Raw genomic sequence first — 116451 nt, forward strand, 5'->3', positions numbered from 1 at the left:
AGAGGGAAACTTTCAGCCCCAAAAAATGGGCTGAAAATCTCGGCTTATATTCGAGTATATACGGTACTTTATACATTAGTGAGACTCGGGGAGTAAGCAAAGTCTGCAAAAATTTGACATTTTAATTTTTACCATACAAAATGAAACAACCTACCCTTCAGTCAACACCGTAAAAAAAGAAAAAAATAGAAAATCAGGCAAAAAAAACTATGCTTTATCATACCACTGAACAAAAAGTGCAATAAAACGAGATCAAACAAGAAGAAATGTAAATAAAAATGGTCCCACAAAACACAAGCTGCCATAAAGCTCCGTCAGCAGAAAAATTAAAAAGATATAGCTCTGAGGGCGTGGCCTGGGCAGCTGCAGGGACAGACGTGAGTCGTTTGATTTCCCTCCCCAAGGCCACAAAAAACTATTAAAACAGGGGTTCTTGCACGTAAAACCCCCTGAAACAACTTCCCACTGGAGCCCTAAAGGAGGCAGAATGCAATAGACCTACCGGGGTTGCGGAGCTCTGGTGACAGGGGAGCGGCAGTCGAGGTGGATGCATGACTGGCCAGTACCGGCTCCCTCCCACGCTCCAAGGTTGCAGAGACAAATGACTTCTCCAGCGGACCTGGTCGAGAAAGATATGAGATAGATAAATACATTAGATAAATATATATATACTAGATTATGGCCCAATGCTATCGCATCGGGAGGATGCGATACCATCACACCTCTTGCCATGTTAACCCTCAACACACACACTCCTCTCACCTTTCACCATCTCCACTCACGTCCACTCACTCTTTCACTCCACATACGACCCCTTCTCTCACTCCGTCTCTCATACTCACGCCGTCATCGCCGCTGCTCCACGATCCCCCACATCTTCTTCCGCCGGCGCCATCCTGGATCCAGACGTTGTCCACGCCGGCGACATGTTCTTGCGGCGACGCCATCTTGAGTATCGTGAAATCCCGCGATACTCAAGATGGCGTCGCCGGAAGAACATGTCGCCGGCGTGGACGACGTCGGGAACCAAAATGGCGTCGGCGAAATCTCGCGAGTTTTCGCCGACGCCATTTTGGATCCCGACGTCCTCCACGCTGGTGACATGTTCTTGCGGCGACACTATTTTGGATCGGCGAAATCCCGCGATACTCAAGATGGCGTCGCCGCAAGAACATGTCGCCGGCGTGGAGGACGTCTGGATCCAGGATGGCGCCGGCGGAAGATGATGTCGGGGATCGTGGATCAGCGGCGATGACGGCGCGAGTATGAGAGACGGAGTGAGAGAAGGGGTCGTATGTGGAGTGAAAGAATGAGTGGACGTGAGTGGAGATGGTGAAAGGTGTGTGTGTGCTGAGGAGGAGTGATGTGTTGAGGGTTAACATGGAAAGAGGTGTGCGGTGACGTCACCGGTTACAACTGGACGGAAGTTGTTACAACCGGACGCTGCTTAGGGCATTTATTATTATAGATACAGTTGTGGCCAAAAGTATTGACACCCCTGCAATTTTGTCAGATAATACTCAGTTTCTTCCTGAAAATTATTGCAAACACAAATTCTTTGTTATTATCTTCATTTAATTTGTCTTAAATGAAAAAAACCCAAAAAGAATTGTCCTAAAGCCAAATTGGATATAATTCCACACCAAACATAAAAAAGAGGGTGGACAAAAGTATTGGCACTGTTCAAAAAATCATGTGATGCTTCTCTAAGGCTAGTTATACACTAGCGTTTATGAGCGCAGCGACGGCCTGCGCACGGCCGCAGCTAAGCCCCGCCCCCTGCCGCGCCCCGCCGGTAGCTCCGCCCACCGGCGCATGACGCTGCATACGCCCTGCGTCCCCTATCTTTATCACAGGGGGTGCAGGCCGTGCGCAGTATGCGTCTGGCGGCGCATGCGTCCTTTTGACCTCTGCACCGACCAGCGCCAAACGCAACCTGCTGCAGTTTGGTTGCGTAGGCGCATCGTCAAAAAGGCGCATGCGCCGCCAAACGCATACTGCGCACGGCCTACGCCCCCTGTGATAAAGATAGGGGACGCAGGGCGCATGCAGCGTCATGCGCCGGTGGGCGGAGCTACCGGCGGGCGCGGCAGGGGGAGGGGTATAGCAGCGGCCGTGCACAGGCCGTCGCTGCGCTCATAAACGCTAGTGTGAAACTAGCCTAATTTGTGTAATTAACAGCATCTGTAACTTACCTGTGGCACCTAACAGGTGTTGGCAATAACTAAATCACACTTGCAGCCAGCTGACATGGATTAAAGTTGACTCAACCTCTGTCCTGTGTCCTTGTGTGTACCACATTGAGCATGGAGAAAAGAAAGAAGATCAAAGAACTGTCTGAGGACTTGAGAAACCAAATTGTGAGGAAGCATGAGCAATCTCAAGGCTACAAGTCCATCTCCTAAGACCTGAATGTTCATGTGTCTACCGTGCGCAGTGTCATCAAGAAGTTTAAAGCCCATGGCACTGTGGCTAACCTCCCTAGATGTGGATGGAAAAGAAAAATTGACAAGAGATTTCAATGCAAGATTGTGCAGATGTTGGATAAAGAACCTCGACTAACATCCAAACAAGTTCAAGCTGCCCTGCAGTCTGAGGGTACAACAGTGTCAACCCGTACTATCCGTCGGCGTCTGAATGAAAAGGGACTGTATGGTAGGAGACCCAGGAAGACCCCACTTCTTACCCAGAGACATAAAAAAGCCAGGCTGGAGTTTGCCAAAACTTACCTGAAAAAGCCTAAAACGTTTTGGAAGAATGTTCTCTGGTCAGATGAGACAAAAGTAGAGCTTTTTGGGCAAAGGCATCAACATAGAGTTTACAGGCGAGAAAAAGAGGCATTCAAAGAAAAAAACACTGTCCCTACAGTCAAACATGGTGGAGGTTCCCTGATGTTTTCGGGTTGCTTTGCTGCCTCTGGCACTGGACTACTTGACCGTGTGCATGGCATTATGAAGTCTGAAGGCTACCAACAAATTTTGCAGCATAATGTAGGGCCCAATGTGAGAAAGCTGGGTCTCCCTCAGAGGTCATTGGTCTTCCAGCACGACAATGACCCAAAACACACTTCAAAAAGCACTAGAAAATGGTTTGAGAGAAAGCACTGGAGACTTCTAAGGTGGCCAGCAATGAGTCCAGACCTAAATCCCATAGAACACCTGTGGAGAGATCTAAAAATGGCAGTTTGGAGAAGGCACCCTTCAAATATCAGGGACCTGGAGCAGTTTGCCAAAGAAGAATGGTCTAAAATTCCAACAGAGCATTGTAAGAAACTCATTGATGGTTACCGGAAGCGATTGGTCGCAGTTATTTTGACTAAGGGTTGTGCAACCAAGTTTTAGGCTGAGGGTGCCAATACTTTTGTCTGGCCCATTTTTGGAGTTTTGTGTGAAATGATCAATGTTTTGCTTTTTTCTTCATTCTCTTTTGTGTTTTTTCATTTAAGACAAATTAAATGAAGATAACAATACCAAAGAATTTGTGATTGCAATCATTTTCAGGAAGAAACTGAGTATTATCTGACAAAATTGCAGGGGTGTTGTTCGGCTGCATAGAAATACATTTAGCCGCACGCTCCGGTCCGAGAGCCCGCGGCAGTCCCAGGTTTTCATGCCAGAGACTTGCACGAGAAGCCGCAGCATTTTTGGATGCGCAGAATTGCATCAAATCCGCAGTGTAGTGCGCAACCAATGATAGACTATGGGAATTTAAGGTTTGGTGTGCACATGCTGCGGAAAAATATGCTCGGATTTGCAGCATTTTTTTCCACAACATGTCAATTCCATTTGCTGATCTGCAGCATTTCTGCACCCATTGACTTGCATTGAGTAAGTCAAATCCGCAGGTTTAAAAAAGATCTGAGGATTTGCGTGCAGGAAACGCTGCAGATAGGGAGAAGGGAAGTGTGTGTTCAGAGACTGTGCGTGTCTGAGTGCGGTGGTCTGTGTGTATCTATTTGTGTTTGCTTGTGTCTGCGGGGGTCGGCAGGTATGTGCGCGGCTGTGTGGGTCTGTGTGTAGTCAGGCATCGTACGATGAGACTACTAGCCCTATCCTGCTATGCCTGCTACAGTGACATCAGTAGCCGATGATGGGACAGTAAGTAGTCCCATCATGCGGCTACTGTGTTGAAATAGTAAAAATAAAAACAAAATACATACATATTCACCATACTGCTACCCACAAACCCCTTGATCCTTTGTAAAAAAAAAATAAAATAAAATAATAATAAAGTCAACCGTATACTCCCTGTTGCGACAGAGGCAGCAAAGCAACCCCAAAACATAAGGGAACCTCCACCATGTTTGACTGTAGGGACCGTGTTATTTTCTTTGAATGCCTCTTTTTTTTCTCCTGTAAACTCTATGTTGATGCCTTTGCCCAAAAAGCTCTACTTTTGTCTCATCTGACCAGAGAACATTCTTCCAAAACGTTTTAGGCTTTTTCAGGTAAGTTTTGGCAAACTCCAGCCTGGATTTTTTATGTCTCGGGGTAAGAAGTGGGGGTCTTCCTGGGTCTCCTACCATACAGTCCCTTTTCATTCAGACGCCGACGGATAGTACGGGTTGACACTGTTGTACCCTGGGACTGCAGGGCAGCTTGAACTTGTTTGGATGGTAGTCAAGGTTCTTTATCCAACATCCGCACAATCTTGCGTTGAAATCTCTTGTCAATTTTTCTTTTCCGTCCACATCTAGGGAGGTTAGCCACAGTGCCATGGGCTTTAAACTTCTTGATGACACTGCGCACGGTAGACACAGGAACATTCAGGTCTTTGGAGATGGACTTGTAGCCTTGAGATTGCTCATGCTTCCTCACAATTTGGTTTCTCAAGTCCTCAGACAGTTCTTTTGTCTTCTTTCTTTTCTCCATGCTCAATGTGGTACACACAAGGACACAGGACAGAGGTTCAGTCAACTTTAATCCATGTCAACTGGCTGCAAGTGTGATTTAGTTATTGCCAACACCGGTTAGGTGCCACAGGTAAGTTACAGGTGCTGTTAATTACACAAATTAGAGAAGCATCACATGATTTTTCGAACAGTGCCAATACTTTTGTCCACCCTCTTTTTTATGTTTGGTGTGAAATTATATCCAATTTGGCTTTAGGACAATTCTTTTTCTGTTTTTTCATTTAAGACAAATTAAATGAAGATAATAATACCAAAGAATTTGTGTTTACAATCATTTTCAGGAAGAAACTGAGTATTATCTAACAAAATTGCCGGGGTGTCAATACTTTTGGCACCATTTTCCCCAAGACCCTCAAGCAAAAACGAATGGTGCGGGGAACTAGTTGGCGAAGTGCCTCGACCCAGTGCCGGAGGGCTAGGGCCTTGTCCCGAGGGAGAATTACCAACCCTCAGGAGGTGTCGAAGATTATCCCTAAAAAGGAAATCTCCTGAGTTGGAACAGGGGATGATTTCTTCAGACTGACTAACCACCCTAAGCGGGAGAGTGTATCTAGCGTGATGTTGACACTTTCCTCGCATGCTTGAAATGACGGGCCTTTGATCAAGAAGTAGTCTAAGTAGGGCAAGATGACTTTGTCCTGGGAGTGCAGGATGGCCATGACGACCGCAATGACCTTTGTGAACACTCTGGGGGCAGTGGCTAGCCCGAAAGGCAGGGCTGCGAACTGGTAGTGTAGGCCGTTGATAGCGAAGTGTAAATATCTTTGATGCGGAGGGAAAATGGGGATGTGCAGGTAGGCATCTTTGGATGTCGATAGAGGCCAAATACTCTCTCCGTCTTATGGCAGATATGACTGAGAGGAAAGACTCCATGTCTGATCCTGACAAATTTGTTCAGGAGCTTCAGGTCCAGAATGGAGACCAGCGATCAGGAGCTTGTAACCAAGGTAAACAGCGGGTTTCTAAGCGCCCCGCGGAGCTTAGAAACCCTCTGTGTACCTTAGTTACCAGTGCGCTGATGCAGGGAGCTGGTAACCAAGGTAAACAGAGGGTTTTCTAAGGGCCGCGTGGCATTCAGAAACACGCTGTTTACCTTGGTTACCAGCTCCCTGCATCAGCGCGCTGGTAACTAAAGTACACAGTAACGCCAGCGCTCGTCGTCGCTGGTGTTGATCGCTGGTAAAGCTGCTTGTTTGGTAGCTTACCAGCGATCATGTAGCGACACACCAGCGATCCTGACAAGTTGATATCGTTGTCGGGATTGCTGGTGAGTCGCTATGTGTGACGGGGCCCTTAAAAGAGAATATGTCAGAAGGTTTTTGCTATGTAATCTGTTGACAGCAGGAGATAAAGACAAACACAGAATTCAGGGGTGTCTCATTTGTCAAAGTGTGTGCTGCTGTTCACTAACTGTGAAGGATTTATCACAAAAAGATTAAAATTGCAGGACCATACTAGTTTAGCAACGCCCTCTCCTGTGATAAGCAGCTCACTGTCCATGGACTTTGTGCATGGAGAGCCTGGTGTTGGCAGGGGAAGCTTTTCAGCTCTGCTTCATTCGGAATCTAAAAGCTCTGAGTCAGAACTGCTGCACCCAGAAATCTAAGTGATACATGGTGGGATTCAGCTTCTCTTTGCCTGCATTACATTGCTCTCAGATGAGTATTAAACCCTGCTTACAGATTCCCCTAAAGATTTTATTGGTGGTGTCAAACCATTATTTATATGTCCCTTTAAAAAACCTATAGTATAAAAAAATTTGGAATAAAGAAAATATAAAGTCACATGTTTGATCATACCTTCTTCTGACCAAGGCTCTATTACACTGTAGATTAAAAAAAACAAAACATTATATGCATGTAAAAAATATTAATTACAATATAAAAATTAACAAACAAAATTGTTATTTTATAAAGTGAAACACTAGTACTGAAATTTACATTAAAGGGAAATTGTCAAGTGAAAAAAAATGCAATTAGCCTGCAGATATGGGGATAATCTGCATGTTAATAGTGTTCTGAACCTGTCTGTTGCGGGCGCTTAGAATCTCACTACCAGGAGAAAATTAAACGTATTCCTCCCGGTAGCAACTGGATTTCACTCAACACTCTGACTAATAAAGATAATGAATAAAGTTTGAACATAACTGCTCATGCAATAATTTTCCTTCTTTTTATTGGAATGTGCTGATTGTAGATTCAGACTTAAGGCAGCAAAACCACGAAGGAACACAAACTAGGAGTAAAGAGACACACTTAAACCAGGATATGTGCTAAACCTTTACACATCCAAGGCATTGTCTCAAGCAGCTTCTAAATCAAAATGGCAATGGGGGTAGATGAAGCTTACTGAGACAATGCAGCCCTTCATAAGCCAGGAGCGCATAGTTTGGTTTATTTCACAAGTGCTTTTTTTTTACATTTTGTTTCAATAAGTGTCCCTTTGTGGATTTGGTGCCTAAAGTTTAAATCTACAATGTGTAATTTCCAATAAAAACAAGGAAAACCATTGCATAAAAAGAATTCTTCAAAATTTCGATTGGTACTGCACTTAACCCCTTCATGACATATAGGTATGTCATACGTTGTGTCTCCCCCTTTGATGCGGGTTCCGGGCATCTTTTCAGGCATATTGACAGCTGATCTGATCAGCTGTCACGTGCTCTTCACAGCCGAGAGCGGAAATACGATCCACCTGCGGCTGTTAACATATTAAATACTGCTGATTTTAACATGAGCTTTTACACACAGCAGTTCTCTCTATGTAAAAGCTCGTATTAAAAGAGCATTGTAAAACACAACTGGAAACATCTTTTTAATACCAAATAATCTTCAAAACATATATATTTAAAGCAGTTAGATTTATAGATGTCAGTGACTAATACTGTTAGTGTCTATGTGTAAAATTTGGGACCTGTATGTATTTAATAAATAGGCGGAATAAAGTATTTTAATGAAATAAAACACAGTTTTCCATCTTTATTCTTCTGGTAATCAAAATGATACCCTCAATCTCCTGTAAAAAATAGAAAACTAAAAACACCAGATCATCGCAGGTCAGGCTGGGGGGCTGCGCAGCATCAGTTAAATCAGCGCTAGTCATGGATGCTGCGCAGTGATTAACTTGGGAGCATGGGAAAACCGTGGTCCCTTGCTAAGCTCTTATTATCTGCCCTCAGTCACTGGCTTTCCCTCTCTGGCCCAGAAAATTGCGCGGGAGCCCACACCAGTTTTATTCGTGAATACATTCTTTCAGTAAATACTTACAGGTCCCAAATTTTACACACACATACCACTAACAGTAATAGTCACTGCCATATATATAAATCTAACTGTTCTGCATGGGTTTACTGTGTGTAAACCACTGGTCCTATCCTGTCGGCTTCTGCAATGTTACAGAAGCCGGCAAATGAATTATCGGCTATTCTGCTATCTATCTCTCTATGAAATATAGATATAGATATATATATATATACACACACCTATACTATGTGTATATATCTTTGCTATTGTAACCTGTCAGTGTGATTTTACAATATAGCGCACTCAATTGCCGGCTTTTCATAGGATATCGGTGCATATTTCTCGCAAGTCACACTGATGGTCCGTGTGGTGTGCAAGTTTTTCCCGCCTTGCATTGGCGTGTCTCGGCCGATATACGGTGCAAACCGCAGCATGCTGCGATTTCACTCGCAAGTGTAATACGGCCGAGAAAAAATATGGTGATGGGAGATGCCCCATAGATTACCAGTGGTCTGAGTGCTATGATTTTTTTATCGCATAGCACTTGTCCGTATTCCTCTCTAGTGTGATTCCAGCCATAGACGCACCATTTTTTCCCCCAACATTTTGGAATTTTTTTTTAGCACTTAAATAAACAAGTACCTATACATGTTTGGTATCTGCAAACTTGTAATACCTGGCGCATGTGCCGTACTGCTTTTCGGCTTTGCTTGCAGTTGGGCAAAGCATACAGCGCACGCGCAAAATTTCTATGCGATCTGCGATATTCACAGCAAGGAATGCATACAGCAAGTCGAGGAGGGGTGGAGTGAGGGAATCGAAGCAACGCCCATCAGACCGGACACATTACCATACAGCCCAGGAGCAATAAAAAAGGTTTTATGGTTGACACATGGGGAGTCAGAGGGTTTCAGAAGTAGTTGTGGAATGCATAGCTGACACTCAATTAACTGATATTTTTAGCAGGTAGGCCAAAAAAGTGGTGACAGGTTCCCTTTAAGTACAGTACCAATCAGAAAAAACTTACCTTTATAAGCCACCCACTGCCCTAAAATGACAGGCCTCTGCCTATGAGCGCATACAGCCCAAGGGCTGTCATTCCAGGGCAGGGGGTTTGGAAAAAAAGACAGGAGACTGCCGGTCTGACAAGTCCATAGTGTAGCCTTGATCCCCATCGGCTACTAAAAGCCACAGCGTTTCAGAATAAAACATATATGGCTGAGTTCACACAACCAGCACCTGATATAGGCTGGCAACGGTTTAGGCACAATGCATTGTCAGGTTCCCGGTAATAGGAAAAAGCATGTTACTGAATAATAATAAGAGCATATATCCGAAATAGATAAAGCACCTGGCTTAGCCCTAGAATGGTCCAGCTGTGCAAACAAAATATATACACACCTGGTCAAAATTGTTGGTACCACTCTTTTAGTGACAGAAAAACCCACAATGGTCACAGAAATAACTTGAATCTGACAAAAGTAATAATAAATGAAAAATCTATGAAATTGAACAAATGAAAGTCAGACATTGCTTTTCAGCCATGCTTCCGCAGAATTAAAAAAAAAAAAAAAACTCACGAAATAAGCCTGGACAGAAACGATGGTACCCCTAACTTAATAATTTGTTGCACAACCAACAATTTCAACCACGTGTGTATGTGGCTGGAACATTCAAATGTTCTCTGTTTCAGGGTTGAGTTCCCCTACATCATACTAATTAAGCAAGAGGCTTTATTTGCATGTACCTAATCACTTTTTGATAAGATTCACCTATACATTTCGAGGGGGGTCAACAAAAACGGACCTAATACAGACATGACCCGTATTGCATACGGATCCACTGCAACCTTCTAAGCGTCTTTCTTTCCAGTATACATATGAAATACAAAGCACATTAATATAGTTTTACTGTAAGTTTAATTTGAATTCAAAGGTTATATAAATTGTTCATCTTATTTGTATTATTGAAAGTTGTCAAATTTACTTACAAGTCTGACTCTTCTGGGGCCTCAAACAATACATCGTCAAATACAACTCTGTAGAAACATAGAAATCAAGGTCTCTTTTAGTGTCAAAAAGAAAACAAAAATACAATTTTAAATGATAAAACCATCAACGTGAGGGAATTGTCCTTGCAAATGTGAAGACGTATTAATTGTTCTTCCTTCAAACTGACTGTTATACACATGAATATTGTAGTGTCCCAGTACCTCCTCCTATCTGTTGCAAAATATAGTTGTGGGGGGGGGGGGGGTGTTACCAAAACCTATGTCCTGTTATGTGGTTTATTCGATAAATTGCCCAATACTACCATCTACTGTCCAATTTTCAATTGGCCAGGAAACTGCCACAGCCTACGCCAGGAGGGCATGTTAAATGTCAATCTTCATAGAGACAGAAGAGATAGAGCTATACAAGGGCTCTTCTGTTACACTTCACGCCTTTAATGGTTCCACCAGCGTGAGGGCCTCATGTTCTGCTGCATTTTCTACTGTTTGCCCTGCGACAGGGAAACGTATCAGGACTTAATCGGGAGTAAGCAATGAACAATATTTCCACAGTGAACCAAACTGTGTAGACCCATCCATGGTAGTGATATAACTTTACGACTGTGTGAATGAACCCCTTCCCAACATGTGCCATACATATACAGCTCTGCGCAAAGTGCTTTTCAGCAAAAAGCAGTATATCTACAGCGCCACAATCGCACGGCCTCACGCTGAGAGCCACGGCGATCATGTGCGGGTGTCATCTGTACGTGACAGCTGACACCCTGCAACAATGCCCACGATCGGTGCTAGCATTTAACCTTTCAGATTCTGCTGTCACTAGTGACAGCGGCATAGAGAAGCATCGCGCAGGGAGGGGGATCTCTGTGCGCTTCCATCAGCACAACACGACATGATCGCAATGTCCTGATGGTCTCCATGGTGACCCCCGGCATCTTGATGGCAGCGGGGTCGTTCCAGGTCCTGAAGGGAAGGTGGCTTGCGCCAGCACGCCTCCTTCCTTGCCTGTCAGATCGCTAATCTGACATTACAAAGTGATGTCCCATCCTGGGACAACGTAAAAAAGTTAAAAACAAAAAATTACTAACTGTGGGGGCGTGGCGATGTAGTGGAGCTGAGAGGACGTGCTTAGGCAGAGCTCCCATAATCCTGCCTTTAATCCGGTATTTACACCACCCAAACGTGACTTACCTCGGTGATAGTGTGACCTCCTGTAGTTCTCCGGCTTATGAGGTGGTGTGGTGTGCGGCTCCGGTTGTTGTGGATCTGGGAAAATCCGGGCGGGAAACTCAGCCAGCAAAGAACGGCGGCCAATTCTGCGGCACTCCACAGAAGTTGGAGGCGCAGCACGGAAGAATCCTCTTCAGATGCGGCTGACCAAACAGCACATTGGACTCACGGAGGTACACAGGGAGAAACACGCAGTGTGAGCTCTGAGAAATGAGCCCCGTGTTTCCCCATTAGAGATATAAATCGCCTGCTGGCGCCCGCCATTATATATTAATCCAGCGCTTTTACTTTTATGACTGCTGCTCGAGACTGAGACCGTGGATACGGCGGCAATCTGCTGACAACGCACCACATCAAACCACCTACTGGGGTTTGTTGTGGGACTCTTAGGCTGCGTTCACACTGTGCGCTTTTTTCGCGGTGGTTTTTAACGCGCGATTTTGCCGTGAATACGCAAAAAAAACCCAGCATCCCATGGAATTCCGCAATGCTGTATACAGCATGCTCATTAATTTGCGGAATCGCGGCGATTTCACCCACATAGGAATGCATTGTTCTGCTTACTTCCCGCATGTGGCTGTGCTCAACATGCGAAAAGTAAGCAGAACATTTGCGCAGGGCTGTGGAGTCGGTGTCGGAGTCGTGGAGTCGGAGTTAGTTTTGGCTGGAGTCGGAGTCGGTAGAAATGTACCGACTCCAGCTTTAAAAAAAAATGTATTAATATTTCATAATTGAACTTTCATATAAATTTTATAAATGTTACTCAAATATATATGTTCTATCAAACTATGAACAACAGTGATAAGCAGTTCTGCTGGAGATAGAGACATTTCTTACTTCTTGTGTGTCACTGTTCTCCACTGCCCTTATCTAATCTTATACTTGGTTAACCTCATGCTGCCCCAACCCCCCTACTTACAATGTATGAAACTGAAAGTGAAAATGTGTTGCAAATTCTTAGTAGTAAAGCTCCTCCTCTAGACTAGATCATACTAGGTGTGCATCTTCCAAGCATCTCACAGCTGCCTGCTACTCAGAAGAGGAAGACTGTAAGAAGTATTATCCTTTCAGCAAACTTTGCATCAGTTAACTGTGAGTACATGAGGAATAATAACAGTATTACTGACCACTATATCAGTTGTACGACCTGACAATAATTTTGTACAATTGTTTTTAGGAAACACAATTGTCATTTGGATTGTGAATGCAGAATTAAAAACCTGAGAATGTCAAAGAAGCATCACATTAAATCAGCTGTATTTGAACATTTCACCATCACTCAAGATAGAAAACATTATGTCTGTCAGTGTATGACAAATGATCCAGACGAAAACAAATGCTGTGAAGCCAAGATGAGTGCATATTCAGGCAAAGATAAAAATGCTCCTACCAGAGTTTCTAATCTAAAGAGACATTTACAGCGCTTTCATCCAGAAGTACTGAAAGCAGTGGATGAGAAAGACTGCATCCAAACCAATGAACCAGTGCCCAGCTCTTCCAGCCAAACAAAGGAGCAGAGAACTTTGCAGCCATCAGTTGCAAGATATTTTGTCAGTGACAAAGTTACTGTGACAATGACAGTAGATACATTTAAAAAACAGATCATAGAGCTTGTTGTAAAGGATAGTGTGCCTATTTCATTATTTTCACGACCAGCTTTTATGTGTCTGAATGGGGAAATGGCCCGCAAGCTTGGTGTTTCTCTGGAGAGAGAGAGAGTATTAGAAAATTAGTAATCGAAGAAGCATTTAAACAAAAGGAAGAACTTAAAAAAACTCTCAAGGGAGGCTTTCTGTTTCTTAAAATGGATGCCTGCACACGTCACAGAGTGAACTATTTTGCCATCAATGTCCGATTTGTTTGTGAAAAAAATGAAATAGTTACCAAGACATTGGCAGTAAAAGACACCAAAGCTCATCACACCAGTGAGTTTCTCCGCAATGCATCACTGGGAACAGGACCTGCCGGGAGCATCGCGATGATCGGGGACGCAGCGCGGGACGTCAGAAGGTGAGAATAACACAATTTTGTATTTTTTTTTATTTTTATCATTAGATCTTGTTACTACTGATGCTGCATAGGCAGCCTCAATAGTAAAAAGTTGGTCATACTCTTCAAATACTGTGTTTGACGAGTGTGACCAACCTGTCAGTTTTCCAAGCGATGCTACAGATCGCTTGGAAAACGCTAGCATTCTGCAAGCTAATTACGCTTGCAAAACGCTAGTTTTTCTGCGGGAATTTAAAATGCGGTTTTCCCGCAGAATGGAATCCGGAATTCCGCGGTAACTTCCGCGAGAATTCCGCTACGTGTGAACCCAGCCTTATAGTAAGCTTTCATTGAACAGAAACTGAAGTCGCAGTGGGTACAACTGCTAGTGAAGTAGCATGTTAGAGTGAATGTTGGCAGCTTTGTGCTTTCACTTTCATTTCTCCCTGCTCTGCATGGCTGGAGTTATAGAGGATGTAGCAGCTTGCTGACAGTGCACCATATCATATCTGGAAGGGATCAGACCAAACAAACTGGCTGTATTACTTTGCATTAGTAAACTAAGAAATCAGTGGAAGGGGGGAAAATATACTTGACCAACTAGCTGTTTCATAAACGTTAATTATGAACCGATCAAAGCTCAAGGGCGGCTGAATAGCTAAAGGAGTTTGCAAGACCTGACCCCTCTGATAACTCTAGGTCCCACAGAAATACTCCTAGTGTTAAAGCTGCAGATCAATGTAAAAATTGCCCTTCTGAAGGCGAAGAGGGTGGCGATCAAGATCGGACCCTAAAACAAGCATCTGAACAATTAATGCAAGCCATATCTCTAAAACATCCTTGTTGGGGGGAAAAGAGGAGGTGCATTCGGAAGTGGGGCGTCTTCGGCAGGATATGCAAGCAATGAGGGGAAGCATCACGGAAGTCGAAACCAGAGTATCCAGCATGGAAGATAATCTTGCACTTATGGAAACTAAGCTGTCAAAGGTACCTGGCTCCATAAATGCCTGGAGGCAAAAGGCAGATGACAGAGAACAAAATGCGTCGGAAGAACATCTGAATTATTGGATTACCAGAGCATTTGGAAGGTCAGCGACCGGAGCAATTCTTGGAAGGATGGTTCAGAGACACATTGGGAGGTGAGTTCTCTCCAACTTTTTCCATAGAGAGGGCTCATAGGGTACCTACAAAATCTCTTCCCCCGGGTAGTCCGCAACGACACAATTGCAGAGACAGAGACACTATCCTCCGTATGGCAAGGCAAAAAAGTCCCATTAAATTCAACGCCACAATTTCAATCATGCCTGGCCCATGTGCTGAACCTTGGTGTTCGTTTTCTAAAAAGCTATCCAGAGCTGCTGGTTTAAGTACGCCACCTGTGTACACATTTTAGAAAGTCAGCTACAGATTCAGCCGCCCTTGCCATGCTTCAGCAGCAATTGCAGATTCCAGCTCACTGATGTGTGACGTCCCCATGCGTTGGAACGCTACACTGCATGTTAGAAAGGATTTGAGAGCAGAAGTGGGCAGTTGTTGAATACCAGCATCAACAAGGCCATCGTTTTTCAGAATTCACTCCACACATAAGAACTCAGGAGTGGACATGGATGTCAGACATATGTAACATCCTCCAAAACTTTGAGGAGTCCACCAAGATGGTGAGTGGCGATAATGCCATAATTAGCATCACCATCTCGCTTCTCTGCATTCTGAAAAGCTCTCTGCTCACAATGAAAGAGGATGCATTGCAGGCGGAGCAGAAGGACATGGATAAAGGAACCATACAGGATGATTACACACAGCAAAGCCTCATGTCATCCCAATGTGGATTGGTTGACAATGAGGAAGAGGAGGAAGAACAGGAGCTACTAACATGCGCTATAGACGGGACTACAACCACAACTGTAATACCCTCTGTTTAGTGTGGATGGCCTGAGGGCAGGGAAGAAAAGGAAGGGAAGAAAAGGAAGAGGAGGACACCTTGGTCAGTTGTCCTCTTGGTGAGGACACAAAAGGCTAGCCTGTTACCACTCTGGCACACATAGCTGACTTTATGTTGCACTGCCTTTCCTGTGACCCTCGTATTGTCAAAATATTGGGTACCAGTCATTACTGGCTAGTGACACTTTTAGACCCACGCTACAAGGATAACTTTCAATCTCTTGTTCCAGAGGCAGACAGGTGTACCAAAATGGTGCAGTACCATAGGGCCATTGTTGCAGAATTATTAAAAAATTCCCATCTCAAAACGCTGGCAGCAGAGATAACAGTTCGTTGGCCAACCAAGAAGGACAGGCGAGAGAGACATAAGTACACTCCAGCAGAGGCAGGGGAACCCTGGCAAAGTTCTGGGACAGTTGTCTAAGACCCTCCAATCGCCCTGGCACTGAGGTGCAGGGAAATCTCACAAGGGATGCAATGTTTTCTAAGATACTGAGGAAATACCTTGCTGACCGTACCAATGTCCTCCGTGATTCCTTTGTGCCTTTTAATTATTGGGTATCAAAGCTGGACACGTGGCATGAGCTGGCTCTCTACGTCTTGGGACGTCCTGGCCTGCCCTGCCGCTAGCGTTTTGCCAGAGCAGGTTTTTAGTGCAGCTGGTGGCATTATCACAGATAAGCGAAAATGCAGACAGGCTGACGCTTCTAAAAATGAAAAGGGATAGACTGGGCCTGCCTTCTCGACACCACCAAATGATGACAGCGAAGCAAACTCCAAAGTAGTGGGGGTTTTTTGGGAGGTGTATTCCCAAACACCTCTTCACAACCAAACATGGGAGTATGCTTCCTGATTTTGGGTATTTGGTGACCTCCTCCTCACCGTCCACCACCACTTGAACACCAGGGTGAACGCATTCAGTCATGCTCCGGCCACTCTATGTTTTGGAAAGGGTATTATGATGCCTGTCACCAAAATACACTGCTCAAAAAAATAAAGGGAACACTCAAATAACACATCCTATATCTGAATGAATGAAATATTCTCATTGAATACTTTGTTCTGTACAAAGCTGAATGTGCTAACAACAAAATCAAAAAAAATCATCAATGGAAATCAAATTTATTAACCTGGATTTGGAGTCACACACAAAATTAAAGTGGAATGTAAGGTCCTTAAAACAAGTCAACATGATGCTCAGTAGTGTGTGTGGCCTCCACGTGCCTGCATGACCTCCCTGTGCCTGTATAACTTCCCTACCATGCCTGGGCATGCTCCTGATGAGGTGGCGGATGGTCTCCTGTGGGATCTCCTCCCAGACCTGGACTAAAGCATCCGCCAACTCCTAGACAGTCTGTGGTGCAACGTGACGTTGGTGGATGGAGCGAGACAATGTCCCAGATGTGCTCAATCAGATTCAGGTCTGGGGAATGCCTTTATCTTGCAGAAACTGCTGACACACTCCAGCCACATATAGTCTGGCATTGTCCTGCATTAGGAGGAACCCAGGGCCAACCGCACCAGCATATGGTCTCACAAGGGTCTGAGGATCTCATCTCGGTACCTAATGGCAGTCAGGCTACCTCTGGCGAGCACAAGGAAGGTTGTGCGGCCCTCCGAAGAAATGCCACCCCACACCATTACTGACCCACTGCCAAACTGGTCATGCTGAAGGATGTTGCAGACGACAGATCGCTGTCCACGGCTTCTCCAGACTCTGTCATGTCTGTCAGAGGTGCTCAGTGTGAACCTGCTTTCATCTGTGAAGAGCACAGGGCGCCAGTGGCGAATTTGCCAATCCTGATGTTCTGTGGCAGATGCCAAGTGTCCTGCACGGTGTTGGGCTGTGAGCACAACCCCAATCTGTGGACGCTGGGCACTCAGACCATCCTCATGGAGTCGGTTTCTAACCGTTTGTGCAGACACATGCACATTTGTGGCCTGCTGGAGGTCATTTTGCAGGGCTCTGGCAGTGCTCCTCCTGTTCCTCCTTGCACAAAGGTGCAGGGAGCAGTCCTGCTGCTGGGTTCTTGCCCTTCTACGGTCCCCTCTACGTCTCTTGGTGTACTGGCCTGTCTCCTGGTAGCGCCTCCAGCCTCTGGACTCTACACTGACAGACACAGCAGACCTTCTTGCCACAGCTCACATTGATGTGCCATCCTGGATGAGCTGCACTACCTGAGCCACTTGTGTGGGTTGTAGAGTCCGCCTCATGCTACCACGAGTGTGAAAGCACAACCAACATTCAAAAGTGACCAAAACATCAGCCAGAAAGCATTGGTACTGAGATGTGGTCTGTGGTCCCCACCTGTAAAACAAATACTTTATAGAGTGTGTCTTAATTGAGAGTAATTTCCATCCAGTACCTAGGTTCAAATGCTTACTGTTGTGCATATGACTTGGTAGCAGGGCAGGCCTTGCAGTCAATGCATAAGAAAACAGAATGGGAGTACCAAATTAATAATGTGAAGTGGAATTTTCTGGGCCCATCCAGTACCTGGGTTCAAATGTTTACTGTTGTGCATATGACTTGGCAGCAGGGCAGGCCTTGCAGTCAATGCATAAGAAAACAAAGGGAGTACAAAATGAACTAGATGTGTATTTCCTGAAGGAAGTACAGATAGTGCTTTGAAATGGAGCCCGGGCTGCCCCTTTAAGAGAGACTTGCCTGCTGCCCCTGCAAGACTTTCAACTCAGGATTCGTTTTAACTGTGGGTGCCTCTCAGGGGCCACGTTGGCCTGTGGGGCCCCTCAGGGTCTGATTTCGTCGGTGGGGCCCCTCAGGATCCGATTCGGTGACCTGGGCTCCTCAGGGCTTGAAATGGTGGACGGAATCCCTCAGGGTCCGATTTGGTGGGCGGGGCCCCTCAGGGTCCGATTTGGTGGGCGGGGCCCCTCAGGGTCCGATTTGGTGGGCGGGGCCCCTCAGGGTCCGATTTGGTGGGCGGGGCCCCTCAGGGTCCGATTTGATGGGCGGGGCCCCTCAGGGTCCGATTTGATGGGCGGGGCCCCTCAGGGTCCGATTTGATGGGCGGGGCCCCTCAGGGTCCGATTTGATGGGCGGGGCCCCTCAGGGTCCGATTTGATGGGCGGGGCCCCTCAGGGTCCGATTTGATGGGCGGGGCCCCTCAGGGTCCGATTTGATGGGCGGGGCCCCTCAGGGTCCGATTTGATGGGCGGGGCCCCTCAGGGTCCGATTTGATGGGCGGGCCCCTCAGGGTCAGATTTGATGGGCGGGGCCCCTCAGGGTCCGATTTGATGGGCGGGGCCCCTCAGGGTCCGATTTGATGGGCGGGGCCCCTCAGGGTCCTTTTTGATGGGCGGGGCCCCTCAGGGTCCGATTTGATGGGCTGGGCCCCTCAGGGTCCGATTTGATGGGCGGGGCCCCTCAGGGTCCGATTTGATGGGCGGGGCCCCTCAGGGTCCGATTTGATGGGCGGGGCCCCTCAGGGTCCGATTTGATGGGCGGGGCCCCTCAGGGTCCGATTTGATGGGCGGGGCCCCTCAGGGTCCGATTTGATGGGCGGGGCCCCTCAGGGTCCGATTTGATGGGCGGGGCCCCTCAGGGTCCGATTTGATGGGCGGGGCCCCTCAGGGTCCGATTTGATGGGCGGGGCCCCTCAGGGTCCGATTTGATGGGCGGGGCCCCTCAGGGTCCGATTTGATGGGCGGGGCCCCTCAGGGTCCGATTTGATGGGCGGGGCCCCTCAGGGTCCGATTTGATGGGCGGGGCCCCTCAGGGTCCGATTTGATGGGCGGGGCCCCTCAGGGTCCGATTTGATGGGCGGGGCCCCTCAGGGTCCGATTTGATGGGCGGGGCCCCTCAGGGTCCGATTTGATGGGCGGGGGCGCACTTTAGCGCACACTCTCAGGGGCATGCGTCATGTGATGAAGCTAGATTTGCATTTGTGCTGTGGGCTTCGCTTTAAGAGCTGATATTATGTGGCAGAAGCTCTGTCCTGGGGGAGTCATTTGACGTTCGTAGGCGTTGGCATAGTAACTGGGTGTGCCTGCGCATATCAATGAGCTTTACTGCCATTTCAATCGCCTCAGGGCACGTTTTAAGTTTCCCATTCAAATGCATTGAGACAGTGCATTCCAATGACGGGAAAAAAAATTTTCAAACGCAAATTGCGCAAAAACTACAAATCCGATCGACACGAAAAATACTTAGCACACCTCTCATGGACGCTGGCTTTGAAACGACACCTCAACGGAGTCTGTGCGTGTAGCGGTTCGGGCCGCATTAATTGCGGAAATCAACTGAATAATAATAATAACAACTAGATGTGTATTTCCTGAAGGAAGTACAGATAGTGGTTTGAAATGGTGCCCGGGCTGCCCCTTTAAGAGAGACTTGCCTGCTGCCTCTGCAAGACTTTCAACTCAGGATCTGTTTTAACTGTGGGTGCCTCTCAGGGGTCACTTTGGCCTCAGGGTCTGATTTGGTGGGTGGGGCGCCTCAGAATCTGATTCCTTGGCCTGGGCTCCTCAGGGCTTGAATTGTTGGCGGGATCCCTCGCTCCGATTTTGTGGGTGTGGCCCCTCAGGGTCCGATTTTGTGGGTGTGGCCCCTCAGGGTCCGATTTTGTGGGTGGGGCCCCTCAGGGTCCGATTTTGTGGGTGGGGCCCCTCAGGGTCCGATTTTGTGGGTGGGGCCCCTCAGGGTCCGATTTTGTGAGTGGGGCCCCTCAGGGTCCGATATTGTGAGTGGGGCCACTCTGGGTCCGATTTGGTGGGCGGAGCCCCTCAGGGTCCGATTTGGTGGGCAGGGCCACTCTGGGTCCGATTTGGTGGACGGAGCCCCTCTGGGTCCGATTCGGTGGACGGAGCCCCTCTGGGTCCGATTTGGTGGACGGAGCCCCTCTGGGTCCGATTTGGTGGGCGGGGCCACTCTGGGTCCAATTTGGTGGGTGGGGCCACTCTGGGTCTGATTTGGTGGGCGGGGCACCTCAGGGTCTGGTTTGGTGAGCGGGGCCCCTCAGGGTCCGATTTGGTGGGAAGGGCCACTCTGGGTCCGATTTGGAGACCAGGGTGGCTCAGTCTCCGTTTTGTAGGCCAGGGTCGATCAGCCTCCAATTTGTAGGCCAGGGTCAATCAGCCTCTGATTTGGAGCCTGGGGTCACTCAGCTTTCGATTTGGCGCTCCGGCCCTTTAATACTCATTTTGGTGCGCCGGCCCTTTAAGAATCACTTAGGCGCGTTGGCCGTTTTAGAGCCAGTTTGGCTCACTGGGCTTCTAAATCCACTTTGGCACACATTCTCTCTCAGGGGCATGCGTCATGTGATGAAGCTAGATTTGCATTTGTGCTGTGGGTTTCGCTTTAAGAGCTGATATTATCTGCCAGAAACTGTCTTGGAGGAGTCATGAAAAGTTTGTAGGCGTTGGCATAGTAACTGGGTGTGCCTACGCATATCAATGAGCTTAACTACTATTTGAATCGAGTCACGACTGCCCCATGTTTTCCCTATGGCAAAATTTTCCATTTGAAATGCATTGAGACAGTGCATTCCAATGACAGGAAAATGTTTTTTCAAACGCAAATTGCGCAAAAACTATAAATCTGATCGACATGAAAAATACTTAGCACACCTCTTGTGAATGCTGGCTTCGAAACGACACCTCAACGGAGTCTGTGCGTGTAGCGGTTCGAGCCGCATTAATTGCGCAAATCAACTGAATAACTTGTGATTGGCGCATTATAATTGTAATACTAGATGTGTATTTCCTGAAGGAAGTACAGATAGTGGTTTGAAATGGTGCCCGGGCTGCCACTTTAAGAGAGACTTGCCTGCTGCCCCTGCACGACTTTCAACTCAGTATCCGTTTTACCTGTGGGTGCCTCTCAGGGGCCACTTTGGCCTGTGGGGCCCCTCAGGGTCTGATTTGGTGGGTGGGGCCCCTCAGGATCTGATTCAGTGGACTGGGCTCCTCAGGGCTTTAATTGGTGGGCCGATTTGGTGGGCGAGGCTTCTCAGGGTCCGGTTTGGTGGGCACGGCCCCTCAGGGTCTGATTTGGCGGGTGGAACCCCTCTGGGTCCGATTTGGTGGGCGGGGCCCTTAAGAGTTTGATTTGGTGGGTTGGGCACCACAGGGTCCGATTTGATGGGCGGGGCCTCACAGGGTCTGATTTGGTGGGAGGGGCCACTCTGGGTCCAATTTGGTGGGCGGGGCACCACAGGGTCCGATTTGGTGAGTGGGGCCCCACATGTCCAATTTCGTGGGCGGGGCTCCTCTGGTTCCGATTTGGTAGATGGGGCCTCTCAGGGTCCGATTTGGTGGGCGGGGCTCTTCAGGGTATGATTTGGCAGGCGGGGCCCATGAGGGTCTGATTTGGTGGGCGGCGCCCCTCATGGCCTAATTTGGTGGGCGGGGCCACTCTGGGTCTGATTAGGTGGGCGGGGCCCCTTTGGGTCAGATTTGGTGGGTGGGACCCCTCAGGGTCTGATTTGGTGGGTGGGGCCACTCTGGGTCCAGTTTGATGGGCGGGGCCCTTCAGGGTACAATTTGGTAGGCGGGGCCTCTCTGGGTCTGATTTGGTGAGCGGGGCCCCTCAGGTCCAATTTGGTGGGCGGGGCCTCTCTGGGTCCGATTTGGTGGGCGGGGCCACTCCGGGGCCGATTTGTTGGCCTGGGTAGCTCAGCCTCCGATTTGGAGCCTGGGGTCACTCAGCATTCGATTTGGCGCGCCGGCCCTTTAAGGCTCATTTTGGTGCGCCGGCCCTTTAAGATTCATTTAGGCGCGTCGGCTGTTTAAGAGCTAGTTTGGCGCACTGGGCTTCTAAATTCACTTTGGCGTACATTCTCTCTCAGGGGCACGCGTCATGTGATGAAGCTAGATTTGCATTTGTGCTGTGGGTTTCGCTTTAAGAGCTGATATTATCGCCAGAAACTGTGTCCTGAGGGCGTCATGTGAAGTTCTTTGGCGTTGGCATAGTAACTGGGTCTGCCTGCGCATATCAATGAGCTAAACTGCCATTTGAATCGCCTCAGGGCATATTTTCTCTAAGGCAAAATTTCCCCATGGAAAAGCATTGAGACAATACATTCAAATGACGGGGAAAAAAATTTTCTAATGCAAATTGCGCAAAAACTACAAATCCAATCGACACGAAAATTACTTAGCACACCTCTCGTGGACGCTGGCTTCGAAACGACACCTCAACGGAGTCTGTGCGTGTAGCGGTTCGGGCCGCATTAATTGCGGAAATCAACTGAATAATAAGAATGAGTTAGCAGCGGTCGGATTACAACATTAATACTAGATGTGTATTTCCTGAAGGAAGTACAGATAGTGGTTTGAAATGGTGCCCGGGCTGCGACTTTAAGAGAGACTTGCCTGCTGCCCCTGCACGACTTTCAACTCAGTATCCGTTTTACCTGTGGGTGCCTCTCAGGGGCCACTTTGGCCTGTGGGGCCCCTCAGGGTCTGATTTGGTGGGTGGGGCCCCTCAGGATCCGATTCAGTGGACTGGGCTCCTCAGGGCTTGAATTGGTGGGCGAGGCCCCTCAGGGTCCGGTTTGGTGGGCACGGCCCCTCAGGGTCTGATTTGGTGGGCGGGACCCCTCTGGGTCCGATTTGGTGGGCGGGGCCCCTCAGAGTTCGATTTGGTGGGTGGGGCACCACAGGGTCCGATTTGCTGGGCGGGGCCCCACAGGGTCTGATTTGGTGGGAGGGCCACTCTGGGTCCAATTTGGTGAGCGGGGCACCACAGGGTCCGATTTGGTGAGTGGGGCCCCACAGGGTCCAATTTCGTGGGCGGAGCTCCTCTGGTTCCGATTTGGTAGACGGGGCCTCTCAGGGTCCGATTTGGTGGGCGGGTCCCCTCAGGATCCGATTTGGTGGGTGGGGCTCTTCAGGGTATGATTTGGCAGGTGGGGCCCATGAGGGTCTGATTTGGTGGGCGGTGCCCCTCATGGCCTGATTTGGTGGGCGGGGCCACTCTGGGTCTGATTAGGTGGGTGGGGCCCCTTAGGGTCAGATTTGGTGGGTGGGACCCCTCAGGGTCTGATTTGGTGGGCGGGGCCACTCTGGGTCTGATTTGGTGGGAGGGGCCCCTCAGGGTTCAATTTGGTGGGCGGGCCACTCTGGGTCCGATTTGGAGGGCGGGGCCACTACGGGTCTGATTTGGTGAGCGGGGCCCCTCAGGGTCCAATTTGGTGGGCGGGGCCTCTCTGGGTCTGATTTGGAGGGCGGGGCCACTCCGGGGCCAATTTGTTGGCCTGGGTGGCTCAGCCTCCGATTTGTAGGCCAGGGTCGATCAGCCTCCGATTTGGAGCCAGGGGTCACTCAGCATTCGATTTGGCACGCCAGCCCTTTAAGGCTCATTTTGGTGCGCCGGCCCTTTAAGATTCACTTAGGCGCGTCGGCTGTTTAAGAGCTAGTTTGGCGCACTGGGCTTCTAAATTCACTATGGCGTACATTCTCTCTCAGGGGCACGCGTCATGTGATGAAGCTAGATTTGCATTTGTGCTGTGGGTTTCGCTTTAAGAGCTGATATTATCGCCAGAAACTGTGTCCTGCTGGGGTCATGTGAAGTTCTTTGGCGCTGGCATAGTAACTGGGTCTGCCTGCGCATATCAATGAGCTAAACTGCCATTTGAATCGCCTCAGGGCATGTTTTCTCTAAGGCAAAATTTCCCCATTGAAAAGCATTGAGACAATACATTCAAATGACGGGAAAAAAAAATTTCTAATGCAAATTGCGCAAAAACTACAAATCCAATCGACACGAAAATTACTTAGCACACCTCTCATGGATGCTGGCTTCGAAACGACACCTCAACGGAGTCTGTGCGTGTAGCGGTTCGGGCCGCATTAATTGCGGAAATCAACTGAATAATAAGAATAAGTTAGCAGCGGTCGGATTACAACATTAATACTAGATGTGTATTTCCTGAAGGAAGTACAGATAGTGGTTTGAAATGCTGCCCCTTAAAGAGAGACTTGCCTGCTGCACCTGCAAGACTTTCAACTCAGGATCCGTTTTAACTGTGGGTGCCTCTCAGGGGCCACTTTGGCCTCAGGGCCCGATTTTGTGGGTGGGGCCCCTCAGGGTCTGATTTTGTGGCCGGGGCCCCTCATGGTCTGATTTGGTGGTTGGGGCCCCTCAGGGTCCAATCTTGTGGGTGGGGCCCCTCAGGGTCCAATCTTGTGGCCGGGGCCCCTCAGGGTCCAATTTTGTGGGTGGGGCCCCTCAGGGTCCAATCTTGTGGCCGGGGCCCCTCAGGGTCCGATTTTGTGGGTGGGGCCCCTCAGGGTCCGATTTTGTGGGTGGGGCCCCTTAGGGTCTGATTTTGTGGGTGGAGCCCCCTGGGTCCATTTTTGTGGCCGGGGCCCCTCAGGGTCTGATTTGGTGGTTGGGGCCCCTCAGGGTCCAATCTTGTGGCCGGGGCCCCTCAGGGTCCAATCTTGTGGCCGGGGCCCCTCAGGGTCCGATTTTGTGGGTCGGGCCCCTCAGGGTCCGATTTTCTGGGTGTGGCCCCTCAGGGTCTGATTTGGTGGCTGGGGCCCCTCACGGTCTGATTTGGTGGGTGGGGCCCCTCAGGGTTTGATTTGGTGGGTGGGGCCCCTCAGGGTCCGATTTGGTGGCCGGAGCCCCTCAGGGTCCGATTTGGTGGTCGGGACCCCTTAGGGTCCGATTTTGTGACCGGGGCCCCTCAGGGTCCGATTTGGTGGTTGGGGCCCCTCAGGGTCCGATTTTGTGGGCGGAACCCTCAGGGTCCGATTTTGTGGGTGGGGCCCCTCAGGGTCCAATTTTGTGGCCGGGACCCCTCAGGGTCCGATTTGGTGGGTGGGGCCCCTCAGGGTCCGATTTTGTGGCGGGTCCCCTCAGGGTCCGATTTTGTGGGTGGGGCCCCTCAGGGTCCGATTTGGTGGCCGGGCCCCCTCAGGGTCTGATTTGGTGGGCGGGGCCCCTCAGGGTCCAATTTGGTGGATGGAGGCCATTCAAACGCAAATTGCACAGAAACTACAAATCCGATCGACACGAAAAATACTCTCGTGGACGCTGGCTTCGAAACGACACCTCAACGGAGTCTGTGCGTGTAGCGGTTCGGGCTGTATTAATTGCGGAAATCAACTGAATAACTTGTGATTGGCGCATTATAATTGTAATACTAGATGTGTATTTCCTGAAGGAAGTACAGATAGTGGTTTGAAATGGTGCCTGGGCTGCCCCTTTAATAGAAACTTGCCTGCTGCTCCTGCAAGACTTTCAACTCAGGATCCCTTTTAACTGTGGGGGCCACTCGGGGGCTGATTTGGTGGGCGGGGCCAGAGAGAGAAAGAAAAAAAGAAAGAGAACAGAGAGAGAGAAACAGAGAAAGAAAAATTCTATAAAGATACTATAGCAGCCCAGCTCCCATTGTAATGCCTACCTGAGCCTCCTGGTGCAGGACATATCATGATCCGCTCAAATGGCCGACATCCCCGATTCCAAGGCGATCCACTGTCCGCGCTATCAGAGGAGGACACGGTAATGGATCTGAAGCATTCCCTGAAGTGCCTCCATGGTTCCGTCACAATCTCCTCCCGAAATTACCTCATTTCTGGTCAGCTTCCAGCACGTCACTTCCGGTAGAAAGTTACGTGCAAGTTTTAAATTGCTCCTTGGGGCTCCGCTGTGTACTCCTGTGTCTCGCGGGGAAAGTATGCTCCCGGCTGGGGCAGTCTCTCTCTCAAAATCGGGACTGTCTCGCTGGATCCGGGACAGTTGGGAGGTATAAATGCTCCCCACCATACACCTCGTACACCCCCGGCTCTGCTCCGCTCCATAAACACACGGCTCTGCTTCATAAACACTCAGCTCCCCTCCGTACCCCTCGTACACACACGGCTCTGCTCCGTACACCTCGTACACACACGGCTCCGCTCCGTACACCTCGTACACACACGGCTCTGCTCCGTACACCTCGTAGACACACGGCTCTGCTCCATACACCTTGTAAAACCCCTCCTGACCTCACACAAGTACACACACGGCTCTACTACATCCACCTTGTAAACCCCTCCTGACCCCACACAAGTACACACACGGCTCTGCTACATCCACCTTGTAAACCCCTCCTGACCCACACAAGTACACAAACGGCTCTGCTACATCCACCTTGTAAAACCCCTCCTGACCCACACAAGTACTCACACGGCTCTGCTACATCCACCTTGTAAAATCCCTCCTGACCCCACACAAGTACACACACGGCTCTGCTACATCCACCTTGTAAAACCCCTCCTGACCCACACAAGTACACACATGGCTCTGCTACATCCACCATGTAAAACCCCTCCAGACCCCACACAAGTACACACACGGCTCTGCTACATCCACCTTGAAAAAACCCCTCCTGACCCCACACAAGTACACACACGGCTCTGCTACATCCACCTTGTAAAACCCCTCCTGACCCCACACAAGTACACACACGGCTCTGCTACATCCACCTTGTAAACCCCTCCTAACCCCACACAAAGTACACACACGGCTCTGCTACATCCACCTTGTAAACCCCTCCTAACCCCACACAAGTACACACACGGCTCTGCTACATCCACCTTGTAAACCCCTCCTAACCCCACACAAAGTACACACACGGCTCTGCTACATCCACCTTGTAAACCCCTCCTCCTGACCCCACACAAGTACACACATGGCTCTGCTACATTCACCTTGTAAACCCCTCCTGACCCCACACAAGAACACACACGACCCTGCTACATCCACCTTGAAAAACCCCTCCCTGACCCCACACAAGTACACACACGGCTCTGCTACATCCACATTGTAAAACCCCTCCCTGACCCCACACAAGTACACACACGGCTCTGCTACATTCACCTTGTAAACCCCTCCTGACCCCACACAAGTACACACACGGCACTGCTACATCCACCATGTAAAACCCCACTTGACCCCACACAAGTACACACATGGCTCTGCTACATCCACCTTGAAAAACCTCTCCTGACAACACACAAGAACACACACGGCCCTGCTACATCCACCTTGTAACACCCCTCCCTGACCCCACACAAGTACACACACGGCTCTGCTACATCCACAATGTAAAACCCCTCCCTGACCCCACACAAGTACACACACGGCCCTGCTACATCCACCTTGTAAAACCCCTCCCTGACCCCACACAAGTACACACACGGCACTGCTACATCCACCTTGTAAAACCCCTCCCTAACCCCACACAAGTACACACACGGCTCTGCTACATCCACCTTGTAAACCCCTCCTGACCCCACACAAGTACACACACGGCCCTGCTACATCCACCATGTAAAACCCCTCCTGACCCCACACAAGTACACACAAGGCTCTGCTACATCCACCTTGTAAACCCCTCCTGACCCCACACAAGTACACACGCGGCTCTGCTACATCCACCTTGTAAAACCCCTCCTGACCCCGAACAAGTACACGCACGGCTCTGCTACATCCACCTTGTAAACCCCTCCTAAACCCACATAAAGTACACACACGGCTCTGCTACATCCACCTTGTAAAACACCTCCTGACTCCACACAAGTACACACATGGCTCTGCTACATCCACCTTGTAAAACCCCTCCTGACCCCACACAAGTACACACACAGCTCTGCTACATCCACCTTGTAAAACCCCTCCTGACCCCACACAAGTACACACACGGCCCTGCTACATCCACCATGTAAAACCCCTCCTGACCCCACACAAGTACATACACGGCTCTGCTACATCCACCTTGTAAACCCCTCCTAACCCCACACAAGTACACACACGGCTCTGCTACATCCACCATGTAAAACCCCTCCCTGACCCCACACAAGTACACACAAGGCTCTGCTACATCCACCTTGTAAACCCCTCCTGACCCCACACAAGTACACACACGGCTCTGCTTCATCCACCTTGTAAACCCCTCCTGACCCCACACAAGTACACACACGGCTCTGCTACATCCACCTTGTAAACCCCTCCTGACCCCACACAAGTACACACGCGGCTCTGCTACATCCACCTTGTAAAACCCCTCCTGACTCCACACAAGTACACACGCGGCCCTGCTACATCCACCTTGTAAAACCCTCCTGACCCCACACAAGTACACACACGGCTCTGCTACATACACCTTGTAAAACACCTCCTGACCCCACACAAGTACACACACGGCTCTGCTACATCCACCTTGTAAAATCCCTCCTGACCCCACACAAGTACACACACAGCTCTGCTACATCCACCTTGTAAAACCCCTCCTGACCCCACACAAGTACACACGCGGCCCTGCTACATCCACCTTGTAAAACCCTCCTGACCCCACACAAGTACACACACGGCTCTGCTACATCCACCTTGTAAAACACCTCCCTGACCCCACACAAGTACACACACGGCTCTGCTACATCCACCTTGTAAAACACCTCCTGACCCCACACAAGTACACACACGGCTCTGCTACATCCACCTTGTAAAATCCCTCCTGACCCCACACAAGTACACACACGGCTCTGCTACATCCACCTTGTAAAACACCTCCTGACCCACACAAGTACACACACAGCTCTGCTACATCCACCTTGTAAAACACCTCCTGACCCACACAAGTACACACATGGCTCTGCTACATCCACCATGTAAAACCCCTCCAGACCCCACACAAGTACACACACGGCTCTGCTACATCCACCTTGAAAAACCCCTCCTGACCCCACACAAGTACACACACGGCTCTGCTACATCCACCTTGTAAACCCCTCCTAACCCCACACAAAGTACACACACGGCTCTGCTACATCCACCTTGTAAACCCCTCCTAACCCCACACAAGTACACACACGGCTCTGCTACATCCACCTTGTAAACCCCTCCTCCTGACCCCACACAAGTACACACACGGCTCTGCTACATCCACCTTGTAAACCCCTCCTCCTGACCCCACACAAGTACACACATGGCTCTGCTACATTCACCTTGTAAACCCCTCCTGACCCCACACAAGTACACACACGACCCTGCTACATCCACCTTGTAAAACACCTCCTGACCCCACACAAGTACACACACGGCTCTGCCACATCCACCTTCTAAAACACCTCCCTGACCCCACTGTCCCACACATAAACGTTACCTCATCCATCCAGACCAGCACCGTAATGACAAGCGACCAGCACAGCAATCCTGCAGCCGCCCTGATCATGTGACCCCTGACTCCTCCCCTCCTGTGACCTCATCACAGGTCCTGTGACAACATCGCACACAAGATTACAGCCGAAGGAAGCGAGGACCATTGCTGGCAGTAAGGCTGTGTGCACACGATGCGGATATCCAGTGGATCCGCAGCGGATTTTACCGCGCAGAAACATTGCATATCCGCATTGTGATGTACAGTAGCCTTAACATCAATGAAAAAAAAAAAAGTACAGCAGACGCTGCGGATTTTTCTGCGCAGTTTTCCTGCGGTACAAAATCCGCAGCATGTTACTTCTTTTGTGCGGTTTTCCATCTCCCCTGTCACCAAATCCGCAGGAGGAAAACCACAGAAAACCGCAGGAAAAATGGAAGAAATCCGCAGGAAAAATGCAGGTCATTTAACCTGCGGATTTCTTCCATTCTGAGTGGAAAAATCCGCAGGGCTAAAAAGTCGTGTGCACTCAGCCTAAGGGGCTGCGTCACTGCGTGGGTCCCTCGTGGAGGGCGCAGGATGGGGTCAGTACATGGGGGGCGTGGCGGCGGCCGGCGGGTATCCCAGACAGCGTGAGTGGGTCCTCCCATCTCGCCAGGGCCCCGGCACTTGCCCGGGTGCTGACGCCGGCCCTGGCCTACGCATATCAATGAGCATAACCGTCACCTCACGACTGCCCCATGTTTTCCCTATGGCAACATTTTCCCATTAAAATGCAATGAGACAATGCATTCCAATGACAAGAAAATGTTTTTTCAAACGCAAATTGCGCAAAAACTACAAATCCGATCGACACGAAAAATACTTAGCACACCTCTCGTGGACGCTGGCTTCGAAACGACACCTCAACGGAGTCTGTGCGTGTAGCGGATCGGGCCGCATTAATTGCGGAAATCAACTGAATAGTAATAATAATACTAGATGTGTATTTCCTGAAGGAAGTACAGATAGTGGTTTGAAATGGTGCCTGGGCTGCCCCTTTAAGAGACTTGCCTGCTGCACCTGCAAGACTTTCAACTCAGGATCTGTTTTAAATGTGGGTGCCTCTCAGGGGCCACCTTGGCCTCAGGGTCTGATTTGGTGGGTGGGGCCCCTCAGGATCCGATTCGGTGGCCTGGGCTAATAAGGATTTGAATTAGTGGCCGGGATTCCTCAGGGTCCAATTTTGTGGGTGGGGCCCCTCAGGGTCCGATTTTGTGGGTGGGTCCCCTCAGGGTCCGATTTTGTGGCTGGGGCCGCTCAGGGTCCGATTTTGTTGGTTGGGCCCCTCAGGGTCCGATTTTGAGGGTGGGGCCCCTCAGAGTCCGATTTGGTTGGCGGGGCCCCTCAGGGTCCGATTTGGTAGGCGGGGCCCCTCATGGTCCGATTTTGAGGGCGGGGCCCCTCAGGGTCCGATTTTGAGGGCGGGGCCCCTGAGGGTCCGATTTTGTGGGCGGGGCCCCTCTGGGTTCGATTTTGTGGCCGGGGTCTCTCAGGGTCCGATTTTGTGGCCGGGGCCTCTTAGGGTCCGATTTTGTGGTTGGGGGCCCTCAGGGTCCGATTTTGTGGGTGGGGCCCCTCCAAGTCCGATTTGGTTGGCGGGGCCCCTCAGGGTCCGATTTGGTGGGCGGGGCCTCTCAGGGTCCGATTTTGAGGGCGGGGCCCCTCAGGGTCCGATTTTGTGGGCGGGGCCCCTCAGGGTCCAATTTTGTGGGTGGGGCCCTTCTGGGTTCGATTTTGTGGCTGGGGTCTCTCAGGGTCCGATTTTGTGGTTGGGGCCCCTCAGGGTCCGATTTTGTGGTTGGGGCCCCTCAGGGTCCGATTTTGTGGTTGGGGCCCCTCAGGGTCCGATTTTTTGGCCGGGGACCCTCAGGGTCCGATTTTGTGGCCGGGGCCCCTCAGGGACCGATTTTGAGGGTGGGGCCCCTCAGGGTCTAATTTGGTGGGCGGGGCCCCTCAGGGTCCGATTTTGTGGGTGGGGCCCCTCAGGGTCCGATTTTGTGGCTGGGGCCCCTCAGGGTCTGATTTTGTGGCTGGGGTCCCTCAGGGTCTGATTTTGTGGGTGGGGCCCCTCAGGGTTCGATTTTGTGGTTGGGGCCCCTCAGGGTCCGATTTTGTGGCCGGGGTCTCTTAGTGTCCGATTTTGTGGCTGGGGCCCCTCAGGGTCTGGATTTGTGGGTGGGGCCCCTTATGGTCCGATTTTGTGGGTGGGGCCCCTCAGGGTCCGATTTTGTGGCTGGGGACCCTCAGGGTCTGATTTTGTGGCTGTGGCCCCTCAGGGTCTGATTTTGAGGGTGGGGCCCCTCAGGGTCTAATTTGGTGGGCGGGGCCCCTCAGGGTCCGATTTTGTGGGTGGGGCCCCTCAGGGTCCGATTTTGTGAGTGGGGCCCCTCAGGGTCCGATGTTGTGGCCGGGGCCCCTCAGGGTCTGATTTTGTGGCCGGATCCCCTCAGGGTCCGATTTTGTGGGTGGGGCCCCTCAGGGTCCGATTTTGTGGCCGGGGCCCCTCAGGGTCCGATTTTGTGGGTGCGGCCCCTCAGGGTCCAATTTGGTGGGTGGGGCCACTCTGGGTCTGATTTGGTGGGCTGGGCCACTCTGGGTCCGATTTGGTGGGCGGGGCCACCCTGTGTCCAATTTGGATGCCAGGGTGGCTCAGCCTCCTTTTTGTAGGCCAGGGTCTATCAGCCTCCGATTTGGAGCCTTGGGTCACTCAGCTTTCGATTTGGCGCGCCGGCCCTTTAAGACTCATTTTAGTGCGCCGGCTCTTTAAGAATCACTTTGGCGCGTCGGCCTTTTAAGAGCCAGGGTGACTCACTGGGCTTCTAAATACACTTTGGCGCACATTCTCTCTCAGGGGCATACGTCATGTGATGAAGCTAGATTTGCATTTGTTCTGTGGGTTTTGCTTTAAGAGCTGATATTATATGGCAGAAGCTCTGTGTTGGAGAGGTCATGTGACGTTCGTAGGCGTTGGCATAGTAACTGGGTCTGCCTGCGCATATCAATGAGCTCAACTGCCATTTCAATCGCCTCAGGGCATGTTTTGTCTATAGCAACATTTCCCCATTCAAATGCATTGAGACAGTGCATTCCAATGACGGGAAAAAAAATTTTCAAACGCAAATTGCGCAAAAACTACAAATCCGATCGACACGAAAAATACTTAGCACACCTCTCATGGACGCTGGCTTCGAAACGACACCTCAACGGAGTCTGTGCGTGTAGCGGTTCGGGCTGTATTAATTGCGGAAATCAACTTAATAATAATAATAATAAGAAGAAGAAGAAGAAGAATAAGTTAGCAGCGTTCGGATTACAAGATAGTGGTTTTTTCAAACCACTATAATAAGAAAAAGAATAAGTTAGCAGCGTTCGGATTACAAGATAGTGTTTTTTTCAAACCACTATAATAATGTGAAGTGGATTTTCCTGGGCCCATCCAGCACCTGGGTTCAAAGGCGTATTGGGGTGCATATGACTTGGTAGCAAGGCAGGCCTTCTTGCATTCAATGCAACATTTATGGAAGCCCTCCTGGACATCTCGTAAAAGGGGTATTTGGGATGCGTTGTAATTCTTGGCAGCCCATCCTCTCACTGCATAGGCAATAACAGTTTAGGAGACCCACTGTTTAATAATGGCCCTTTAAGAAGATTGATGCCGCCTTGTGCCCCAGTAAAAATAGACTCTGTGACTTTAAGAGTTCCTCCTTCATAAATGAAGCAAGATGTGTCTGTTTATGTGTCACACACCACATGGCCAGTTACATAGCCCAAGTGGTAGAGGAACATTTTGGTCGGGGTTAATTATTTTGCCTTATATACAAGTCATTAACCTGGAAGGCTATACCTTAACATATTTCCCAGCAAAATCTGTTTTGGTATGTTTTTTGGTGCACCGGTAAAAATGGCATAAAACTCCGACAACATTGTTTAACCCCTTCATGACCCAGCCTATTTTGACCTTAATGACCTGGCCATTATTTGCAATTCTGACCAGTGTCCCTTTATGAGGTAATAACTCTGGAACGCTTCAACGCATCCTAGCGATTCTAAGATTGTTTTTTCGTGACATATTGGGCTTCATATCAGTGGTAAATTTAGGTCGATAATTTTTGTGTTTATTTGTGAAAAAAATCAGAAATTTGGCGAAAAATTCGCAGTTTTCAAATTTTGAATTTTTATTCTGTTAAACAAGAGAGTTATGTGACACAAAATAGTTACTAAATAACATTTCCCACATGTCTACTTTACATCAGCACAATTTTGGAAACAAATTTTTTTTTTTGTTAGGAAGTTATAAGGGTTAAAAGTTGACCAGCGATTTCTCATTTTTACAACAAAATTTACAAAACCATTTTCTTTTAGGGACCACCTCACATTTGAAGTCACTTTGAGGGGTCTATATGGCAGAAAATACCCAAAAGTGACACCATTCTAGAAACTGCACCCCTCAAGATACTCAAAACTACATTCTAGAAGATTATTAACCCTTCAGGTGCTTCACAGGAACTAAAGCAACGTGGAAGGAAAAAATGGACATTTTAATTTTTCCAACACAAATTTTCTTTTAGCATCATTTTTTTCATATTCACATGGGTAACAGGATAAAATGGATCCCAAAATTTGTTGGGCAATTTCTCCTGAGTACACCGATACCTCATATGTGGTCATAAACCACTGTTTGGGCGCACGGCAGGGCTCAGAAAGGAAAGAGCGCAATTTGACTTTTTGAATGGAAAATATGCAGGAATATTTAGCGCTTGCCATGTCGCATTTGGAGAGTCGCTGTGTGTCTAAACACTGGAGCTTCCCCACAAGTGACCCCATTTTGGAAACTAGACGCCCAAGGAACTTCTCTAGATGCATAGTGATCACTTTGAACCCCCAGGTGCTTCACAAATTGATCCGTAAAAAAAAAAAAAATGGTACTTTTTTCACAAAAATTATCTTTTAGCCTCAGTTTTTTCATTTTCACATGGGCAACAGGATAAAATGGATCCTAAAATTTGTTGGGCAATTTCTCCTGAGCACACCAATACCTCATATGTGGTCATAAACCACTGTTTGGGCGCACGGCAGGGCCCGGAAGGGAAGGAGCGCCATTTAACTTTTTGAACGCAAAATTGGCTGGAATCAATGGTGGCACCATGTCGCGTTTGGAGACACCCTGGTGTGCCTAAACAGTGGAAGCCCCTCAATTCTAACTCCAACCCTAACCCCAACACACCCCTAACCACAACCCTAACCAACACATTCCTAACCCTAATCCCAACTCTAGCCATAACCCTAACCCAAACACATCTCTAACCCTAATTCCAACGCTAACCACAAGCCTAACCCTAATGCCAACCCCAACACACCCCGAACCCTAATCTTAACCCTAATTCCAACCCTAACCCTTATTCCACCCTAACCGCAACCCTAACCCTAATTCCACCCTGACCCTAACTGCAACCCTAATTCCACCCTAACCCTAATTGCAACCCAAATTCCACCCTAACCCTAATTCTAACCCTAACCCTAATTCCAACCCTAACCCTAATTTCAAACCTAAACCTAATTCCAACTCTACCCCTAATTCTAACCCTAACTCTAACCCTAATGGAAAAATAAAAGTATTTTCTTTATTTTATTAGTTGTGCCTACCTATGGGGGTGATAATCGGGGGGGGGGTTGATTTACTTTTTATTTCATTTTGATCAATGTGAGAGGGATCAAAATGAAAGAATGGAATCTGCAGCCGGCAGATTTGGGCGGGCGGGCGCACTGCGCATGCGTCCGCCATTTTCCAAGATGGCGGTGCCCATGATCCAGACCCGCGGGACACCGGGGGGACTCAGAAGGTACCAGGGAGGTGGGTGAGGGGGGGGGGATCGGAAGCTGGCGGGGAGCAGAGGGAATGGGAGGAGAGGCAGATGATGACAGCGGCGGCAGATCGCCGATGTCATTCAGTGGCGGGGGGGGGCGATCGGATCGGTGTCTCCAGCCATGTCTGATGCTACTGCAGCATCGGCCATGGCTGGATTGTAATATTTCATCAATTTTCATTGATGAAATATTACTATCGCTGATTGGCTGTTTCAATTTTAACAGCCAATCAGAGCGATTGTAGCCACGAGGGGGAAAAGCCACGCCCCCTGTGGTGAATTACAAAGCCCTCTGTATCTGCGGGTCAGGTGACCTTTCAGTGAGGGGGCTTTGAAGTCATGACACAGGGTATGTGTCATGGGTCGGATTGGCACAGACTTTCATGACGATTATGCTGTGTCACAGGTCGGGAAGGGGTTAAAGCTGTGAACTAGGAGTCAGGAATATGCTTCCAGGGGCGATCCCCATGATGTCCCCGTGTCATTTGAGCAGTGTTTCCATCACTTTCAGACGTTTTTAGACCTTAAAAGGATCCCCGGGGGGGATAGAGGTAAAAATGATTGGGTCTCCCATAGACTTACATTGGGCTCCTTGTTCTTTCCGAGTACCCAAGAATTCCAATTTGCTGGACACAAGCAACGAGCATTTTAGTGCTCGCCCATCACTAACTTTGATCCGTGTATCAATGACTTTTCAAGCTAAAAATCGGATTGCATTAAAAAGGACAACAATTTAGGACATTCCTGTCCACATTTATATTAACTAATTTTGAATTGAATCATTTAATTTCCATTTTATTTATCTATAAATGGATCCAAAAATGGAAATAAAACTGGATATGTGAATGATGTCTTACAGTACAATGAACGGATACCAGAATGATAGCCGTATTTAGAGCGTACCTCTTCGGTTTTGTTGATTCATCCTTCCCGGATCTCAATATACCCTTTCCAGCACTCCTTGGCGGAGTTTTGTGCGTTCCTAAAATATATACCAAAACTGATTATTATTCTCATTAACATACCAGATTTACACATCATCAGAGTAGCATTCTCCACCTCTCACAATGGAAGAAACACAATCTATTACACACTATATGGACAAAACTATTGGGATACATACACATTACTCCCAGAGGAGAATTTAAGACATCCCTTTTTAAATCCAGGATCATTAACTCTTTGGTCCCAAAGCCTGTTTTAGCCTTCATAGCCAGGCCAAATTTTACAATACTATTCACTGTCACTTTATGTGGTCATAACTCTGGAACGTATCCCAGTGATTCTGAGACTATTATTCGTGATACATTGTACTTCACGATAGTGGTAAAACTTGTTCGATATAACTTTATAGTAATAAATATAATGTTTATTTCTAAAAATATCTGAAATTTGGCGAAACTTTTGAAAATTTCACAATTTTCAAACTTTTAATCTTCATTACAGAGAGTTATGTCACACAAAATAGTTTAGAAATAACATTTCCTACATGCCAAAATTTGCTGCGCAATTTTTCCAAATTACGCACGTACCCCATATTTGTTGAAAAACGACTGCTTGGGCGCATGGTAGGGCTGGAAAGAAAAACAGCAGAAACCCCCACAGGTGATCCTTGTAGTATAAACTTCTCCACTCAAGCAATTCATCTACGGGAGCAGTGAGTATTTTTATCCCTCAGCCGATTCACAAACTTGTATAAGGCTATGTGCACACGTTGCGGAATTCCCGCGGAAATTTCAGCGGGAATTCCATTCCGCGGGAAAACTACATTTTAAATTTCCGCGAATTTCCCGCAAAAAAACTAGGGATTTGCAAGTATAATTAGCTTGCAGAATGCTAGCATTTTCCAAGCGATCTGTAGTATCGCTTGCAAAAATGATTGACAGGTTGGTCACACTCGTCAAACATAGTGTTTGACGAGTGTGACAAACTTTTTACTATTGAGGCTGCCTATGCGGCATCAGTAGTAAAAAGATCTAATGTTAAAAATAATGAAAAAAAATAAAAAATCGTGTTTTCTCACCTTCCGGCGTCCCACACAGCGTTCCCGATCATCGCGATGCTCCCGGCAGGTCCCGTTTCCAGTGATGCCTTGCGACAATGACCTTAACCTGCTGACGCTGCGCGGGACATCGGAAGGTGAGAATTTGATGATTTTTTTTATTCTAATTCTATTTTTTACAGGGATATGGTACCCAGAGCCCAGAGGAGAATCTCCTCTCCTCCGGACCGTGGGTACCATCCACAAATGTTCTGCTAAGGCTAAGTGCACACGTACTTTTTTGCCCTGCGGAGATTTCCACGCAGAATTGAAGAAATCCGCAGGTCAAATGACCTGCATTTTTCCTGCGGATTTCTTCCTTTTTAGTGCGCTTTTCTTGCGGTTTTCCTCTGCGGATTTCCCCCTGCGGATTTGGAGAATGGAGCAGGTGGAAAACCGCACAAAAGAAGTGACATGCTGCATATTTTGCACGGCAAGAAAACCGTGCGGAAAAAAACGCAGCGTCCGCACAGCGGTTTTTTTTTTCAATTGATTTACATGCTACTGTACATCACAATGCGGATATGCAGCGTTTGTGTGTGGTAAAATCCGCTGCGGATTCGCTGGAAATCTGCATCGTGTGCACATGGCCTTACTTTTTGCATGGTGGGCACAGCCACATGCGGAAAGTAAGCAGAACAATGCATTCCTGTGTGTGTGGATTTTCGGGATTTTCCCGCGATTTCGCACAAAGAATGAGCATGCTGTGCATTTTTCTGCGATGCAATTCCGCTGCGAAAGAATCCGCAGCATTAGCACAGCATGTGCGGAATGCCATAGAAATACATGGGATGCTTTTTTTTGCGTTTTCACGGCAAAATTGCGTGTTTAAAAAGCGCCACGAAAGCGCAAAAAAAGCTACATGTGAATACAGCCTAAAATGGAGATGACTACTTAAAATATCACTATTTTTTTACACTAAAATGTTGCTTTGACACCAAGTTTGCAATTTTCACAAGGGGTAAAAGGAGAAAACCAACAGTACAATTTGTTATGCGATTTCTCCTGAGTACATCAATACCCCGTAAGTGATCAATAACTACTTTGACGCACAGTGCAAAGCTCCAAAGGGAAGGAGCGCCATAATACACTGCAGATTTTGCTGCACCGGTTTGAGGGGGCCATGTCACATTGGCAGAGCCTCTCGGGTGCCAGAACAGCAGAAACTCCTAATTCACCGCGTTTTACAAAACACACCTCTCAATGAATTCATCTAGGGGTGCAGTGATCACATTAACACCACAGGGGGGGGGGGTCCACAGAATTTTATACTATCGGGTAGTGAAGAAAAAATTATATTTTTACCACAAAAAAAAAAATGATTTAGCCCCAGACTTTGCATTTTCACACTGGGAAATGGGTAAAATGTCAGCCAAAATGGATCACACAACTTCTGCTGAATGTGGCAATACCCTATAAGTGGCTGTACAGAACTGTTTAGCCACACAGTGAGGCTTGGGAGGGACAGAACCATATTTGACTCTTGGAGAACAAATTATTCTAGAATAGTTTCCGGACTCCAAATACAGAGATCCTAAATGCCACAAGAGCTGAACTCCCCCCCTCAAGTGACCCCATTTTGGAAATTACACCCCTTTGGGATTTCATCTACAGGTGTAGTGACGATTTTAACTCCATAAGTGTTTTCACTAAACAAGCAGCAGTGGATGTTGATGACTGAAAATTGCAAACTGCCATTATAATGACCAGTACGTTGTAGTGCCCAGCCCATGCTTCTGGAAACATGCACCCGTAAATTAGGCAGCCTCTCATCGGTATAGAAATGCCAAACATGTGGACGCTAAATGTGGATTAAACACACTGGGGCTCAGAATAGAGGGAGGCATTTGGATTTGGGAGCACAGAATTTGCTGAATTTCTTCTAGGGTGGTGAGGAGACAGAGCCTTTGTGCTACCAGTAACGTGGAAGCCCTCTATATTTCCGTTAACAGATGACATCTGAGTGGGGACTTACTTTTTTTGGTATTGAGTTGAAGCTTTCATTGGGAATATTTTACATAACATTCGGAATCACATTTATCTGGCGCTCTACGCTGAGCATTTTACTTTGGGGTTTCCATCTAAATCTCAGCATGACCAGATTTTCCCCGAGGGATCCATTCACTATAATGAGGCAGCAGAGTTACTCTAGACTCCGTCTGACCTCTGTTCTGAGGTTTCCTTGGGGGACACAAGACCTTGGGTGTTATGCTTTCCGTCCACTAGGAGGCGACACTATGCTTAATCTGAAAAAGATTTGGCTCTGGCTCCTCCTCCACAGCATACACCCTTGGGAGGCATCCGCCTTACCTCAGTTTTTGTACCCAAGCAGTAGGAGGAGATAACAAATCCAACATAACCAAGCCTATAAACAAAGGCTACTATGCACAGCTCAAGGAACGTAGGAGGAGATAACAAATCCAACATAACCAAGCCTATAAACAAAGGCTACTATGCACAGCTCAAGGAACAATATGAGTACCCAACATAGTAACAGCCCGCAAGGGCAACAGGGTGGGAGCTGTGTCCCCCAATTTGAGGCTAAGAGAAAGAGATTTTACGGTGAGTACACAAAAATCTCCTTTACTCTGTCGCCTCATTGGGGGACACAAGACCTTGGGACGTCCCAAAGCAGTCCCTGGGTGGGAAGCAATGGACGAATATTGTGCTGACAGGTCCCTAGGCTTGGGACACTGCCGCTGGCAGTACCAGTCTACCCAGACTCGCTTCCACTGAGGACTGAGTATGCACACTGTATTGTTTTGTAAACGTGTGTAAGCTAGTCCAAGTGGCCGCTTAACACACGTGTTGTGCTGAAGCCTGGCGTCGAATGGCCCAGGAGGCTCCTACCGCCCGTGTGGAATGTGCCGTGATAACGGCTGGAATAGGAGAATTGTTTAGGCGGTAGGCGTCATGGATGGTGGACCTGATCCACCTGGCAAGGGTAGCTTTTGAAGCCGGTAAACCCCTGCAAATGCCTTCTGGAACAAGGAAAAAAAGGAATCAGACTTCAGGAAGGGTGGAGTCCTAGACACACACATACGCAATGCCCTGGCAAGGTCAAGCGTATGCAGGGTCCTCTGCACTCTATAAACCGGAGTCGGGCAAAGGGTCGGTAATGAGATGCCCTCATTGAGGTGGAAATCAGACACAACCTTTGGAAGGAAGGATGGAACTGTACGGAGAACCACCTTGTCCTGGTGGAAGAATAGGAAAAGCTGTTTGCAGGAGAGCGCTGACAGCTCAGACACCCTGCGTAGCGAGGTGATTGCCACGAGGAAGACCACCTTTTGTGATAAAACTCGAAGTGGAACTTCCTTAAGAGGTTGAAAAAGGAGGTGCCTGTAGAGCAGTTAGGACCATATTAAGGTCCCACGTATCCAGTGGACGTCTGTAAGGAGGGACCAATCTGGAGACTCCCTGAAGAAACGTCCTGACTTGAGGTTTGTTAGCAATACGCTTCTGAAAGAGCACTGAAAGCGCTGACACCTGACCCTTAAGCAATCCTAAGGATAGGCCGGCGTCCAGACCTGATTGAAGGAAACCACGAACTTTCGGAAGGGAACGGAATTCGCCCGCGAGAGTCGCACCAAGTAAAATACGTTTTCCAGGTACGATAAAAAACTTTGGCGAAAGCTGGTTTCCGTGCCCTGATCATGGTTCTAATGACGTCTGGAGCAAACCCTGCCTGGGTTAAAACCCAGGTTTCAAGGACCACGCCGTCAAATTGAGAGTCCCTAAATTCTGGTGGTAGAACAGGCCGTGAGACAGGGGATCGGGACGGTCTGGAAGACGCCAAGGGGTGTCTGCTGTAATGCTGAAGGATGTCGGCGTACCATGTACGTCTGGGCCAGTCCGGCGCAATTAGGATGGTCGGAACTCCTTCCTGTTTGATCTTCCTCATGACTCTGGCCATCAGGGGAAAAAGTGGGAAAATGTACAGAAGCTGGAACTGAGTCCAGTCCTGAACCAGGGCATCCGCCCAGAGCAACCTCGGACCGCGTGTCCTTGCCATGAAAATGGAGACCTTGGCATTGAGATGAGATGCGATTAGGTCCATGTCCGGAGTCCCCCAGCGATAACAGATCCGACGAAAGATTTTTGGAATGGAGAGACCACTCCCCCAAGTCCATTTCCTGTCTGATGAGGTAGTCGGCTTCCCAGTTGTCCACACCCGGACTGTGGACCAGTGAGAGTACTGATTTCTTGTTTTCTGCCCAGCGAAGGAGACGCGCCACATCTCTCATTGCCTGGGCACTGCGAGTCCCACCTTGGTGGTTCACATATGCCACTGCCGTGGCATTGCTCGACTGCACTCTGATGTGAGAGGCCTTCAGCAGATGGCAAAAAAACTTTTAGCGCCAGGAAGATAGCTCGTATCTCCAGAATGTCGATGGGCATGGTCGCTTCTATTGGAGACCACGTGCCCTGTGAAGTAGGTGCACTGCACCCATCCTGTTAGACTCGCATCGGTGGTCAGGACTTTCCATCGACTGGGAAGAAAGAATTTTCCTTTGTCCAGTACGGGTGGATTGAGCCACCAGTACAGTGATTTCCTGGTTGACTCCGTCAGTCGGAACTCCCTTTCGAGGGAGAAAGGGTTCCTGTCCCAAGATCTGAGAATGGCTAGTTGAAGAGGTCTGAGGTGGAACTGGGCAAATGGTACCACCTCCATTGCTGCTGCCATCCTGCTAAGGAGTTTCCTGGCAAACCGAAGAGATCGGCAAGGTATGTGTATTAACATGCGAACTGCACCGCGGATAGCTTGTACCTTGTCCTTGGGAAGGTGTACCAGACCCCTGGAGGTATCGAATAGGATCCCTAGGAAGATCAGTGACTGACTCGGGAGTAGTTGATGACTTCTTAAAGTTGACTAGCCCGCCTAGACGAGTTAGTGTGTCGATCGTGATCGAGACGCTGTCTTCGCAGTCTTTGACAGAAGGTGCCTTGATGAGTAGATCATCGAGACATGGGAGGACCACTATGCCTCTGGAGTGTAGGACATCCATGGTGGCTGGCATAACCTTGGTGAATGTTCTGGGAGCCGTGACTAATCCGAAAGGCAAAGCCACGAACTGGTACTGATTCTGCCCTATTGTGAACCTGAGAGATCTTTGATGAGCAGGCGCAATAGGGGTGTGCAGGTATGCCTCTTGTATGTCTATGGAGGCGAGATATTCTCCCTGTTCCATAGCCGCAATGATGGATCGAAGGGACTCCATGCGAAACTGCCGAACTCTTACAAACTTTTTGAGTTGCGTTAGGTCCAGGAATTGGCCGAACGCTGCCTCCCTTTTTGGGAACCACGAATAGGTTGTAGTAGAGTCCTTGGAATCTCTCGTTTTCGGGAACCCGTATTATGACTCCTGCTTGAAGGAGAGAGAGACACTATTTCCTTGACCCACCTGTCCTCTGTAATAGGCAGCCAGACTTGCTGAAAGACTAAAAATCGACCGCCTACAGGTGGGGTGTCTTCCGTATTTCGTGAGTTATGACGAGGAGAAATTCTGGAATTTCCCTCCTTTGGGCTTTGCCTGGCCTGTTGTTGACCGCCAATTCTTGTCCGTCCTCTGTGCTGTCCTTTGGTTGTCCCTGTGAGGGGGAACGGTTGTAATTCCGTGAAGGACGTGAAGCGGCCTAGCCTGAGAAGTTCCGAAAAGACCGGAACTTAGCCTGGTTACGTCGCTTAAACGTACGTTTAGGTTGCGGTTGGGGAAGAAAGGTACTCTTACCCCCCGTGGCATTGGAAATCATCTTGTCTAATTTTTTCCCCGAAAAAAATCTCCCACTGACGTACGGGAGATCCGTAAGAGGCTTGTTTGAAGACACGTCCGCTTCCCGTTCTCACAGCCAGAGGATACGTCTGATTGTAATTACATTCGCTGCTATACCTGCTACGCCTCTTGCAGAATCAAAAGCTGCAAGGCGTATGTAATCTGCCACCACCGCTATCTGAACTAGTTGATCGAACATCTGAGGAGCAGACTTTTGGAGGCTCTCCTGCAATCTTTTGGCCCATGCCAGTATGGCAGTGGCTGCCCACGTTGAGGTGAACGCGGGAGCCAGGGAGGCTCCTGTAGCCTCAAAAAATTGAACGAGCCATGCGCTCAACCTGCCAATCTGCTGTATCCTTCAGGGTTGAGCTATCTGGCAGCGAGAGGAGAGACTGTGCTGCAAGCTTAGAGATAGGGGGATCGATTTCCGGTGGATCTGTCCACTTCTTGGTCTTTTTGAGAAAAAAAAAAAAAAAAAGAGTATCTAGCCCTTTTTTACGGTTTTATTTACGGTTGGCGAATTTTTTGGCAGGCTGCGAAAAAAGCTTATCAAGGATGTCCTGAAAGCTTAGGTGATCAGAAAAAAAACTTTAGGGACTTCAGGGACCCCTCAAAACAGATCTTATGTTTTGGGGGTTCTTGGGGAGCATCGGATAAAACCAGCACCCGATGAATAGAAGTGATAATGTCCTCAACTAGGGCTGTATTGCTAGGAGGACAAGGAGCCTGAGACTCCTATGTTTCCTTTTCTGATTCGGAGTCACAGATGCCCTCTGAATCCTGCGCATCGGTGAGGCGTTGCCTGGAGGGAAATCTGGACCGCCGCTTTTCCATGCCCGAAGATCTCTGTGGAGATCTGCTGCGCCCGTCTTTGGAACGAGACGGTCTAGGAGACCTAGAATTACGGTGTCTCTGCCTAGAGCGGGACGACCGTGAGCCACGGGAGGACGTAGCTGAACGTGACCTATGGGGCCGTTCACTACTAGCATTGCCAGGGACTGCCTGTCCGCTTATAGCTGGGATATGACCCTGCATAGCCTGAAGCAATGTGGAAGTCAGTTTATCTATGGACTGTGACATAGATGCGGCCCATACCGGCATGTCAGTGGAGTTGAAACAGTGACAGGAGCCTCTTGGGGCACTGACCCAGCATTTAGGGAACAACTCTAGCAGTACGGTGCATGTTGCCACTGGGAAGATTGGCTTTACAGGCTGAACAGACTGCGTAACAGCAGATAAACCTGATTTTTTTTTTTTTTTTCTTTCTTCCTTCTTTCGGACCTGGAGACCGACATAGTGCACTGAGTGCCGGCAGGTTATTCTGACCAAAAACCTTACTGGGGTGGCTATGCAGAGGAGCGCTATAGGGAACCTATAGGGAGTCTGCGTCCACAGCAGGATAATATCCTGCTGTGCCTTACCCCACCGGTGTGCTCCTAGATCCGGCGCCAGCAGAAAAACTTCGTTTCTGCGCCCCCTGGAGACTGTGCAGCGTTCTTGATTAATATAGCAGCGCTGCTGTCTCACTGAGGTAAAGAGGTGGGAGGGAGGAGGGGCGGAGAGCAGGAAAAGGGCGCGCAGCCAGGCAAAAACCGCGCCTTCCTGGCTCGATCCGCCCCCTGTATGACGCTGTGCAGCGTCATCATCATCATCCAGGGGGGCGGGCCGGGGGCGGTAACAAGGGCGGCGGCTTCGGCCGAAGCCGTGGTCTAAATTACAAAATCCTGCCCGGGAAGGGCTCCAGAGCGGCGCGGTAGTCCGGAGGGGGGCAGAAAACGAACCAAAACCCCCCCCGGATGAGTGCCATATCGCCCGGACGCCCCTATATACACAGCGCAGCCCTGTGAAGGGTCTTTTTGACCCCTTTAGAGGGCTGCCGCTACCGCAGGGACAGGAATCCCTGCATACTGTGGCCCAAATATGACAGCCCCCGGCCCCATAGCAGACCACAGCAGTGCTGGGGCTACAATAAAGTTAGCGCTGCGAACGCAGCTCCCACCTGCGGCGTCTCAACCTAACATCCCTAGAGGGGGTTAGGGAGGGCGCTTCACCGCCATCAGGAGGAATTCTTCCTCACCTCAGCCTCAACCCAAAAGGCCCAGGGCCTGGGGAAGGAGGGGGGTTCTCGACCTCGAACCATGCACCCGAAGGGCTGGGGAGGGAGCGACATGGGGAAGAGCCATCTCTACCTCAACCGGGTACCGCTAAAAAGAGGACCGAGGAGGGAGCCATGTCGGGAGTCTCAGAGAGACCCTCTTCTTCATTTGTGTTAAGAAGAATCTTCTTATGGTGTGCCTCCTTGCGACACTAAGCAAAAACTGAGGTAAGGCGGATGCCTCCCAGGGGTGTATGCTGTGGAGGAGGAGCCAGAGCCAAATCTTTTTCAGATTAAGCATAGTGTCGCCTCCTAGTGGACGGAAAGCATAACACCCAAGGTCTTGTGTCCCCCAATGAGGCGACAGAGTAATTGACACTTATGTATGACTAAAGATGGACACTGCCAGATCACAGGTCAGACGCTGTCCACAGTGCCTCCGTCTGCTTCATTATAAAGAATCTTCCACTGTGGATTCTATCTGAATCACATATTTCAGAAAGTTACACGATAACCCCGGTGTAAGGGCTCAGCACAGATCATAGGATAAATGGGAGCTGAGCCATGTGATGGCTTGTTTTTTGTGGGATGAATTGATGTTTTTATTGGTACCATTTTCTGGCACATTTCATCGCTTTCTATTCCGATTTTTGGGAGGCAGAATGAACAAACACCAGCAATTCAGAAATTGCTTTTTGGGTTATTTTTTTTTAGTGCTATTCAGCTTGTGGTAAAATTGATAAGAAAGCTTTATTCTTCGGGTCAGTATGATTAAAGAGATACCCAATTTATATAGTTTTTTTATGCTTTGCCGCTTTTTCGTAACTAAAACTTTTTTATAGAAAAAAAATGTTTTGCATCACTTTATTCTGACAGTTATAACTTTTTCATTTTTCCACTGTTGGAGATGTATGGTGGCTTGATTTTTGAAGGACAAGATTACGTTTTCATCGCTACTAGTGTTATTTCGATTTGACTTTTTGATTGCGTTTTATTGTAGTGTTTGTTTGGCGATATGATGAAAAGGCAAAGGTTCTTGCTATTTTTTTTTTTACGGTGTGCACTGAAAAGTAGGTAACTAGCATGACAGTTTTATAGGTCGGGTCATTCAGACTCGATGATACCAAGTATGTACATACAACCAATAAAAACATACGTATTGTTTTCATAAATTTTCTTCCTTCTTTTTAAATGTATTTTGGCACACATATTTGTTATCCCCGCGACCGGAATGTCCCGAACTAAACTGTCCCACTAGTTAGCCCCTTTAGTCAACATCGTAAAAAAAGAAAAAAAAATTGAAGACCAGGCAAAAAAACTATGCTTTATCATCATACCACTGAACAAAAAGAGCAATGAAAAGAGATCAAACAAGAAGAAATGTAAATAGTGGCTAAGAAACACATTTGGCATATGTCAGAAACTAAAATACGATTGGCATTTTTGGATGAACGTATCGGTCAAGCTGAGAAGGATAAGATGTTTGAAAATTTAAGAATGAAACCTGCAAAGAAAAAGGAACTGAAACAGTAGGAAGGTAAAAACCTAGTTTTTGAAGGAAAAGACCTCAGCGACTTTGTTACAAGTTAAACAAAGACATTCTTTGAATTCTTTGGGATCCACGGACATAGAAGAATATTGCAGTGATACACTAAGAAGCTCCATCAATGCTCTTAAGGTGGTGAATGACACCTCGGAAATTGGCATTGCTCTGATAAAGAAGTTTAATAATTCAATGAGAGATGAACAACAGAAACAGTTCTTGTTAAGAGTTGTCAAGTATTATAGAAAAGTCGTCACCAAGCGAACAAAAGGAGTTGCATCTTTCACAGCACATTAGTGTAAATCATTTAATACGTATGATACTGCCTATCAGTGTTACTCTTTATAGTCAGTATTAATCTAAGTTTTTAATTTCTAATAAAAAATACTTAACCTCGAAAATCTTTTTTTTGCATACTTTTATTAAACTGATAAAAGTGTGCAACCTCTAAATATTGTTCGATCGCCTTGAAATTTGGCATATATACCGTATATACTCGAGTATAAGCCGACCCGAGTATAAGCCGATTCCCCTAATTTTGCCACAAAAACTGGGAAAACTTATTGACTCGAGTATAAGCCTAGGGTGGGAAATGCTCCATAGATTATTCCCCCATATGGTGTCCGAAGAAGAAGCTCCATAGATTATTCCCCCATATGCTGCCCCCATAAGAAGCTCCAAAGATTGTTGCCCCATATGCTGCCCCCATAAGAAGCTCCTTAGATTATTCCCTCATATGCTGACCACATAAGAAGCTCCTTAGATTATTCCCCCATATGCTGACCCAATAAGAAGCTCCTTAGATTATTCCCGCATACGCTGACCCCATAAGAAGCTCCTTAGATTATTCCCCCATATGCTGACCCAATAAGAAGCTCCTTAGATTATTCCCGCATATGCTGACCCCATAAGAAGCTCCTTAGATTATTCCATGTGCTACCGCTGCTGCATGTAAAAATAAAAAAATGACATTCACCTCTCCGTCGCTGGGTGTCAGATACTCACCTGTCCTGCGTCCATGGCTGCTCACCGCTATCTGCCACGTCATCGGTCAGTGACGTTCAGACCGCAGGGGGCGCGGCGCGCACTAATCACGTCACCGCTCCCTCTGCTGTCTGAAGTCACTGTCCGATGACAGACAGCAGCAAGCAGCCATGGACGCAGGACAGGTGAGTATCGCTATACTTACCCGTCCTGGCGCTCTCTCTTCATGCGTTCAGCTGTCAACTGATACCGCTCATTAAAACTCATGAATATGCACATATTCATGAATTTTAATGAGCGGTACCACGTGACCGCTGAAGGCAGGAAGAGAGAGCGCGGAGAAGCTGGGGGCTCAAGAGACAGAGTCAGGACGGGTAAGCATGACCTGACACCCCCGCCCCCCCCTCCGACCCCCGGTGTATATGACTTGAATATAAGCTGAGAGGGAGACTTTCAGCCCCAAAAAATGGGCTGAAAATCTCGGCTTATATTCGAGTATACACGGTACTTTATACATTAGTGAGACTCGGGGAGTAAGCAAAGTCTGCAAAAATTTGACATTTTAATTTTTACCATACAAAATGAAACAACCTACCCTTCAGTCAACACCGTAAAAAAAGAAAAAAAAAAGAAAATCAAGCAAAAAAAACTATGCTTTATCATACCACTGAACAAAAAGTGCAATAAAACGAGATCAAACAAGAAGAAATGTAAATAAAAATGGTCCCACAAAAAACAAGCTGCCATAAAGCTCCGTCAGCAGAAAGATTAAAAAGTTATAGCTCTGGGGGCGTGGCCTGGGCAGCTGCAGGGACAGACGTGAGTCGTTTGATTTCCCTCCCCAAGGCCACAAAAAACTATTAAAACAAGGGTTCTTGCACGTAAAACCCCCTGAAACAACTTCCCACTGGAGCCCTAAAGGAGGCAGAATGCAGTAGACCTACCGGGGTTGCGGAGCTCTGGTGACAGGGGAGCGGCAGTCGAGGTGGATGCATGACTGGCCAGTACCGGCTCCCTCCCACGCTCCAAGGTTGCAGAGACAAATGACTTCTCCAGCAGACCTGGTCGAGAAAGATATGAGATAGATAAATACATTAGATAAATATATATATACTAGATTATGGCCCGATGCTATCGCATCGGGAGGATGCGATAGCATCACACCTCTTGCCATGTTAACCCTCAACACACACACTCCTCTCACCTTTCACCATCTCCACTCACGTCCACTCACTCTTTCACTCCACATACGACCCCTTCTCTCACTCCGTCTCTCATACTCACGCCGTCATCGCCGCTGCTCCACGATCCCCCACATCATCTTCCGCTGGCGCCATCCTGGATCCAGACGTTGTCCACGCTGGCGACATGTTCTTGCGGCGACGCCATCTTGAGTATCGTGAAATCCCGCGATACTCAAGATGGCGTCGCCGTAAGAACATGTCGCCGGCGTGGACGACGTCGGGAACCAAAATGGCGTCGGCGAAATCTCGCGAGTTTTCGCCGACGCCATTTTGGATCCCGACGTCCTCCACGCCGGCGACATGTTCTTGCGGCGACACTATTTTGGATCGGCGAAATCCCGCGATACTCAAGATGGCGTCGCCGCAAGAACATGTCGCCGGCGTGGAGGACGTCTGGATCCAGGATGGCGCCGGCGGAAGATGATGTCGGGGATTGTGGATCAGCGGCGATGACGGCGCGAGTATGAGAGACGGAGTGAGAGAAGGGGTCGTATGTGGAGTGAAGGAATGAGTGGATGTGAGTGGAGATGGTGAAAGGTGTGTGTGTGTGTTGAGGAGGAGTGATGTGTTGAGGGTTAACATGGAAAGAGGTGTGCGGTGACGTCACCGGTTACAACTGGACGGAAGTTGTTACAACCGGAAGCTGCTTAGGGCATTTATTATTATACATACAGTTGTGGCCAAAAGTATTGACACCCCTGCAATTTTGTCAGATAATACTCAGTTTCTTCCTGAAAATTATTGCAAACACAAATTCTTTGTTATTATCATTTAATTTGTCTTAAATGAAAAAAACCCAAAAAGAATTGTCCTAAAGCCAAATTGGATATAATTCCACGCCAAACATAAAAAAGAGGGTGGACAAAAGTATTGGCACTGTTCAAAAAATCATGTGATGCTTCTCTAAGGCTAGTTATACACTAGCGTTTATGAGCGCAGCGACGGCCTGCGCACGGCCGCCGCTAAGCCCCGCCCCCTGCCGCACCCCACCGGTAGCTCCGCCCACCGGCGCATGACGCTGCATGCGCCCTGCGTCCCCTATCTTTATCACAGGGGGCGCAGGCCGTGCGCAGTATGCGTTTGGCGGCGCATGCGTCCTTTTGACGGTGCGCCGACCAGCGCCAAACGCAACCTGCTGCAGTTTGGTTGCGTCGGCGCATCGTCAAAAAGGCGCATGCGCCGCCAAACGCATACTGCGCACGGCCTACGCCCCCTGTGATAAAGATAGGGGACGCAGGGCGCATGCAGAGTCATGCGCCGGTGGGCGGAGCTACCGGCGGCGCGGCAGGGGGCGGGGCTTAGCGGCGGCCGTGCACAGGCCGTCGCTGCGCTCATAAACGCTAGTGTGAAACTAGCCTAATTTGTGTAATTAACAGCATCTGTAACTTACCTGTGGCACCTAACAGGTGTTGGCAATAACTAAATCACACTTGCAGCCAGCTGACATGGATTAAAGTTGACTCAACCTCTGTCCTGTGTCCTTGTGTGTACCACATTGAGCATGGAGAAAAGAAAGAAGATCAAAGAACTGTCTGAGGACTTGAGAAACCAAATTGTGAGGAAACATGAGCAATCTCAAGGCTACAAGTCCATCTCCTAAGACCTGAATGTTCCTGTGTCTACCGTGCGCAGTGTCATCAAGAAGTTTAAAGCCCATGGCACTGTGGCTAACCTCCCTAGATGTGGATGGAAAAGAAAAATTGACAAGAGATTTCAATGCAAGATTGTGCAGATGTTGGATAAAGAACCTCGACTAACATCCAAACAAGTTCAAGCTGCCCTGCAGTCTGAGGGTACAACAGTGTCAACCCGTACTATCCGTCGGCGTCTGAATGAAAAGGGACTGTATGGTAGGAGACCCAGGAAGACCCCACTTCTTACCCAGAGACATAAAAAAGCCAGGCTGGAGTTTGCCAAAACTTACCTGAAAAAGCCTAAAACGTTTTGGAAAAATGTTCTCTGGTCAGATGAGACAAAAGTAGAGCTTTTTGGGCAAAGGCATCAACATAGAGTTTACAAGAGAAAAAAAAGAGGCATTCAAAGAAAAGAACACGGTCCCTACAGTCAAACATGGTGGAGGTTCCCTGATGTTTTCGGGTTGCTTTGCTGCCTCTGGCACTGGACTACTTGACCGTGTGCATGGCATTATGAAGTCTGAAGGCTACCAACAAATTTTGCAGCATAATGTAGGGCCCAATGTGAGAAAGCTGGGTCTCCCTCAGAGGTCATTGGTCTTCCAGCAGGACAATGACCCAAAACACACTTCAAAAAGCACTAGAAAATGGTTTGAGAGAAAGCACTGGAGACTTCTAAGGTGGCCAGCAATGAGTCCAGACCTGAATCCCATAGAACACCTGTGGAGAGATCTAAAAATGGCAGTTTGGAGAAGGCACCCTTCAAATATCAGGGACCTGGAGCAGTTTGCCAAAGAAGAATGGTCTAAAATTCCAACAGAGCATTGTAAGAAACTCATTGATGGTTACCGGAAGCGATTGGTCGCAGTTATTTTGACTAAGGGTTGTGCAACCAAGTTTTAGGCTGAGGGTGCCAATACTTTTGTCTGGCCCATTTTTGGAGTTTTGTGTGAAATGATCAATGTTTTGCTTTTTTCTTCATTCTCTTTTGTGTTTTTTCATTTAAGACAAATTAAATGAAGATAACAATACCAAAGAATTTGTGATTGCAATCATTTTCAGGAAGAAACTGAGTATTATCTGACAAAATTGCAGGGGTGTTGTTCGGCTGCATAGAAATACATTTAGCCGCACGCTCCGGTCCGAGAGCCCGCGGCAGTCCCAGGTTTTCATGCCAGAGACTTGCACGAGAAGCCGCAGCATTTTTGGATGCGCAGAATTGCATCAAATCCGCAGTGTAGTGCGCAACCAATGATAGACTATGGGAATTTAAGGTTTGGTGTGCACATGCTGCGGAAAAATATGCTCGGATTTGCAGCATTTTTTTCCACAACATGTCAATTCTTTTTGCTGATCTGCAGTATTTCTGCACCCATTGACTTGCATTGAGTAAGTCAAATCCGCAGGTTTAAAAAAGATCTGAGGATTTGCGTGCAGGAAACGCTGCAGATAGGGAGAAGGGAAGTGTGTGTTCAGAGACTGTGCGTGTCTGAGTGCGGTGGTCTGTGTGTATCTATTTGTGTTTGCTTGTGTCTGCGGGGGTCGGCAGGTATGTGCGCGGCTGTGTGGGTCTGTTTGTAGTCAGGCATCGTACGATGAGACTACTAGCCCTATCCTGCTATGCCTGCTACAGTGACATCAGTAGCCGATGATGGGACAGTAAGTAGTCCCATCATGCGGCTACTGTGTTGAAATAGTAAAAATAAAAACAAAATACATACATATTCACCATACTGCTACCCACAAACCCCTTGATCCTCTGTAAAAAAAAAAAAATAAATAAAATAATAAAGTCAACCGTATACTCCCTGTTGCGACAGAGGCAGCAAAGCAACCCCAAAACATAAGGGAACCTCCGCTATCTTTGACTGTAGGGACCGTGTTCTTTTCTTTGAATGCCTTTTTTTTCTTCTCCTGTAAACTCTATGTTGATGCCTTTGCCCAAAAAGCTCTACTTTTGTCTCATCTGACCAGAGAACATTCTTCCAAAACGTTTTAGGCTTTTTCAGGTAAGTTTTGGCAAACTCCAGCCTGGATTTTTTATGTCTCGGGGTAAGAAGTGGGGGTCTTCCTGGGTCTCCTACCATACAGTCCCTTTTCATTCAGACGCCGACGGATAGTACGGGTTGACACTGTTGTACCCTGGGACTGCAGGGCAGCTTGAACTTGTTTGGATGGTAGTCAAGGTTCTTTATCCAACATCCGCACAATCTTGCATTGAAATCTCTTGTCAATTTTTCTTTTCCGTCCACATCTAGGGAGGTTAGCCACAGTGCCATGGGCTTTGAACTTCTTGATGACACTGCGCACGGTAGACACAGGAACATTCAGGTCTTTGGAGATGGACTTGTAGCCTTGAGATTGCTCATGCTTCCTCACAATTTGGTTTCTCAAGTCCTTAGACAGTTCTTTGGTCTTCTTTCTTTTCTCCATGCTCAATGTGGTACACACAAGGACACAGGACAGAGGTTGAGTCAACTTTAATCCATGTCAACTGGCTGCAAGTGTGATTTAGTTATTGCCAACACCGGTTAGGTGCCACAGGTAAGTTACAGGTGCTGTTAATTACACAAATTAGAGAAGCATCACATGATTTTTCGAACAGTGCCAATACTTTTGTCCACCCTCTTTTTTATGTTTGGTGTGAAATTATATCCAATTTGGCTTTAGGACAATTCTTTTTCTGTTTTTTCATTTAAGACAAATTAAATGAAGATAATAATACCAAAGAATTTGTGTTTGCAATCATTTTCAGGAAGAAACTGAGTATTATCGAACAAAATTGCAGGGGTGTCAATACTTTTGGCACCATTTTCCCCAAGACCCTCAAGCAAAAACGAATGGTGCGGGGAACTAGTTGGCGAAGTGCCTCGACCCAGTGCCGGAGGGCTAGGGCCTTGTCCCGAGGGAGAATTACCAACCCTCAGGAGGGGTCGAAGATCATCCCTAAAAAGGAAATCTCCTGAGTTGGAACAGGGGATGATTTCTTCAGACTGACTAACCACCCTAAGCGGGAGAGTGTATCTAGCGTGATGTTGACACTTTCCTCGCATGCTTGAAATGACGGGCCTTTGATCAAGAAGTAGTCTAAGTAGGGCAAGATGACTTTGTCCTGGGAGTGCAGGATGGCCATGACAACCGCAATGACCTTTGTGAACACTCTGGGGGCAGTGGCTAGCCCGAAAGGCAGGGCTGCGAACTGGTAGTGTAGGCCGTTGATAGCGAAGTGTAAATATCTTTGATGCGGAGGGAAAATGGGGATGTGCAGGTAGGCATCTTTGGATGTCGATAGAGGCCAAATACTCTCTCCGTCTTATGGCAGATATGACCGAGAGGAAAGACTCCATGTCTGATCATGAAAAATTTGTTCAGGAGCTTCAGGTCCAGAATGGAGACCAGCGATCAGCAGCTTGTAACCAAGGTAAACAGCGGGTTTCTAAGCGCCCCGCGGAGCTTAGAAACCCTCTGTGTACCTTAGTTACCAGTGCGCTGATGCAGGGAGCTGGTAACCAAGGTAAACAGAGGGTTTCTAAGTGACGCGCGGCATTTAGAAACACGCTGTTTACCTTGGTTACCAGCTCCCTGCATCAGCGCGCTGGTAACTAATTTACACAGTAACGCCAGCGCTCGTCGTCGCTGGTGTTGATCGCTGGTAAAGCTGCTTGTTTGGTAGCTTACCAGTGATCATGTAGCGGACACACCAGCGATTCTGACAAGTTGATATAGTTGTCGGGATTGCTGGTGAGTCGCTATGTGTGACGGGGCCCTTAAAAGAGAATATGTCAGTAGGTTTTTGCTATGTAATCTCAGGACAGCAGGAGATAAAGACAAACACAGAATTCAGGGATGTCTCACTTGTCAAAGTGTGTGCTGCTGTTCACTAACTGTGAAGGATTTATCACAAAGATTAAAATTGCAGGACCATACTAGTTTAGCAACGCCCTCTCCTGTGATAAGCAGCTCACTGTCCATGGACTTTGTGCATGGAGAGCCTGGTGTTGGCAGGGGCAGCTTTCTCAGCTCTGCTTCATTCTGAATCTAAAAGCTCTGAGTCAGAACTGCTGCACCCAGAAATCTAAGTGATACATGGTGGGATTCAGCTTCTCTTTGCCTGCATTACATTGCTCTCAGATGAGTATTAAACCCTGCTTACAGATTCCCCTAAAGATTTTATTGGTGGTCTCAAACCATTATTTATATGTCCCTTTAAAAAACCTATAGTATAAAAAAATTTCGAATAAAGAAAATATAAAGTCACATGTTTGATCATACCTTCTTCTGACCAAGGCTCTATTACACTGTAGATTAGAAAAAAAAACATTATATGCATGTAAAAAATATTAATTACAATATAAAAATTAACAAAATTCTTATTTTATAAAGTGAAACACTAGTACTGAAATTTACATTATAGGGAAATTGTCAAGTGAAAAAAAATGCAATTAACCTGTAGATATAGGGATAATCTGCATGTTAATAGTGTTCTGAACCTGTCTGTTGCGGGCGCTTAGAATCTCACTACCAGGAGAAAATGAAACGTATTCCTCCCGGTAGCAACTGGATTTCACTCACCACTCTGACTAATAAAGATAATGAATAAAGTTTGAACATAACTGCTCATGCAATAATTTTCCTTCTTTTTATTGGAATGTGCTGATTGTAGATTCAGACTTAAGGCAGCAAAACCACGAAGGAACACAAACTAGGAGTAAAGAGACACACTTAAACCAGGATATGTGCTAAACCTTTACACATGCAAGGAAGGCATTGTCTCAAGCAGCTTCTAAATCAAAATGGCAATGGGGGTAGATGAAGCTTACTGAGACAATGCAGCCCTTCATAAGCCAGGAGCGCATAGTTTGGTTTATTTCACAAGTGCTTTTTTTTACATTTTGTTTCAATAAGTGTCCCTTTGTGGATTTGGTGCCTAAAGTTTAAATCTACAATGTGTAATTTCCAATAAAAACAAGGAAAACCATTGCATAAAAAGAATTCTTCAAACTTTCGATTGGTACTGCACTTAACCCCTTCATGACGAAGACTGGAAAGCATGTATTTGGAAGCCGCCTCGCTACACTTGTTCTAGTTTAAAGCTCTCCTTACAACATGGGAAGAGAAGCAAAAGACCAGAAAAAGCCATACACCTGACAAATGCTATTGAGAACTCTGCTATTAGAAGTGGAAAGGAAGAACAAAGACAAAAGAATCTAATTAATAAAAATATTGGAGAAAGAGAAACCAATCACAGACTAAAATGTTTCTATACTAATGCACAAAGCATGGGGAACAAACAAGGAGAATTGGAACTACTAACACAGGAAAAGAAATATGATGTCATTGGAATCACTGAAACTTGGTGGGACAATACACATGATTGGAATACAAGACTAGAAGGATACAACTTATTTGCAAGAAACAGACTTGATAAACGAGGAGGAGGTGTCGCATTGTATGTTAGAAACGCGTATATCTGCACAGAGATTGAAGCTTCAGAGACTGGGAGTTCTGTGGAAACTGTTTGGGTAAGAATACAAGGACAGAACAATGGAAAGGACACCATTGTAGGCATTTACTACAGGCCGCCTGTGCAAGCTGAAGATATGGATGAACTCTTTATGCATCAAATGGCCAAGTTCTCCAAAAAATATGACATAGTTGTCATGGGAGATTTCAACTATCCAGACATTTGTTGGGAATCTCCCTCAGGCAAAACTAACAGGTCAAGGAAATACTTATCCTCTGTTGCTGACAACTTTATCTTCCAAAAGGTAGGGGAGAAAACAAGGGGAACTGCTACCTTGGATCTAATCCTTATAAACAGGGAGGAAATGGTTGAGGAGGTAAAAGTGGCTGGGACCCTAGGAGGTAGCGACCATGCTATTTTAGAATTTTGGATAACTAGAGGCGGAAGACCTATGAAGACTCAGACGTCAAGGTTAGATTTCAGAAAGTCAGATTTTCAGAAAGAGAATTGGAGGGATCCAATGGCTGGATATCCTTAAAGACAAAAATGTCCAGGAAGGATGGGAAATCTTGAAAAATGAAATTCTCAAAGCACAGTTGTTAACAATTCCGAAAAGAGGGAAGAATAGGAAGCATTTAAGGAAACCAGAATGGATGAACACAGAACTTAAGCACATGCTAAAAAGGAAGAAAAAAATGTTTATAAAATGGAAAGAGGGAGGCATATCTAAAGAAGAATATAATGCTGTCTGCAGAACCTGCAGGGCACAAATCAGATTATCTAAAGCTGAAAATGAATTGAGGCTTGCAAGAGATGTCAAAAGCAATAATAAAGGATTTTGGGGATATGTCAAAAGTAATAGAAAAGTCAAAGATGCTATAGGATTTTTACAGGATGAAAATGATGAAATGGTAAGACAGGATGTTGAGAAGGCTGAACTTTTAAATTCCTATTTTGCATCTGTTTTCTCTCAGAAAGGAAATGTAACATCAACTGTTCTTCACTGTCCTATTAAGGGAATAGAAGAATCCAGGATATCTATAAACAGAAAGATAGTGAGGAAACACTTAGCTAACCTAAATGAATTCAAGTCTCCAGGTCCAGATGAATTACACCCCAGAGTACTGAAGGAGATAGCAGAAGAAATTTTTGAACCCCTCTCCATAATCTTTGAAAATTCTTGGAGAACAGGAGAAGTGCCAGAAGACTGGAGAAGACCAAATGTTGTTCCTATCTTCAAAAAGGGGAAGAAGGTGGACCCAGGCAACTATAGGCCGGTGAGTCTGACTTCTATACCAGGAAAGATCTTTGAACAAATTATTAAACAACATGTATGTCAATACCTGGATAAGAATGAAATGATTAAACAGAGTCAGCATGGGTTTGTAACTAATAAGTCATGTCAGACTAACTTAATTTCCTTCTATGACGGTATCACTGATTGGGTGGATCAAGGAAATGCTGTAGATATGGTATATCTTGACTTCATCAAAGCATTTGACAAAGTATCTCATACAATCCTTATTGAAAAAATGACTAAGTATGGAATGGACAAGGCAACTGTTAGTTGGATTCATAACTGGCTTAGTGATCGGACCCAAAGAGTAGTCGTAAATGGCTGCACATCCAGTTGGAAGAATGTCTCAAGTGGGGTACCACAGGGCTCTGTCCTGGGCCCTGTATTGTTCAACATCTTTATTAACGATTTAGATGAAGGAATTGAGGGTAAACTAATTACATTTGCTGATGACACAAAGCTAGGAGGGATAGCTAATACTAGAGAAGAGAGAGAGAGGATTCAAAAAGATTTAAATAAACTGGAGAAGTGGGCAGCAACTAACAGAATGGTTTTTAACAGGGAGAAATGCAAAGTACTACATCTGTACAATAAAAATGAAAAAAGCATATACAGAATGGGAGGAATAGGGCTAAGTGACAGCACATGTGAAAAAGACTTGGGTATACTAATAGATCACAGACTGAATATGAGTCAACAGTGTGATGCAGCAGCAAAAAAGGCAAATGCAATTCTAGGATGTATTAACAGAAGCATACAGTCTAGATCACGTGAAGTCATTATTTCCCTCTACTCCTCTTTGGTCAGACCTCATCTGGAATATTGTGTCCAGTTTTGGGCACCACATTTTAAAAAAGACATCAACAAACTGGAGCAAGTTCAGAAAAGAGCGACCAGAATGGTGACCGGTCTGCAACCCCTGTCTTATGAGGAAAGGTTGCAGGATTTGGGAATGTTTAGTTTGCAAAAGAGAAGACTGAGAGGAGACTTAATAGCTGTCTACAAATATCTAAAGGGCTGTCACATTGTAGAAGGATCAACTTTATTCTCATTTGCACAAGGAAAGACTAGAAGCAATGAGATGAAACTGAATGGGAGGAGACACAGATTAGATATTAGAAAAAACTTTTTGACAGTTAGAGTGATCAATGAGTGGAACAGGCTGCCACGAGAAGTGGTGAGTTCTCCTTCAATGGAAGTCTTCAAACAGAGGCTGGACAGACATCTGACTGGGATGATTTAGGGAATCCTGCTTTGAGCAGGGGGTTGGACCAGATGGCCCAGGAGGTCCCTTCCAACTCTACAATTCTATGATTCTATATAGGTATGTCATACGTTGTGTCTCCCCCTTAGATGCGGGCTCCGGGCATCTTTTCAGGCATATTGACAGCTGATCTGATCAGCTGTCACATGCTCTTCACAGCCGAGAACGGAAACACGATCCACCTGCGGCTGTTAACGTATTAAATACTGCTGATTTTAACATGAGCTTTTACATACAGCAGTTCTCTCTATGTAAAAGCTCGTGTTAAAATAGCATTGTAAAACGCAACTGGAAACATCTTTTTAATACCAAATAATCTTCAAAACATATATATTTAAAGCAGTTAGATTTATAGATGTCAGTGACTAATACTGTTAGTGTATGTGTAAAATTTGGGACCTGTATGTATTTAATAAAAAGGCAGAATAAAGTATTTTAATGAAATAAAACAGTTTTCCATCTTTATTCTTCTGGTAATCAAAATGATGCACTCAATCTCCTGTAAAAAATAAAAAACTAAAAAAAACAGATCGCAGGTCAGGCTGGGGGGCTACGCAGCATCAGTTAACCCCTTCGCACCTGAGCCTGTTTTTGCCTTCGTGACCGGCCAATTTTTTCAATTCTGACCAGTGTCACTTTATGAGGTCATAACTCTAGAACGCTTCAACGGATCCTGCTGATTCTGACAATGTTTTCTCGTGACATATTGTACTTCATGATGGTGGTAAAATTTCTTAGATATGAACTGCGCTTATTTGTTAAAAAAAGCGAAATTTGGCAAAAATTTAGAAAATGTTGCAATTTTCAAACTTTTAATTTTTATGCCCTTATATCAGAGAGTGATATCACACAAAATAGTTAATAAATAGCATTTACCACATGTCTAGTTTACATCTGCACAATTTTGGAAGCATAATTTTTTTTTTTTAGGACGTTATAAGGGTTAAAAGTTGACCAGCGGATTTCTCATTTTTACAACAAAATTTACAACACCATTTTTTTGGGGACCACCTCACATTTGAAGTGAATTTGGGGGGGTCAATATGACAGAAAATACCCAAAAGTGACACCATTCTAAAAACTTCACCTCTCAATGTACTCAAAACCACATTCAACAAGTTTATAAACCCTTCAGGTGCATCACATGAATGAATGGAACGTGGAAGGAAAAAAAATAACCATTTAAGTTTTTTCACAAACATTTTACTTCAGAACCATTTTTTTTTATTTTCACAAGTGTAAAAAGAGAAAATGAACCAGAAAATTTTTTGTGCAATTTCTCCCGAATACGCCGATACCCCGTATGTGGGGCTAAACCACTGTTTGAGCACACGGCTGAGCTCAGAACGGAATGAGTGCCGTTTGACTTTTTCAATGCAGAATTGGCAGGAATTGAGATCGGACGCCATGTCGCATTTGGAGAGCCCCTGATTTACCTAAACAGTGGAAAACCCCCACAAGTGACCCCATTTTGGAAACTAGACCAATAAAGAACTTATCTAGATGTGTTGTGAACACTTTGAACCCCCAAGTGCTTCACAGAAGTTTATAACGTAGAGCCATGTAAATAAAAAATCATTTTTTTCCACAAAATGACCTTTTAGCTCCCAATTTTTATTTTCACAAGGGTAACAGGAGAAATTGGACCCCAAAAGTAGTTGTCCAATTTGTCCTGAGTACGCTGGTACCCCATATGTGGGAGAAAACTACTGTTTGGGCACACGGTGGGGCTCGGAAGGGAAGTAGTGACGTTCTGGAATGCAGACTTTGATGGAATGGTCTGCGGGTGTCATGTCGCGTTTGCAGAGCCCCTGATGTACCTAAACAGTGGAAACCCCCGACAAATGACCCCATTTTGGAAACTAGACCCCCCCAAGGAAGTTATCTAGATGAGTGGTGAGCACTTTGAACCCCAAGTGTTTCACTAAAGTTTATAATGTAGAGTCGTGAAAATAAAAAAAATCATTTTTTTTCCACAAAAATGATCTTTTAGCCCCCAATTTATATTTTCACAAGGGTAACAGGAGAAATTGGACCCTAAGAGTTGTTGTCCAATTTGTCCTGAGTACGCTGGTACTCCATATGTGGGAGAAAACTAGTGTTTGGGCACACGTCGGGGATCGGAAGGGAAGTAGTGACGTTCTGAAATGCAGACTTTGATGGAATGCTCTGCGGGCGTCATGTTGCGTTTACAGAGCCCCTGATGTACCTAAACAGTGGAAACCCCCAATTCTAATTCCAACCCTAACCCCAACACACCCCTAACCCTAATCCCAACCCTAACCATAACCCTAACCACAAACCTAACACCAACACACCCATAACCCTAATCCCAGCCCTAGCCTTAGTTTTAAGCCTAGCCCTAACCCTAACCCTAGCCCTAACCTGCGTGCCTGCTTTTTTTTTCTTTACTCTTTTTTTTCTTTTTGTGTCAAGATCGCTGCCCTGCGATCTGACTCATATTAACGCCACTTCTCCTCTGATCTCACACTGACAGATGATCAGAAGAGAAGCAGCGTTACTATGTGACAAGATCGCTGCCTGGCACATAGTAACGCGACTTCTCCTCTGATCTCACACTGACAGATGATCAGAGGAGAAGCAGCGTTACTGTGTGACAAGATCGCTGTCTGGCACAGCTGTGCCAGGCAGCGATCAGCTGTGCCAGGCAGCGATCTAGTCACACAGTAAGGCTGCTTTACCTCTGATCATCTGTCAGTGTGAGATCAGAGGAGAAGTCGCATTACAATGAGTGAGATCGCCGGGAAACAAGCAGCTTTCCCAGCGAGCGCTCTCATTGGCTGCTGTGACGCTGACGTCATCAGGACCTGAACCAATCAGCATGCAACCAATCAGCATGCATTGTGCACCGGGATCCCCGCGTTATAAGGTATGTGGGGGTCCCGGGGGGCACAATAACGCCGACAGTAGATAAACGTCGGCGCTGCACAAAGCCTAGGAAGCGCCGTTTATCTACTGTGGGCGGTCGGGAAGCGGTTAAATCAGCGCTAGTCATGGATGCTGCGCAGTGATTAACTTGGGAGCATGGGAAAACCGTGGTCCCTTGCTAAGCTCTTAATATCTGCCCTCAGTCACTGGCTTTCCCTCTCTGGCCCAGAAAATTGCGCTGGAGCCCACACCAGTTTTATTCGTGAACACATTCTTTTAGTAAATACATACAGGTCCCAAATTTTACACACACATACCACTAACAGTAATAGCCACTGCCATATATATATAAATCTAACTGTTCTGCATGGGTTTACTGTGTGTAAACCACTGGTCCTATCCTGTCGGCTTCTGCAATGATGTTACAGAAGCCGGCAAATGAATTATCGGCTATTCTGCTATCTATCTCTCTATGAAATATATATATACACACACATACATATACACACACCTATACTATGTGTATATATCTTTGCTATTGTAACCTGTCAGTGTGATTTTACAATATAGCGCACTCAATGGCCGGCTTTTCATAGGACATCGGTGCATATTTCTCGCAAGTCACACTGATGGTCCGTGTGGTGTGCAAGTTTTTCCCGCCTTACATTGGTGATGGGAGATGCCCCATAGATTAACAGTGGTCTGAGTGCTATGATTTTTTTCTCGCATAGCACTTGTCCGTATTCCTCTCTAGTGTGATTCCAGCCATAGACACACCATTTTTTTTCCAAAATTTTGGAATTTTTTTTTACCACTTAAATAAACAAGTACCTATACATGTTTGGTATTTGCAAACTTGTAATACCTGGCGCATGTGCCGTACTGCTTTTCGGCTTTGCTTGCAGTTGGGCAAAGCATACAGCACACGCGCGAGATCCCATGTGAAATTTCTATGCGATCTGCGATATTCACAGCAAGGAATGCATACAGCAAGTCGAGGAGGGGTGGAGTGAGGGAACCGAAGCAACGCCCATCGGACCGGACACATTACCATACAGCCCAGGAGCAATAAAAAAGGTTTTATGGTTGACACATGGGGAGTCAGAGGGTTTCAGAAGTAGTTGTGGAATGCATAGCTGACACTCAATTAACTGATATTTTTAGCAGGTAGGCCAAAAAAGTGGTGACAGGTTCCCTTTAAGTACAGTACCAATCAGAAAAAAAACATACATTTATAAGCCACCCACTGCCCTAAAATGACAGGCCTCTGCCTATGAGCGCATACAGCCCAAGGGCTGTCATTCCAGGGCAGGGGGTATGGAAAAAAAGACAGGAGACTGCCGGTCTGACAAGTCCATAGTGTAGCCTTGATCCCCATCGGCTACTAAAAGCCACAGCGTTTCAGAATAAAACATATATGGCTGAGTTCACACAACCAGCACCTGATATAGGCTGGCAACGGTTTAGGCACAATGCATTGTCAGGTTCCCGGTAATAGGAAAAAGCATGTTACTGAATAATAATAAGAGCATATATCCGAAATAGATAAAGCACCTGGCTTAGTCCTAGAATGGTCCAGCTGTGCAAACAAAATATATACACACCTGGTCAAAATTGTTGGTACCACTCTTTTAGTGACAGAAAAACCCACAATGGTCACAGAAATAACTTGAATCTGACAAAAGTAATAAATGAAAAATCTATGAAAATGAACAAATGAAAGTCAGACATTGCTTTTCAGCCATGCTTCCGCAGAATTTTTTAAAAAATAAAACTCACGAAATAAGCCTCGACAGAAACGATGGTACCCCTAACGTAATAATTTGTTGCACAACCAACAATTTTAACCACGTGTGTATGTGGCTGGAACATTCAAATGTTCTCTGTTTCAGGGTTGAGTTCCCCTACATCATACTAATTAAGCAAGAGGCTTTATTTGCATGTACCTAATCACTTTTTGATAAGATTCACCTATACATTTCGAGGGGGTCAACAAAAACGGACCTAATACAGACATGACCCGTATTGCATACGGATCCACTGCAACCTTCTAAGCGTCTTTCTTTCCAGTATACATATGAAATACAAAGCACATTAATATAGTTTTACTGTAAGTTTAACTTGAATTCAAAGGTTATATAAATTGTTCATCTTATTTGTATTATTGAAAGTTGTCAAATTAACTTACAATTCTGAGTCTTCTGGGTGCTCAAACAAGAGACCGTCAAACAATACAACTCTGTGGAAACATAGAAATCAAGGTCTCTTTTAGCGTCAAAAAGAAAACAAAAATACAATTTTAAATGATAAAACCATCAACGTGAGGGAATTGTCCTTGCAAATGTGAAGACGTATTAATTGTTCTTCCTTCAAACTGACTGTTATACACATGAATATTGTAGTGTCCCAGTACCTCCTCCTATCTGTTGCGAAATATAGTTGTGGGGGGGGGGGGGGGGGGTGTTACCAAAACCTATGTCCTGTTATGTGGTTTATTCGATAAATTGCCCTATACTGCCATCTACTGTCCAATTTTCAATTGGCCAGGAAACTGCCACAGCCTACGCCAGGAGGGCATGTTAAATGTCAATCTTCATAGAGACAGAAGAGATAGAGCTATACAAGGGCTCTTCTGCTACACTTCACGCCTTTAATGGTTCCGCCAGCGTGAGGGCATCATGTTCTGCTGCATTTTCTACTGTTTGCCCTGCGACAGGGAAACGTATCAGGACTTAATCGGGAGTAAGCAATGAACAATATTTCCACAGTGAACCAAACTGTGTAGGCCCATCCTTGGTAGTGATATAACTTTACGACTGTGTGAATGAACCCCTTCCCAACATGTGCCATACATATACAGCTCTGCGCAAAGTGCGTTTCAGCAAAAAGCAGTATATCTACAGCGCCACAATCGCACGGCCTCACGCTGAGAGCCACGGCGATCATGTGCGGGTGTCATCTGTACGTGACAGCTGACACCCTGCAACAATGCCCACGATCGGTGCTAGCATTTAACCTTTCAGATTCTGCTGTCACTAGTGACAGCGGCATAGAGAAGCATCGCGCAGAGAGAGGGCTATTTGTGCGCTTCCATCAGCACAACGCGACGTGATCGCAATGTCCTGATGGTCTCCATGGTGACCCCCGGCATCTTGATGGCAGCGGGGTCGTTCCAGGTCCTTAAGGGAAGGTGGCTTGCGCCAGCACGCCTCCTTCCTTGCCTGTCAGATCGCTAATCTGACATTACATAGTGATGTCCCATCCTGGGACAACGTAAAAAAGTTAAAAACAAAAAATTACTAACTGTGGGGGCGTGGCGATGTAGTGGAGCTGAGAGGACGTGCTTAGGCAGAGCTCCCATAATCCTGCCTTTAATCCGGTATTTACACCACCCAAATGTGACTTACCTTGGTGACAGTGTGACCTCCTGGAGTTCTCCGGCTTATGAGGTGGTGTGGTGTGCGGCTCCGGTTGGTGTGGATCTGGGAAAATCCGGGCGGGAAACTCAGCCATCAAAGAACGGTGGCCAGTTCTGCGGCACTCCACAGAAGTTGGGGGCGCAGCACGGAAGAATCCTCTTCAGATGCGGCTGACCAAACAGCACATTGGACTCACGGAGGTACACAGGGAGGAACACGCGGTGTGAGCTCTGAGAAATGAGCCCCGTGTTTCCCCATTAGAGATATACATCGCCTGCTGGCGCCCGCCATTATATATTAATCCAGCGCTCTTACTTTTATCACTGCTGCTCGAGACTGAGACCGTGGATACGGCGGCAATCTGCTGACAACGCAAAACTTCAAACCACATACTGGGGTTTGTTGTGGGACTCTTAGGCTGCGTTCACACTTTGCGCTTTTTTCGCGGTGGTTTTTAACGCGTGATTTTGCCGTGAATACGCAAAAAAAACCCAGCATCCCATGGGATTCCGCAATGCTGTATACAGCATGCTCATTAATTTGCGGAATCGCGGCGATTTCACCCACATAGGAATGCATTGTTCTGCTTACTTCCCGCATGTGGCTGTGCTCAACATGCGAAAAGTAAGCAGAACATTTGCGGATGGTACCCACGGTCCAGAGGAGAGGAGACTGTCATCCGGGCTCTGGGTACCATATCCCTGTAAAATATAGAATTAAAATAAAAAAAATCGTCATATTCTCACCTTCCGATGTCCCTCGCAGCGTCACCAGACTTCAGCGATGCTGCCGGCAGGTCCCGTTCCCAGTGATGCATTGTGGCAATGAGTCATGACCTTTGATAACGTTGTGGTCTCACGACATCGTAGCGGTCTCGCAAGACCGCGACGTCATCAAAGGTCATTGCCGCAATGCATCACTGGGAACAGGACCTGCCGGGAGCATCGCGATGATCGGGGACGCAGCGAGGGAACGTCAGAAGGTGAGAATAACACGATTTTGTATTTTTTTAAATTTTTATCATTAGATCTTTTTACTACTGATGCTGCATAGGCAGCCTCAATAGTAAAAAGTTGGTCATACTCGTCAAATACTGTGTTTGACGAGTGTGACCAACCTGTCAGTTTTCCAAGCGATGCTACAGAACGCTTGGAAAACGCTAGCATTCTGTGAGCTAATTACGCTTGCAAAACGCTAGTTTTTCTGCGGGAAAATCGCGGGAATTTAAAATGCGGTTTTCCCGCAGAATGGAATCCGGAATTCCGCGAGAATTCCGCTACGTGTGAACCCAGCCTTATAGTAAGCTTTCATTGAACAGAAACTGAAGTCGCAGTGGGTACAACTGCTAGTGAAGTAGCATGTTAGACTGAATGTTGGCAGCTTTGTGCTTTCACTTTCATTTCTCCCTGCTCTGCATGGCTGGAGTTATAGAGGATGTAGCAGCTTGCTGACAGTGCACCATATCATATCTGGAAGGGATCAGACCAAACAAACTGGCTGTATTACTTTGCACTAGTAAACTAAGAAATCAGTGGAAGGGGGGAAAATATACTTGACCAACTAGCTGTTTCATAAACGTTAATTATGAACCGATCAAAGCTCAAGGGCGGCTGAATAGCTAAAGGAGTTTGCAAGACCTGACCCCTCTGATAACTCTAGGTCCCACAGAAATACTCCATCAAGTGTTAAAGCTGCAGATCAACGTAAAAACTGCCCTTCTGAAGGCGAAGAGGGTGGCGATCAAGAAGATCGGACCCTAAAACAAGCATCTGAACAATTAATGCAAGCCATATCTCTAAAACATCCTTATTGGGGGGAAAAGAGGAGGTGCATTCGGAAGTGGGGCGTCTTCGGCAGGATATGCAAGCAATGAGGGGAAGCATCACGGAAGTCGAAACCAGAGTATCCAGCATGGAAGATAATCTTGCACTTATGGAAACTAAGCTGTCAAAGGTACCTGGCTCCATAAATGCCTGGAGGCAAAAGGCAGATGACAGAGAACAGAATGCGTCGGAAGAACATCTGAATTATTGGATTACCAGAGCATTTGGAAGGTCAGCGACCGGAGCAATTCTTGGAAGGATGGTTCAGAGACACATTGGGAGGTGAGTTCTCTCCAACTTTTTCCATAGAGAGGGCTCATAGGGTACCTACAAAATCTCTTCCCCCGGGTAGTCCGCCACGACACAATTGCAGAGACAGAGACACTATCCTCCGTATGGCAAGGCAAAAAAGTCCCATTAAATTCAACGCCACAATTTCAATCATGCCTGGCCCATGTGCTGAACCTTGGTGTTCGTTTTCTAAAAAGCTATCCAGAGCTGCTGGTTTAAGTACGCCACCTGTGTACACATTTTAGAAAGTCAGCTACAGATTCAGCCGCCCTTGCCGTGCTTCAGCAGCGATTGGAGATTCCAGCTCACTGACTGATGTGTGACGTCCCCATGCGTTGGAACGCTACACTGCATGTTAGAAAGGATTTGAGAGCAGAAGTGGGCAGTTGTTGAATACCAGCATCAACAAGGACGTCGTTTTTCAGAATTCACTCCACACATAAGAACTCAGGAGTGGACATGGATGTCAGACATATGTAGCATCCTCCAAAACTTTGAGGAGTCCACCAAGATGGTGAGTGGCGATGATGCCATAATTAGCATCACCATCTCGCTTCTCTGCATTCTGAAAAGCTCTCTGCTCACAATGAAAAAGGATGCATTGCAGGCGGAGCAGGACATGGATCAAGGAACCATACAGGATGATTACACACAGCCCAGCCTCATGTCATCCCAATGTGGATTGGTTGACAATGAGGAAGAGGAGGAAGAACAGGAGCTACTAGCATGCGCTATAGACGGGACTACAACCACAACTGTCATACCGTCTGTTTAGTGTGGATGGCCTGAGGGCAGGGAAGAAAAGGAAGGGAAGAAAAGGAAGAGGAGGACACCTTGGTCAGTTGTCCTCTTGGTGAGGACACAAAAGGCTAGCCTGTTACCACTCTGGCACACATAGCTGACTTTATGTTGCACTGCATTTCCTGTGACCCTCGTATTGTCAAAATATTGGGTACCAGTCATTACTGGCTAGAGACACTTTTAGACCCACGCTACAAGGATAACTTTCAATCTCTTGTTCCAGAGGCAGACAGGTGTACCAAAATGGTGCAGTACCATAGGGCCATTGTTGCAGAATTATTAAAAAATTCCCATCTCAAAACGCTGGCAGCAGAGATAACAGTTCGTTGGCCAACCAAGAAGGACAGGTGAGAGAGACACAAGTACACTCCAGCAGAGGCAGGGGAACCCTGGCAAAGTTCTGGGACAGTTGTCTAAGACCCTCCAATCGCCCTGGCACTGAGGTGCAGGGTAATCTCACAAGGGATGCAATGTTTTCTAAGATACTGAGGGAATACCTTGCTGACCGTACCAATGTCCTCCGTGATTCCTTTGTGCCTTTTAATTATTGGGTATCAAAGCTGGACACGTGGCATGAGCTGGCTCTCTACGTCTTGGGACGTCCTGGCCTGCCCTGCCGCTAGCGTTTTGCCAGAGCAGGTTTTTAGTGCAGCTGGTGGCATTATCACAGATAAGCGAAAATGCAGACAGGCTGACGCTTCTAAAAATGAAAAGGGATAGACTGGGCCTGCCTTCTCGACACCACCAAATGATGACAGCGAAGCATAAACTCCAAAGTAGTGGGGTTTTTTTGGGAGGTGTATTCCCAAACACCTCTTCACAACCAAACATGGGAGTATGCTTCCTGATTTTGGGTATTTGGTGACCTCCTCCTCACCGTCCACCACCACTTGAACACCAGGGTGAACGCATTCAGTCATGCTCCGGCCACTCTATGTTTTGGAAAGGGTATTATGATGCCTGTCACCAAAATACACTGCTCAAAAAAATAAAGGGAACACTCAAACAAGACATCCTATATCTGAATGAATGAAATATTCTCATTGAATACTTTGTTCTGTACAAAGCTGAATGTGCTAACAACAAAATCAAACAAAAATCATCAATGGAAATCAAATTTATTAACCTGGATTTGGAGTCACACACAAAATTAAAGTGGAATGTAAGGTCCTTAAAACAAGTCAACATGATGCTCAGTAGTGTGTGTGGCCTCCATGTGCCTGCATGACCTCCCTGTGCCTGTATGACTTTCCTACAATGCCTGGGCATGCTCCTGATGAGGTGGCGGATGGTCTCCTGTGGGATCTCCTCCCAGACCTGGACTAAAGCATCCGCCAACTCCTAGACAGTCTGTGGTGCAACGTGACGTTGGTGGATGGAGCGAGACGATGTCCCAGATGTGCTCAATCAGATTCAGGTCTGGGGAATGCCTTTATCTTGCAGGAACTGCTGACACACTCCAGCCACATATAGTCTGGCATTGTCCTGCATTAGGAGGAACCCAGGGCCAACCGCACCAGCATATGGTCTCACAAGGGTCTGAGGATCTCATCTCGGTACCTAATGGCAGTCAGGCTACCTCTGGCGAGCACAAGGAAGGTTGTGCGGCCCTCCGAAGAAATGCCACCCCACACCATTACTGACCCACTGCCAAACTGGTCATGCTGAAGGATGTTGCAGACATCAGATCGCTCTCCACGGCTTCTCCAGACTCTGTCATGTCTGTCAGAGATGCTCAGTGTGAACCTGCTTTCATCTGTGAAGAGCACAGGGGGCCAGTGGCGAATTTGCCAATCCTGATGTTCTGTGGCAAATGCCAAGTGTCCTGCACGGTGTTGGGTTGTGAGCACAACCCCAATCTGTGGACGCTGGGCACTCAGACCATCCTCATGGAGTCGGTTTCTAACCGTTTGTGCAGACACATGCACATTTGTGGCCTGCTGGAGGTCATTTTGCAGGGCTCTGGCAGTGCTCCTCCTGTTCCTCCTTGCACAAAGGTGCAGGGAGCAGTCCTGCTGCTGGGTTCTTGCCCTTCTACGGTCCCCTCTACGTCTCTTGGTGTACTGGCCTGTCTCCTGGTAGCGCCTCCAGCCTCTGGACTCTACACTGACAGACACAGCAGACCTTCTTGCCACAGCTCACATTGATGTGCCATCCTGGATGAGCTGCACTACCTGAGCCACTTGTGTGGGTTGTAGAGTCCGCCTCATGCTACCACGAGTGTGAAAGCACAACCAACATTCAAAAGTGACCAAAACATCAGCCAGAAAGCATTGGTACTGAGATGTGGTCTGTGGTCCCCACCTGTAGAACAACTAGAGTAATTTCCATCCAGTACCTAGGTTCAAATGCTTACTGTTGTGCATATGACTTGGCAGCAGGGCAGGCCTTGCAGTCAATGCATAAGAAAACAGAATGGGAGTACCAAATTAATAATGTGAAGTGGAATTTCCTGGGCCCATCCAGTACCTGGGTTCAAATGTTTACTGTTGTGCATATGACTTGGCAGCAGGGCAGGCCTTGCAGTCAATGCATAAGAAAACAAAGGGAGTACAAAATGAACTAGATGTGTATTTCCTGAAGGAAGTACAGATAGTGCTTTGAAATGGAGCCCGGGCTGCCCCTTTAAGAGAGACTTGCCTGCTGCCCCTCCAAGACTTTCAACTCAGGATTCGTTTTAACTGTGGGTGCCTCTCAGGGGCCACGTTGGCCTGTGGGGCCCCTCAGGGTCTGATTTCGTCGGTGGGGCCACTCAGGATCCGATTCGGTGGCCTGGGCTCCTCAGGGCTTGAAATGGTGGACGGGATCCCTCAGGGTCCGATTTGGTGGGCGGGGCCCCTCAGGGTCCGATTTGGTGGGCGGGGGCGCACATTCTCTCTCAGGGGCATGCGTCATGTGATGAAGCTAGATTTGCATTTGTGCTGTGGGTTTCGCTTTAAGAGCTGATATTATGTGGCAGAAGCTCTGTCCTGGGGGAGTCATTTGACATTCGTAGGCGTTGGCATAGTAACTGGGTGTGCCTGCGCATATCAATGAGCTTTACTGCCATTTCAATCGCCTCAGGGCACGTTTTAAGTTTCCCATTCAAATGCATTGAGACAGTGCATTCCAATGACGGGCGACAAAAAATTTTCAAATGCAAATTGCGCAAAAACTACAAATCCGATCGACACGAAAAATATTTAGCACACCTCTCATGGACGCTGGCTTTGAAACGACACCTCAACGGAGTCTGTGCGTGTAGCGGTTCGGTCCGCATTAATTGCGGAAATCAACTGAATAATAATAATAAGAAAAAGAATAAGTTAGCAGCGTTCGGATTACAAGATAGTGGTTTTTTCAAACCACTATAATAATGTGAAGTGGATTTTCCTGGGCCCATCCAGCACCTGGGTTCAAAGGCGTATTGGGGTGCATATGACTTGGTAGCAAGGCAGGACTTCTTGCATTCAATGCAACATTTATGGAAGCCCTCCTGGAAATCTCGTAAAAGGGGTATTTGGGATGCGTTGTAATTCTTGGCAGCCCATCCTCTCACTGCATAGGCAATAACAGTTTAGGAGACCCACTGTTTAATAATGGCCCTTTAAGAAGATTGATGCCGCCTTGTGCCCCAGTAAAAATAGGCTCTGTGACTTTAAGAGTTCCTCCTTCATAAATGAAACAAGAAGTGTCTGTTTATGTGTCACACGCCACATGGCCAGTTACATAGCCCAAGTGGTAAAGGAACATTTTGGTCGGGGTTAATTATTTTGCCTTATATACAAGTCATTAACCTGGAAGGCTATACCTTAACATATTTCCCAGCAAAATCTGTTTTGGTATGATTTTTGGTGCACCGGTAAAAATGGCATAAAACTCCGACAACATTGTTTAACCCCTTCATGACCCAGCCTATTTTGACCTTAATGACCTGGCCATTATTTGCAATTCTGACCAGTGTCCCTTTATGAGGTAATAACTCTGGAACGCTTCAACGCATCCTAGCGATTCTAAGATTGTTTTTTCGTGACATATTGGGCTTCATATCAGTGGTAAATTTAGGTCGATAATTTTTGTGTTTATTTGTGAAAAAATCAGAAATTTGGCGAAAAATTCGCAGTTTTCAAATTTTGAATTTTTATTCTGTTAAACGAGAGAGTTATGTGACACAAAATAGTTACTAAATAACATTTCCCACATGTCTACTTTACATCAGCACAATTTTGGAAACAAATTTTTTTTTTGTTAGGAAGTTATAAGGGTTAAAAGTTGACCAGCGATTTCTCATTTTTACAACAAAATTTACAAAACCATTTTCTTTTAGGGACCACCTCACATTTGAAGTCACTTTGAGGGGTCTATATGGCAGAAAATACCCAAAAGTGACACCATTCTAGAAACTGCACCCCTCAAGATACTCAAAACTACATTCTAGAAGATTATTAACCCTTCAAGTGCTTCACAGGAACTAAAGCAACGTGGAAGGAAAAAATGGACATTTTAATTTTTCCAACACAAATTTTCTTTTAGCATCATTTTTTTCATATTCACATGGGTAATAGGATAAAATGGATCCAAAAATTGTTGGGCAATTTCTCCTGAGTACACCGATATCTCATATGTGGTCATAAACCACTGTTTGGGCGCACGGCAGGGCTCAGAAGGGAAAGAGCGCCATTTGACTTTTTGAATGGAAAATATGCAGGAATATTTAGCGCTTGCCATGTCGCATTTGGAGAGTCGCTGTGTGTCTAAACACTGGAGCTTCCCCACAAGTGACCCCATTTTGGAAACTAGACACCCAAGGAACTTATCTAGATGCATAGTGATCACTTTGAACCCCCAGGTGCTTCACAAATTGATCAGTAAAAAAAAAAAAAAAGGTACTTTTTTTCACAAAAATTATCTTTTAGCTTCAGTTTTTTCATTTTCACATGGGCAACAGGATAAAATGGATCTTAAAATTTGTTGGGCAATTTCTCCTGAGCACACCAATACCTCATATGTGGTCATAAACCACTGTTTGGGCGCACGGCAGGGCCCGGAAGGGAAGGAGCGTCATTTAACTTTTTGAATGCAAAATTGGCTGGAATCAATGGTGGCACCATGTCGCGTTTGGAGACACCCTGGTGTGCCTAAACAGTGGAAGCCCCTCAATTCTAACTCCAACCCTAACCACAACCCTAACCAACACATTCCTAACCCTAATCCCAACTCTAGCCATAACCCTAACCCAAACACATCTCTAACCCTAATTCCAACGCTAACCACAAGCCTAACCCTAATCCCAACACACCCCGAACCCTAATCTTAACCCTAATTCCAACCCTAACCCTTATTCCACCCTAACCGCAACACTAACCCTAATTCCACCCTGACCCTAATTGCAACCCCAATTCCACCCTAACCCTAATTGCAACCCAAATTCCACCCTAACCCTAATTCTAACCCTAACCCTAATTCCAACCATAACCCTAATTTCAAACCTAAGCCTAATTCCAACTCTACCCCTAATTCTAACCCTAACTCTAACCCTAATGGAAAAATAAAAGTATTTTCTTTATTTTATTAGTTGTGCCTACCTATGGGGGTGATAATCGGGGGGGGGGGGGGGGTTGATTTACTTTTTATTTCATTTTGATCAATGTGAGAGGGATCAAAATGAAAGAATGGAATCTGCAGCCGGCAGATTTGGGCGGGCGGGCGCACTGCGCATGCGTCCGCCATTTTCCAAGATGGCGGTGCCCATGATCCAGACCCGCGGGACACCGGGAGCGACAGGGGGACTCAGAAGGTACCAGGGAGGTGGGTGAGGGGGGGGATCGGAAGCTGGCGGGGAGCAGAGGGAATGGGAGGAGAGGCAGATGATGACAGCGGCGGCAGATCGGATCGGTGTCTCCAGCCATGTCTGATGCTACTGCAGCATCGGCCATGGCTGGATTGTAATATTTCATCAATTTTCATTGATGAAATATTACTATCGCTGATTGGCTGTTTCACTTTTAACAGCCAACCAGAGCGATTGTAGCCACGAAGGGGAAAAGCCACGCCCCCTGTGGTGAATTACAAAGTCATGACACAGGGTATGTGTCATGGGTCGGTTTGGCACAGACTTTCATGACGCTTATGCTGTCACAGGTCGGGAAGGGGTTAAAGCTGTGAACTAGGAGTCAGGAATATGCTTCCAGGGGCGATCCCCATGATGTCCCCGTGTCATTTGGGCAGTGTTTCCATCACTTTCAGACGTTTTTAGACCTTAAAAGGATCCCCGGGGGGGGATAGCGGTAAAAATGATTGGGTCTCCCATAGACTTACATTGGGCTCCTTGTTCTGTCCGAGTACCCAAGAATTCCAATTTGCTGGACACAAGCAACGAGCATTTTAGTGCTCGCCCATCACTAATTTTGATCCGTGTACCAATGACTTTTCAAGCTAAAAATCGGATTGCAGTAAAAAGGACAACAATTTAGGACATTCCTGTCCACATTTAAATTAACTAATTTTGAATTGAATCATTTAATTTCCATTTTATTTATCTATAAATGGTTCCAAAAATGGAAATAAAACTGGATATGTGAATGATGTCTTACAGTACAATGAACGGATACCAGAATGATAGCCGTATTTAGAGCTTACCTCTTCGGTTTCGTTGATTCATCCTTCCCGGATCTCAATTTACCCTTTCCAGCACTCCTTGGCGGAGTTTTGTGCGTTCCTAAAATATATACCAAAACTGATTATTATTCTCATTAACATACCAGATTTACACATCATCAGAGTAGCATTCTCCACCTCTCACAATGGAAGAAACACAATCTATTACACACTATATGGACAAAACTATTGGGATACATACACATTACTCCCAGAGGAGAATTTAAGACATCCCTTTTTAAATCCAGGATCATTAACTCTTTGGTCCCAAAGCCTGTTTTAGCCTTTATAGCCAGGCCAAATTTTACAATACTATTCACTGTCACTTTATGTGGTCATAACTCTGGAACGTATCCCAGTGATTCTGAGACTATTATTCGTGATACATTGTACTTCACGATAGTGGTAAAACTTGTTCGATATAACTTTATAGTAATAAATATAATGTTTATTTCTAAAAATATCTGAAATTTGGCGAAACTTTTGAAAATTTCACAATTTTCAAACTTTTAATCTTCATTCCAGAGAGTTATGTCACACAAAATAGTTTAGAAATAACATTTCCTACATGCCAAAATTTGCTGCGCAATTTTACCAAAGTACGCACGTACCCCATATTTGTTGAAAAACGACGGCTTGGGCGCATGGTAGGGCTGGAAAGAAAAACAGCAGAAACCCCCACAGGTGATCCTTGTAGTACAAACTTCTCCACTCAAGCAATTCATCTAGTGGAGCAGTGAATATTTTTATCCCTCAGCCGATTCACAAACTTGTATAAGGCTATGTGCACACGTTGCGGAATTACCGCGGAAATTTCAGCGGGAATTCCATTCCGCGGGAAAACTGCATTTTAAATTTCCGCGAATTTCCCGCAGAAAAACTAGCGATTTGCAAGTATAATTAGCTTGCAGAATGCTAGCATTTTCCAAGCGATCTGTAGTATCGCTTGCAAAAATGACTGACAGGTTGGTCACACTCGTCAAACATAGTGTTTGACGAGTGTGACAAACTTTTTACTATTGAGGCTGCCTATGCGGCATCAGTAGTAAAAAGATCTAATGTTAAAAATAATGAAAAAAAATAAAAAAAATCGTGTTTTCTCACCTTCCGGCGTCCCACACAGCGTTCCCGATCATCGCGATGCTCCCGGCAGGTCCCGTTTCCAGTGATGCCTTGCGACAATGACCTTAACCTGCTGACGCTGCGCGGGACATCGGAAGGTGAGAATTTGATGATTTTTTTTAATTTTAATTCTATTTTTTACAGGGATATGGTACCCAGAGCCCAGAGGAGAATCTCCTCTCCTCCGGACCGTGGGTACCATCCGCAAATGTTCTGCTAAGGCTAAGTAAACACGTACTTTTTTGCCCTGCGGATTTTTCCACGCAGAATTGAAGAAATCCGTAGGTCAAATGACCTGCATTTTTCCTACGGATTTCTTCCTTTTTAGTGCGGTTTTCTTGCGGTTTTCCCCTGCGGATTTCCCCCTGCGGATTTGGAGAATGGAGCAGGTGGAAAACCGCACAAAAGAAGTGACATGCTGCATATTTTGTATGGCAAGAAAACCGCACGGAAAAAAACGCAGCGTCCGCACAGCGGTTTTTTTTTTTCAATTGATTTACATGCTACTGTACATCACAATGCGGATATGCAGCGTTTCTGTGTGGTAAAATCCGCTGCGGATTCGCTGGAAATCTGCATCGTGTGCACATGGCCTTACTTTTCGCATGGTGGGCACAGCCACATGCGGAAAGTAAGCAGAACAATGCATTCCTGTGTGTGCGGATTTTCGGGATTTTCCTGCGATTTCGCACAAAGAATGAGCATGTTGTGTATTTTGCTGCGGAAGAATCCGCAGCATTAGCACAGCATGTGCGGAATGCCATAGAAATACATGGGATGCTTTTTTTTGCGTTTTTCACGGCAAAATTGCGCGTTTAAAATCGCCACGAAAGCGCAAAAAAAGCTACATGTGAATACAGCCTAAAATGGAGATGACTACTTAAAATATTACTATTTTTTTACACTAAAATGTTGCTTTGACACCAAGTTTGCAATTTTCACAAGGGGTAAAAGGAGAAAACCAACAGTACAATTTGTTATGCGATTTCTCCTGAGTACATCAATACCCCGTAAGTGATCAATAACTACTTTGACGCACAGTGCAAAGCTCCAAAGGGAAGGAGCGCCATAATACAGTGCAGATTTTGCTGCACCGGTTTGAGGGGGCCATGTCATATTGGCAGAGCCTCTCGGGTGCCAGAACAGCAGAAACTCCTGTAATTCACCGCGTTTTACAAAACACACCTCTCAATGAATTCATCTAGGGGTGCAGTGATCACATTAACACCACGGGGGGGGGGGGGTTCCACAGAATTTTATACTATTGGGTAGTGAAAAAAAAATTATATTTTTACCACAAAAAAAAAAATGATTTAGCCCCAGAGTTTGCATTTTCACACTGGGAAATGGGTAAAATTTCTGCCAAAATGGATCACACAACTTCTGCTGAATGTGGCAATACCCTATAAGTGGCTGTACAGAACTGTTTAGCCAAACAGTGAGGCTTGGGAGGGACAGAACCATATTTGACTCTTGGAGAACAAATTATTCTAGAATAGTTTCCGGACTCCAAATAAAGAGATCCTAAATGCCACAAGAGCTGAACTCCCCCCCTCAAGTGACCCCATTTTGGAAATTACACCCCTTTGGGATTTCATCTACAGGTGTAGTGACGATTTTAACTCCATAAGTGTTTTCACTAAACAAGCAGCAGTGGATGTTGCTGACTGAAAATTGCAAACTGCCATTATAGTGACCAGTACGTTGTAGTGCCCAGCCCATGCTTCTGGAAACATGCACCCGTAAATTAGGCAGCCTCTCATCGGTATAGAAATGCCAAACATGTGGACGCTAAATGTGGATTAAACACACTGGGGCTCAGAATAGAGGGAGGCATTTGGATTTGGGAGCACAGAATTTGCTGAATTTTTTCTAGGGTGGTGAGGAGACAGAGCCTTTGTGCTACCAGTAACGTGGAAGCCCTCTATATTTCCGTTAACAGATGACATCTGAGTGGGGACTTACTTTTTTTGGTATTGAGTTGAAGCTTTCATTGGGAATATTTTACATAACGTTCGGAATCACATTTATCTGGCGCTCTACGCTGAGCATTTTACTTTGGGGTTTCCATCTAAATCTCAGCATGACCAGATTTTCCCCAAGGGATCCATTCACTATAATGAGGCAGCAGAGTTACTCTAGACTCCGTCTGACCTCTGTTCTGAGGTTTCCTTCTTTTCAGAGGTGCAAAAAATTGACACTTATGTAGGACTAAAGATGGACACTGCCAGATCACAGGTCAGACGCTGTCCACAGTGCCTCCGTCTGCTTCATTATAAGGAATCTTCCACTGTGGATTCTATCTGAATCACGTATTTCAGAAAGTTACACGATAACCCCGGTGTAAGGGCACAGCACAGATCATAGGATAAATGGGAGCTGAGCCATGTGATGGCTTGTTTTTTGTGGGATGAATTGATGTTTTTATTGGTACCATTTTCTGGCACATTTTATCGCTTTCTATTCCGATTTTTGGGAGGCAGAATGAACAAACACCAGCAATTCAGAAATTGCTTTTTGGGTTATTTTTTTTTAGTGCTTTTCAGCTTGTGGTAAAATTGATAAGAAAGCTTTATTCTTCGGGTCAGTATGATTAAAGAGATACCCAATTTATATAGTTAGTTTATGCTTTGCCGCTTTTTCGTAACTATAACTTTTTTATAGAAAAAAAATGTTTTGCATCACTTTATTCTGACAGTTATAACTTTTTCATTTTTCCACTGTTGGAGAAGTATGGTGGCTTGATTTTTGAATGAAAAGATTACGTTTTCATCGCTACTAGTGTTATTTCGATTTGACTTTTTGATTGCGTTTTATTGTAGTGTTTGTTTGGCGATATAAAAAGGCAAAGGTTCTTGCTACTTTTTTTTTTACGGTGTGCACTGAAAAGTAGGTAACTAGCATGACAGTTTTATAGGTCGGGTCATTCAAACTCGATGATACCAAGTATGTACATACAACCAATAAAAACATACGTATTGTTTTCATAAATTTTCTTCCTTCTTTTTAAATGTATTTTGGCACACATATTTGTTATCCCCGCGACCGGAATGTCCCGAACTAAACTGTCCCACTAGTTAGCCCCTTTAGTCAACACCGTAAAAAAAGAAAAAAAAATTGAAGACCAGGCAAAAAAACTATGCTTTATCATCATACCACTGAACAAAAAGAGCAATGAAAAGAGATCAAACAAGAAGAAATGTAAATAGTGGCTAAGAAACACATTTGGCATATGTCAGAAACTATTAGTGTAAATCATTTAATACGTATGATACTGCCTATCAATGTTACTCTTTATAGTCAGTATTAATCTAAGTTTTTAATTTCTAATAAAAAATACTTAACATTGAAAATCTTTTTTTTGCATACTTTTATTAAACTGATAAAAGTGTGCAACCTCTAAATATTGTTCGATCGCCTTGAAATTTGGCATATACACCGTATATACTCGAGTATAAGCCGACCCGAGTATAAGCCGATCCCCCTAATTTTGCCACAAAAAACTGGGAAAACTTATTGACTCGAGTATAAGCCTAGGGTGGGAAATGCTCCATAGATTATTCCCCCATATGGTGTCCCCAGAAGAAGCTCCATAGATTATTCCCCCATATGCTGCCCCCATAAGAAGCTCCATAGATTGTTCCCCCATATGCTGCTCCCATAAGAAGCTCCATAGATTATTCCCTCATATGCTGACCACATAAGAAGCTCCTTAGATTATTCCCCCATATGCTGACCCAATAAGAAGCTCCTTAGATTATTCCCCCATATTCTGACCCATAAGAAGCTCCTTAGATTATTCCACCATATGCTGACCCCATAAGAAGCTCCTAAGATTATTCCCGCATATGCTGACCCCATAAGAAGCTCGTTAGATTATTCCCCCATATGCTGACCCAATAAGAAGCTCCTTAGATTATTCCCCCATGTTCTGACCCCATAAGAAGCTCCTTAGATTATTCCTGCATATGCTGACCCCATAAGAAGCTCCTTAGATTATTCCCGCATATGCTGACCCCATAAGAAGCTCCTTAGATTATTCCCGCATATGCTGACCCCATAAGAAGCTCCTTAGATTATTCCATGTGCTGCCGCTGCTGCATGTAAAAATAAAAAAATGACATTCACCTCTCCGTCGCTGGGTGTCAGATACTCACCTGTCCTGCGTCCATGGCTGCTCACCGCTATCTGCCACGTCATCGGTCAGTGACGTTCAGACCGCAGGGGGCGCGGCGCGCACTAATCACGTCACCGCTCCCTCTGCTGTCTGAAGTCACTGACCGATGACAGACAGCAGCAAGCAGCCATGGACGCAGGACAGGTGAGTATCGCTATACTTACCCGTCCTGGCGCTCTCTCTTCATGCGTTCAGCTGTCAACTGATACCGCTCATTAAAACTCATGAATATGCACATATTCATGAGTTTTAATGAGCGGTACCACGTGACCGCTGAAGGCAGGAAGAGAGAGCGCGGAGAAGCTGGGGGCTCAAGAGACAGCGTCAGGACGGGTAAGCATGACCTGACACCCCCGCCCCCCCCTCCAACCCCCGGTGTATATGACTTGAATATAAGCTGAGAGGGAGACTTTCAGCCCCAAAAAATGGGCTGAAAATCTCGGCTTATATTCGAGTATATACGGTACTTTATACATTAGTGAGACTCGGGGAGTAAGCAAAGTCTGCAAAAATTTGACATTTTAATTTTTACCATACAAAATGAAACAACCTACTCTTCAGTCAACACCGTAAAAAAAGAAAAAAATAGAAAATCAGGCAAAAAAAACTATGCTTTATCATACCACTGAACAAAAAGTGCAATAAAACGAGATCAAACAAGAAGAAATGTAAATAAAAATGGTCCCACAAAAAACAAGCTGCCATAAAGCTCCGTCAGCAGAAAGATTAAAAAGTTATAGCTCTGGGGGCGTGGCCTGGGCAGCTGCAGGGACAGACGTGAGTCGTTTGATTTCCCTCCCCAAGGCCACAAAAAACTATTAAAACAGGGGTTCTTGCACGTAAAACCCCCTGAAACAACTTCCCACTGGAGCCCTAAAGGAGGCAGAATGCAGTAGACCTACCGGGGTTGCGGAGCTCTGGTGACAGGGGAGCGGCAGTCGAGGTGGATGCATGACTGGCCAGTACCGGCTCCCTCCCACGCTCCAAGGTTGCAGAGTCAAATGACTTCTCCAGCGGACCTGGTCGAGAAAGATATGAGATAGATAAATACATTAGATAAATATATATATACTAGATTATGGCCCGATGCTATCGCATCGGGAGGATGCGATAGCATCACACCTCTTGCCATGTTAACCCTCAACACACACACTCCTCTCACCTTTCACTATCTCCACTCACGTCCACTCACTCCACATACGACCCCTTCTCTCACTCCGTCTCTCATACTCACGCTGTCATCGCCGCTGCTCCACGATCCCCCACACCTTCTTCCGCCGGCGCCATCCTGGATCCAGACGTTGTCCACGCCGGCGACATGTTCTTGTGGCGACGCCATCTTGAGTATCGTGAAATCCCGCGATACTCAAGATGGCGTCGCCGTAAGAACATGTCGCCGGCGTGGACGACGTCGGGAACCAAAATGGCGTCGGCGAAATCTCGCGAGTTTTCGCCGACGCCATTTTGGATCCCGACGTCCTCCACGCCGACGACATGTTCTTGCGGCGACACTATTTTGGATCGGCGAAATCCCGCGATACTCAAGATGGCGTCGCCGCAAGAATATGTCGCCGGCGTGGAGGACGTCTGGATCCAGGATGGCGCCGGCGGAAGATGATGTCGGGGATCGTGGATCAGCGGCGATGACGGCGTGAGTATGAGAGACGGAGTGAGAGAAGGGGTCGTATGTGGAGTGAAAGAATGAGTGGACGTGAGTGGAGATGGTGAAAGGTGTGTGTGTGTGTGTTGAGGAGGAGTGATGTGTTGAGGGTTAACATGGAAAGAGGTGTGCGGTGACGTCACCGGTTACAACTGGACGGAAGTTGTTACAACCGGAAGCTGCTTAGGGCAATTATTATTATAGATACAGTTGTGGCCAAAAGTATTGACACCCCTGCAATTTTGTCAGATAATACTCAGTTTCTTCCTGAAAATTGTTGCAAACACAAACCCCGCCCCCTGCCGCGCCCCGCCGGTAGCTCCGCCCACCAGCGCATGACGTTGCATGCGCCCTGCGTCCCCTATCTTTATCACAGGGGGCGCAGGCCGTGCGCAGTATGCGTTTGGCGGCACATGCGTCCTTTTGACGGTGCGCCGACCAGCGCCAAACGCAACCTGCTGCAGTTTGGTTGCGTCGGCGCATCGTCAAAAAGGCGCATGCGCCGCCAAACGCATACTGCGCACGGCCTACGCCCCCTGTGATAAAGATAGGGGACGCAGGGCGCATGCAGCGTCATGCGCCGGTGGGCGGAGCTACCGGCGGGGCGCGGCAGGGGCGGGGCTTAGCGGCGGCCGTGCACAGGCCGTCACTGCGCTCATAAACGCTAGTGTGAAACTAGCCTAATTTGTGTAATTAACAGCATCTGTAACTTACCTGTGGCACCTAACAGGTGTTGGCAATAACTAAATCACACTTGCAGCCAGCTGACATGGATTAAAGTTGACTCAACCTCTGTCCTGTGTCCTTGTGTGTACCACATTGAGCATGGAGAAAAGAAAGAAGATCAAAGAACTGTCTGAGGACTTGAGAAACCAAATTGTGAGGAAGCATGAGCAATCTCAAGGCTACAAGTCCATCTCCTAAGACCTGAATGTTCCTGTGTCTACCGTGCACAGTGTCATCAAGAAGTTTAAAGCCCATGGCACTGTGGCTAACCTCCCTAGATGTGGATGGAAAAGAAAAATTGACAAGAGATTTCAATGCAAGATTGTGCAGATGTTGGATAAAGAACCTCGACTAACATCCAAACAAGTTCAAGCTGCCCTGCAGTCTGAGGGTACAACAGTGTCAACCCGTACTATCCGTCGGCGTCTGAATGAAAAGGGACTGTATGGTAGGAGACCCAGGAAGACCCCACTTCTTACCCAGAGACATAAAAAAGCCAGGCTGGAGTTTGCCAAAACTTACCTGAAAAAGCCTAAAACGTTTTGGAAGAATGTTCTCTGGTCAGATGAGACAAAAGTAGAGCTTTTTGGGCAAAGGCATCAACATAGAGTTTACAGGCGAGAAAAAGAGGCATTCAAAGAAAAAAACACTGTCCCTACAGTCAAACATGGTGGAGGTTCCCTGATGTTTTCGGGTTGCTTTGCTGCCTCTGGCACTGGACTACTTGACCGTGTGCATGGCATTATGAAGTCTGAAGGCTACCAACAAATTTTGCAGCATAATGTAGGGCCCAATGTGAGAAAGCTGGGTCTCCCTCAGAGGTCATTGGTCTTCCAGCAGGACAATGACCCAAAACACACTTCAAAAAGCACTAGAAAATGGTTTGAGAGAAAGCACTGGAGACTTCTAAGGTGGCCAGCAATGAGTCCAGACCTGAATCCCATAGAACACCTGTGGAGAGATCTAAAAATGGCAGTTTGGAGAAGGCACCCTTCAAATATCAGGGACCTGGAGCAGTTTGCCAAAGAAGAATGGTCTAAAATTCCAACAGAGCATTGTAAGAAACTCATTGATGGTTACCGGAAGCGATTGGTCGCAGTTATTTTGACTAAGGGTTGTGCAACCAAGTTTTAGGCTGAGGGTGCCAATACTTTTGTCTGGCCCATTTTTGGAGTTTTGTGTGAAATGATCAATGTTTTGCTTTTTTCTTCATTCTCTTTTGTGTTTTTTCATTTAAGACAAATTAAATGAAGATAACAATACCAAAGAATTTGTGATTGCAATCATTTTCAGGAAGAAACTGAGTATTATCTGACAAAATTGCAAGGGTGTTGTTCGGCTGCATAGAAATACATTTAGCCGCACGCTCCGGTCCGAGAGCCCGCGGCAGTCCCAGGTTTTCATGCCAGAGACTTGCACGAGAAGCCGCAGCATTTTTGGATGCGCAGAATTGCATCAAATCCGCAGTGTAGTGCGCAACCAATGATAGACTATGGGAATTTAAGGTTTGGTGTGCACATGCTGCGGAAAAATATGCTCGGATTTGCAGCATTTTTTTCCACAACATGTCAATTCTTTTTGCTGATCTGCAGCATTTCTGCACCCATTGACTTGCACTAAGTCAAATCCGCAGGTTTAAAAAAGATCTGAGGATTTGCGTGCAGGAAACGCTGCAGATAGGGAGAAGGGAAGTGTGTGTTCAGAGACTGTGCGTGTCTGAGTGCGGTGGTCTGTGTGTATCTATTTGTGTTTGCTTGTGTCTGCGGGGGTCGGCAGGTATGTGCGCGGCTGTGTGGGTCTGTGTGTAGTCAGGCATCGTATGATGAGACTACTAGCCCTATCCTGCTATGCCTGCTACAGTGACACCAGTAGCCGATGATGGGACAGTAAGTAGTCCCATCATGCGGCTACTGTGTTGAAATAGTAAAAATAAAAACAAAATACATACATATTCACCATACTGCTACCCACAAACCCCTTGATCCTCTGTAAAAAAAAATAAAAATAAAATAATAATAAAGTCAACCGTATACTCCCTGTTGCGACAGAGGCAGCAAAGCAACCCCAAAACATAAGGGAACCTCCGCCATGTTTGACTGTAGGGACCGTGTTCTTTTCTTTGAATGCCTCTTTTTTTTCTCCTGTAAACTCTATGTTGATGCCTTTGCCCAAAAAGCTCTACTTTTGTCTCATCTGACCAGAGAACATTCTTCCAAAACGTTTTAGGCTTTTTCAGGTAAGTTTTGCCAAACTCCAGCCTGGATTTTTTATATCTCGGGGTAAGAAGTGGGGGTCTTCCTGGGTCTCCTACCATACAGTCCCTTTTCATTCAGACGCCGACGGATAGTACGGGTTGACACTGTTGTACCCTGGGACTGCAGGGCAGCTTGAACTTGTTTGGATGGTAGTCAAGGTTCTTTATCCAACATCCGCACAATCTTGCGTTGAAATCTCTTGTCAATTTTTCTTTTCCGTCCACATCTAGGGAGGTTAGCCACAGTGCCATGGGCTTTAAACTTCTTGATGACACTGCGCACGGTAGACACAGGAACATTCAGGTCTTTGGAGATGGACTTGTAGCCTTGAGATTGCTCATGCTTCCTCACAATTTAGTTTCTCAAGTCCTCAGACAGTTCTTTGGTCTTCTTTCTTTTCTCCATGCTCAATGTGGTACACACAAGGACACAGGACAGAGGTTGAGTCAACTTTAATCCATGTCAACTGGCTGCAAGTGTGATTTAGTTATTGCCAACACCGATTAGGTGCCACAGGTAAGTTACAGGTGCTGTTAATTACACAAATTAGAGAAGCATCACATGATTTTTCGAACAGTGCCAATACTTTTGTCCACCCTCTTTTTTATGTTTGGTGTGAAATTATATCCAATTTGGCTTTAGGACAATTCTTTTTCTGTTTTTTCATTTAAGACAAATTAAATGAAGATAATAATACCAAAGAATTTGTGTTTGCAATCATTTTCAGGAAGAAACTGAGTATTATCTAACAAAATTGCAGGGGTGTCAATACTTTTGGCAACATTTTCCCCAAGACCCTCAAGCAAAAACGAATGGTGCGGGGAACTAGTTGGCGAAGTGCCTCGACCCAGTGCCGGAGGGCTAGGGCCTTGTCCCGAGGGAGAATTACCAACCCTCAGGAGGTGTCGAAGATCATCCCTAAAAAGGAAATCTCCTGAGTTGGAACAGGGGATGATTTCTTCAGACTGACTAACCACCCTAAGAGGGAGAGTGTATCTAGCGTGATGTTGACACTTTCCTCGCATGCTTGAAATGACGGGCCTTTGATCAAGTAGTCTAAGTAGGGCAAGATGACTTTGTCCTGGGAGTGCAGGATGGCCATGACGACCGCAATGACCTTTGTGAACACTCTGGGGGCAGTGGCTAGCCCGAAAGGCAGGGCTGCGAACTGGTAGTGTAGGCCGTTGATAGCGAAGCGTAAATATCTTTGATGCGGAGGGAAAATGGGGATGTGCAGGTAGGCATCTTTGGATGTCGATAGAGGCCAAATACTCTCTCCGTCTTATGGCAGATATGACCGAGAGGAAAGACTCCATGTCTGATCCTGACAAATTTGTTCAGGAGCTTCAGGTCCAGAATGGAGACCGGCGATCAGGAGCTTGTAACCAAGGTAAACAGCGGGTTTCTAAGCGCCCCGCGGAGCTTAGAAACCCTCTGTGTACCTTAGTTACCAGTGCGCTGATGCAGGGAGGTGGTAACCAAGGTAAACGGAGGGTTTTCTAAGGGCCACGTGGCATTTAGAAACACGCTGTTTACCTTGGTTACCAGCTCCCTGCATCAGCGCGCTGGTAACTAAAGTACACAGTAACGCCAGCGCTCATCGTCACTGGTGTTGATCGCTGGTAAAGCTGCTTGTTTGGTAGCTTACCAGCGATCATGTAGCGACACACCAGCGATCCTGACAAGTTGATATCGTTGTCGGGATTGCTGGTGAGTCGCTATGTGTGACGGGGCCCTTAAAAGAGAATATGTCAGTAGGTTTTTGCTATGTAATCTGAGGACAGCAGGAGATAGACAAACACAGAATTCAGGGATGTCTCACTTGTCAAAGTGTGTGCTGCTGTTCACTAACTGTGAAGGATTTATCACAAAGAGATTAAAATTGCAGGACCATACTAGTTTAGCAACGCCCTCTCCTGTGATAAGCAGCTCACTGTCCATGGACTTTGTGCATGGAGAGCGTGGTGTTGGCAGGGGCAGCTTTTCAGCTCTGCTTCATTCGGAATCTAAAAGCTCTGAGTCAGAACTGCTGCACCCAGAAATCTAAGTGATACATGGTGGGATTCAGCTTCTCTTTGCCTGCATTACATTGCTCTCAAATGAGTATTAAACCCTGCTTACAGATTCCCCTAAAGATTTTATTGGTGGTGTCAAACCATTATTTATATGTCCCTTTAAAAAACCTATAGTATAAAAAAATTTGGAATAAAGAAAATATAAAGTCACATGTTTGAGCATACCTTCTTCTGACCAAGGCTCTATTACACTGTAGATTAAAAAAAACAAAACATTATATGCATGTAAAAAATATTAATTACAATATAAAAATTAACAAACAAAATTGTTATTTTATAAAGTGAAACACTAGTACTGAAATTTACATTAAAGGGAAATTGTCAAGTGAAAAAAAATGCAATTAACCTGCAGATATGGGGATAATCTGCATGTTAATAGTGTTCTGAACCTGTCTGTTGCGGGCGCTTAGAATCTCACTACCAGGAGAAAATTAAACGTATTCCTCCCGGTAGCAACTGGATTTCACTCAACACTCTGACTAATAAAGATAATGAATAAAGTTTGAACATAACTGCTCATGCAATAATTTTCCTTCTTTTTATTGGAATGTGCTGATTGTAGATCCAGACTTAAGGCAGCAATACCACGAAGGAACACAAACTAGGAGTAAAGAGACACACTTAAACCAGGATATGTGATAAACCTTTACACATCCAAGGCATTGTCTCAAGCAGCTTCTAAATAAAAATGGCAATGGGCATAGATGAAGCTTACTGAGACAATGCAGCCCTTCATAAGCCAGGAGCGCATAGTTTGGTTTATTTCACAAGTGCTTTTTTTTACATTTTGTTTCAATAAGTGTCCCTTTGTGGATTTGGTGCCTAAAGTTTAAATCTACAATGTGTAATTTCCAAAAAAAACAAGGAAAACCATTGCATAAAAAGAATTCTTCAAACTTTCGATTGGTACTGCACTTAACCCCTTCATGACATATAGGTATGTCATACGTTGTGTCTCCCCCCTTGATGCGGGCTCCGGGCATCTTTTCAGGCATATTGACAGCTGATCTGATCAGCTGTCACGTGCTCTTCACAGCCGAGAGCGGAAATACGATCCACCTGCGGCTGTTAACATATTAAATACTGCTGATTTTAACATGAGCTTTTACATACAGCAGTTCTCTCTATGTAAAAGCTCGTGTTAAAATAGCATTGTAAAACGCAACTGGAAACATCTTTTTAATACCAAATAATCTTCAAAACATATATATTTAAAGCAGTTAGATTTATAGATGTCAGTGACTAATACTGTTAGTGTCTATGTGTAAAATTTGGGACCTGTGTGTATTTAATAAAAAGGCGGAATAAAGTATTTTAATGAAATAAAACACAGTTTTCCATCTTTATTCTTCTGGTAATCAAAATGATGCACTCAATCTCCTGTAAAAAATAGAAAACTAAAAACACCAGATCATCGCAGGTCAGGCTGGGGGGCTGCGCAGCATCAGTTAAATCAGCGCTAGTCATGGATGCTGCGCAGTGATTAACTTGGGAGCATGGGAAAACCGTGGTCCCTTGCTAAGCTCTTAATATCTGCCCTCAGTCACTGGCTTTCCCTCTCTGGCCCAGAAAATTGCGCGGGAGCCCACACCAGTTTTATTCGTGAATACATTCTTTTAGTAAATACATACAGGTCCCAAATTTTACACACACATACCACTAACAGTAATAGTCACTGCCATATATATAAATCTAACTGTTCTGCATGGGTTTACTGTGTGTAAACCACTGGTCCTATCCTGTCGGCTTCTGCAATGATGTTACAGAAGCCGGGCAAATGAATTATCGGCTATTCTGCTATCTATCTCTCTATGAAATATAGATATATATATACACACACCTATACTATGTGTATATATCTTTGCTATTGTAACCTGTCAGTGTGATTTTACAATATAGCGCACTCAATTGCCGGCTTTTCATAGGACATCGGTGCATATTTCTCGCAAGTCACACTGATGGTCCGTGTGGTGTGCAAGTTTTTCCCGCCTTGCATTGGCGTGTCTCGGCCGATATACGGTGCAAACCGCAGCATGCTGCGATTTCACTCGCAAGTGTAATACGGCCGAGAAAAAATACGGTGATGGGAGATGCCCCATAGATTAACAGTGGTCTGAGTGCTATGATTTTTTTCTCGCATAGCACTTGTCCGTATTCCTCTCTAGTGTGATTCCAGCCATAGACACACCATTTTTTCCCCCAAAATTTTGGAATTTTTTTTTAGCACTTAAATAAACAAGTACCTATACATGTTTGGTATCTGCAAACTTGTAATACCTGGCGCATGTGCCGTACTGCTTTTTGGCTTTGCTTGCAGTTGGGCAAAGCATACAGCGCACGCGCAAAATTTCTATGCGATCTGCGATATTCACAGCAAGGAATGCATACAGCAAGTCGAGGAGGGGTGGAGTGAGGGAACCGAAGCAACGCCCATCGGACCGGACTACATCATACTAATTAAGCAAGATGCTTTATTTGCATGTACCTAATCACTTTTTGATAAGATTCACCTATACATTTCGAGGGGGTCAACAAAAACGGACCTAATACAGACATGACCCGTATTGCATACGGATCCACTGCAACCTTCTAAGCTTCTCTTTCTTTCCAGTATACATATGAAATACAAAGCACATTAATATAGTTTTACTGTAAGTTTAACTTGAATTCAAAGGTTATATAAATTGTTCATCTTATTTGTATTATTGAAAGTTGTCAAATTTACTTACAAGTCTGACTCTTCTGGGGCCTCAAACAATACATCGTCAAATACGACTCTGTAGAAACATAGAAATCAAGGTCTCTTTTAGTGTCAAAAAGAAAACAAAAATACAATTTCAAATGATAAAACCATCAACGTGAGGGAATTGTCCTTGCAAATGTGAGGACGTATTAATTGTTCTTCCTTCAAACTGACTGTTATACACATGAATATTGTAGTGTCCCAGTACCTCCTCCTATCTGTTGCAAAATATAGTTGTGGGGGGGGGGGGTGTTACCAAAACCTATGTCCTGTTATGTGGTTTGTTCGATAAATTGCCCTATACTACCATCTACTGTCCAATTTTCAATTGGCCAGGAAACTGCCACAGCCTACGCCAGGAGGGCATGTTAAATGTCAATCTTCATAGAGACAGAAGAGATAGAGCTATACAAGGGCTCTTCTGTTACACTTCACGCCTTTAATGGTTCCGCCAGCGTGAGGGCCTCATGTTCTGCTACATTTTCTACTGTTTGCCCTGCGACAGGGAAACGTATCAGGACTTAATCGGGAGTAAGCAATGAACAATATTTCCACAGTGAACCAAACTGTGTAGGCCCATCCATGGTAGTGATATAACTTTACGACTGTGTGAATGAACCCCTTCCCAACATGTGCCATACATATACAGCTCTGCGCAAAGTGCGTTTCAGCAAAAAGCAGTATATCTACAGCGCCACAATCGCACGGCCTCACGCTGAGAGCCACGGCGATCATGTGCGGGTGTCATCTGTACGTGACAGCTGACACCCTGCAACAATGCCCACGATCGGTGCTAGCATTTAACCTTTCAGATTCTGCTGTCACTAGTGACAGCGGCATAGAGAAGCATCGCGCAGGGAGGGGGCTCTCTGTGCGCTTCCATCAGCACAACACGACGTGATCGCAATGTCCTGATGGTCTCCATGGTGACCCCCGGCATCTTGATGGCAGCGGGGTCGTTCCAGGTCCTGAAGGGAAGGTGGCTTGCGCCAGCACGCCTCCTTCCTTGCCTGTCTGATCGCTAATCTGACATTACATAGTGATGTCCCATCCTAGGACAACGTTAAAAAGTTTAAAACAAAATATTACTAACTGTGGGGGCGTGGCGATGTAGTGGAGATGAGAGGACGTGCTTAGGCAGAGCTCCCATAATCCTGCCTTTAATCCGGTATTTACACCACCCAAACGTGACTTACCTCGGTGATAGTGTGACCTCCTGTAGTTCTCCGGCTTATGAGGTGGTGTGGTGTGCGGCTCCGGTTGGTGTGGATCTGGGAAAACCCGGGCGGGAAACTCAGCCAGCAAAGAACGGCGGCCAATTGTGCGGCACTCCACAGAAGTTGGAGGCGCAGCACAGAAGAATCCTCTTCAGATGCGGCTGACCAAACAGCACATTGGACTCACGGAGGTACACAGGGAGGAACATGCAGTGTGAGCGCTGAGAAATGAGCCCCGTGTTTCCCCATTAGAGATATAAATCGCCTGCTGGCGCCCGCCATTATATATTAATCCAGCGCTTTTACTTTTATGACTGCTGCTCGAGACTGAGACCGTGGATACGGCGGCAATCTGCTGACAACGCACCACTTCAAACCACATACTGGGGTTTGTTGTGGGACTCTTAGGTTGCGTTCACACTTTGCGCTTTTTTCGCGGTGGTTTTTAACGCGCGATTTTGCCGTGAATACGCAAAAAAAAAACAGCATCCCATGGAATTCCGCAATGCTGTGGAGTCGGAGTTAGTTTTGGCTGGAGTCGGTAGAAATGTACCGACTCCAGCTTTAAAAAAAATGTATTAATATTTCATAATTGAACTTTCATATGAATTTTATAAATGTTACTCAAATATATATGTTCTATCAAACTATGAACAACAGTGATAAGCAGTTCTGCTGGAGATAGAGACATTTCTTACTTCTTGTGTGTCACTGTTCTCCACTGCCCTTATCTAATCTTATACTTGGTTAACCTCATGCTGCCCCAACCCCCCTACTTACAATGTATGAAACTAAAAATGTGTTGCAAATTCTTAGTAGTAAAGCTCCTCCTCTACACTAGATCATACTAGGTGTGCATCTTCCAAGCATCTCACAGCTGCCTGCTACTCAGAAGAGGAAGACTGTAAGAAGTATTATCCTTTCAACAAACTTTGCATCAGTTAACTGTGAGTACATGAGGAATAATAACAGTATTACTGACCACTATATCAGTTGTACGACCTGGCAATAATTTTGTACAATTGTTTTTAGGAAAAACAATTGTCATTTGGATTGTGAATGCAGAATTAAAAACCTGAGAATGTCAAAGAAGCATCACATTAAATCAGCTGTATTTGAACATTTCACCATCACTCAAGATAGAAAACATTATGTCTGTCAATGTATGACAAATGATCCAGACGAAAACAAATGCTGTGAAGCCAAGATGAGTGCATATTCAGGCAAAGATAAAAATGCTCCTACCAGAGTTTCTAATCTAAAGAGACATTTACAGCGCTTTCATCCAGAAGTACTGAAAGCAGTGGATGAGAAAGACTGCATCCAAACCAATGAACCAGTGCCCAGCTCTTCCAGCCAAACAAAGGAGCAGAGAACTTTGCAGCCATCAGTTGCAAGATATTTTGTCAGTGACAAAGTTACTGTGACAATGACAGTAGATACATTTAAAAAACAGATCATAGAGCTTGTTGTAAAGGATAGTGTGCCTATTTCATTATTTTCACGACCAGCTTTTATGTGTCTGAATGGGGAAATGGCCCGCAAGCTTGGTGTTTCTCTGGAGAGAGAGAGTATTAGAAAATTAGTAATCGAAGAAGCTTTTAAACAAAAGGAAGAACTTAAAAAAACTCTCAAGGGACGCTTTCTGTTTCTTAAAATGGATGCCTGCACACGTCACAGAGTGAACTATTTTGCCATCAATGTCCGATTTGTTTGTGACAAAAATGAAATAGTTACCAAGACATTGGCAGTAAAAGACACCAAAGCTCATCACACCAGTGAGTTTCTCCGCAATGCATCACTGGGAACAGGACCTGCCGGGAGCATCGCGATGATCGGGGACGCAGCGCGGGACGTCAGAAGGTGAAAATAACACAATTTTGTATTTTTTTTTATTTTTATCATTAGATCTTGTTACTACTGATGCTGCATAGGCAGCCTCAATAGTAAAAAGTTGGTCATACTCGTCAAATACTGTGTTTGACGAGTGTGACCAACCTGTCAATCAGTTTTCCAAGCGATGCTACAGATCGCTTGGAAAACGCTAGCATTCTGCAAGCTAATTACGCTTGCAAAACGCTAGTTTTTCCGCGGGAAAATCGCGGGAATTTAAAATGCGGTTTTCCCGCAGAATGGAATCCGGAATTCCGCGGTAACTTCCGCGAGAATTCCGCTACGTGTGAACCCAGCCTTATAGTAAGCTTTCATTGAACAGAAACTGAAGTCGCAGTGGGTACAACTGCTAGTGAAGTAGCATGTTAGAGTGAATGTTGGCAGCTTTGTGCTTTCACTTTCATTTCTCCCTGCTCTGCATGGCTGGAGTTATAGAGGATGTAGCAGCTTGCTGACAGTGCACCATATCATATCTGGAAGGGATCAGACCAAACAAACTGGCTGTATTACTTTGCATTAGTAAACTAAGAAATCAGTGGAAGGGGGGAAAATATACTTGACCAACTAGCTGTTTCATAAACGTTAATTATGAACCGATCAAAGCTCAAGGGCGGCTGAATAGCTAAAGGAGTTTGCAAGACCTGACCCCTCTGATAACTCTAGGTCCCACAGAAATACTCCTAGTGTTAAAGCTGCAGATCAATGTAAAAACTGCCCTTCTGAAGGCGAAGAGGGTGGCGATCAAGAAGATCGGACCCTAAAACAAGCATCTGAACAATTAATGCAAGCCATATCTCTAAAACATCCTTGTTGGGGGGAAAAGAGGAGGTGCATTCGGAAGTGGGGCGTCTTCGGCAGGATATGCAAGCAATGAGGGGAAGCATCACGGAAGTCGAAACCAGAGTATCCAGCATGGAAGATAATCTTGCACTTATGGAAACTAAGCTGTCAAAGGTACCTGGCTCCATAAATGCCTGGAGGCAAAAGGCAGATGACAGAGAACAGAATGCGTCGGAAGAACATCTGAATTATTGGATTACCAGAGCATTTGGAAGGTCAGCGACCGGAGCAATTCTTGGAAGGATGGTTCAGAGACACATTGGGAGGTGAGTTCTCTCCAACTTTTTCCATAGAGAGGGCTCATAGGGTACCTACAAAATCTCTTCCCCCGGGTAGTCCGCCACGACACAATTGCAGAGACAGAGACACTATCCTCCGTATGGCAAGGCAAAAAAGTCCCATTAAATTCAACGCCACAATTTCAATCATGCCTGGCCCATGTGCTGAACCTTGGTGTTCGTTTTCTAAAAAGCTATCCAGAGCTGCTGGTTTAAGTACGCCACCTGTGTACACATTTTAGAAAGTCAGCTACAGATTCAGCCGCCCTTGCCATGCTTCAGCAGCAATTGCAGATTCCAGCTCACTGATGTGTGACGTCCCCATGCGTTGGAACGCTACACTGCATGTTAGAAAGGATTGGAGAGCAGAAGTGGGCAGTTGTTGAATACCAGCATCAACAAGGCCGTCGTTTTTCAGAATTCACTCCACACATAAGAACTCAGGAGTGGACATGGATGTCAGACATATGTAACATCCTCCAAAACTTTGAGGAGTCCACCAAGATGGTGAGTGGCGATGATGCCATAATTAGCATCACCATCTCGCTTCTCTGCATTCTGAAAAGCTCTCTGCTCACAATGAAAGAGGATGCATTGCAGGCGGAGCAGAAGGACATGGATCAAGGAACCATACAGGATGATTACACACAGCCCAGCCTCATGTCATCCCAATGTGGATTGGTTGACAATGAGGAAGAGGAGGAAGAACAGGAGCTACTAACATGCGCTATAGACGGGACTACAACCACAACTGTCATACCGTCTGTTTAGTGTGGATGGCCTGAGGGCAGGGAAGAAAAGGAAGGGAAGAAAAGGAAGAGGAGGACACCTTGGTCAGTTGTCCTCTTGGTGAGGACACAAAAGGCTAGCCTGTTACCACTCTGGCACACATAGCTGACTTTATGTTGCACTGCCTTTCCTGTGACCCTCGTATTGTCAAAATATTGGGTACCAGTCATTACTGGCTAGTGACACTTTTAGACCCATGCTACAAGGATAACTTTCAATCTCTTGTTCCAGAGGCAGACAGGTGTACCAAAATGGTGCAGTACCATAGGGCCATTGTTGCAGAATTATTAAAAAATTCCCATCTCAAAATGCTGGCAGCAGAAATAACAGTTCGTTGGCCAACCAAGGACAGGTGAGACACAAGTACACTCCAGCAGAGGCAGGGGAACCCTGGCAAAGTTCTGGGACAGTTGTCTAAGACCCTCCAATCGCCCTGGCACTGAGGTGCAGGGAAATCTCACAAGGGATGCAATGTTTTCTAAGATACTGAGGAAATACCTTGCTGACCGTACCAATGTCCTCCGTGATTCCTTTGTGCCTTTTAATTATTGGGTATCAAAGCTGGACACGTGGCATGAGCTGGCTCTCTACGTCTTGGGACGTCCTGGCCTGCCCTGCCGCTAGCGTTTTGCCAGAGCAGGTTTTTAGTGCAGCTGGTGGCATTATCACAGATAAGCGAAAATGCAGACAGGCTGACGCTTCTAAAAATGAAAAGGGATAGACTGGGCCTGCCTTCTCGACACCACCAAATGATGACAGCGAAGCAAACTCCAAAGTAGTGGGGTTTTTTTGGGAGGTGTATTCCCAAACACCTCTTCACAACCAAACATGGGAGTATGCTTCCTGATTTTGGGTATTTGGTGACGACCTCCTCCTTCTCACCGTCCACCACCACTTGAACACCAGGGTGAACGCATTCAGTCATGCTCCGGCCACTCTATGTTTTGGAAAGGGTATTATGATGCCTGTCACCAAAATACACTGCTCAAAAAAATAAAGGGAACACTCAAATAACACATCCTATATCTGAATGAATGAAATATTCTCATTGAATACTTTGTTCTGTACAAAGCTGAATGTGCTAACAACAAAATCAAACAAAAATCATCAATGGAAATCAAATTTATTAACCTGGATTTGGAGTCACACACAAAATTAAAGTGGAATGTAAGGTCCTTAAAACAAGTCAACATGATGCTCAGTAGTGTGTGTGGCCTCCACGTGCCTGCATGACCTCCCTGTGCCTGTATGACTTCCCTACCATGCCTGGGCATGCTCCTGATGAGGTGGCGGATGGTCTCCTGTGGGATCTCCTCCCAGACCTGGACTAAAGCATCCGCCAACTCCTAGACAGTCTGTGGTGCAACGTGACGTTGGTGGATGGAGCGAGACAATGTCCCAGATGTGCTCAATCAGATTCAGGTCTGGGGAATGCCTTTATCTTGCAGAAACTGCTGACACACTCCAGCCACATATAGTCTGGCATTGTCCTGCATTAGGAGGAACCCAGGGCCAACCGCACCGGCATATGGTCTCACAAGGGTCTGAGGATCTCATCTCGGTACCTAATGGCAGTCAGGCTACCTCTGGCGAGCACAAGGAAGGTTGTGCGGCCCTCCGAACAAATGCCACCCCACACCATTACTGACCCACTGCCAAACTGGTCATGCTGAAGAATGTTGCAGACATCAGATCGCTCTCCACAGCTTCTCCAGACTCTGTCATGTCTGTCAGAGGTGCTCAGTGTGAACCTGCTTTCATCTGTGAAGAGCACAGGGCGCCAGTGGCGAATTTGCCAATCCTGATGTTCTGTGGCAAATGCCAAGTGTCCTGCACGGTGTTGGGCTGTGAGCACAACCCCAATCTGTGGACGCTGGGCACTCAGACCATCCTCATGGAGTCGGTTTCTAACCGTTTGTGCAGACACATGCACATTTGTGGCCTGCTGGAGGTCATTTTGCAGGGCTCTGGCAGTGCTCCTCCTGTTCCTCCTTGCACAAAGGTGCAGGGAGCAGTCCTGCTGCTGGGTTCTTGCCCTTCTACGGTCCCCTCTACGTCTCTTGGTGTACTGGCCTGTCTCCTGGTAGCGCCTCCAGCCTCTGGACTCTACACTGACAGACACAGCAGACCTTCTTGCCACAGCTCACATTGATGGGCCATCCTGGATGAGCTGCACTACCTGAGCCACTTGTGTGGGTTGTAGAGTCCGCCTCATGCTACCACGAGTGTGAAAGCACAACCAACATTCAAAAGTGACCAAAACATCAGCCAGAAAGCATTGGTACTGAGATGTGGTCTGTGGTCCCCACCTGTAGAACAAATACTTTATAGGGAGTGTGTCTTAATTGAGAGTAATTTCCAGCCAGTACCTAGGTTCAAATGCTTACTGTTGTGCATATGACTTGGTAGCAGGGCAGGCCTTGCAGTCAATGCATAAGAAAACAGAATGGGAGAACCAAATTAATAATATGAAGTGGAATTTTCTGGGCCCATCCAGTACCTGGGCTCAAATGTTTACTGTTGTGCATATGACTTGGTAGCATGGCAGGCCTTGCAGTCAATGCATAAGAAAACAAAGGGAGTACAAAATGAACTAGATATGTATTTCCTGAAGGAAGTACAGATAGTGCTTTGAAATGGAGCCCGGGTTGCTCCTTTAAGAGAGACTTGCCTGCTGCCCCTGCAAGACTTTCAACTCAGGATTCGTTTTAACTGTGGGTGCCTCTCAGGGGCCACGTTGGCCTGTGGGGCCCCTCAGGGTCTGATTTCGTCGGTGGGGCCCCTCAGGATCCGATTCGGTGGCCAGGGCTCCTCAGGGCTTGAAATGGTGGACGGGATACCTCAGGGTCAGATTTTGTGGCCGGGGCCCCTCAGGGTCCGATTTGGTGGCCGGGGCCCCTCAGGGTCCGATTTGGTGGCCGGGGCCCCTCAGGGTCCGATTTGGTGGGCGGGGCCCTCAGGGTCCGATTTGGTGGGCGGGGCCCCTCAGGGTCCGATTTGGTGGGCGGGGCCCCTCAGGGTCCGATTTGGTGGGCGGAGCCCCTCAGGGTCCGATTTGGTGGGCGGAGCCCCTCAGGGTCCGATTTGGTGGGCGGGGCCCCTCAGGGTCCGATTTGGTGGGCGGGGCCCCTCAGGGTCCGATTTGGTGGGCGGGGCCCCTCAGGGTCCGATTTGGTGGGCGGGGGCGCACTTTAGCGCACTCTCTCTCTCAGGGGCATGCGTCATGTGATGAAGCTAGATTTGCATTTGTGCTGTGGGCTTCGCTTTAAGAGCTGATATTATGTGGCAGAAGCTCTGTCCTGGGGGAGTCATTTGACGTTCGTAGGCGTTGGCATAGTATCTGGGTGTGCCTGCGCATATCAATGAGCTTTACTGCCATTTCAATCGCCTCAGGGCACGTTTTAAGTTTCCCATTCAAATGCATTGAGACAGTGCATTCCAATGACGGGAAAAAAAAATTTCAACCGCAGATTGCGCAAAAACTACAAATCCGATCGACACGAAAAATACTTAGCACACCTCTCATGGACGCTGGCTTTGAAACGACACCTCAACGGAGTCTGTGCGTGTAGCGGTTCGGGCCGCATTAATTGCGGAAATCAACTGAATAATAATAATAAGAAAAAGAACTAGATGTGTATTTCCTGAAGGAAGTACAGATAGTGGTTTGAAATGGTGCACGAGCTGCGACTTTAAGAGAGACTTGCCTGCTGCCCCTGCACGACTTTCAACTCAGTATCCGTTTTACCTGTGGGTGCCTCTCAGGGGCCACTTTGGCCTGTGGGGCCCCTCTGGCCTGTGGGGCCCCTCAGGGTCTGATTTGGTGGGTGGGGCCCCTCAGGATCCGATTCAGCCCATCCTCAGGGCTTGAATTGGTGGGCCGATTTGGTGGCCGAGCCCCCTCAGGGTCTGGTTTGGTGGGCACGGCCCCTCAGGGTCTGATTTGGCGGGTGGGACCCATCTGGGTCCGATTTGGCGCGTGGGACCCCTCTGGGTCCGATTTGGCGCGTGGGACCCCTCTGGGTCCGATTTGGTGGGCGGGGCCCCTCAGAGTTCGATTTGGTGGGTGGGGCACCACAGGGTCCGATTTGATGGGCGGGGCACCACAGGGTCTGATTTGGTGGGTGGGGCCCCTCTGGGTCCAATTTGGTGGGCGGGGCCCCTCTGGGTCCGATTTTCTGGCCGAGGCCTCTCAGGGTCCGATTTTGTTGGGGCCCCTCAGGGTCTGATTTTGTGGCAGGGGCCCCTCAGAGTCCGATTTTGTGGGTGGGACTCCTTAGGGTCTGATTTGGTGGGCAGGACCACTTTGGGTCCGATTTGGTGGGTGGGGCCCCTCAGGGTCCGATTTGGTTTGCGGGGCCCCTCAGGGTCCGATTTGGTGGGCGGGGGCCCTCAGAGTCCGATTTGGTGGGCGGGGCCCCTCAGGGTCCAATTTGGTGGGCGGGGCCCCTCAGGGTCCGATTTTGTGGGCGGGGCCCCTCAGGGTCCGATTTGGTGGGCGGGGGCCCTCAGGGTCCGATTTGGTGGGCGGGGGCCCTCAGGGTCCGATTTGGTGGGCGGGGGCCCTCAGGGTCCGATTTGGTGGGCGGGGCCCCTCAGGGTCCAATTTGGTGGGCGGGGCCCCTCAGGGTCCGATTTGGTGGGCGGGGCCCTCAGGGTCCGATTTGGTGGGTGGGGCCCCTCAGGGTCCGATTTGGTGGGCGGGGCCACTCTGGGTCTGATTTGGTGGGCAGGGCCACTCTGGGTCCGATTTGGTGGGAGGGGCCCTTCAGGGTCCAATTTGGTGTGCGGGGACACTGAATCTGATTTGGTGGGTGGGGTCACTCAGGGTCTGATTTGGTGGGCTGTGCCACTCTGGGTCCGTTTTGGTGGGCGGGGCCCCTCAGGGTCCGATTTGGTGGGCGGGGGCACTCAGGGTCCGATTTGGTGGGCGGGGGCCCACAGGGTCCAATTTGGTGGGCGGGGCCCCTCAGGGTCCGATTTGGTGGGCGGGGCCCCTCAGGGTCCGATTTGGTGGGCGGGGCCCCTCAGGGTCCGATTTGGTGGGTGGGGCCACTCTGGGTCTGATTTGGTGGGCGGGGCCACTCTGGGTCTGATTTGGTGGGCGGGGCCCTTCAGGGTCCAATTTGGTGGGCGGGGACACTGAATCTGATTTGGTGGGTGGGGTCCCTCAGGGTCCGATTTGGTGGGCTGTGCCACTCTGGGTCCGTTTTGGTGGGCGGGGCCACTCAGGGTCTGATTTTTTTAGCGGGGCCACGCTGGGTCCGATTTGGAGGCCAGGGTGGATCAGCCTCCGATTTGGAGGTCGGGGTGGCTCAGCCTCCGATTTGGAGCCTGGGGTCACTCAGCTTTCGATTTGGCGCGCCGGCCCTTTAAGACTCATTTCGGTGCGCCGGCCCTTTAAGAATCACTTTGGCGCGTCGGCCCTTTAAGAGCCAGTTTGGCTCACTGGGCTTCTAAATCCACTTTGGCGCACATTCTCTCTCAGTGGCATGCATCATGTGATGAAGCTAGATTTGCATTTATGCTGTTGGTTTCGCTTTAAGAGCTGAAATTATCTGCCAGAAACGCTGTCCTAGAGAGGCCATGTGAAGTTCGTTGGCGTTGGCATAGTAACTGGGTGAGCCTGCGCATATCAATGAGCTTAACTGCCACCTCACGACTGTCCCATGTTTTCCCTATGGCAACATTTTCCAATTGAAATGCATTGAGGAAAATGTTTTTTCAAACGCAACTTGCGCAAAAACTCCAAATCTGATCTACATGAAAAATACTTAGCACACAACTCGTGGATGCTGGCTTCGAAACGAGGCCTCAACGGAGTCTGTGCGTGTAGCGGTTCGGGCCGCATTAATTGCGGAAATCAACTGAATAGTAATAATAATACTAGATGTGTATTTCCTGAAGGAAGTACAGATAGTGGTTTGAAATGGTGCCTGGGCTGCCCCTTTAAGAGAGACTTGGCTGCTGCCCCTGCAAGACTTTCAACTCAGGATCCGTTTTAAATGTGGGTGCCTCTCAGGGGCCACTTTGGCCTCAGGGTCTGATTTGGTGGGTGGGGACCCTCAGGATCCGATTCGGTGGCCTGGGCTCCTCAGGATTTGAATTAGTGGCCGGGATTCCTCAGGGTCCAATTTTGTGGGTGGGGCCCCTCAGGGTCTGATTATGTGGGTGTGGCCTCTCAGGGTCCGATTTTGTGGCAGGGGCCCCTCAGGGTCCGATTTTGTGGCTGGGGCCCCTCAGGGTCCGATTTTGTGGCTGGGGCCCCTCAGGGTCCGATTTTGTGGCTGGGGCCCCTCAGGGTCCGATTTTGTGGCTGGGGCCCCTCAGGGTCCGATTTTGTGGCTGGGGCCCCTCAGGGTCCGATTTTGTGGCTGGGGCCCCTCAGGGTCCGATTTTGTGGCTGGGGCCCCTCAGGGTCCGATTTTGTGGCTGGGGCCCCTCAGGGTCCGATTTTGTGGCAGGCGCCCCTCAGGGTCTGATTTTGTGGCCAGGGCCCCTCAGGGTCCGATTTTGTGGCTGGGGCCCCTCAGGGTCCGATTTTGAGGGCGGGACCCCTCAGGGTCCGATTTTGTGGGCGGGGCCCCTCAGGGTCCAATTTTGTGGGTGGGGCCCCTCTGGGTTCGATTTTGTGGCCGGGGTCTCTCAGGGTCCGATTTTGTGGCCGGGGCCCCTCAGGGTCCGATTTTGAGGGCGGGACCCCTCAGGGTCCGATTTTGTGGCCGGCGCCCCTCAGGGTTCGATTTTGTGGCCGGGGTCTCTCAGGGTCCGATTTTGTGGCTGGGGCCCCTCAGGGTCCGATTTTGAGGGCGGGACCCCTCAGGGTCCGATTTTGTGGGCGGGGCCCCTCAGGGTCCAATTTTGTGGGTGGGGCCCCTCTGGGTTCGATTTTGTGGCCGGGGTCTCTCAGGGTCCGATTTTGTGGCCGGGGCCCCTCAGGATCCGATTTTGTGGTTGGGGCCCCTCAGGGTCCGATTTTGTGGCCGGCGCCCCTCAGGGTTCGATTTTGTGGCCGGCGCCCCTCAGGGTCTGATTTTGTGGCCGGGGCCCCTCAGGGTCCGATTTTGTGGCTGGGGCCCCTCAGGGTCCGATTTTGTGGCTGGGGCCCCTCAGGGTCCGATTTTGTGGCCGGGGCCCCTCAGGGTCCGATTTTGTGGTTGGGCCGCTCTGGGTCCGATTTTGTGGCCGAGGCCCCTCAGGGTCCGATTTTGTGGCCGGGGCCCCTCAGGGTCCAATTTTGTGGCTGGGGCCCCTCAGGGTCCGATTTTGTTGGTTGGGCCCCTCAGGATTTGATTTTGAGGGTGGGGCCCCTCAGGGTCCGATTTTGTGGCCGGGGCCCTTCAGGGTCCGATTTTGTGGTTGGGGCCCCTCATGGTCTGATTTTGTGGCCGGGGCCCCTCAGGGTCCGATTTTGTGGCCGGGGCCCCTCAGGGTCCAATTTTGTGGCTGGGGCCCCTCAGGGTCCGATTTTGTTGGTTGGGCCCCTCAGGATCCGATTTTGAGGGCGGGGCCCCTCAGGGTCGGATTTTGTGGACGGGGCCCCTCAGGGTCCGATTTGGTGAGCGGGGCCCCCAGGGCCCAATTTTGTGGGTGGGGCCCCTCTGGGTTCGATTTTGTGGCCGGGGTCTCTCAGGGTCCGATTTTGTGGCCGGGGCCCCTCAGGGTCCGATTTTGTGGTTGAGGCCCCTCAGGGTCCGATTTTGTGATTGGGGGCCCTCAGGGTCCGATTTTGTGGGTGGGGCTCCTCAGAGTCCGATTTGGTTGGCGGGGCCCCTCAGGGTCCGATTTGGTGGGCGGGGCCTATCAGGATCCGATTTTGAGGGCGGGGCCCCTCAGGGTCCGATTTTGTGGGCAGGGCCCCTGAGGGTCCAATTTGGTTGGCGGGAACCCTCAGGGTCCAATTTTGTGGGTGGGGCCCCTCTGGGTTCGATTTTGTGGTTGGGGCCCCTCAGGGTCCAGTTTTGTGGTTGGGGGCCCTCAGGGTCCGACTTTGTGGCCGGGGCCCCTCAGGGTCTGATTTCGTGGTTGGGGCCCCTCAGGGTCCGATTTTGTGGCCAGCGCCCCTCAGTGTCCGATTTCGTGGCCGGAGCCCCTCAGGGTCCGATTTCGTGACCGGGGCCCCTCAGGGTCGGATTTTGTGGTTGGGGCCCCTCAGGGTCCGATATTGTGGCTGGGGCCCCTCAGGGTCCGTTTTTGTGGCCGGGGCCCCTCAGGGTCCGATTTTGTGGTCGGGGCCCCTCAGGGTCCGATTTTGTGGTCGGGGCCCCTCAGGGTCCGATTTGGTGGCTGGTGCCCCTTAGGGTCCCATTTGGTGGGTGGGGCTCCTCAGGGTCCGAATTTGTGGTTGGGGCCCCTCAGGGTCTGATTTTGTGGGTGGAGCCCCTCAGGGTCTGATTTTGTGGGTGGAGCCCCTCAGGGTCTGATTTGGTGGGCGGGCCCCCTCAGGGTCCGATTTGGTGGGCGGGGCCCCTCAGGGTCCAATTTGGTGGGCGGGGCCCCTCAGGGTCCAATTTGGAGGGCAAGGTGGCTCAGCCTCCGATTTGGAGCCTGGGTTCACTCAGCTTACGATTTGACGCGCTGGCCCTTTAAGACTCATTTCGGTGCGCCGGCCCTTTTTAGAATCAATTTGGCGCGTCGGACCTTTAAGAGCCAGTTTGGCGCACTCGGCTTCTAAATCCACTTTGGCGCACATTCTCTCTCAGGGGCATGCGTCATGTGATGAAGCTAGATTTGCATTTATGCTGTGGGTTTCGCTTTAAGAGCTGAAATTATCTGCCAGAAACTCTGTCCTGGAGAGGTCATGTGACGTTCGTAGGCGTTGGCATAGTAACTGGGTGAGCCTGCGCATATCAATGAGCTTAACTGCCACCTCACCCGACAGCCCCATGTTTTCCCTATGGCAACATTTTCCCATTGAAATGCATTGAGGAAAATCTTTTTTCAAACGCAAATTGCGCAAAAACTCCAAATCCGATCGACACGAAAAATACTTAGCACACCTCTCATGGACGCTGGCTTCGAAACGAGGCCTCAACAGCGGTTCGTGCCACATTAATTGCGGAAATCAACTGAATAGTAATAATAATACTAGATGTGTATTTCCTGAAGGAAGTACAGATAGTGGTTTGAAATGGTGCCCGGGCTGCCCCTTTAAGAGAGACTTGCCTGCTGCCCCTGCAAGACTTTCAACTCAGGATACGATTTAACTGTGGGTGCCTCTCAGGGGCCACTTTGGCCTCAGGGTCTGATTCTGTGGGTGGGGCCCCTCAGGGCCTGATTTTGTGGCCGGGGCCACTCAGGGTCCGATTTGGTGGCCGGGGCCACTCAGGGTCCGATTTGGTGGCCGGGGCCCCTCAAGGTCCGATTTGGTGGGCGGGGCCCCTCAGGGTCGATTTGGTGGGCGGGGGCGCACATTCTCTCTCAGGGGCATGCGTCATGTGATGAAGCTAGATTTGCATTTGTGCTGTGGGTTTCGCTTTAAGAGCTGATATTATGTGGCAGAAGCTCTGTCCTGGGGGAGTCATTTGACATTCGTAGGCATTGGCATAGTAACTGGGTGTGCCTGCGCATATCAATGAGCTTTACTGCCATTTCAATCGCCTCAGGGCACGTTTTAAGTTTCCCATTCAAATGCATTGAGACAGTGCATTCCAATGACGGGCGACAAAAAATTTTCAAATGCAAATTGCGCAAAAACTACAAATCCGATCGACACGAAAAATATTTAGCACACCTCTCATGGACGCTGGCTTTGAAACGACATCTCAACGGAGTCTGTGCGTGTAGCGGTTCGGTCCGCATTAATTGCGGAAATCAACTGAATAATAATAATAAGAAAAAGAATAAGTTAGCAGCGTTCGGATTACAAGATAGTGTTTTTTTCAAACCACTATAATAATGTGAAGTGGATTTTCCTGGGCCCATCCAGCACCTGGGTTCAAAGGCGTATTGGGGTGCATATGACTTGGTAGCAAGGCAGGCCTTCTTGCATTCAATGCAACATTTATGGAAGCCCTCCTGGAAATCTCGTAAAAGGGGTATTTGGGATGCGTTGTAATTCTTGGCAGCCCATCCTCTCACTGCATAAGCAATAACAGTTTAGGAGACCCACTGTTTAATAATGGCCCTTTAAGAAGATTGATGCCGCCTTATGCCCCAGTAAAAATAGGCTCTGTGACTTTAAGAGTTCCTCCTTCATAAATGAAACAAGAAGTGTCTGTTTATGTGTCACACGCCACATGGCCAGTTACATAGCCCAAGTGGTAAAGGAACATTTTGGTCGGGGTTAATTATTTTGCCTTATATACAAGTCATTAACCTGGAAGGCTATACCTTAACATATTTCCCAGCAAAATCTGTTTTGGTATGATTTTTGGTGCACCGGTAAAAATGGCATAAAACTCCGACAACATTGTTTAACCCCTTCATGACCCAGCCTATTTTGACCTTAATGACCTGGCCATTATTTGCAATTCTGACCAGTGTCCCTTTATGAGGTAATAACTCTGGAACGCTTCAACGCATCCTAGCGATTCTAAGATTGTTTTTTCGTGACATATTGGGCTTCATATCAGTGGTAAATTTAGGTCGATAATTTTTGTGTTTATTTGTGAAAAAATCAGAAATTTGGCGAAAAATTCGCAGTTTTCAAATTTTGAATTTTTATTCTGTTAAACGAGAGAGTTATGTGACACAAAATAGTTACTAAATAACATTTCCCACATGTCTACTTTACATCAGCACAATTTTGGAAACAAATTTTTTTTTTGTTACGAAGTTATAAGGGTTAAAAGTTGACCAGCGATTTCTCATTTTTACAACAAAATTTACAAAACCATTTTCTTTTAGGGACCACCTCACATTTGAAGTCACTTTGAGGGGTCTATATGGCAGAAAATACCCAAAAGTGACACCATTCTAGAAACTGCACCCCTCAAGATACTCAAAACTACATTCTAGAAGATTATTAACCCTTCAAGTGCTTCACAGGAACTAAAGCAACGTGGAAGGAAAAAATGGACATTTTAATATTTCCAACACAAATTTTCTTTTAGCATCATTTTTTTCATATTCACATGGGTAATAGGATAAAATGGATCCAAAAATTGTTGGGCAATTTCTCCTGAGTACACCGATATCTCATATGTGGTCATAAACCACTGTTTGGGCGCACGGCAGGGCTCAGAAGGGAAAGAGCGCCATTTGACTTTTTGAATGGAAAATATGCAGGAATATTTAGCGCTTGCCATGTCGCATTTGGAGAGTCGCTGTGTGTCTAAACACTGGAGCTTCCCCACAAGTGACCCCATTTTGGAAACTAGACACCCAAGGAACTTATCTAGATGCATAGTGATCACTTTGAACCCCCAGGTGCTTCACAAATTGATCAGTAAAAAAAAAAAAAAAGGTACTTTTTTTCACAAAAATTATCTTTTAGCTTCAGTTTTTTCATTTTCACATGGGCAACAGGATAAAATGGATCTTAAAATTTGTTGGGCAATTTCTCCTGAGCACACCAATACCTCATATGTGGTCATAAACCACTGTTTGGGCGCACGGCAGGGCCCGGAAGGGAAGGAGCGTCATTTAACTTTTTGAATGCAAAATTGGCTGGAATCAATGGTGGCACCATGTCGCGTTTGGAGACACCCTGGTGTGCCTAAACAGTGGAAGCCCCTCAATTCTAACTCCAACCCTAACCACAACCCTAACCAACACATTCCTAACCCTAATCCCAACTCTAGCCATAACCCTAACCCAAACACATCTCTAACCCTAATTCCAACGCTAACCACAAGCCTAACCCTAATCCCAACACACCCCGAACCCTAATCTTAACCCTAATTCCAACCCTAACCCTTATTCCACCCTAACCGCAACACTAACCCTAATTCCACCCTGACCCTAATTGCAACCCTAATTCCACCCTAACCCTAATTGCAACCCAAATTCCACCCTAACCCTAATTCTAACCCTAACCCTAATTCCAACCATAACCCTAATTTCAAACCTAAGCCTAATTCCAACTCTACCCCTAATTCTAACCCTAACCCTAATGGAAAAATAAAAGTATTTTCTTTATTTTATTAGTTGTGCCTACCTATGGGGGTGATAATCGGGGGGGGGGGGGGGGGGGTTGATTTACTTTTTATTTCATTTTGATCAATGTGAGAGGGATCAAAATGAAAGAATGGAATCTGCAGCCGGCAGATTTGGGCGGGCGGGCGCACTGCGCATGCGTCCGCCATTTTCCAAGATGGCGGTGCCCATGATCCAGACCCGCGGGACACCGGGAGCGACAGGGGGACTCAGAAGGTACCAGGGAGGTGGGTGAGGGGGGGGATCGGAAGCTGGCGGGGAGCAGAGGGAATGGGAGGAGAGGCAGATGATGACAGCGGCGGCAGATCGGATCGGTGTCTCCAGCCATGTCTGATGCTACTGCAGCATCGGCCATGGCTGGATTGTAATATTTCATCAATTTTCATTGATGAAATATTACTATCGCTGATTGGCTGTTTCACTTTTAACAGCCAACCAGAGCGATTGTAGCCACGAAGGGGAAAAGCCACGCCCCCTGTGGTGAATTACAAAGTCATGACACAGGGTATGTGTCATGGGTCGGATTGGCACAGACTTTCATGACGCTTATGCTGTCACAGGTCGGGAAGGGGTTAAAGCTGTGAACTAGGAGTCAGGAATATGCTTCCAGGGGCGATCCCCATGATGTCCCCGTGTCATTTGGGCAGTGTTTCCATCACTTTCAGACGTTTTTAGACCTTAAAAGGATCCCCGGGGGGGGATAGCGGTAAAAATGATTGGGTCTCCCATAGACTTACATTGGGCTCCTTGTTCTGTCCGAGTACCCAAGAATTCCAATTTGCTGGACACAAGCAACGAGCATTTTAGTGCTCGCCCATCACTAATTTTGATCCGTGTACCAATGACTTTTCAAGCTAAAAATCGGATTGCAGTAAAAAGGACAACAATTTAGGACATTCCTGTCCACATTTAAATTAACTAATTTTGAATTGAATCATTTAATTTCCATTTTATTTATCTATAAATGGTTCCAAAAATGGAAATAAAACTGGATATGTGAATGATGTCTTACAGTACAATGAACGGATACCAGAATGATAGCCGTATTTAGAGCTTACCTCTTCGGTTTCGTTGATTCATCCTTCCCGGATCTCAATTTACCCTTTCCAGCACTCCTTGGCGGAGTTTTGTGCGTTCCTAAAATATATACCAAAACTGATTATTATTCTCATTAACATACCAGATTTACACATCATCAGAGTAGCATTCTCCACCTCTCACAATGGAAGAAACACAATCTATTACACACTATATGGACAAAACTATTGGGATACATACACATTACTCCCAGAGGAGAATTTAAGACATCCCTTTTTAAATCCAGGATCATTAACTCTTTGGTCCCAAAGCCTGTTTTAGCCTTTATAGCCAGGCCAAATTTTACAATACTATTCACTGTCACTTTATGTGGTCATAACTCTGGAACGTATCCCAGTGATTCTGAGACTATTATTCGTGATACATTGTACTTCACGATAGTGGTAAAACTTGTTCGATATAACTTTATAGTAATAAATATAATGTTTATTTCTAAAAATATCTGAAATTTGGCGAAACTTTTGAAAATTTCACAATTTTCAAACTTTTAATCTTCATTCCAGAGAGTTATGTCACACAAAATAGTTTAGAAATAACATTTCCTACATGCCAAAATTTGCTGCGCAATTTTACCAAAGTACGCACGTACCCCATATTTGTTGAAAAACGACGGCTTGGGCGCATGGTAGGGCTGGAAAGAAAAACAGCAGAAACCCCCACAGGTGATCCTTGTAGTACAAACTTCTCCACTCAAGCAATTCATCTAGTGGAGCAGTGAATATTTTTATCCCTCAGCCGATTCACAAACTTGTATAAGGCTATGTGCACACGTTGCGGAATTACCGCGGAAATTTCAGCGGGAATTCCATTCCGCGGGAAAACTGCATTTTAAATTTCCGCGAATTTCCCGCAGAAAAACTAGCGATTTGCAAGTATAATTAGCTTGCAGAATGCTAGCATTTTCCAAGCGATCTGTAGTATCGCTTGCAAAAATGACTGACAGGTTGGTCACACTCGTCAAACATAGTGTTTGACGAGTGTGACAAACTTTTTACTATTGAGGCTGCCTATGCGGCATCAGTAGTAAAAAGATCTAATGTTAAAAATAATGAAAAAAAATAAAAAAAATCGTGTTTTCTCACCTTCCGGCGTCCCACACAGCGTTCCCGATCATCGCGATGCTCCCGGCAGGTCCCGTTTCCAGTGATGCCTTGCGACAATGACCTTAACCTGCTGACGCTGCGCGGGACATCGGAAGGTGAGAATTTGATGATTTTTTTTAATTTTAATTCTATTTTTTACAGGGATATGGTACCCAGAGCCCAGAGGAGAATCTCCTCTCCTCCGGACCGTGGGTACCATCCGCAAATGTTCTGCTAAGGCTAAGTAAACACGTACTTTTTTGCCCTGCGGATTTTTCCACGCAGAATTGAAGAAATCCGTAGGTCAAATGACCTGCATTTTTCCTACGGATTTCTTCCTTTTTAGTGCGGTTTTCTTGCGGTTTTCCCCTGCGGATTTCCCCCTGCGGATTTGGAGAATGGAGCAGGTGGAAAACCGCACAAAAGAAGTGACATGCTGCATATTTTGTATGGCAAGAAAACCGCGCGGAAAAAAACGCAGCGTCCGCACAGCGGTTTTTTTTTTTCAATTGATTTACATGCTACTGTACATCACAATGCGGATATGCAGCGTTTCTGTGTGGTAAAATCCGCTGCGGATTCGCTGGAAATCTGCATCGTGTGCACATGGCCTTACTTTTCGCATGGTGGGCACAGCCACATGCGGAAAGTAAGCAGAACAATGCATTCCTGTGTGTGCGGATTTTCGGGATTTTCCTGCGATTTCGCACAAAGAATGAGCATGTTGTGTATTTTGCTGCGGAAGAATCCGCAGCATTAGCACAGCATGTGCGGAATGCCATAGAAATACATGGGATGCTTTTTTTTTGCGTTTTTCACGGCAAAATTGCGCGTTTAAAATCGCCACGAAAGCGCAAAAAAAGCTACATGTGAATACAGCCTAAAATGGAGATGACTACTTAAAATATTACTATTTTTTTACACTAAAATGTTGCTTTGACACCAAGTTTGCAATTTTCACAAGGGGTAAAAGGAGAAAACCAACAGTACAATTTGTTATGCGATTTCTCCTGAGTACATCAATACCCCGTAAGTGATCAATAACTACTTTGACGCACAGTGCAAAGCTCCAAAGGGAAGGAGCGCCATAATACAGTGCAGATTTTGCTGCACCGGTTTGAGGGGGCCATGTCATATTGGCAGAGCCTCTCGGGTGCCAGAACAGCAGAAACTCCTGTAATTCACCGCGTTTTACAAAACACACCTCTCAATGAATTCATCTAGGGGTGCAGTGATCACATTAACACCACGGGGGGGGGGGGGGGGTTCCACAGAATTTTATACTATTGGGTAGTGAAAAAAAAATTATATTTTTACCACAAAAAAAAAAATGATTTAGCCCCAGAGTTTGCATTTTCACACTGGGAAATGGGTAAAATTTCTGCCAAAATGGATCACACAACTTCTGCTGAATGTGGCAATACCCTATAAGTGGCTGTACAGAACTGTTTAGCCAAACAGTGAGGCTTGGGAGGGACAGAACCATATTTGACTCTTGGAGAACAAATTATTCTAGAATAGTTTCCGGACTCCAAATACAGAGATCGTAAATGCCACAAGAGCTGAACTCCCCCCCTCAAGTGACCCCATTTTGGAAATTACACCCCTTTGGGATTTCATCTACAGGTGTAGTGACGATTTTAACTCCATAAGTGTTTTCACTAAACAAGCAGCAGTGGATGTTGCTGACTGAAAATTGCAAACTGCCATTATAGTGACCAGTACGTTGTAGTGCCCAGCCCATGCTTCTGGAAACATGCACCCGTAAATTAGGCAGCCTCTCATCGGTATAGAAATGCCAAACATGTGGACGCTAAATGTGGATTAAACACACTGGGGCTCAGAATAGAGGGAGGCATTTGGATTTGGGAGCACAGAATTTGCTGAATTTTTTCTAGGGTGGTGAGGAGACAGAGCCTTTGTGCTACCAGTAACGTGGAAGCCCTCTATATTTCCGTTAACAGATGACGTCTGAGTGGGGACTTACTTTTTTTGGTATTGAGTTGAAGCTTTCATTGGGAATATTTTACATAACGTTCGGAATCACATTTATCTGGCGCTCTACGCTGAGCATTTTACTTTGGGGTTTCCATCTAAATCTCAGCATGACCAGATTTTCCCCAAGGGATCCATTCACTATAATGAGGCAGCAGAGTTACTCTAGACTCCGTCTGACCTCTGTTCTGAGGTTTCCTTCTTTTCAGAGGTGCAAAAAATTGACACTTATGTAGGACTAAAGATGGACACTGCCAGATCACAGGTCAGACGCTGTCCACAGTGCCTCCGTCTGCTTCATTATAAGGAATCTTCCACTGTGGATTCTATCTGAATCACGTATTTCAGAAAGTTACACGATAACCCCGGTGTAAGGGCACAGCACAGATCATAGGATAAATGGGAGCTGAGCCATGTGATGGCTTGTTTTTTGTGGGATGAATTGATGTTTTTATTGGTACCATTTTCTGGCACATTTTATCGCTTTCTATTCCGATTTTTGGGAGGCAGAATGAACAAACACCAGCAATTCAGAAATTGCTTTTTGGGTTATTTTTTTTTAGTGCTTTTCAGCTTGTGGTAAAATTGATAAGAAAGCTTTATTCTTCGGGTCAGTATGATTAAAGAGATACCCAATTTATATAGTTAGTTTATGCTTTGCCGCTTTTTCGTAACTATAACTTTTTTATAGAAAAAAAATGTTTTGCATCACTTTATTCTGACAGTTATAACTTTTTCATTTTTCCACTGTTGGAGAAGTATGGTGGCTTGATTTTTGAATGAAAAGATTACGTTTTCATCGCTACTAGTGTTATTTCGATTTGACTTTTTGATTGCGTTTTATTGTAGTGTTTGTTTGGCGATATAAAAAGGCAAAGGTTCTTGCTACTTTTTTTTTTACGGTGTGCACTGAAAAGTAGGTAACTAGCATGACAGTTTTATAGGTCGGGTCATTCAAACTCGATGATACCAAGTATGTACATACAACCAATAAAAACATACGTATTGTTTTCATAAATTTTCTTCCTTCTTTTTAAATGTATTTTGGCACACATATTTGTTATCCCCGCGACCGGAATGTCCCGAACTAAACTGTCCCACTAGTTAGCCCCTTTAGTCAACACCGTAAAAAAAGAAAAAAAAATTGAAGACCAGGCAAAAAAACTATGCTTTATCATCATACCACTGAACAAAAAGAGCAATGAAAAGAGATCAAACAAGAAGAAATGTAAATAGTGGCTAAGAAACACATTTGGCATATGTCAGAAACTATTAGTGTAAATCATTTAATACGTATGATACTGCCTATCAATGTTACTCTTTATAGTCAGTATTAATCTAAGTTTTTAATTTCTAATAAAAAATACTTAACATTGAAAATCTTTTTTTTGCATACTTTTATTAAACTGATAAAAGTGTGCAACCTCTAAATATTGTTCGATCGCCTTAAAATTTGGCATATACACCGTATATACTCGAGTATAAGCCGACCCGAGTATAAGCCGATCCCCCTAATTTTGCCACAAAAAACTGGGAAAACTTATTGACTCGAGTATAAGCCTAGGGTGGGAAATGCTCCATAGATTATTCCCCCATATGGTGTCCCCAGAAGAAGCTCCATAGATTATTCCCCCATATGCTGCCCCCATAAGAAGCTCCATAGATTGTTCCCCCATATGCTGCTCCCATAAGAAGCTCCATAGATTATTCCCTCATATGCTGACCACATAAGAAGCTCCTTAGTTTATTCCCCCATATGCTGACCCAATAAGAAGCTCCTTAGATTATTCCCCCATATTCTGACCCATAAGAAGCTCCTTAGATTATTCCACCATATGCTGACCCCATAAGAAGCTCCTAAGATTATTCCCGCATATGCTGACCCCATAAGAAGCTCGTTAGATTATTCCCCCATATGCTGACCCAATAAGAAGCTCCTTAGATTATTCCCCCATGTTCTGACCCCATAAGAAGCTCCTTAGATTATTCCTGCATATGCTGACCCCATAAGAAGCTCCTTAGATTATTCCCGCATATGCTGACCCCATAAGAAGCTCCTTAGATTATTCCCGCATATGCTGACCCCATAAGAAGCTCCTTAGATTATTCCATGTGCTGCCGCTGCTGCATGTAAAAATAAAAAAATGACATTCACCTCTCCGTCGCTGGGTGTCAGATACTCACCTGTCCTGCGTCCATGGCTGCTCACCGCTATCTGCCACGTCATCGGTCAGTGACGTTCAGACCGCAGGGGGCGCGGCGCGCACTAATCACGTCACCGCTCCCTCTGCTGTCTGAAGTCACTGACCGATGACAGACAGCAGCAAGCAGCCATGGACGCAGGACAGGTGAGTATCGCTATACTTACCCGTCCTGGCGCTCTCTCTTCATGCGTTCAGCTGTCAACTGATACCGCTCATTAAAACTCATGAATATGCACATATTCATGAGTTTTAATGAGCGGTACCACGTGACCGCTGAAGGCAGGAAGAGAGAGCGCGGAGAAGCTGGGGGCTCAAGAGACAGCGTCAGGACGGGTAAGCATGACCTGACACCCCCGCCCCCCCCTCCAACCCCCGGTGTATATGACTTGAATATAAGCTGAGAGGGAGACTTTCAGCCCCAAAAAATGGGCTGAAAATCTCGGCTTATATTCGAGTATATACGGTACTTTATACATTAGTGAGACTCGGGGAGTAAGCAAAGTCTGCAAAAATTTGACATTTTAATTTTTACCATACAAAATGAAACAACCTACTCTTCAGTCAACACCGTAAAAAAAGAAAAAAATAGAAAATCAGGCAAAAAAAACTATGCTTTATCATACCACTGAACAAAAAGTGCAATAAAACGAGATCAAACAAGAAGAAATGTAAATAAAAATGGTCCCACAAAAAACAAGCTGCCATAAAGCTCCGTCAGCAGAAAGATTAAAAAGTTATAGCTCTGGGGGCGTGGCCTGGGCAGCTGCAGGGACAGACGTGAGTCGTTTGATTTCCCTCCCCAAGGCCACAAAAAACTATTAAAACAGGGGTTCTTGCACGTAAAACCCCCTGAAACAACTTCCCACTGGAGCCCTAAAGGAGGCAGAATGCAGTAGACCTACCGGGGTTGCGGAGCTCTGGTGACAGGGGAGCGGCAGTCGAGGTGGATGCATGACTGGCCAGTACCGGCTCCCTCCCACGCTCCAAGGTTGCAGAGTCAAATGACTTCTCCAGCGGACCTGGTCGAGAAAGATATGAGATAGATAAATACATTAGATAAATATATATATACTAGATTATGGCCCGATGCTATCGCATCGGGAGGATGCGATAGCATCACACCTCTTGCCATGTTAACCCTCAACACACACACTCCTCTCACCTTTCACTATCTCCACTCACGTCCACTCACTCCACATACGACCCCTTCTCTCACTCCGTCTCTCATACTCACGCTGTCATCGCCGCTGCTCCACGATCCCCCACACCTTCTTCCGCCGGCGCCATCCTGGATCCAGACGTTGTCCACGCCGGCGACATGTTCTTGTGGCGACGCCATCTTGAGTATCGTGAAATCCCGCGATACTCAAGATGGCGTCGCCGTAAGAACATGTCGCCGGCGTGGACGACGTCGGGAACCAAAATGGCGTCGGCGAAATCTCGCGAGTTTTCGCCGACGCCATTTTGGATCCCGACGTCCTCCACGCCGACGACATGTTCTTGCGGCGACACTATTTTGGATCGGCGAAATCCCGCGATACTCAAGATGGCGTCGCCGCAAGAATATGTCGCCGGCGTGGAGGACGTCTGGATCCAGGATGGCGCCGGCGGAAGATGATGTCGGGGATCGTGGATCAGCGGCGATGACGGCGTGAGTATGAGAGACGGAGTGAGAGAAGGGGTCGTATGTGGAGTGAAAGAATGAGTGGACGTGAGTGGAGATGGTGAAAGGTGTGTGTGTGTGTGTGTGTTGAGGAGGAGTGATGTGTTGAGGGTTAACATGGAAAGAGGTGTGCGGTGACGTCACCGGTTACAACTGGACGGAAGTTGTTACAACCGAAAGCTGCTTAGGGCAATTATTATTATAGATACAGTTGTGGCCAAAAGTATTGACACCCCTGCAATTTTGTCAGATAATACTCAGTTTCTTCCTGAAAATTATTGCAAACACAAATTCTTTGTTATTATCTTCATTTAATTTGTCTTAAATGAAAAAAACCCAAAAAGAATTGTCCTAAAGCCAAATTGGATATAATTCCACACCAAACATAAAAAAGAGGGTGGACAAAAGTATTGGCACTGTTCAAAAAATCATGTGATGCTTCTCTAAGGCTAGTTTCACACTAGCGTTTATGAGCGCAGCGACGGCCTGCGCACGGCCGCCGCTAAGCCCCGCCCCCTGCCGGTAGCTCCGCCCACCAGCGCATGACGTTGCATGCGCCCTGCGTCCCCTATCTTTATCACAGGGGGCGCAGGCCGTGCGCAGTATGCGTTTGGCGGCGCATGCGTCCTTTTGACGGTGCGCCGACCAGCGCCAAACGCAACCTGCTGCAGTTTGGTTGCGTCGGCGCATCGTCAAAAAGGCGCATGCGCCGCCAAACGCATACTGCGCACGGCCTACGCCCCCTGTGATAAAGATAGGGGACGCAGGGCGCATGCAGCGTCATGCGCCGGTGGGCGGAGCTACCGGCGGGGCGCGGCAGGGGCGGGGCTTAGCGGCGGCCGTGCACAGGCCGTCACTGCGCTCATAAACGCTAGTGTGAAACTAGCCTAATTTGTGTAATTAACAGCATCTGTAACTTACCTGTGGCACCTAACAGGTGTTGGCAATAACTAAATCACACTTGCAGCCAGCTGACATGGATTAAAGTTGACTCAACCTCTGTCCTGTGTCCTTGTGTGTACCACATTGAGCATGGAGAAAAGAAAGAAGATCAAAGAACTGTCTGAGGACTTGAGAAACCAAATTGTGAGGAAGCATGAGCAATCTCAAGGCTACAAGTCCATCTCCTAAGACCTGAATGTTCCTGTGTCTACCGTGCACAGTGTCATCAAGAAGTTTAAAGCCCATGGCACTGTGGCTAACCTCCCTAGATGTGGATGGAAAAGAAAAATTGACAAGAGATTTCAATGCAAGATTGTGCAGATGTTGGATAAAGAACCTCGACTAACATCCAAACAAGTTCAAGCTGCCCTGCAGTCTGAGGGTACAACAGTGTCAACCCGTACTATCCGTCGGCGTCTGAATGAAAAGGGACTGTATGGTAGGAGACCCAGGAAGACCCCACTTCTTACCCAGAGACATAAAAAAGCCAGGCTGGAGTTTGCCAAAACTTACCTGAAAAAGCCTAAAACGTTTTGGAAGAATGTTCTCTGGTCAGATGAGACAAAAGTAGAGCTTTTTGGGCAAAGGCATCAACATAGAGTTTACAGGCGAGAAAAAGAGGCATTCAAAGAAAAAAACACTGTCCCTACAGTCAAACATGGTGGAGGTTCCCTGATGTTTTCGGGTTGCTTTGCTGCCTCTGGCACTGGACTACTTGACCGTGTGCATGGCATTATGAAGTCTGAAGGCTACCAACAAATTTTGCAGCATAATGTAGGGCCCAATGTGAGAAAGCTGGGTCTCCCTCAGAGGTCATTGGTCTTCCAGCAGGACAATGACCCAAAACACACTTCAAAAAGCACTAGAAAATGGTTTGAGAGAAAGCACTGGAGACTTCTAAGGTGGCCAGCAATGAGTCCAGACCTGAATCCCATAGAACACCTGTGGAGAGATCTAAAAATGGCAGTTTGGAGAAGGCACCCTTCAAATATCAGGGACCTGGAGCAGTTTGCCAAAGAAGAATGGTCTAAAATTCCAACAGAGCATTG

General features: G+C 46.9%; 1 long non-coding RNA gene across 1 annotated transcript; it reads right to left on the reverse strand.

The window, feature by feature from the left end:
* Positions 1–501: 501 nt before the first annotated feature.
* LOC141087956 (uncharacterized) lies at positions 502–74576 on the reverse strand. Its single transcript, XR_012231776.1, has 4 exons — positions 74527–74576; positions 10145–10192; positions 6712–6737; positions 502–619 (listed from the first exon to the last, which is right to left on the reverse strand). It is a non-coding gene; the product is annotated as an uncharacterized lncRNA (long non-coding RNA).
* Positions 74577–116451: the final 41875 nt, after the last annotated feature.

Source organism: Dendrobates tinctorius, unplaced genomic scaffold (assembly GCF_039654945.1).
Source record: "Dendrobates tinctorius isolate UK_male_01 unplaced genomic scaffold, ASM3965494v1 ptg000036l, whole genome shotgun sequence".
NCBI lineage: Eukaryota > Metazoa > Chordata > Amphibia > Anura > Dendrobatidae > Dendrobates > Dendrobates tinctorius.